We start from the raw sequence: 122,826 nt of genomic DNA, 5'->3' as shown, positions 1-122,826 counted from the left end.
GTGTCAGTTTGAACTGTCAGATTGCATACAAGTTTTTTTTAAGATTATGAAAATTAAGACTCGTCCGCTGGTGGGGTTTCTCCAATATAATATGAGTGAAGATCGTGTTTTCTTAAAAATTCATACCCTTTCCGCTATGGTGCGTTTGGTTTCTCCAATATAATATGAGTGAAGATCGTGTTAGTTTAAATCAATATACTTCTAAGTTGAACTAATTTTGAGGCGTTTGCAGAAAATTCCTATGATTTACTGTGCCTGTCGTTCGTATTTGGCACTGCCTTCTAATTAAGAGTTTTGTTATAAGCCAGTATTTGTTGCTTCATTTAATCTTCGTGTTCCTTGACCGGGTAAACATGACCCATTTAAAAATTTAATGTAAATTCTGTAAATCATTTACAAATTTTAATAAATTTAAAGTCATCAGAAAAACATAACCAAAACATAACTTAATAAAAAATATAGGCTCAAATTTTTGCACCTTTTCTGATGACAAGGTAACAACCAAATGGCCGCTGTACACATGTGGCCAACGGGTCCACCAACCCTTGGTGGAACCCCTTGGCCAAGCGTGTATAGGGCTACTTGGCCGTATGTTGGCAGTTGGCGCTTGCGCTGGCCGGCCAACCGATTGGTGTCGGTTTTTTGTCCACACATCAAAGGATCTTGGCGCCAATGGCCAACTGCGTTTACACGTTGGCGCTTCATTCAGTTTGTCGTCAGCCGTCAGAGAGGACAGTAGTGAAATATTTACGAAAATAATAAGTTTATCCATGCCAATAATAGTGTTGATTTTAGGAAATAAAATAATCTTGCAAATGTTTAATGTATTGTCAAAAAAAGACAAATGTGCTTATCAAAATATTAAAAAAATTGATAATATTTCAAATAATTTAATTTTACTACGGGGTTATTACTTTTTAATCCAATTTTGCAGACAACGTAAATGACCTAGAATTTCCTAGCCTTTTCCATTCCACGTCCATCTTTCATGAAGAGCCAATGCCAAGTGATTGGTTCACCAATGTGTAAACAGTGGCTCTTATCTTCGCCAAGGGGTACCACCAAGGGTTGGTGGAACCGTTGGCCACATGTGTACAGCGGCCATAGACTACGTTGACAACTTGTTTGACCATTGTTTGACCGGCCATGTGGTGTGACGGTGGTACGTGACGTCATCGTGACACCACTTTCCATTACGACAATATAATTATGACTGCTAACTGCTATAGACGGTCAAGCAAATTTTGTCACAACGAGGCGCAAAATTCAAATGTTCTATTGACGATGCACACGCTTTATGTAGATAATTGTCCCTACATTTTTCGATATTTTTGTGACACGATTTGCTTGTCCGTCTTATATACATCCCTGCAGACATAAAGATTATTTAGATCGTGCTAATACCGTCGGTCCATATTTTTTCTATAATATGGCTATGGGCCACATAATAAAATAAAGCCTACCTCATCATCATCAAATCATTTTCTACCACGCAGTCCGCCTCGCAGAACTGCAAAGCTGTAAAACAGAGTCACCAAAGAGTATTGAATCACTACGTCATCACTGCACCTAAAACCCCTAAAACCATGTCGCCCGCCACGTCTGTCTGTTTTTTTTTATACCACGTCGGTGGCAAACAAGCATACGGTCCGCCTGATGGAAAGCGGTCACCGTAACCTATGGACGCTGCAACTCAAGGAGAGTACAAGTTCCATGGAGGGTTCGGGTTGCCGACGACTTAAAGGATAATAGACGGAACAAGTTAGTTCCGTAGGTCCCTCCTGTTTGTTTTTGTGTTAGCGATGATAACTCACTACGGATCAAATACGGATTTTGAATAGAATGATTTTTGAGAAAGAATTAGGCACAATATATTAACATTTGTTAAGGTTTAGTTTTAAATTGATTAAAATATGACGATATTTGGTAATCAAGTTTTTGAGGTTTGGTTTTCGAATACGCTGCCCATACTTGAGATATGACAAAAAAATGTATGGTAGAATTTTAACCACTTTATTATATAGGTATATCACATGTCTATTTTTACGGATAACTTACGTCACCATTTTTATTATTGAATCCCCGTGCGTATTCGCTAGTAATAATAAATAAATAACATGGTGGACTCTAAGCCTCCCCACAGACGAGTCTTAATTTTCATAATCTTAAAAAAAAACTTGTATGCAATCTGACAGTTCAAACTGACACTGACAAGACACTGACAGATTTGAACTGTCAGATTGCATACAAGTTTTTTTTAAGATTATGAATTTTTAAGACTGTCTGTGGGTCAGATTGCATACAAGTTTTTTTTAAGATTATGAATTTTTAAGACTGTCTGTGGGGAGCCTAAGAGTATTGAATCACTACGTTTTGGTGGACTGCAATAATCAACATACATTCACGATACAAATCGTCAAAGATTGTCAAGCCAGTTTCATCACTAGAAAAAAATTTAGGAATCATTGTCCTACCATCCTATACTAAGCCTGAATGACTTCCGCGCTTTTTCTAGTGATAAACATGTTTGACCGGCTATATTTCGAAAATTTGCAAAATCTGTAAAGCCCATTATACAGTTAGCTGTCATGTGTCAACTGTCATGCACGTGAAACGTCAACGCCACCCTACGAAATTATGAATGCTTCAGTGGTGAAAGGAATCGGGAACGAGAGATCGACTGTGTTAACATGAAACAGTGTCCTCGATGTGATTATATAAATTTATACTTGCTATACTGATAACATTTTATGTGTGCAAAAGATTTAGTCCATTAATATTTTTATTTGGTCAATCAGGTCCTCCTAAAATTTTATAAGGTAAGTTTTCAACTTACCTTTTAACGCTTTGGATTCATCTTTAATGTGAATGATTGACAATTTGATTAGACGATAATAATGGTATACACAGCAATAATTAAGAGATCTATAGGTTTGGTGATTGTATTCGCATGTACTACTTGCAATTGTGTAATGCATGACAGACAACAGCTCTGTAGCAAGAAGTACTTAACTGGATAGTTAGATCATGTAAGTGAAAGGACTTGTGTAGTTCGCGTATTACCATTGCGCTCGCCGGTCGTCCCTTATATTACAGCAATGGTTATATGGTGACGGTTTAATTAATTAATATTTATTGTATTGTGTTGTTTATTTACTACAAATTGAAGTAGTTATAATTCATGTATGCTATATACATATAGGTAACAATGTTACGATATTACAAATGTATTTCTTGAAGTTTTTGCTAGGGTGTATAGTACACTATTTACTTTGAAGTGGTTATCAATGCTTAACCTGCTATTGTTGTGAGAACTGTCAATAAATAATTAATATAATTATAAATTTTTGAGTGATGTTACAGTAATTTTGTTGTAAAAAAGCAGGTACAATTGAGTTCAAGACATACAAACACAAATATTGCATCCAAATATCAGACGGACTACATTATATGTACAGATTTTACCGTTAAGTCCCTTTATGAATGCACTGGTAATTTATATAAAATCATTAATTAATATCATCATTTCAGCATGGCTTTGTTACATCCATAGTCATTAAAATTTTTCAACATTGCAGGCTGATTTATAAACTCTTCATTTGATTTAATAACAGTTTTGAATGAGCAAGGTTTCCAAACTTATATGTTTGTAATAACAAGTGTGCTGTTACGTACAACAGTTCAGTTTTGCTTTGCACACACTAAGGGCCAGTTGCATCAACCACATTTCACAGACACATCATCGTCACGCAGCAGATGTCTATGGAACTTCCCATACAATAAAATTTAACGAACGCTTTAACGGTGACAGACAGTTTGATGCAACCGGCCCTAAATAAGGCACCTGGTTTATACGAGACGGTATTTCAGAACGTTATCATGGATCACAGTCAGCATGAGGGACATCACATGGTCTACGAGCACATGGGGCATCATAACATGCGTGAAGGGGAAACTGTGAGTTATTACTTATATGGGATCCCTTTCTTTCCCATAAACTTATTGTTCATAATTTCGTTAGTCAGAAGTTGTTATTCATATATTTTGTGGTCATAAACATTACTAGTCATAATTTTTGTTACGAATAACGTTTAATGGTTCTAACAATAACAAACCACAATATTGAATATCATAATCTCAAAAGTCATAAAGTTGATGAGTATAAAATTGAAAAGTATAACAATAATTATTCAGAAATATTATTAGGCATATATTTTGAAGCCCTACTGATTGTTCTGCATATAGATTTAATGTCTAAAATTCCTAAAGTATATTATATTTCAGACATACATATAATTACACAGAAAATTTTTATACATAAAATATTATTTATGACTTCCAAACAAAAAGTAACCCTATTCCTCAGGTAGGTTGTTAGTTTCCTTTGAATCCTTACAACGGAAATAGGAGCCCCGAGTAGCGGGGCTCCGTCTACTCATTGGTGGAACTAAATTGTTTTAAAAATAACCCTTTTCCTCGTGTAGGTTCGTTAGTTTCCTTTTGTACCTTAGAGCGGAAATAGGAGGCCCGCGTAGCGGGGCTCCGTCGACTTATTGGCGGAACAAAATTGTTTTAAAAGGTAACCCTTTGCCTCGTGTAGTTAGTTTCGTTAGTTTCTTTTTGCGAGTTATCTTCTGTCCTTAAAAGCCAATATAGAAGTTGTCGACGTCAGCTCCTTGGCGAGACCAATTGGTTTAATAGGTGCCATGAAAATTTAATAAATACTGAGGAAGTTAGTAAGCCAAATTACAACTTACGAAAATGCAGACGATAAAAACATTGCAACATTTTTTATGGGAAACAATAGAGATCCCATTGAATGCCATTAGTGAAGAAACACATGGTTAGTAATCATTATGACTTGTGATAAACTCTTTAGAACAATTATTCCCAATAAGTTTATTTCCTTCAATATTATGGATTTGTACAACTATGGACTTTGATTGTTATGGCTAATAAATTTTATGACTAACGATAATTATGACTTTCAAAAATCGGAACTACAATTTCTTACGTTCAATTTTATGACTAGTGATAATATGACTAAGAAAAATCATGACGGAAAACGTTATGGATAGTAAAGATCGGACTTCAAAAATTATGGGAACCAATAGAGACCCTACTTATATTCATCCTTAACAATTATCACCTTATTCAAGAATATCTACAAGCCCTATTATATTAACCCTTTCTTAACACATTTGCTGCGGTACCAGGTTGAAATACCTTATACAAAGTATGGTTTATTATGAGTTTAATGCAGTGAATATTTTCTATGAAAATAATTTAATTTGTTCTTAGAATTTAAAAGTGGATAAAAACTAGACAATGGTCGAATGTTTTCTGAACTTATTATTTTAGCACAGTCTTTTTATACGACATACATAAAAGAAATATGAAAATATAATTATGGACAATGGCTTTAGTTTCCAGTAATCTGAATTTTCCTCTAATCCGGCACCTGCCAACAACAATGCCTGATTATCGAGATTGTACTGTATTTGTGTAATATAGATCGTCAATCTCGAATCCGCTCTCTGCATCCGCTTCCTAAACGCTTACCCCCTTATTCATAAACATACTCTAAAGTTATCAAACCGATAAAGTTCGTTCGTCCTTTTCTATATATACGTCGTCAATACGTCGGAAAGGGACAAACGAACTTTATCGGCTTGATAACTTTAGAATACGTTTATGAATAAGGGGGTTATAGTACAAGTCAGTAACATTTGAGAAGTGTAGTAGTTCTGTATGCATACATTATTTTCCTATGATTGATTGAATCTGTGTAATGGTCAATGGGTATAGACAACAAAACAAATACATTTCTCACTCATATTATAATAAAGTGATTACAAGGAGCGGGCCGCGTGCCGCGTCTTCGTGAATGAGACAACTATAAAAACTAATCAATTAATCACCATGATTGTTTGTAAAAATAATATTTACCATCAAACAGGAAAACAAAGTTTTTTTTTAAATTTGTTTATTTAAGTAGACGCATTACGGTCTACTGGTAACGATATTAGATGCGTAAGACCCGGGATCGATTCCCGACTCTGCCACCTGTGGACTAGATGGTTTTTTCTTTATTGTGTGATATCTATTCTAATAATTATTATTACCATGTTATTCCTTTACAGATAAAGATGAATGACGTTACAACCCCAAGCGGAGGCCATGCGGGCCACCAGGGCCACCAAAGCAGCCATAATACTTCACATTCAATGGCCATGACTGTAAGTATTAACAATTCTCTAAAATACAATGTTCAGACGGTGTCTGGCCTGTCTGCTAAAGCCACGGTACGATCTATCGCTTCGATCGATCGGACAGATATCGTAAGCGATCGGTCGCATCGAAAGTGCCAGCCACACACGAGGCGATCGATCGTTTACGATATCTTAAAACGATCCCCCCGCCTCGCCCCCGCCACCGTTATTCGCACTAGACGGAATAATAAAATCAGTAGGTAAGTATGAAATAATAGTACATTATTACGATACAAGTGCGTAAAAAAGGAAGTTCGAAACGAGTGGCGATAAATTAAAACACGACCGAAGGGAGTGTTTTAAATCAACACGAGTTACGAATTTCCTTTTCGCACGTGTATCGTACGACGTTTTTCAGTACAGATGAGCCTTCGAAGTTTCGACCTGGCATATAATGAACCACTTCTCGCACTAGTGCGTAAAAAAAGCACCATGTGTTCTGTACTGAAAAAATAGAATCGGTGGTCGCAAGAGGCCACACACTTCCGATCGCACGGGATTTTGTTGCGATTTGCGATATCGTATACGATCAAGTAAGTCGTTGACATACATTGATTGATCGTACAGATATATCGTACCGTGAATGGGGGGCTTAAGCCGATGCTCCTGAAGGCATGGATGTTTTTTATGTATGTGATGTATAAGTATTTGTTACAGTGAGGCTAATGGGGGGGGGTCAAATTGTGTAAAATTGTCCTATTTTCTTTACGTTACAGACTCACACCTAACTACACATTGCTGAGGTTAAGCTAGTTTAATTCAAAATATACTTTTATGCTTTCATAGTTTTCAAGTTCATAGTTGTGTAGTGATATGGGTTATGTCACCTTGTAGTTGTAAATCTCATGACCATTTGTCCGCTGAGAACCCATTCTTAACGCCACACAATGACCTGTTTATCGAATAGTTTCTAAACAATGTACTACCAAAGGTAAACACTCAACTCCGACCAAACTCGTAACTGGCGTTGCATGAGAAGTTGGCTACAAAATGCTGGATTCTGTGGCAACTGAGCAAAATTTTGTGTTTAACCGTCATCACTACATAAAATGAAACAGTCGCTTCGCTGCCGGCTGCCCGTCTGTATGCTTAGATTTTTAAATGTGCGCAACGTACGCAACCAATTTTGATGTGTTTAAAAAAAAATAGATAATAGAATGATTCCAGGGGAAGGTATACGTATATAATAATACCTGGGCGAAGCTAGGGTGGGTTGTATTTGGTGGGTTCTGTTGTATCGAAAAATATAAAAAAGAGAACTAATTTAAATGGTGGAGCAGAGCTCGTATTGAATTATTTTTCAAATATAATAATCTGTGATAGAGCTGGCAGACGTATCGATTTGATAAAATAGATCTCTTCATACATTTTATTAATTATTATCAGAATACCATTAAGCATTATTATATTATTTGATACACTAGCAGCTGATACATAACATTAAATATCGTCAACCTAATTTTTTTTTCATGTTGTTCAGTCTAGATTTTACGAATTACGAAAGTTACCTGGCCTTTATCTATTAGGCCAGGCATCCTGCTCACAGCTAATGCGTTACAATACTGTGGAAATGAAAATGATGACGTTCTTTTGTCACTTTAAAGACTCTTACTTTACCAATGCTACTTCTTTTCTAGTTCCATGGCGGCGTCGTTGAGACAATCCTCTTCTCCTGGTGGGACGTAAAAGAGATTGGACCATTCATTGGCTCATTTGTAGCAATCTATATCATGGCCTTGCTATACGAAGGGTAATTTTATTAATAAACTTCAATAATAATGTTGTTTTATCGTGCGTGGTAGTTGAATAATGATGTTTTGTTTCAGCCTCAAGTATTACAGAAAGCATCTGCTGTGGAAAGCGTATGCGGGTCTCCAGTACTGTGCGGTGTCGCCACCTGACAAGGGCGTCCAAAATATATGCAGCCCTGATGAACCTCAAGTTATACAGTTGAGTATCAAACGTTTTTTGAACGATGGCGCTCGTAGTTTATGAATCCCTCGAGGCCGAAATAAATGTTTTCTGACTTTCCGTACCTCGGCAATAATGTACTATTAAGCCACCATATTTTTTTCTCAGTAAAATTGGAGAAAGCTCTTCAATATCATCTTCAGTCAAAGTTAGGTTTAAAAATGTCAAGTTCTAATAAAAACGTTTCATGTTCCACTTTAAATGCTTATTGTTTTTGCGATAGGTATTAAACTTAGCAACACGGTAGATGTTATCAATCCATACTAATATTTTAAATGGGAAAGTGTGTGTGTCTGTTTGTCCGTCTTTCACGGCAAAACGGATCTACGAATTGACGTGATTTTTTAAGTCGAGATAGTTGAAGAGATGGAGAGTGACATAGGCTACTTTTTGTCTTTTTCTAACGCGAACGAAGCCGCGGGCAAAATCTAGTTATATATATTCGGTACAAAGTTTATTTCATAATAAATGCCACTCGCCTTTATGTTAGAAAGTGTCGACCACACCCGATAAAAGTGCAGCCATCATAAGCCTACTGAATTAATTTTTAATTATCGTTGGCACGCGGCATATCAATTTCCGTTTCGTTCAAATTGCCTTTTGAGTTTGTTTTACATAATTAAAAACCAGTTTATATCTTGGTGTTAATACCCAGTGTCAATCTATTTACATAGGTTAGGCTTTACCTAGTAACAATTACTAATGATAGGTACCTAGAATTATTTCTAGCTCATTAGATGGGATGTCTGTTCCTATCTGCAATTACTAATTACATAGTCTACAGGACTAAATTGTGTTAGTAATTTATTTTAAGACATGTTATCGTAATTATCGTATATAGAGAATAGTAATTTGAGTTTTGTCTTTTGCTGTAACGCATGACCACCTTTGCATTTTAGTATTTTGAGCACTTGGTAGAAATACCCGAGGAAGCCCGCTATTTCAGATTATACTAGTGCCCGGTGGATGGACATTTTATTACCCTTAAAGCACACATGAGCGTATTGAGAGCGTGGGCGGAGCGTTGGCGGAGCGCAATGATAGCGGTGCGCCGGACGAACGCTGGCGTTGCGCCCATGCGGACGCCAGCGGGAACTAACGACCGCGGATTGCGAGCGGAATGCGCGCGGAACGCCAGCGTTCGTCCGGCGCACCGCTATCATTGCGTTCCGCTAACGCTACGCTATCAAAACGCTTTATGTGTGGCGGAGGCTTTAGCTAGGGGAAGTTAGTAGCATAGTTTGCTAGCAGACATTTTATAGCAGACATAAATATACTACTTCTAATACATCCACGAATATTCTAAGCGCCTCAGTGTGCGTAGCCGAATGCACAAACGCTCACGATGATATCTCTTTCGTAGCTATCTATCTTTTTCGCTCTTGCGTATTAGCGCGACAGAGCCAGACTATATTTCTGCGGCGTGTCGCGTCGCGTCGGGGCCAGAAATTCGTCTGGTTATTTGGAATATGTGAAAACCGGGGTTGTAAGTTACTCAAGATATAAGCATATCAACTAGTGATAACGCAAGTTTTATGATAGGAATAATTTATCGTAATCAATTACATAAATTAATAAATAATAGCTGAACACATGCGATGTCACGGTCCAGCGCCACCATTGCGAATTATTTGCATGTGCTGTTTATTAGAGTTTAATTTAACGTACTTAACATCTGATACCTATTAATACGAGTATCTACATACGTCCAACCAATTGATATCTTATCTTGCTGATATCCAGTAAGCAGACGTTTATAAACAAGACTACTATGAGGAAAGTGGACGGCGTATTAGCTATGCTTGTTGACATAATTATGCACTGTGCCTGTATCTGAAGGAGTGCAGAACCCATTTTAATTTTTTTAGGATTTATGTGACATTGAGGTTGGCCAAAGTACTATCTTCTAACAATCAGGGGTTCATCCTCCTCCTTGTGTTATCCCGGCATTCGACACGGCTTATGAGAGCCTGGGTCCTCTTTGACAACTAATCTCAAGATTTGGAGGACGCACTAGTTTTTACGAAATCAACCTTCTAACCCGAGGGGCAACTAGGCCTTAATGGGATTAGTCCGGTTTCCTCTCGATGTTCCACGGACCTACTTGTAACTCATTACCTCTAGCACAATTTGCATACCTATCGTTCACAAGTAGCAGTTAAATTACAAGCGCTCGACACTGGACTGTTTGCTAGCAGAACAATTGTTAACCGATCCCTTTGTTGCCGGTTAATAAGGCGTCATCCATATATTACGTCACAGTGTAAGGGGGAGGGGGGGGTCATACTAAATGTGACAATCCCTGTTAAAGGGATACAAAAAAGCGTGACATAGGAGGGGGGGAGGGGTCCAAAAACCTGAAATTTGGTGTGACGTAATATGTGGATGATCCCTAATTGGTAATTCCAGAACATTGACGTGTTACCCTACGGTTGCAATGAAGTCATGAACTCTCTTAACATGATAATTTTAATTTTTGTTTCTCTAATATGGGTACTTGGGTAGATAGAGAGAGGCAAGAAACAAAATTTGTATAGGCTCCTGGATCACACAGAGCGTATGATAGAAGGGAAGTAAGGGAACACATAGGTACTTTTGATGGAGGCGATTTGGTCACTATCACTCTGTCAGGTGGGCAAGTGCAATGATCATTATGTGAAAATGTGAGATTTTATATTCATGTGTAACCTGTACCTCAGTAGAGTGCGATGCATAGATGCTAACACAAGACAATTAATTGATTAGACATTTAGCATCATTTCCCGGATTATTGCAGTGGTAACTAAACACTTATGGTTCTTGTATAGATTATCATGTTAGATAATGATATGAGTAAAATAAATAAATCATGTTATTAGATATTTTTGCAGCCTGTGTAAAGCTTGACCACAAATATTTGACTATTGTCAAGGGGACGCTGTTCTAATGATATTCCGCAACATGGCGCTTAGTCCTATATTTTTCTGGCCAGGCTTTATTATATGTAACCAGTGTATCGACTGCCCCTCGATATCGAATGGTCTTTGCAAACGTTCGTTTAACGTGACTGTTTACTATATAAAGTATGAAATAATCTCTTTTGTCCTGTATGGGAATGTAAACTTGATTCTTAACGACGTAATCCGTCTTTCGTAACCAACTTGGTAGTACATAATGCCTATGAGTAGTAAAATTTTATCAGATTTTATATAACACTTTTTTTTCTTTTAAGGCCAATGCCGCATGCTCTGGAAAGGAACGTGTAAGTAACCTTTTACTTATTAAGTCATTCTTGATTATGATTACGTACAGTTAGCAGCAGAGCTAGTTATGTGACCGAGGTATGCAGATTCGTGATGACGCGTGCCTTGGTTCGTGTTGTCATGCTTATAAAGGTTAAATTTGTCAAATTTGCGCATCGTCTATCGTAGAAAGACACTATCTATAGACTCTATAGTGTGTTTAAGAACGTCTGTAGGTACAGATTGCACTGTATATTGAACTTACAACGGCTCTGCTGCTGACTGTACATACATACTTTTTCAGTTAGCTAGTAGACGTGAAATTATGCGTAGCAAAACACGATAAAATATCGGAATTTAACCAATTAGGTTTTAATGAATATATTTTTGCCAAAATTGGCTACATCTACATAATACAATACAATGTCACGTTTTATTTGAATTGTATATCAACATTATTATAAATTATAAGATACCATCTACTTACTAACATTTAGGACACGAAATTTGAGTCAAGTAACAAGGTTTAATGTTCTGACCTTACGTAATGTATGTAGAAACAGTTACATATAAAGTTACATGTTAAAAGTGACCCTTGTTTTCCAATGTTTTCACCGTTGTAACATAATAGGTGTCGTTGTATGTATTATCCCGCAGACTGAGGTCAGTCTGTCCTACAAAAGTAACAGGCCAGCAGTGATCGATCGTACGCCCGCGGGCTATATAAATGAGATTTTATCTCTGCCTCCGATATTTTGTTAAGATTCATATTTCAACAAGCGAACAATGCATAAATTGATAGTTTCAATTTCGTTTCGGTAACTACAGCGTATGGATAGTATCGTGAGTGCCCAATGAAGAGTAGAGTAGGTAATGTAAGTCTAAATGTGTCGCCTAACTTCAAACTTTGGTAAATCCATTCTGCTATAAGGTTGATTATCTTTCAGCTCTGAATAATATTTTTTTATATAATCATTAATCAACCAAAATGCAACAATTCAAGCAGAATGGATTTACCCAAGTTTGAAGTTAAACTACTCAAATGAAGATTTACTTATTAGGTACTTAATAGTTATTTTCGCAACTAAGATACTATAGTTTAATCTAGTAAAATAATTAAGTCTATACTACTACGAGTAACTAAACAATTTTTGGTGGTATACAGTTATTTTTTTGTATGATTTTTTACAAAATTTGGTGATCAGTTAAACATGCGCGTACGCATTGACTCGCACCGTGGCACTCATTACCGTTCCGGATATACCGGATGACATGCGGTTCGTCATGCGGATGTCACAGTTTCGTTTTCTTTCAACCCCTTATTTGCCAAGAGTAGCTTTAGTAGTTGCATGTGTTCTGCCTACCCCTTTATGTAATGGGATACAGGCGTGATTGTATGTATGTATGTACATGCGGTTCTAATTAGTCTTGTGGGCGGTGACATACTTGCACTTTGGTTACCTCACGTTTTTGACTGATGGATGGACATAATTATGAGCACGTTCGTGGTATAGCATGTCCGTTTTCTTACATCAATTTCGCCATACATTTAACTATAGCGTATTTGATCTTAGAAAAGCGGGCACACCATTTTACTATCACGCGTCGCATTCGCTTCGTAATCGCGTAAAATTGCAACGCAATTGATAAGAGTTGTTTTCCCAACAGGCCAAGAATGCTGAGCTGTGCGCACGCGTACCAAACCTTGCTGCACGGTCTCCAGGTGTTCATAAGCTACATGCTGATGCTTGTGTTCATGACGTACAACACGTGGCTCTGCATGGCGGTGGTCCTCGGCTCGGCAACCGGCTACTTCTTCTTCGGCTGGCGCGAGTCCGTCGTCGTCGATTTCACCGAACACTGTCACTGACACAAACTCAAATAACGACCTCGGGCGGGGCAAAAGACGTACTGAATGACATCCGGTTTGGCTATGGACGAACAATAATTCATTGTTTATTTTTAAGCATAAACGTATGCTGTTACGCACATACCTAAACAATATAAAAAATTAGAGCTTTGCCTAAAGATGCTAAAACAGCGTACCTACTAGTACATATGAAGGTATGCATCATTGTTGAATGTCCTTGTTATTTACAGAATAGATATGGCTCACCTATTCTGTAAAGTTATTCCATGAATTACATTCCTTTTCCTTGACAAGTCCCTTGAAACTGTGTAATTGGAATACCAAGTAAATAAAATGATGGTGGTGATGTGGTTACTTGCACAAATAAACACAGAGTTGATAACAATAAACGCAATTTGTTTGCTAACTACCAGAGAAAATTCCTTCTCTTGGTCCTTTTGAGTACTTGGTATTTACACTAAACATAGGGAGCATCAGTGTAATGTTCTGCCACTAGATGAAAGCCCTATCACAGATGTTTCATTAGCAGCTTTTTTCAGATTATTTCTTATGAATAAATGAAGACATTGATGCATCTAGGCCCTCGTTATATACAGTCTGTGATAGTGGCGCTCGTTACGCAGCCTTCTGCGATATTTCCTGTTACGGTTTTTATTTTGTCAATGTGAATATTGGAGTTTTGTTTTATCGAAAATGTCTAAAAGTACCTATCCTCATTTTTTGAGCATATACTGAAGAGTTATTTTCATAAGGTATTTATGTTTAATCTTTCTATAGCGTCGCCGTTCGTCGTTCGTCAGTAGCCGAATTCGAAATGATCATTTTGCATACGCCTTTTGTGTCATTCTGTGTAAAGACACAGGAGTACAGAAACTGAACAGAGAACAGCTTCCGTACAGTGAAATCCATTACAATCGTGCGGCTTGTGTTTCTCTGCGAGCAGATTACTGCTACTCTACTCCTGGGGTTATGGTGCTTTGGCACCGGTAAGGAGACACGAGGCATAGCGTTAAATTTCATACTGAAGTTGTTTATTGTAAATTTGCCGCTACGCCTTTCTTCATTCACCGACGGTAACGCACCTTGAGTTAGGTATACCTACAGCACATCATGCCTGTGACTACTACAATACAAACTAGTATTAAAATATGTTAAATAATATCCTCGCTTTTTTGTTGCGTAGTTCAAATGAATATATAAATATCGTGTGTAATATTCACGTTTTAAGAGGACACATGTTGTTTAAGTACTTTTGGGCGACGATTTTGATGTTTATTTTAGTACCAGTTATACCTTTATAGACTATTGTATATTTAGAATAATGATATGAATATAAACGCTTTGATCTGTATAAACTAGTATTTTATTTTACTGTATTAAATAATTTCTATATATAAATCACACAGTAAGTACGATTATGATTAGATCCTACGGTGGGGAGCAGCATACACAATAGGCTATAATTCAAAAACTGCAGGATAACATTGGATATAAAAATATGTGTGTTGTCCAACATATAATTTTTTATCAATACTAGATATTTACACTCCGACTTTATTAGGTTCTTTTTTATACTTCCGAGTCTTATACAAATTACTAGAACTAGATTATTCCCTAAGAAATGTTCCGATGTCTGTGACGACAGTGCTTTTTGAGATTAGAACTACTGTTACATTTGTAGCTACAAAGCTGACAGCCATAGGGTCTTTCTGATGTGTGAATTCTTTTGTGGACTTTCAGTGAATTGGCAAAGTTTGACCTGAATGTGCACTGGTCACAAAGAAATGGTTTCTCCGATGTGTGTATCCTTTTGTGTTTGATGAGGTTACAGGACAATTTGCAGGTGTACTTGCAGTCGGGGAAGTTGCAGGTGTAGGGCTGATTTCGGTGAATGCTTAAATGCTTTCTATGTGCTTGTTGACTGCTACTTCTGAAGCAATAAATAAATAAAAATTAGGTGATATTTGTGCCAAACAAAATATAATATGTTAAGGGCATTGGGCATTAATTCACAATTGTCACAAACAAGCTAACAAATAAATAACATATTAAAGATAGTTATAGTCTACTACTAACCCTATTATTCATTAGAAAACGAAACTTACTGGTCGGAATTAGTTAAATAAAATTGTGTTATTCCTTTCTCACAAATACATTAGTTAGTACAACAACAAACAAATAAACTAGGAAAGACAAAGAATTATTAACTCTTATTCATAATATAAGCTTGTATAAAGTATTTATGAATAACACTGTAATTTTGTTTTTAAACAGGCCATGGTAACTAAGTATTCATTCAGTAACAAATTGTTTCATATACATACCTATGTGAGCATACATAACAGGTGATTTCAAGTGGCTTTGGTTCTTTACATTTGTTATCCCACAGTGTTGTTGTATTTTTCTGTAAGCAAAAATAAAAATAAAATTTTCCTATTTTAATTACTATTATAATATTTGATGACTAGAGAGAAGACTCTCTACACTGAGAATAATCCCAGCTGCTCAACAATGTTTGGGATATGTTTCATCACCACTTACAAAGCAAGGACATGCCTGGTTTTTCAACACAGATTGGTCGGGTCCTTTTTCTTCATATTATGCAATCAATTTGTTTAATGAACTGAACAAACGCACATTCAACACAGCCATTGATAAATAATGCATGAAATATATTACTAACCTGAACATAGTCTTGCTTCTCAGCATTTAAACAATTATTATAATCATCAAGATTATCGTCCACATCAACAGCGTAGGTCCCTTGAATACTCTGATAAGTCGTTGATAACTCCGGTTCTTCCAGAATTGAGTCTACTTTAGAATTAGCATCTTCCGCATTCAAGTCAATAAAAGTAATGTTGGGTATGACCGAATGACTTGTTTTGTTTCTATCAGAGTTCTGTTTCTTTGCTCGTCTCAGTAAACGCGATATTATAGATTTCGGTTGCGGAGTAAACTTTATAGCTTTTTCGGATTTCGGCCTACCCCTGACATTACTCTTTTTTGGTGGAGTAATTGGAGTTGGTTCCAAGGGATTCTTTTCTTCCATTTTGAGGCTTGTATTCTATTGATTCAGTAACATTTTTGAAGGAATAATAAAATGTTTAATGTGTATACAGTAGCAGCAGCGAGCGGCAGTCATGTCACGTCAAGTGATCAATAACAGACAGACGGACCGGATCGCGAAGAGGTCGGCCGAACAATATCGAAGTTCATAAATTACCAACAAATGATGAAGATTAGAATTTTACAACCCGGCATCGTTTTTCTCAATATTGTCGGAATATTCTTTTAAATTCTTGTCATTTAAAATCGGTCTTTCCTCTACTTCTTCAATTAAACGACAGATAATGTCGTCTTCAACAATCGGCATTTTAAATTATAATTTTTTCAGATAATAACATACGTTCGCCCAGCCGAGGCGGTTGAATGATAAGAGCCCGCGCCGACGGGCGACGCAACTTTTTTGTCTGCGGCGGCGGTCGGTCTATGGGCTAGTATGAAAGTGCGCACTCGTTGTGACGCAACTTTTTTGTCTGCATGTTCGGCGACAAGCCTGCGACGCAACTATCTCCTTCCCTATTGGTTTCAATGCAAGTGCGCACACGGCGACAAAATAGTCGCCGGTCGGTTGTCATTTTGACAGTTATCACTCAACCGCCTGGGCGACCGTATGTTATTATTCGAAAAAAATATAATTTTAAATGCCGATTGTCGAAGTCGACATTGATATCTGTCGTTGATACCGCTAAAATGACAGAAGTTTACCCTTGAGTGGCGGGGCAATCACGAATGCTACTTATGTTACAAAAATTATAATTACTCAAAAAATGTAGGGATGTTGTGTATAAACCATATATCACTGGATTCATTATGAAACGGCTAAAATCATTCCATAGAAAAAAAACATTCCATTTATGTGAATTTTGCTAGACTCGATCAAATATCAGATGGCTACATTTTCCACTTCCATTTATTAAAGTAACTTTATTTAGGCAAAAAAACAGTAAATTGGAGAAAAAAGTAATTCAGGGACTTAAATATACATTTATTTACACTTATATCTCTTTTTTAATATATTACAGTACAATTTTTGCGAAAAAGACGGTTTTTAAACACGTGTCTCAGGTAGTAGGCACTCAGAAATGTCAGTGTCACTGTCACGTTCATCCCATTCTTTGCTCATGCTCACGTTTTTGGACGAATTTGTTGGTTATTGAGATTCGCGCGTGGTATTATTTAGATGAAATTAAAATTAATTTAAGTCTTATGTGTGTTGAATGTAATAGTGAAAAGGGTATAATATAATTAAATTATTATATGTGTGTATTTAGGAATCACTTGTGGTTTCAAAGTTACATCAAATAACTATAACTTGAAAACTTACAGAACTGTAACGATGTCTATCCAAAAGAAGCCTATTAAGTCTAAGCAGTTAAAAGCGGAGTTGAATAAGGAATTTTTATTCCTACAAAACATCTTTTCTGTTTTATCAATACCGCAACAAACAAAAGGTAAGTAAATACAACACTCTCTGCGAGTTGCATTGCCCTATGAATTACTTAAGACTATGTATTCGTTTTGTAAAATTGAGTAGACATCCCCTAGCATTGCCACCCCTAGGGCCTTACTTATGCCCCTGTTTTAGAACATTTCATTTGATTACATTATTCACTACTAAATTTATACTTACTAAAGAAAGCAAAGCAATTGTTGTAGTTAATTATAATCCTCCAATGTCATAGATACATATTTACAGCCTGCATATAACAGTTTGCTCTGAAACTTTGTACTTAGAAGGTATAGCTAAGGCTTTAATTAGTGTATGCAGACATAGATAGCCATTAATAGTTTAAAAAATACAGCAAATTAAGTTTTTCATACTAAATTAATGTTTGCTTTATCTTATCAATTTTATTAGATAGGCTGGAGCTTTAAAAACCAATTTTAGTTCTAAATATAGCTCATGAAAGTTTCATTATTCTGTTTGTAACGGAAGGTTAAATTTTACTGAGAAAAAAAATTCTCTTCTATACACCGTGTTTCACTTAACACTAAAAACCTGAAAACTGTTTGTTCAGAATCGAGAGTAGAATCGATTGAGCTATATCTTGATGGGGGTAATATTTTTTGTTTTAATTTGAGTATTATTAGTTATTGTTTACGTGCCCATTCTACAAATTCGTAATACAACATTGTGCATATCATATTGTTAGAGGTTGTATACCTTTTTCAGTATTTAAGGGTATTAATACTGGCTGGTTACTTGGACGATTATTTTTTCCGCTACGAGATAGACGTTGTGCGTCAGTTTAATTTTAAAGTTTATCATAAGTCATAACAAATTGAACTCGTACCTAATTACAACCTTGTCATTTTGAATGTTAGGTTTAAATTTGCTTAGTGCGTCACCTGTCCAATTTGAAGTTTACTGTGACACAGGCTGGACACAGGTTAAAGTGCTTTACAGTGACATAGCTGTCTATTGGTAAACCTTATGTCGTTGCAGTAACATACACAATTAAACAGTTTGAAGATTTATGATGGTAGCTAGCAATTATTTTATTCAGTGTAGAGTTAAAAGCCGAGTAGAGCTGCACAGAAAATTAAAAATTCAATTTAAAAAAATAATAATCATCAGATTAAAAAATGAACATTGTAGATACGTTTAAAAAAATAAAAATCAGTTGGGGTGTCTGAGGTTTTGAGTGATACCGGAAACACGGTGTATAGGTGTGTTGGAGTTACCATATCAAAACTGAATTTATATAGATTTTTATTGATGATTGTTTTTATTTTAGAGATAGATAGATAGATAGAGATATTTATTTTGTTTTATTTTATTTTCTTTAGTTTAGACATTGCATTAGTAAAGCACCACATGTAAAATCATTATCTTTGCTGATGCGTTTTGTTATAATTTGTAGCAGCAGATTAATCGTTATTGTATATTTAATGTGGCTATAAAATTTCACTTGTAAATTTTAGTGTATAGATGCATTTTCGCAATTTAAATTATTGCCTTTTTCTTTTGATGATGTGGATTTTATATACTTTTTTATGTTACACTTTAATTCATTCCACACATTTATATGTTTCAGATGAATTTGACGATGTTGACATTGAAATGACCAACGGGGATGCCAACCAAGAAGAAAAGAAACTACCAAAACGGGTCACTACTATTGCAGAGTTAGAAGAGAGGCTTGAGAAAATCAAGTCACAAAACAACTTCCATTTGAAAACCAAACTGGCCAAGAAAAGTCTAGCAAGCAAACTAAATAAAAAAATCAAGAAGAGAGACAGAATAAATAAAACTAAAGTGAAGCCAACTGTAGACAAACCTCTGTTGCCGAAGAAAGAAGCAAAAGTTGAACCAGCTGCTCCACCTAAACCAATATTTAACAATGACGCCAAGTTGGTCTTCTCCAAGTTCGATTTTGCAAACACTGGACATAAAGGTTTGTTGTTGGCAAAAATACAAATTGCATTATTTAAAGTTTAGTAATAATCACAACCATGTGGTTTTGGATTAAGAATACCGCCACCCCCTTTCCTCGTGTGGCTGGGGTAGAAGTAGACTGTAGGATATAGTTCCCATAGTGGTGTGGGGGATGAGCTAGCAACCTGTCACTGCCTTATCACAATTTTCTTTTCTTTCCACCCATTTGGAGCATCAAAAGTTGAACGGCTTCATTCACACATTTTTTGATGTTGATTGTAGAGTCGAGTTCATAAATATGTGTACATTTCTTTTCCGTAACTCGTTCCAATGAGGTGAAAAAAATCGACTCTCGACTGTACCTACAATGATACTTTAGGTTATCTAAAAAAAATATTTTGTTTTCAGTTGAAAACCTATTAATATGGTATTTGATTTCTATCATATTTTCAGAGAGGGTGAATAAAGGTGAGAAAGATCCCAAAAAAATCTTAGAAAATATCAAGCAACAAGAACAAAAGTTCAAGGAGTTAGAAGAATCTGAAGACAAGTCTAAAGTGAAGGAAATGAAAGAAAAAATCGCATGGAAAACTATGTTGCAAAAAGCTGAAGGCCAAAAAATTAAGGATGACCCCACTTTGCTGAAGAAATCAATTCAAAAAAGAGTAAGTCACCTCTTCTTATATGATAAGCACTGTGATTTTTTAAAGTCCAACTTTTTCGCTCAAAGCAATAAGGACTGTTTCACAGGTTATTTGTATAAGATACAAACAAAAGTCGTCTTTATTGAAAACTAGCTTTTGCCCGCGGCTTCGCTCGCGTTAGAAAGAGACAAAAAGTAGCCTATGTCACTCTCCCTGAAACTATCTCCACTTAAAAAATCACGACAATTTGTCGTTCTGTTTTGCCGTGAAGAACGGACAAACAAACAGACACACACACTTTCCCATTTATAATATTAGTATGGATATAACTTTTTGTATGTATTTAACTATTTATCCTTCCGTAATAAATGCCTTTCATAGTGGGCAGAGTAAGAAGTGAAAAAATGAAAGTAACATTTGCTTAAAAAACCTGGTTGGTATAGCTTTTTTTTACATACATACATACATACTATCACGCCTGTATCCCATGAAGGGGTAAGCAGAGCACATGAAACTACTCAAGTTTCAGTGCCACTCTTGGCAAAAAAGGGTTTTTTTTTTACACTTTTGTTTACTGCTGCTTTGTATAAAGAAAAATTCAATCTATAAAATGTATATGTAATTACAGGAACAAAAGAAGAAGCACAGTAAAAAACAATGGGACAACAGGATTCAAAACGTTAAAGAAACTAAAGACGCCAGACAAGTTAAACGGACAGAGAACATTGCTAAGAAAAAGAAAGAAAAGAAGTCTAAAAAGATAAAACAGGCTGTTAAGAGAGGACGTGTTGTAATATAATGAAGTAAATACAAGGTTTGATAACATATTTTCCTTTTTATTTTAGTCCGATACAAGATGACGAGTGTTATTATTGGCTTACCCTTAACTTTTCCTACGCCAACTACCACGTATCTATTAAGGCCATGCATCGATAAATATTAGGATTTTAGATTCACTGGTGTGCTTAGCCCCGGAAACCTAGAGATCTGATTTTTGGATATGTATATCTTGACTATATGATTGAAATTTTTGTACAGCTCGAAACACGAATGCTTACAATTTTCTCGATAGAAATTTAATCCAAAGTAAGGCCTTAATTTTTCGTTTAACTAACATTGTGAAAAAAATATGCAACTTTAATCAGTCTAACCTACTTTAAAGTGAAGGTTTCCAAATTATCTAGTCTCTCGTAGAAGGAAATATTTTTTATTATCGTATATACAAAGATTTATCATCATTTACGATATCATGAATTCAACAGAAAACGGCCATTTTATGCGGTTTCGTTTCTCTTTCTTTCATACGTCAATCGTATACATGTGTCCTTATTGTCAAAAATGTCAGACGGCCGGCGGGCCTCGAGGAGGCAAGATCTATGTCAAATCGCGCAGCGTTTTTGACAATTTATAATTACGAAAATTTGGACGTAGTTTAGCGAAAAGGATTTATCTCCATAAAATTGCCATTGAAATGAATGACTATTGTTATTGTCAGAAAGTTTAAATTCTATTGGCAATGTTTGTGGGTTAGATCCTTTTCCATAAACTACGTTCATTTTGTATATTTATTATATATACGCATGTGTGCGTATTGCCAAAGCTACGTCAAACTCTATACTATTTGAGTTACAAGATGCTATGAAATTTCGACAGGAACGATAATGTGTCCGTGGCCCTGTGGTACCAGCCATCAGCTAAATATGCTAACTTCTAGGTGATTTTTTTCCATTTTATTTCGAAATTTCTACTTTTTGTTTTTTTTTTCTTTCTTATTATACCAAATAAATTATAAAATAAAGAAATTAATATTAATTCATCTTCAAAAGAAGAAAACCTTCTCTGAGGGAGCCTAACCTAAATGTATACAATGTTGTTTTGTGTGTTGTACATAATTTACACAATTATAAGTGAAATAAAATAAAACAAAAATAAAAAAATACATTCATTGAGAAATAAGAATAGATATTGCAATAAAAAAAATTACAATGTTTAAGTTGGTTGGCCACGCAACGGGATTTGAACCCACAACTCTGGAGTGAAATCCTTGTACATATTGGATTGGACTGGCCCTGCCGGCCTGCTAAAGCTGATGTCCCTTGTTCGAATCCCGCCAAGGGTATTTATTAGTGTGAGGAGTACTTACAGATATTTATTTGGCTCATTTTCTCATTTCATCATCTCCAAGGCCATTTACATAAACGACTCATGGTTTTATACGTACTGATAAGTTGGATGTGTTTCAGTATAATTTTAAAATGTTAAATCTGCCGTTTCGGCTTGGCTATTAAAACATAAGTAATTATGTCGTTCTCTGCTATAATTCTTTGATATTTTCTACTTAGTACGTACTTCGCTATCAAACAACCTGTATGGTCTGTGCAGTGATCTTTCTGTTCTGCGGTTGTCTGTGATTAAAACTCGTTGACGTTGGTATGTCAAAATATTTTCTGTAGCTTATGCTAAAAATACAAAAGATACAAAAACAATGGTATAAGAAAGGGAAAAGAAAGACTCCAGGTACATGGTTATTTTTTAAATACATCCAGCAGCGGGGCAGGCAGGGCCCAAGGTGACCGACCTACGCGCCGTGTACAGGAGTACCGCCTTCTGCATCTCACCCCTAGCGAGTGTCGCTCACTTTTGCCTATGAGATCGTTCGCCGAAACGACGATGATCGTCGAATCAACCAAGTATCTCGTCCATTTTCGAGAACTGGCGCAGGTAAGTAGTAAGTACCTACTTGTAGTACGGTACTTCGCGGTCCACAAGATTGTATGGAAAATAGGTACTAACTGCTGGTGAATTATCCTAGTTATGAGGTCATGTCTGTGCAATGTGCCCGAGTGACTCACCGGGATAGTGTCCGACAAATGTTATTATTATTGTTTATATATAGCTAAACTCAAGCTTAATCCAGAACTGTAAAATAAACCTAAGAATTGGCTTTCTCTTTTTTAGGGTTTCATACCAAACATAGGCACAAAAGGAACCTTTCTGGTGCGGTTCGGCCCGTCTATTTTCTGCGTGTTCGGCAAAATACTCGATGACTCTATGTCTCTTACATAGTTTCTCTTAGTAGTGCGCACAAACTACTAAGAAGATACTACGTATCAGACAAACATCTTCCATACTTGAACTTTAGTCGTTAAGTATCTGTGGTCGTGCTATGTCGATATTGACGTTTGTTTTTTTTTTTTATGAAAATGGCGGGAATAATCGTGAAATTTGAATTGTTTGCTCACCAGAAAGCGGGAAATTCAAAGTTCAATTCTGCTCAAATTTCAATATCAGGCTACTTTCAAAGGGGAAAGCTATTTAAGTTCACCCAGAATACTTCCAGATAAACTTAAACAACTTTTGAAATGAAAACACCACATTTAAACACAATCATTTATTTCTAAACCTTTTTTTATATTTCCTGAAAGCCTGTGCTTGCATTTGAGGCAAGTTTTTCATGGTCAGTCGTGACACATCAGTGCCTTTTAAAATTTTATTTATAGTATTGCACCAGTTGAAGATCGACAATGTCAGAGATACAGATAAAAACGTCTGCCCTGCCAAAACACGGTGCATTTCGCATTTGACAAAATCGAATGAATATTTGGAAAGTACAACTTGAGTAATTTGTTTTTTGATGTTTGCTTTATGGGCATTGTGTTCCAAATATTCATTCGATTCGTCTACAATGTTCCCAAAAAACCTCACAGCATGTTCCGAGGGATAGGTCAATTTATTCTTTTTGATGACATTGTATTCTCTTTTGGATATCCATTTATGGATATCCGTTTCTTCAGTTGTTAAGTCTTTCTCACAATCGTTACATTTCAATATTTTTAATACTTTTCTTGTGACCCATCCCGCGGTATATGCCCGTGAGTGTACATCCAGACGCTCCCGTGTGGCTTGCACGATTAGTTGTTCTGCGCCGTCTTCACGATCGGTGAAGGTTGATAATGATGAAGGCGCAGAATCAACCAATATGGTACTATCCTCGATCATTGCATTGTCTTCTTCAGTGTGAGCAAACAACGACTGAATTTTAATAACTTCCTCAGCACAGTCTTCCTCACAATTAAATGTATTTTGGTGAAATTTTATTAAATTAGTTACTAATAGTGACTTAAAAGTGCACTCAAAAGCGTGGCAGGTCGGGTCGTTATTTCTGGCGTTGTACGCTCGCACTCTTCCGAAAAAATTTTCTATTGCGTCGGAGTTAAAATACCGCGGGCGCATTATCTTGATATTTTTTCTTTCATAACCTGCCACAGCCTTTGATAGCTTTTTAAAGTTGTCAACCAATTTTTCAACGTCGGAACTGTTGTCAATTTTCCGTTGATATCACGGAATTCAATTTTTTCTATTATTTCTATCGCCTTCACCCAGAAATCGTGATGTTTTGAGTTTTCAGTTACGGCAGTCCGCAGTTGCTTTCCCTTTGTGTGCTTGTGGTGGGTGCTGGCGCCGTTGACGCTGTCGAACAGGTCATCGAGGAAGGCCACCAGTTCTGCCGTGTTGGACAGCGTAGCGCTCACAGGCGTGCCGTCCGCGTAGTGCGCTGGAAAAATATTACAAACGTCGTTATGTAACTGCACTAACAATATTACACAGATCCACCCACACAAACTAAGCACAGCTTATATCGAAGATAAAGTAAACTTTATTTTTCTTATATGGAATTATATTAGTAGTAGTAGTGACTCTTTATTGTACAAAAACAGATTAATAGTACATTACGATACAAGTGCGTAAAAAAGGAAGTTCGAAACGAGTGGCGAAAAATTAAAACACGACCGAAGGGAGGATTCTAGGCAGGATTCCTTCTGATTGTGTTACACATTGTGATGAAACTGCGCTAGTCCTAAGTCCCAAGAAATCTGCTTAGTAGAAATATAATTAAGTATTATGGTCATTGATAGACATTCCAAATAGATAGATACTCACAAAATGAAGCTGTGTAAGATAAAGCTGCTGCCATGGTTTGACTGAAAACACGCACACAGTTTTTCACCTGTAACAAGACAATAGCAAATATAAATAAATATTATATCGTCATGTCTAACGGGAATAAACGGGGGAAAAGATCAATAATATACATATGCCGCGATATAATTTAATTAATTTTACTCTGAAACCATAGATTAAATATAAGGAGATATACATTAAAATGTTGTGTTTACCTGTAATAAGTTATACATTAGCATATACTTAATTTTAGTATAAACTACACAAGATTCATTGTAATATAACTGTTGGTAAACCTTTAATTAGGTAAATAAATTAATATAAATAAATAAAATGCGACCGCCTAAGAACGTGCAATCTACTTTTTGCACGTTCTTAGGCGGTCGCATTTTATTGGCTTTTGTAAATCCATACTAATATTATAAATGGGAAAGTGTGTATGTCTGTTTGTTTGTCCGTCTTTCACGGCGAAACGAAGCGACGAATTGACGTGATATTTTAAATGGAGATAGTTGAAGGGATGAAGAGTGACATAGGCTACTTTTTATCTCTTTCTTACCCGCCACTTCCCTATACAGGGGGAGGGGGGGGTGGGTGGAAGTTTGTATGGAGTATTCCGCAATTTTCGAATTTGACGCGAGCGCAGCCGCGGGAAAAAGCTAGTAAATAATAAAATTAAGCTTTTTTTACTCTCGTACCGTACTATTAGGCGTACTCAGCAAGCTTCGTGGCCTAAACATGGTACGCGTCTGAAAAGCTCTGTATTATATCACGATTATATAAAATACTATTGAATGTAGATAAATATACTTAAGTAATCGAGTAGATTTATTAAATGGGGTGAGAGCTACAAATACTAATGGTTTGTTCTTTTTTATCGATCACTAAGTCCGATTTAGCGCTTTATTTCTTTAATCTGAAATAAGTTATAGCAAAAAAGAGAGATAAACAACAAGTTTGCTTTGTCCTTTATCATGTAAATAATTAGGTATACCTTCATTTTCTTGATTTTCTCCGGGAGTATGTGCTCGTCGTTGAGCTTGTGCAGCAGGCGAGCTTGCGCGTGGCGGCAGTCCGTGCGGTACACGTCCACCAAGTCTTGCCACTTCGACACTTTGCCGTCCATTATAATATGCTTCGTCAAGAAGTTATTCCTCACTCCTTTGATTAAATGTGGCGGGTCATACACTACACTAAGACTATGGCCATTTAAGTGTATAGTATCGTCTGGAAATATAAAAAAAAACTATTAATTTAAATCTTACTTTGATAGAACAGTAAGAGTCAGTTACCTAGCAATAAGAGCAAGGGACGTTCAATCGCGGCGGCTGCCGGTTCCAACCCCGGTTTGGAGATGGCTACCGTATGGCCGATATAACATTTGATGTGGACCAGTTGATTTCCGGTGAAGATAAACATCGTGAGGAAACTGGTCAAATTTCAATAAGGCCTAGGGTACCTAGCCTCAGTTCTGAGTTGGACTAGAAAACAACTTTTTGTAAACCGCCAATATCCAAGAATAAATTGACAAGCGGATCCCAGCTTTTTAGTACTTTGTGGGAGATCAGTCAAGCAGCCATGAACCGGGGCAAGAAGCCGGGATAATGCAAGGAAGATATTGATGATGAACACAACACAGCAAGTTCACAATATTTATAAAACGAATTTCACATTGAACCCGTCATCATCATCACACAGGTTATTGAAAATAATTAATTTTATATTACGTGCGAAATTAAAAGAATATAAAGGCTCGCGTATGATTTATATCCATATCTATCATTATAAATACATAGTTATTGTCTGACACTTTTTTATAAAAATACTATACAAGATAGCAAATCTTGTCACTAAATACTAGCCGCAAATTTGAAAAATGTAGAGGCGAAAGTTTAACGTCGAATAAAAAATTTGAATTTCCCATTTTTTTTAAGTAACAAGATTTGCTTGACCGTCTATACCTATAGTATAAGATAATACTTACCGGTATTCTGGCCTGCTAAGATTTGTGATCTTTTAGTTTCCTCTTGAAGGCTTTTAAAGGCGCTTTGAAATGAAGTCCCCTGGTCGCTTATCAAAGCGATAGGCTGAAGCCCCGTCTCGCACACGGCGGCCACTATGTCCTTGATGATGGCCTTCATCTGCGGACCCGACGCGGCACCTTCGGAGAAGTAATACGCCACCGGCTGTTGCCACTTATGAACCGCGCCTTTAATCATAAATGCTAGAGCGTGGTCGGCCAAGTGGTTGGTCTTTTCAGACAATTCTACGAATCCAGTGATATTGTCACGTTTCCTAGAGTAATGGATGCCAGCGTCCAACTTCATCTCATCAAATATTATGGAACACATTTTTTTGGCCTCATTCCATTCGCTGACCTGAAAAGAAAAAAATGTTAGAGGTTTCCAATATAAAGCACAATTCAACATAAAGAGTCGTCCCACTTGCAACTCATAGCACCTTAAGTTTCAATACTTTCAATCCTCAGTGTATCTCAGTGATAGGAGTACACCAGGGGAATTAATAGCTTGCTCTTAATTATCCCTTTCATACCCATACATACATACCTCTTCCATCCGGCCTTCGCCACTGGTGATGCTCGTCATTTTTCTTTAATATATGACATCTTATTTCGATTTTTAATTTATATATAGTAGTGTAACTACTTAAAAAACACAAAACAAAATATGTGTTAAAATAATTTGATTTGTTCCCATAGTTGCATACATACCTCTTGTTTAATGACATCAAACACTTGGGTATTGATGCCAGCTTCGATGTTCACATTCTGCAACAACGTATTTAATGTCGTTTTGGACGGCAGAATAAATATTCTCTGTAAGAATCGATAGCATTTCGGGCTTTGTTTCATTATTGAGAGGCCAATTACTTTTTCCTCTAGGCTAAACCTTCTGCCTTTTTTACTCTTAGTACAGAGTTTAACCTGCATCCACAGAAATTTTCTTGCTACCGAGTTCATTCCTGCCACTAATTTTTTAAAAGAATCCTCTTGTGATAGCTTAGACGCCATCTTAGCTCGTCTGAAGTAATCTGCTTGTTTTGTCGCTTTCTTATAATGTGCGTACAACACTTCGCACTCTGGCGACAGTTGCTCGGTGTTTGATACAACTCGTAGTCGTTTGCGACAAGACCATTTCGCTGTTCGTTGTTTTCGCCTGTTTTTTTCTTTAACACCCGATGCTCGTGCAGGCTCTGAAAAAAATATGATATTATTGCAATAGTTCACTTTAATTGGGATAAAGCCTCAAAGACGAACGGTATAACCCGTTAAATATAGTACCTAGCCACCTTAATTAATAAACTAATTTCTTGCTTCAACTTGCTTTAAGGTATTATAAAACCTTAAGTAAGTACATCTAGAAATCATAGCAGTCCGCCGGGGCATTTTACGCTCATATTCATTTCCTTTATATTTTTTAAACAAATGAGAATTGCATTGGCTTCGAAATGAAAAGCCTTTATTGAATATAGTATACCTTTAGGAATGTTATTGTAATTTGTCACCTGTTTTTTCCGCATTTGAATCAACAGATGGCCCCGGAGTTGTGATGCAAGCCTGAGCCGCATTAGTCTTTGATGAGTCCACCACTGAAAATTATAAACATATTTGGTTTAATTACATACTTAATTACGATAGACACGGTCCTGTGGGGTCATTAGATGTTATAGACTTTGTAAATAGTAGTCTTTAGAGTTAAGTATATGAGAAACATGAGATTATTTTGACTATTGACAGTTTGTACGGATACGGAACCCTCGCCTCGGTGGGCGAGTCCGACTCGCACTTAGTCGGTTTTTTATTCTTAATGATTGTCAATTTGTAAAAATTGTATGTAACCTGACTACCTAAAATACAGTTTATACAGTCTGAGCAAAAAGAGTAGAAATTAAAAAGTGGCAACGTCGTAGTGTCGTCCCGTTTTATCACACATTGATTTGAAAGGGATATTGATGTATGAAGTTGCCACTATTTAATTTCTACTCTTTTTGGTCAGACTGTAACTATTGCATTTAAGCCTGGCGTCCACTATGGCAGAATCGAGCCGCGTCGAATAGAGTCCTCATACATTTTAAATGCGATTCGACAAGGCTCGATTTCGCATTGATTCCAAAATGAAATTAGTCCTTTTCTGCAATAACTTGTCACTCTCGCTCACTCGGCATAAGTGGATTTCTTGTTGTTACTATTTAAACCGAGCGAGCCGTGTATGCCTCATTGATTTAGTATTAGATAATTTTTAAGAAAAAAAAACCGTCGCCTTTCGGGTTCTGGTGAAAGCTACTTGCGAATGTTGGATTATGTAGAAATGTGTAAGTATTTTTTAAACTGCTTTTAATGCTTTAATTACTAGATGGCAATACAAATGAATATACGTATAACGTTAAGATTTGAGGAGTTTCCTCAATTCCTCATGAATCCGATTATATTGTAAAAAATCGAAGCTTGACAAACTTTGACTTGAAAACTCAATATGCTTAACAAACATAACTAAATAAATGTCACTGTTCTGAACTTAAATGCATGCTTTTCTTACAAAAATACCAAAGTCACTATGAGTGTGCCGTTCAGATTTGAGGAGTTCGGTTCTGACCATCATCAGCAGTTCCACTGTACCAAATGTCACTGTTCTAGACGTAAGCGCATGCTGTTCTTATAAAAATGGCAAAGTCACTATAGTTTAGTTTAGTTTTATTTATTTCATAATGATAAATTACATTATAAATTATGCTATGTTAACCTATACGAATTTACATTATGATCGTCAATATAATTATTTCACATGCATTCATTCAATTGTATCGATGACCGTAGGCTCAAAGGGCGTAAGGGACAAAACACGATTTTTCAGGAGAGCCAAAAAACTATTTATTTTTGAGAAAAAAAATCATAACTCTTTTATTTCTTTATGAATTTTGGTGCTTGTTTTTGATATTTTCATGTATCTTTAAGTTCTTTTTTACTAAATAATAAGTATTACGCTAAGTGGATTAATAACAGAGATAGATGTACGTTACGCCAAAAAAAATTTGAGTTTTTTGAAAGATTTGTACGTTACGCCAAAACAGCTATATTCAGTTCATGAATATTTAGGCGTATCGGACACAAATACTTGTTTTATGAGAACGATTTGGCGTAAGTCGTACACTATTCTTAACAATAATTTTGTAAAATCTGCGACAAATTTCATGCAAATTGCAATTTTACTGTTTATTTTTTTATTATTATGTAATCAAGAGGGAATCATGAGTTTATTTTGGAATTAATCAAATTAAAACTTCGCAATTAAATTACATTGTGTGTTAAAATTGTCGTATAATATAGCACTGAGTACATCAATGTATAAAAATACTTTTTTCGAGGTTTTCGTAAACGATGGGTGCGATTTTGATGCCTCTTGTGGAGGCCGTTCTTAGAAAAGTAATGACAAACACATTAAAAAGGTGTTTTGGAACTTACTTATTTAGTACTATTATATTGGTCATAACTCATAATGGTCATGTATTTAATTGTTTACTCTCTTTATTAGTTTTTCACTATGTTCAGCGGTAGTTTAATTCCTGTTGCGTTACTATAAATATTGACGAGGGTACATAGCAAAACATACAAAGCAGAGTTATTATGTCGTTGATTTTTTTTTTCGATAGATTTGTGGAGGCACTTCCCATTATTTATTTTTTTAATATTTTTTTTGTCATTTGCACCCTATAGAGCACCAAATTCGCACCCATCGTTAAAAGATTTCTTAAATTTAGAAAAATGATCCGCCCTGTAACGTACATGAGATTAGGGAGTTACGCCAAAACGCACCAAAAATATTTTTTAGCTTGGTGGATACGACAAAATGCTCGTTCAAACTTGGTAGAAATGACGATTTTTTTAGGGCGTATCGGACATTTTTTCAAAGGTATCGAGACGTTGAATATACCATTCGATAGAGAAAAAAAATCTGAGTATAACTGCATTCATAACTCATTTTCGCCATTTTGTCCCTTACGCCCTTTGAGCCTACGGTCATCGGTATAATATCAATAATAATAATCAAAACAAAAAGAGTTAACATAAAAACGAATTCAAACTAAAAAAATTAATACATTATAAGCGTGCCGTTCAGATTTGAGGAGTTTGGTTCTGGCCATCATCAGCAGTTCCACTGCACCAAATGTCACTGTTCTGGACGAAAGTGCATGCTGTTCTTATAAAAATACCAAAGTCACTATAAGCGTGCCGTTCTGATTTGAGGAGTTCGGTTCTGACCATCATCAGCAATTCCACTGCACCAAATGTCACTGTTCTGGACGAAAGTGCATGCTGTTCTTATAAAAATACCAAAGTCACTATAAGCGTGCCGTTCAGATTTGAGAAGTTCCGTTCTGGCCATCATCAGCAGTTCCACTGCACCAAATGTCACTGTTCCGTACCTAAATGCATGCTGTTCCTTTAAAAACACAAAAATCACCATACGTATGCCTTTCAGATTCGAGGAGTTCCCTCGATTACTCCAGGATCCCATCATCAGAACTGGGTTCTGAGAAAAATGGGACTAATCTGTACGCATATACATTCAATCAAAAAAAAATTCAAAATCGGTCCAGTAACGACGGAGATATCGAGGAACAAACATAAAAAAAAAAAAATACAGACGACTTGATAACCGTCCTTCTTGAGAGATATGAGGCCGACGGTTAAAAAGTAGCCCTTTAATTCGATTATCCAATGTATATTATTGCTACCTGTTTGTGGTGAAGTTGGCTCAAACGACGACATCACAGCCGTGACGAGCGACGAGCAGGCTTGATCTGCGCTGGATTGGACGCACTCTGAAAATGATAAATATAAAATATCTTTATAATCTAAGTAAATGTATAATAACTTAAATTATTAATACTAACTTGCCATGTAGCATTAGTTTCGATATTGTGTTCGACTTGAATATCCGTATTTTCACTTTATATGAAATGTACAAGTTAAAATGTAAATATAGCACTCCACAAACCACACAATACACATGCAACATCAAACACTCATTGATTACTAAAACAATTGAACTCTCAGTTCCCCCAGCTAAGTTCTCGCACTACGGACAGGGTCAGATTCGTAGTAAATTTCACTTCAAACACAAACGACATAAAAATAATTAATACAGAGATACTATCGGATTTAGATGCAGATGAGTCACCCTGTCTTACCACTGAACGAGTTGAGTCATGTAAGTTACTGATTACCAACAAATTCAATTTAAAAGTCATTACTTTCAATATAAGAAGCCTACATAAGAACTTTGATCAATTTTTACTAACATTTCTTAGAATAAGCCTGCCAATAGACGTTATAGTTCTTACGGAATGCTGGTTGCACGATAGTACTATTATTCCTCAAATTGATGGTTATCAGCATTATAGGACACAGAAACAAACTAACAAAGCTGGAGGTGTAGTAATATATGTAAGCGCAGCCTGGTCACCTGAAGTCTCAGAACCAGCAATAATTGAAGCAGACAGTCTATTGATACGAGTAAAAAACCATTTTAGTGTGCTGGGCATATATCGCTCCCCTTCTTTCTCAGATACTTCAAATTTTTTGAATTCTTTTTCATCTACGATACAATCGATAGAAAACTCGCCATCTGTAGTTGTTGCTGGGGATATAAATATAAATACCATTTCGGAAATTAGTTCAGAAATGGGAGCTATTAATAATTATCTGTGCCTACTTGCGGAGCTTGGTCTTAAACCAACCGTAAATAAACCCACGCGGGGTACATCTTGCCTGGACCATATCCATGTTTCACACAAACTTCAAGCGTTATCAGTTATTTGTGGGACTGGTATTACTGACCACGATATGATCATTGTGGGAATAAATACATCCCGTACAAAAGCAAAGCTAAAAAATAGCTTCATTAACAAAATCGATTATAACGCATTATCTGAAGAATTAAAGGCAATCGATTGGAGCAGTGTTTCTAGCTTTAACACAGTGAATGAAGCTGCTAAAACATTTAGTGATTTATTCTCGGCTGCTCAGCAAAAACATACTTCCCTCTCCCAAGTCACTAGATCTAAGCTTACATTAAAACCTTGGATGACTCCCGGTCTCATTCGATGTTCCAAACATAAAGATAAACTCCATGCCCAAAGCCGGAAATATCCCAATGATGAAAACCTAAGATCGACCTATTCTCGCTACAGAAATTTTTATATTAATCTACTACGAAAACTAAAACAGGAATATGAATCAAAAGAGCTACAAAAGAATAAAAACGACCCGCGTAAATTATGGAAAACTATAAAAACTATAACATACAATAAGAAAAACCCACAAAACCCTGTAGAACTCACTAAAATTAAAAACTCCATCACTGACTCTTTGAACCATTGTAATGAGTATTTTTCAAAGGTCGGTCAAACTCTGGCAAATAATATTCTTACAACTGTGAATAAAACGCAAGACGAGCTGGCACGTACTACTACTGTATGTAAGTCTCCGTCTCTATCACTATTTTTATCCCCTACCGATGAGGCTGAGGTAGAATCTATAATAATTAATCTGAGATCGGATAGTGCACCGGGACTCGATGGTATCACAAATCGCCTTCTGAAGTCAGTAAAAGATTCAGTCTTGCCCCCACTCACTCATATATACAATCTGAGCTTGGCCACGGGAATCTTTCCAGAAGATTGGAAGGTCGCGACAGTTATTCCGATACACAAGACAGGAGACAAATCTTCCACGGGTAACTACCGACCAATCTCTTTGCTTGGAGTCTTTTCTAAGATTTTGGAGAAGATAGTCAGCAAACGTTTAACTCGGTTTATAGAAACAAATAATTTGATCTCTGACTGTCAATTTGGCTTCCGAGAAAAGAAATCCACTGGGGATGCAGTTGATTTAATAACTAACTTGGTCTCAAATTACTTAGATAATAATATGGCATGTGTTGGTGTGTTTCTGGACCTGGCCAAGGCCTTTGACACTGTGTCTATTCCAATTCTTCTCAGGAAACTAGAACTGGTGGGAGTCAGAGGAATTGCGTTGAATTGGTTTAGCAGTTACTTGTCAAACCGGACTCAGTGTGTGAAGGTCGGCCGTGATCTCAGTGACCGGGCAACTGTGGATTATGGTGTCCCCCAGGGAAGTATATTGGGGCCAACATTATTCATTATATACATTAATGACATCAAAAGTGCCACTACACTCAATGCTGATATCATATGCTATGCAGATGATACAGCCATTATATTCCACGACAACTCCTGGGTCAATGTCGCAAAATTAGCAGAAAATGGTTTAAGAGCGGTGACTAAATGGCTCAACTTAAATTTACTAACCCTGAATGTCACCAAAACAAACTTTATCTGCTTTCACAAAACGAAAGCGTCAGCGCCGTTCGGATTTTCAAATATTCCCCTGCACAGTTGCGATCTAAGTGAGCAATCGACATGTACTTGTATATGTCCGAAAATTTATAGAGCTAACTCCGTGAAATACCTGGGCGTAGTGTTAGACGAAAAACTAAATTTTATAGAACACTTACTAGTTACCGCCAATCGGGTTCGCAAACTAATATACGTATTTAAGTTATTACGTACTTCTGCGGACAAGCGCTTACTAAGAATGGTTTATATATCCATCTGCCAATCTGTTATATCCTATTGCATTTCTTCATGGGGCGGAGCAGCAAAGACATATGTCCTCCCGCTAGAGAGAGCGCAAAGGGCAGTATTAAAAGTCATTCTTAGGGAACGCTCCCGATACCCTACAGCTCTGGTTTACGAGAGCATGGATGTCCTAAGCGTACGTGGACTATTTGTTCTTCAGGCGGTATCGAAGCAGCACTCGATGATTTTAAAATCATCTGAATATGCAGGCTATCTAGAGAAACGTATATTTAAAATTCCAGTGCCTTCAACACAGTCGGTTTTTGCGCATAGGTTTAGCCCGTTTCTCCACCCCTTCATATAATTATAACAAAATATGCAAACTATCACCTCTGCAAGAATACTCTGGCAGAGGAGTACGAAACAAAATTGAAAAATGGCTCAAAACTCTTAATTATGAAAATATCGAGAACTTACTGAGAGTTATTAAATAACACACACACACACACACACGCACACACACACACACACACGCACGCACACACACACACACACACACACACACACACACACACACACACACACACACACACACACACACACACACACACACACACACACGCAAACACACACACACACACACGCAAACACACAGCAGCTCACATACTACTACTGATTTTTTATTCATTTTTAAGCATTCAGTTATATGTATACTTCATCAAAGCTTAATATCGTTGTAATGCATGCTTTATTTTTTAATGATCCTACATTTTTAAATTTCGAGCAGTGATTGTGGAAACATTCTTTATGATTTGGTTACCTGCGTGACAGGCAATGCCTAGTGTAGGAACCAAAGCTAACTGATTGTGATGTACACTTATGTTTAAATGTTTAAAATAAAATAAATAAATAAAATAAAAATAATATAAATATTTTTTTAGTAAAACGATATGAATTCGCAACACTGGTCTTTATATTCATGTATTTTTCATTTGTATTAGGGTATGCGGCCACGGAATTTTTTTTGTCGCTGAATTTTTTTTTACCTACTTTATCTCTCACATCCAGACTATGGGCTAGTAGCGGAGCAGCTCGCCCTACACACTCTACACTGCACGTTTTCCACGCGAAGAGATTTGAGGCGAATCGCTCTGAATGGACTTGGCTAATAGCTTATTCTATTGGATATTTTTTAATTCAGGGTTCGAAAATATCCGATATTTATAATAAATATCAAAATATCGGATATTTATGATATATATCGGATATATATCCTTTGATATATATCCATTTTGTATGGAATGCATATTATTATTTTGTTGCATTATTTATGAATACTACTTTAGATTAGGAAAAATCTACTAAAAAACATATCATATAGTAGAAAAAAAGTAACAAACACATAAAAACTATATTTTAAACAATGTTACATTTTTTTACCATTTTTGTATTGCAATAATTATACAAAAAATGATATTATATCGGATATTTATATTCATTGATATATATCGTCGAACCCAGCTGGATATATATCTGATATATATCCTCGAACCCTGTTTTTTATACAATATACATTTATATAATTGTATTAATTCCATGTAGTTTTAAAACAATATTGTTTATTGCACCAATAAATTGCTCTGATATTTAGAATAAGATGAATATTGTACATTGTTGACTATTTAAAAGTGCTTATTGTAAGCCTATTTGAATAAAGAATATTTTGACTTTCACTTTGATAGATCAAGAAATGAACATACTTAATATAAATTATGTTTGTATACACTAACAAATTATTTGTAATATTTACCTGAATTAAGACAGGATGACGGCTCAATAGACAGTTCTACGCTCGGTGTAATATGTTCCAGTGTAACTCCACCTGAAAACGTAAAATAGTACCTACATGAATAAATTATTTAAAGTTAATAGGTAATTAAATGGGATATGGACACTTTCTAAGTTTCTATGAAGTCTGGTAGATCACTAACAAATGTATGTTCAGCACACCAACTTGTAAAGGCAAAAACTGATGAGAAAATTGCAAGAATGCAAAATAATTTCATACAGATTTTAACTTGGTGCCCACAGCTAGCAGGTAAACTGAAGGTTGAATAGACATTTATATGATGATTATGAAACCTAAATGTATGATTAATGTATAGATTTGATCTAGTTTGTTGTTCTACAGTCAATATTTTCTCCTTGTTGGTTTGGGAGAAAATGTTGTTTTTCACTCGGTGGCAAAATTTGTTAAACCTTCGTGCCTTGAAATCCTCGCAACGCTCAAGATTCCACATTCTCAACCACTTGCTACACTCACAGTTAAATATTGGAATATTTAGCTTGCTCGGGTATCAATATTGACATGTGGTTAAACAACAACTTTGCCCCCTTGTATGTCATCGGGAAAAGATATAGCCTTCCACTGTTTCCAAGATGGAAATACAAAAACAGATTTGCAGTCACTTTTTGAAGCCTAAACACATGACATGAGACAGGACATTAAATTATTATGAAATTACCTGAATCAGCTCCAGTTGTGATGTGTGGCGGTAAACCAGCAGCATCATCTGAATTATTTGTTGGTGCGCTCATGGCATAAGTGTGGTCAATATGACATCTCCTTGCATACGAGTGGTCAGAGTTCCTCATTTCAAGTTCAATGAATCCTGGTAAAAAAGGCCCAATTTTATATTTTGATAATAAATAAATAAATAAATATTGGGGGACACCTTACACAAATCAACCTAGCCCCAAACTAAGCAAAGCTTCTACTATGGGTGCTAGGCGACGATATACATACTTATATAGATAAATACATACTTATATACATAGAAAACATCCATGACTCAGGAACAAATATCTGTGCTAATCACACAAGTAAATGCCTTTACCAGGATTCGAACCCGGGACCGCGGCTTAGCAGGCAGGGTCACTACCGACTATGCCAGACCAGTCGTCAATTACACAACAATTTGACTATAGAAATATATACACATTTATTCAAAATTATTTACACCAAAGCAAATTACCTAAATATTTGTCTGTCTGAATATTACAAATTATTTGGACATAATAAACTAAATGTTGATTTATATGTAATAAAGTATGTGTATAGTTATGATGAATTAAATACTAGGCTACACAATCAGCTAAGCTCAATTAAGGCCTTTGTGGTAGGTACTTAGACAATAATAACTTGACATTTAAAAAATTGTACTACTGAAATACATAAGAAACACCCATTACTCAGGAACCAATACCCATGGCTATGAGACCCATGTAAGTTTTCTCTAGAATTTGAACTTGGAACACTCCACTAGGCCAAAACACCACTCAATCAACATAATCTTATCCTATTGGAAACATTTATAAATACACTGAACATGAATTTGATTCAATTTTAAAAATGCGGCGTAAATACCACGTGCGATGTAAAGTTACATATAATTACTACCTACCTCGTTCAACCGAAGGGTGAGCCGGTGTTCCCGTAGTGATTTCTTCTTCAGTAAATAATGTTGGACACGCGTTTGGCCGTAAGCGCAACTTTGAAGAGATGTATCTGGCTTCGAAGTGTTTGTGGCAAACGTACAGTTTGCCGATTTCATCTGATGCCAAACCTTCGAACAAGTTGAATACTGCCGACATAGTTTTCTTCCACATTATCACTTTTTCACTCGCTGCTGGCATTTTGTGCAGCATAACGTCCTTTCGTTTACTACTGCTATCACAGCCGGGTATACAGCACTTGCGAAGCATTTTGAAGATCAAAATGCCAAGTAGCACTGAATATCACAATTATCACGGAGAAATAAAGGTACGGAAATTAATCAACGCAAACACTTCACTACTCGACGCAAAAATTGTAATGATGAAAATTATAACGGCGAGATATTTGACATCTTTGACAGTGCTGAGTGACAAGCGGTGGGGAGAACCAATAGGAGAAGACTTTGTAAACGTCAATATCGAAATTCTCTACCACCTCAAGGTCATCGCTATGGCCACATTTCGTTCTTCGTAGATGAACGCCCGTGGTAGTGCGTTTTCACATCATCCGTTCCGATATCGGATGTCGGACCCATCCCATGTCCCGTATATTTATGCCACCATCTTTGATTTTTTTATTTTGAAATCTTTCCTACATCCGATATCGGATCGGATAATGTAAAAACGCACTTACACACTACTTTACTTTTTAAGTAAGTAAATAAGTTAATCTTTTTTATTGCCCCACAAAGATAACAGGTTTACAAATTTAATAACAGAATTACATTGAAAATAAAGGCAGCAACAGGCTGTCTTATCGATGTATGCGATCACTACCAGAATTCCTTATTAGGGTAGCACGAAATAAAGCATAGTTTTGGTATTTCCGATGAACTACAGTATGGATTCTTCAAAAAAGGAGTGTACTTAGTTTCTAATGGGTCGGCAACGCGCATGTGACACCCCTTGAGTTGCAGGTGTCCAAAGTTTCCGGTGACCTCTTTTCCTCTTACCTGCCGCCGACGTGGTATAAAAAAATTGTAAAAGGTAATTTAAATAATATAAGGTACCTAGTTTTAATTATCAATTTTAAAAACTTGTGTTTTTAACCAACTTCCAAATTTCGAGGAGGTTATCATTTATCAATTCGTGTGTAATGTTTGATGTTTGTTACTAAGTAGACAGGTTTCGATTTTTTTTTAGTGTATGTACATATTATTGAAAGCCAGTTCTGATAATTGGATTCTGGAGAAATCGAGAAAACTCCTAAAGTCTGAAAGGCGCATAATATATAGTGATTTTTGTGTTTTATTAGAACATCATGCATTTCCATTCAAAACAGTCACATATGGTGAAGTGGAACAGTTTATGATGATCAGAGCGGAACTCTTCAACGACGAATTTAACGAGTTAAGTTTTTTAAGCACTTTGAGGTTTCAAGTCAGATTTCGATCATGCTGGAGTTTTGGTGATCTCCTTTGGATACCAATCCATGAAAGATCAAGGGAACTTCTCAAATTTGAACGGCACACTTGTAGTGACTTTTGTATTATCACCAAAGTCTCTCTAATGTTTTGGATTATGAATAAGGACAAGGACTTACATTTGACGAAGTGGAACTGATGATGATCAGAACGGAACTCCTCAAAAACGCATAGCTCGTGTTAAGAGATTGATGAAAGAACTGCTGATGATGATCCCATTAGGAGCCCTTCAGTGACACATAGCTCATGTTAGGGATTTGCTCATTTATGCGTTTGTGTGTATGTAAATAAATAAATAAATAATAAATATTGGGGGATACCTTACACAGATCAACCTGGCCCCAAACTAAGCAAAGCTTGTACTATGGGTGCTAGGCGACGACGATATACTTGATTATATAAATATATACATAGAAAACATCCATGACTCAGGAACAAATATCTGTGTTCATTACACAAATAAATGCCCTTATCGGGATTCGAACCCGGGACCGCGGCGTAGCAGGGTCACTACGCGCTAGGCCAGACCGGTCGTCATCATTTCATGTGTCTCTAAACATTAAAGTTTATTATTTCTTCAGTATCGATCGCAGTCGCATGTGCGTTTCGTGTATGAGGTGCCTGGCTCGCTTTTATGTAGTGTTATATAAATCCGGATTTGTGGCTAGGTCCGTGTTATCAAGGTCCGGGTACCCAAGTTTAATATGTCCGGATTCACGGATTCTAAGTACAGTCCAGTTTGCTTTCTACGTACAGTAGAATGGATGCGTTTTTAATTTTATAACAGTGAGGAATGTAAATCATTCTGTAAAGGACGGGTTCGGTACCTCGGCAACTTAGCACTGCCGGGACTACACGAATACACAAGCAGACATTTAGAACGGGTACCTTTTTCTTTTGACAGAGAACAGGTCTTGGTAATCATAACTATCTAGGAGGCAAACGTTAATTAGTTTTCTTACTTTCATTTGATAATCCGGTAAATTTTTTTTTGCAAGGTTCAGGTGTTCCGAAATAGAATATTCATTTATTTTCAAACAATACTATAAGGCCCAGAAACTTCAAGGTACTACGTCTTTTAATATACACATAGTTTTAAGTAGAGAAGTTGAGTAGTTTTATGTGCTCTGCCTACCCCTTCATGGGATACAGGCGTGATTGTATGTATGTTGTGTGTATGTATGTATAGTTTTAAGTTTATAGTTTTAAGCACAATGTTAAAAGCATGGAGTAGAAGAAGCTCATGTGTTAAAGAATGGTACTTATGTGGTAGCTTTTACATGTGATTAGAAGACTGTAATCAGGTCCGACTAAACAGGTTCGTCCTTGCCACTAAAAAGCGCCGTGATGTCATCGGATAGTGACGGATGAGAGAGTGTTTAGAAAAATGCAATAAAAAGTAGAGACTCGAATATCGACCTGTGGTATACTGACGTATGTGATATCTGCTGATTCCCGAACCGTTACCACTTTTTATTTATTTGTTAGGTAGATAAGCGACCAATTATATATACCTACTCCATTTTTTTCTATATAGAGGTATATAGAAATAGGAATCGAAGATGGTATGGAAAATATCCTTGTACTGCATTAACCGTCATCTTCATAACTAAAACATAAATCATGTCTGTAAAAGTAAGTAAGTAAGTACAAGGAATCTCTGGGCAACTTGCCCGGTGAAAAACCAAAAAGCTATTTATTCTATAGTGCGTTTTTAAATAGTTAAGAGACAAATATTTACATGTTAATAAATATTTTTAAGAAATTTCACAAACAACGAATGGGTTTGTTTCTACAGGACGACGTGTAACCATCATCATTTCTTAGCATAAGGAGTATACGATAAGGCATAACATCGCTTCTGGTATTTGATAGGTACTAGTACTACTTAGAAGGATTGATCATTACTAATATGTAGTAGACTGGACGGGTATGGTGAAGTTAGAGAGTTACTTCAGATAATATATAAAGAAGGTCCTCTTCGATAGTACTAGGAAACCCTAGGCTTGGTCCATTCCTTGGCCAAAGAATTTAGCGAGTAATATTGATGTAATAGGCATAGTTGACTAATTACTCGTACTTCCCGTGGGAATTCATTTTGGTGGATTATTTGGTTATTTTTATGTTAGTCTATATTTATTGTGTACCTAAGTTTTTATTTCAGATACCATCAGTTAAAGGATTTTATACAAATAATGCATAATATTTATTAGTTCATTATATCCAGTACACGACATGCTAAACGAGCATAAGGTACAAAGTAAGCGTAGGTATATACCTAAGTCTGTATTATGATAAACTTTTATTTCATATATTAATTTCCACTAATTTTTAGCCACTATTTATAAAACTGAACAGTGTAGTTCCTCTAGGTTATGATACACTTCTCACAATATAAAAAAAAAACTAAACAAAATTTGTACCTTGGTTATCAATTTAACTAAATAATTTAGGTTTTTTTTATTTATTTTTTTATACTATGTCGGTGGCAAACAAGCATACGATCCGCCTGATGGAAAGCGGTTACCGTAACCTATGGACGCCTGCAACTCAAAGAGTGTCACATGCGCGTTGCCACCCCATTACAAACTTGTACACTCCCCTAAATCATACTATACTAAAGATTAAAAAATAACTTTGCTAAAAAAACCTTAGTTAACGTTCTATATTTCAAAAACTTTAATTTTGTTTTATATTACATCAGTTTTATTCTAAATATGATGGTTTTGTTAGGTTGTTTTTACAGCTTCAGGTTTTTTACTGATCTATCACATAAAACTTGTCAGTAAATAAGTTCGAATTTTGTACTTTTTTAATGAATTGTGCAATAAAGTTTACATAAAATAATATTTACAAATATACATACAATCAGCCTGTATCCCATAAAGAGGTAGGCAGAGCGCATGAAACTACTCATGTTTCTATGCCAGACTTGGCAAATAAGGGGTTGAAAGGAAACGAAACTCTGACAAAATGTAAAATAAAATAATCATCAGTTGATTTACCTTGTACGTTAGTTTGAGCTAGCCAGTGCGTTTATGTTTAATTTACAGTTTTAAATTAGTCTTGACTAAACTGAGCTTGGCTTAAAATAATAAACAAAATTAATACCTTTCTGATGGATTGGACTTTGACTAAGGGGATTCTAATGTCAGCAGAGATAGGTACTCTATACGTACTAGATAGGTACTACCTAGCTGTGAAAATTGATGAAGATAATATGTTAATGACTAAGGATCTGTCTACAGCTTCAACTACGGACAGTTTTTGAGTAAAAGGGTTCCTAATACCTAGATTTTTTACTATGTTTATGGGACAACATACGTATTGTCTGAAACCAGTTCTGGTAACAATTAGCATTCATAAGTCATAACTACTTATTAATTTGGGCCTCAATCCTCTCTGTTCTTGAAATTATCGTCCAGTCGTATCGAATTCTTTAATAATTTCACACCCTATTTTTGTTGTTATAAAGCCTCTCTCTCTTTCAGTTCGATTAAAGAGATTTTTTTATGTTCAGCTGTTTACCTGATTTGACATCTTTGTTTTAAAAACGTGATTTTACTACCTACTAAATTTCTTTAAACTTTCAGTTAAATGTCAACAATCAGGACAAGGTTTCGCTTTCATCTTGGCTGCAGAAAGAGGAACCGCCGGACTACCCGAGACGTGTTGAAGATCCACCTTCTGAGTGAGAAAAACTGAGAGAGATACAGATTCTCTCAAGACATATGAATATTCTACACGGTGTTTTCTTAGTTACGTTAATTTTATGGATGCATTCCTATTATTCCTACTCTTATAATATCATTTACTTGGCACCCGAGCTTGCCTACGATTTTAATTGGATTCCAGACCATTGAGGTCAAATGGATTCTTGCAATTAAAAATCATCAAAAAAGAAATTTGCACATAGCATACCTGTATTCTTCATCTCCTTGAATACATATAAAATAAAACAACATAACTACCAAATTGTTTATTTCAATCACTTATTTTCAGAATTACATCCTTATTTGGTTATGCTTGGCATAGTTTGTATTATACATTATACACAGTAGTATATTTTATCTTGTACAGGTACTGTATGTATACCTCCAACGACTGAGACCATACCGCCATTTAATCGTTATTCTTTATTTAAAATGTGTTGTGTAAATTCACGGTGTCCTCATAAGTGTACACAATCAAGATACTTAGCCCCATTGAGTGAGTGTTTTTTGTTAAATCCAATGTTTGTAGTTCTTTAAATATATCAATGGTTTATTTGACTAAAGGTAACAATATTTGAGTAAAAAAATGTGTGACCTTCGGTTTTTGGAATGATTGCTGGTACCATATGAGACCGCTAGCCTCGCACAGAGGTAAAAGCACAGAATATATAATAGTACAAGTACAGAAGGCTCACTCCTTTGATGTCCACAAAATGCCGCCATTCTAATTTTTTACCTACATTAACAAACGGACCGCACGCGAGCAGGCGACATTGAATTTTATTGCGCGGCGCGAAAGTCGTCACCACTACTGAATGGGCCGCGAATTCGCGGCCGCCGACATGTACTTGTAGCGCGGCGATAAAAGCGCGGAGTGAGCCGCCCCTGGTAAAAGTAAGAAAATACTATAAAAATCTGTTATAAGTATTTATTAACATACAGACCTTTTCAACATAATAATATGTAATAGGTAGACATGTTAGACTACATTTAATAAAAACCGGCCAAGAGCGTGTCGGGCCACGCTCAGTGTAGGGTTCCGTAGTTTTTCATATTTTTCTCAAAAACTACTGAACCTATCAAGTTCAAAATAATTTTCCTAGAAAGTCTTTATAAAGTTGTACTTTTGTGATTTTTTTCATATTTTTTAAACATATGGTTCAAAAGTTAGAGGGGGGGACGCACTTTTTTTTCCTTTAGGAGCGATTATTTCCGAAAATATTAATATTATCAAAAAACGATCTTAGTAAACCCTAATTTATTTTTAAATACCTATCCAACAATATATCACACGTTTGGGTTAGAATGAAAAAAATATCAGCCCCCACTTTACATGTAGGGGGGGTACCCTAATAAAACATTTTTTTTCCATTTTTTATTTTTGCACTTTATTGGCGTGATTGATATACATATTGGTACCAAATTTCAGCTTTCTAGTGCTAACGGTTACTGAGATTATCCGCGGACGGACGGACGGACGGACGGACGGACGGACGGACGGACGGACGGACGGACGGACAGACAGACATGGCGAAACTATAAGGGTTCCTAGTTGACTACGGAACCCTAAAAAGTAGGTTAGGGAGACCGGGGATAGTTGACTAACTTTTGGCTTCAGCTCATATATCTTTGATGTTTGAATCAATTTAATGAAAATAATTGTTGTTACAGATAGAAGAACTATTCGGGTCTCTAAACCCTTTATTTTTGACGCAAGTATTTATTTGCAATTATAACACGTATCTATTCGATTTTCTAAACTCCAGACTCTTAGTTAACTTACCCCATCTTCGGAGTAAGTTGGCTAGGCGATAATTATTGTAAATAAAGAAATTATAAATTTAAATAAAATTTAAATATAGCCGGGGGCGCCACCCGGGGGCGGGCGAGTGGTCTAGTGGTAAGGACCTAAGGACGTTAGCCGCATAAGCTGACGACCCGGGTTCGATTCCCGGCTCAGCCACCAGTGGCCCCTGGTGGGCCCTGTCGTTTTTTCTTTCGTGTATGATATCTATTTAAATTTATAATTAATATAGTAGTGTGAACTAGTGTGACTACTTGAAAAAAAAAAAAAACAAATTGAAAAATATTCAATAATTTGATTTGTTCCCTAATTGTAATGTAAATACAGAAAATTAATAATTTACAATAAAACAAAGTGTACGTAATGTTAGTAGCTTTTATCGAATTACAAGACACACAAACTTCAATCAATTCAATCAAATGAATTTAAGTGATACCATACGGGACCGCTAGTCTAAAATGGGTATATCTGTTATAATCATAGTACCAGGTAAGGTACAGCGGGGCAAATCTTGACTGGGGGGAAATTGTAACTGATCCATTTTATATTATGATAAAAAAAATCTGTTTATTTCTAAGAAACGTTTATTTATTACATACATGATGATGAGTTCTACATAGATCCACTGCACACGCCTACCATATATAAGCGGGCCGGCTTTTGAGTCTCACGCGTTCGAATTCAGAAAATTCTTATTTTCAACCGGTATTTTAGTGACAAAATCCCGTATCGCCCCCAGTGGACACTCTAATTAATAATTCAAGCATTGTAAAACATGAAAAAAATGGACCAGTTACATTTGCCCCCAGTCGATTGCCCCGCTGTACCTTACATTAAAAAATCATAACAATAAGCGCATGATTGCATAATTAATTAATTATACAAGCTATTACTTCTTCTTCCTGCCAAGTTCCATCCCTGCCATATTTATTGTTAATAATAAGCAATTATCATCTTTTTTTTAATATTACAGCAATTTATTGTTGTGATTAGCAATATTCATTTCAAAATTAAATTCCATGAATTTGGACATACGACGTAACACGGGTACACGGACGTTCATTACATGGACCCTAATTCGGATCCGTGTAACAATGAAGGGACCGCAAACTCAACGTTCTTTCTAAGAATGAAAAGAGATTAAATCGCGTATAATTAATCCATACTATACTATACTATAATATTATAAATGCGAAAGTAACTCTGTCTGTCTGTCTGTCTGTCTGTCTGTCTGTCTGTCTGTTACGCTTTCCCGCTTAAACCACGCAACCGATTTTGATGAAATTTGGAACAGACAATCTTTAGACCCTGAGACAGAACATAGGCTACTTTTTATTTCGAAAAAAAGGGATGAAGGGGTTGAAAAAGAGGTTGAAAGTTTGTATGGGATTTCTTAATTTTAAATGATAAAACCATGAAACTTTATATTTTAGCACTTGATAAGAAATCATTAAACATAATATATTTAAAGTCACATACAGGTCGAACGCGATTAATTAACATTATTTTTACCTTTAAAATAAACATGGTGGGAAATAAACATTAACTAAAAGCGGGTAGATTATATTTATTTGTCTACCCCGAACATTTATATAAATTAATATCGGGTACCGTAGTTTTGTGTTGTTTACATCTCCGGTGACATTTTGCTGGGACGTCAGTCTTCCGCGACCACGGCCAGTGCAACCTGGCCGAAACGTTGGGAAAAAAGGTAAAAATAATGTTAATTAATCGCGTTCGACCTGTACGTGACTTTAAATATGTGTACAAAGCGCGAGAACTTAAAGTGTTATATCATTAAACATCTTGATAAGGGATAGGGATAGGGATAGGGATAGGGATAGGGATAGGGATAGGGATAGCGATAGGGATAGCGATAGGGATAGCGATAGGGATAGCGATAGGGATAGCGATAGCCATAGCGATAGCCATAGCGATAGCGATAGCGATAGCGATACGGATACGGATACGGATACGGATACGGATAATATGGGTATCGTTAGCGGGATACGGATAATCGGTCGGCGGTCTCTTACAATCAATGTGCTCTAAGACGATCGTTGTTTGCTTGCTTGAAGATTACGTTTGCGATAAGTATAAGCAAAATGTAAAAAATTGTAAGGGATAATAGAAAAAAGTACTTTTTACCCACCGATCATAGTGTCGAAATACGGGCTATGTTCATGTTTATAAAGGTTTCCCCAGCGTATATAGAATTACCTACGCTGTGGTCGATGTGTAATATTTCTACAATCATTGCAAGCAAAAGTATTATGTGCAATCGAAATAATCGCAGATAAATATACCTACAGAGAAACCTACGGTCCCTACGGATCCAAATGAAAATCTTAATGAATACTTTTATTACGCGGGCGAAGCCGCGGGTAAAAGCTAGTTTACTTATAAATATATCCTGATGTTTTCCGACGACGACATTAAAAGCTAGTTTTATTTCATGAGTAATAAATAAGGTCAGGTGGGGTAAGGGAAACATACTTCATTTTTTATATTTTATATCAAGCTCTAATCACTTTATTTAATGTCGTATATTCATCTTGACCGACACAAACTATGCTTCTTTAAGTCGGCTTTCTAGGGTTAAATGAATTTTTAAACTAGCTTTAATGCATGTAGCTGAAAATTGATAAAATGTTTAGGCTGGTCCTGCCGTTTCCCTTTCCCGAGTTTTGGGGTAAGGGAAACACTTCTCTAAAATCTCAAAGTATTGGCGCTAGTGCGGATTATACCGAAAATGTAAATTAAAAAAAACATCATCAATCAAATGGAGACTTTGGTTCTTTGACATATAGTTTAAAATAGAAAATATTTACGTAAATTGGAATTCGGGGTAAGGGGAACATACAGGCTTGAGACAGGGGTTGTTAACTAAAAAATATAATTATTTTTAACGATTTTTTTTTACAAGTTTTGTTCGAAAATTCAAATTTCAGAATTGCGAATTTCAAAACGGTTTTTAATTATTAGTAATTATTCGTATTTAAAATACTGAGGCTTGGATCAATACAAAATTTCTGTACTTATATAAATGTGTCTCTAAAAATGTTCATGACCCCTGAAATCGGGAAAAGGAAACATATGTTCCTCTTAACCCGGCTATGGTAGTTCCCGTTACCCCGGTATGTCATTTGTAGGTTGTGTTATTAATCACGTTGAATTTTCATATTTATAGTATAGTTTTCTCAAATTCAAATACATAACATGAACATTCAACATATAAAGTAATATTTACAGATATCAAAAGTCTTCGGACATAACTTTTTGCTACACAAATCACTACATAAATAATACTCGTCCAACTCGTGGTCTTGTAGCACGACAACTGATTTTTTGTTTTTGACAAGGACGCACACTCCTTAGACCTAGCGCTATTTTTGTTTTTGTTTTGTAACTAAATCCTAGGTAGTACCTTACCGACCAACAAATGACCCAGCTATAGTCTATGAATTCAGAGTTACCGATCAGTGTTTCCCTTCCCCCATAGTCCCCCTTACCCCACCTGACCTTACCTAAAGATGAATTTTCTTAAATTTCAATTGGCATGAAGTGGAATTTGCAGCTTGTTGAATTTGCAAAAAAAACTTAATTTTTCCCACTTCGTTACCATTTTTCAAACACTTTGTGCTGCGGTTACAAAGTGAAAAGTATGCGAAATAATAGAAAATTTCGGGACCATTTTTTTATTTCTTGTTTTTTGCCCCAGATCGAAAGGGCTCGTGATTCTGAGTAGGAAAACCATAAATTTTACCTACCTTAGAAAAAATATTTTTGGTGATTATTCTCGCGAAATTGTCAAATGTTAATAATGTACCTACTATTTCAGTTCTTACATGTATGGTGTTTTTCAGAACAAGTTCGCATACCAGGCTATTTCTGTCAGGTCGAAATTTCAAAGGGTCATATGTAGGGTAGGCACTGAAAAACATCGTACGATACACGTGCGAAGAGGAAATCCTAAACAAGCTGTCAAAAATTCGACACGAGTTTCTGCACTTGTATCGTAATGTAGGTCCTATATACCATTCAGAAATAAAACATAAGGGACAACTGTTCGAGAAACATGAACATTTTGAATTAAAATTTTATTAAGTCTGATAAAAATATGTAAAGTAAATAAATGAGTTGGCCGTGGCGTCAGTAGCTACTCAGTTGCTTTTGGCAACTCTAGTTACTAGCTGTCACCTTTAATTTGACAATAGAGTCCATTGATCATTTTAGAACAATTGAGTGAGACTCAATTTCATATTAATTCCGTATCAGCAAAAAGTTCAGAAAATTAATTTTGACAGTTATTAAAATGAAGTGTTTTTTTCTTGCAAAATCTGTAAATTACGCCAATTTTCATTAATTTCAAATCTAGAGGTTTCCTTAGACCGTTTCCGTATAGCATCACCTGTATTCGCATAGTGGCATAGCAAGATCTGGTAGCTGCTGCGCCACGGGTGTGAAAAATAGAACTAAAAAATGGTGAAGAGGCCGGCTGTGCAATTCCCATTAAGTTTGTACAGTTGGATCACGTCTCCGATTTGGATAAAAATTGGTAGGCTGATAGAGTCCATGATGCTGAGCAAGAACCTTCCTTTGTTGTTACCAGATTTCTATGCATTTTCGGTAACAAAAAAGGAAAGTTTCATACAGTCAATCTAGGACATTTTGGGAAACCTAGTGAATCTTGCTCAGCATCATGGACTATCAGCCTACCAATTTTTATCCAAATCAGAGACGTGATCCAAATGTACAAACTAAACGGGAATTGCGGGGCTAGTGACTCGCTGTAGGTACGTAGATCGCTGTAGAATCTGACATCGGATATATGTAGGAAAGAAGCACAAGGAAAAATTTAAAGATGACGGCGTAAATATATGGGATATCGGTCCTACATGTGATATCGGATAGGATAATGTGAAAACGCACTTACCTACATCACGGGGCTAGCAGTGTTGCAGAACGTATGGTATATTCCAAAGGGTAAGTAAAGTAAGTATTGCAAAACAATAAAAAAAATACAACGCGATTTAGATACCTAGGTAGCAAGGAAATGTTATTTGTAAGAGGGGTTAAATAAACTACTTAAACCTATACCCAAGAATAATTCGTTAATATAGATATTATAGCTGTCTCTATAAATCTCCTAAGGCGCATAATATGGAGTGTAGAAAAAACTCCATAAGCTATAGTAACGTATAGTAGCTTTGATATAAACATTAAGAACCATTCGTTTTGTTATTTGACATTGGGCGAATGAATTGAATACAATATTAGTTACAACGCCATCTGTGAAGCGTGAAATTGTCAATGTCATTTTGCCGAAATATTTTTCTTTGGCTGACTGCCGATAGTTGTAGTTTACATTTATGAAGCTAGATGGAGCTTTAGCTGGGCTATTGCTCCGCGGAACGCATTTCGGCGCTTCTATGTGTGCGTGCTTGCGGGGGCTGAGGTAATTGACAAGCGTGGCCTATGAGCTGTCAGTCGCTCCTTTAGTAGCCCCTTAACGTAAAAATTCTGTCACTGTCACCAGCGCCGGCTCTGACGAACATGATTGACGGTAGTTCCTCCATAAGGCACTGGTCCCACCGCGCGTTAGTAAGCTATGAGCTATAAAAACGAACAAAAGATAAGCATCCCTGTGCAAATAAAAGAGACACGGCGATATTGATAGCTCACCGCTGGGCGAGTAACTATAAACCACAGAACACCCCACTAGAAGCCTAATGCAAGCGATATTGTTCGAGACGCAAATCACCAATCCTTGCGGGGTGAGGCGAGAGCGCACGGTGCTGCCGTTGGTCGTTTCAAATAATGGCGCGCCTTTACGCTTAGTCGTAGGGATGGGAATGGGACATGTCTATTATAGACAATGGTACCGGGACCAGTACTGTGGTGAATTTGTTTTGCAACAAATTATAATATTATAGCAGGTTTTCTAACTTATTTATATTTCTTTAGTTATAAAGTATTATTTCTATAAGTAATGGTAAGAAATGCGCAAGTTAGGCGTTTTTGCAAGCTTTTATTTAACTTGCAATGTTAGTATATTCGGGTGAAATCATGCGACTTTTAAAGCAGATATTTTTAACCGATTGAGCTGAAAGCTGAAATTTTGCACACATAATTGTGTAAATCACGTGACGATGCAATATTATGGTATCATGGAGCTGATCTGCTGATGGACCAGAAACGTGGCCATAGATTACATTTCATATCTGATTATGATGTTGACCTCAATTCCAATAAGGCCTAGTTACCCTTCGGGTTGGAAGGTCAGATGGCAGTCGCTTTCATAAAGCTAGTGCCTACGTCAAATCTTGGGATTAGTTGCCAAAGCGGACCCCAGGCTCCCATGAGCCGCGGCGATAACGCAAGGAGGATGATGATTGTGATAGCACCTCAATAAAAATCATTCTACTAACTTTACTGTGCATTTTTACTTACGTTTACTAAGTTAAATTACCAACTAAATATTCTAAACTAATCAATCAACTAAATAACACTACAGACTCTACAGATTCTAGATAATTATTCACAATTACAAATCTGCTTTCTTTTATATTTCATAAAAATTAAAATGGTAGCACATGGTACGAACGGTAGTACGAAGTTCCCGCAACAGACATAAACTAACATGGCCCCATCCCTCGAGGGTTTCCTTGTGAAACCCGATAAATAGAGATAATTTGTCCTTGAAATAACAACATTGTGGAAATTGCACATAGTTCGAAATTCAAAAACCAGTTTGCTCAACTTATCGGGTTTCACCAGTAAACCCTCGCCCTAGTCGTTTACGTGAAAGGGATAGCATATCGCATTGTTAACTAGGCAAAAAGGGATGGACGCGCCTCGGCGCCGCTCAGTACAACCATATTGACCAGTATAAATGAACTCCGCGGATAATAAACAATATTCAACAAAATAATTAATTTGACTTAACTGTGGAAGTGTTAGAAGACTTGCGACACCACTTTATGCTGCAAGAGACCATTGTTTGCAACCAATTTTTCGTATGCTTGGTGACCGCGAGTCGCCCTGTAAGGGCCGTCTTGTTGGGTTGGTCTGTGCTATAAACATAGCCGTGCCTCTTTTATTTACAGGGAGTACTTATCTTTTGTTCGTTGTTATAGCCGATAGCTCATAGTTTACTAGCTCGCGGTGGGACCAGTGCCTTATGTGAGATCAGCGCCCTCTGCGCAAACTTACTATGCCTTGCATTCCCAATTGGCAAGGCAGGTTCATTGCTTCACTCTGTGAGGACCAGCGTATTCCGGATACCGCGCTGATTTTCAAATCAAATCTTTAAATATTATGCCATTACGAATAAGACTACCCATCTTCTTGAATGAAACTACATACTTATCTGTATATATTTGTTATTTTGCATTCTGTGGGACACCTATGACGATAGCACTTTTTATTATACTGTGCCTGTATTATGTGATTATTACTGATTATGATTAATTAGTATTTTAGATTCTGTCACACTGCAACAGTAACATATTTACGGTGAGGGCGTAAATTATATTGGATTCAATATCATTTAAGTATTATACTGTGCTGTGCTACTTGTCACATCACCTTTTACAGAAAAGTGTAATGTGAATATGACACTTTTGGTAGTCGGTTCGAAAAGTGAAGAGTCTGTTGAGTTTCCTTCTGTATACACTTTACCTTAAATACACGGTGTAACACGAGGAGACCGAAAGATTTTAACTACGGATTTCTGAAAGCAAAATAAAGATAAAATCTTTGGATAAAATGTTATACCTATGAAGTCAAGCAAATATAGCCAAAAAAATTTTTTTCACATATATTGTCACATAAATAGTAAATGTTATTGCTAAAACTGGCAATTATAATAATAATTTTCTTTTTTTTTCTAAAAAAATACATTTATGCAATGAGTCACTAGTTACTTTTTGATATCTATCAACGAGGATAGTTAGATTATGTCAGATAACGGCATCATCGCCATCAAAGATGGATTGTTCTGAGAAAAATAATTGTTATTTTTTTTAACGCAACTCTGAAAGTAAGCAAAATCCAGAAAAGTTTATATGACATTTTAGTCTTCTAAAATGATGAGGAATACGCTGTTAAAATTATTCGGTTTCCTCATGTTACACCGTGTATACTGTCATTCAGTTAAGGGTGGTAAGGTAGGGGTAGGACTGTCTGTTGGCAAAATAATACACAATGAAACAGTAAGGAAACTTCGTTTATTGGTGAAAGGTATACGTAATATATTCTCGTATGTTATTGTATTAGATCAATATATAATAGTGCGTAAGCTTAATACTATCTGACCGTTAAAAGAATGTGTTTAGAACATTATGTAAATGTTTAGATTATTGATAAAACCAATTACAAGATCCCGAAACAATCAAAACATGCTTTTGGAATAACTCTGATGTTGTTTAAAATAACCAATTGGTTATGCCGCGCAAAATCTTATTTATCGTAGCAGAATGTACCTATTGGAAGTCTGCACCATTCATACGAGGGGCGGATGATGGTCCCACGGCCAAGCAAAATTACATTAACACCCTAGAGCTGGGCATCAAGCTTACAGAATGTTAGTCGGTGGTGTATTGAAAGCTAAAAGTAGGTAGGTACATAATATGGCGAAGCATTCCAGTTGACACGAAATGCTATGAAATAATGCGCTATTCGCTACATATCTAAAAATAGTGCTGTAACTGTCTCGAATCCGACTGCACTTTTAGTGACGACGACGAGTAAAAAGTCTCGGTATAAATAAAAACTGTAAAGGCCACACGTCTACGCATACGCGTCCGATGTGGCTCGGCCTTAAGGAAACCTTTTTTTTTATACAGTATAAACTGTAATATCATTAATATTCGAATTTATAAAAATCGTCTACCGTCATTGTGAATCGTTAACAAATACTTCGTGAAATTACAACACTATGCTTTACTGGCCGTGAAATTATCTTCCATCTCTCGAAAAACCTGGTGCAAAATAAAATTACATTACTAAAAATATTCTATGATATACTAAAATCATATGAACACATTTCTTCTTAATTCTACATCTAAAATAAAAATCCACACCAATCTAAAACTACCAATACAACATATGATTGAGTTTTCTTAATGGTTGGTCGTAACGGTTGATTCAGCAGTAATACAAACGATTCAATAGTCATACAAAAGCAAATTCAGCAGTAATACAAAGATTTATATAAATATAATATAGTATATGTTTATTCAGGTTTAATTTTTAAATCATTTTGAACCCTAATATGAAGCGGTCAACGCTCAAAAAAGAGACCCCTATGATTGCGCACTGGGTGGGGTGAAATTTAAAATTCGTGGTACTTCTGGGCACCCTGTATAATACGTGGTTTTCAAAGCAATTAGTGCGGATTTGCAGCTTGAAATAAAAAAGGCAAGTATTTAGAATTCCGCACACAAAATGGAAGACCTGGGATGCTATAAAGGACTAGCAGAATATTAACAAACGACTGACTGGAGTTGGAAGTATCGACATAGTGTAGGTATTTCGTTTAGGAGTATACCTTCGGTTCAACCAGCTGACAAAATAGACTGAAACCTCAGTTAAAATAATACAAGGATTCTAGGGGTATAACAGGTTAACACACATTTACCTGTATGAAATAAATGCTTCTTGGATTAAAAGTTTGCTGATTTTAGAAAAAGGGAGCGTTAAATTAATAATAAATGTCAGTCGTTAACATCGTCGTTATTATATTATTTCACAATGGTTGATGACGTTCGCGGACGCAAATATATGAAAATTGATAATTACATTATGAATACCTTTAAATAATTGACTCCTAATATGTTTCCCCTAATACCGTTTTATTTTTGTTACTGCGTTGCTGACTTATATATATATTATATAAAAAATATATAAAGCAAAATCTTTCATCTATTACAAAATTAGAAACAAGCGAAACAAGCGATTTTCACTAAACTACTCAATTAGCTACACAATTAATAATTCTATATAGATTATTAGCATTTTTTTTTGTATTACAAACTGATCAAACCTATTTAGGTAGTACTGATGCTGGTGGGATCAATTTAACTCTAGATTGATAATCTATGTTATCAAATACAAGACCAAAACTATTGGCAGACCGAAAAACATGGTACTTAACTGTAATGTAAACTATAACTTAAATTACTACATAATTACCTCGGAAGCTAAATATGAATTTAAACAATTGTAAATAGTAGATAACAAACGAATATTTATAAAAAGCCTCAATATAGATTTTTTTAAAGTTCAACAAACAAAATTCGATTAATATTTATAAAAAGTTAGCAAGACTCTGGGATTCTTGATTGCCAAGCCTTACTAAGTATTGTTTAGCCTCGTAATACGTGTAAGCCGTTTAGAAAAGGCCAGCACCCGGACCAGAACGGAACGGGTCGCGGGACCGGAAGTCTCTTATCAACTGTGTTTGTTACGAGACGAGACTTGGTTCCACTATCTTTACAGGCTACAGACGTTTATAACGCCCGCCTGTGCCTACCTACGGTTATGATGACATCACGATAATATATAATAAGTAACTTTTATGGCTTATGCCAGCCATGAACAGATACATTAAATTAATACAATAACTTTACTAGTTTATTGTATTTTTAATAGAATTTTGGTTGTTTCACTCTTTCAGCGAAAAGAATAAGAACCTTGTAATATTTTTGGTCACAAATAAAACCAGATCATTATCTAAATGATCGCCATTTGTTTAAAAAAAAAAAACAGTAAACTACTTAAGAAAAATAAAATATTTATACAACTTATGTTTAGACCAGCGTTTACTATGTATTATAACCAGAAAACCACTACAAACATACAAAACTATTTTACTTGCTGAGTTACCCTGGAAAAAGAGATAAAATATAGAACGTAAAAGTTACTTTCTGCAATTTCTATGTATTTTTGTTGATAAATGTTTAGAAATTGGTGAAAACTATATCACTAAAATATATATTTTGAACTGTCTGTCCTCACAGTTGACTTGAGGCACAAGTTGAAATCAGACGCAGTGGCCGACTAGTTCGATAGCTTCGATATAAATGCCAGAATTGATGCCTAGATTTATCCTTTTTAGCAGAGATGTTAACTATTTGAAATAAAAGCATTTCAAATAGAAATACAAAATACCTATTTTGTATTTTAAATACTTTTATCTAAAACTATTTTGTATTTTATTTGAAATACTTTTTAGTACAAGTATTTTGCATTTTCTACCGCTTCTACATACAAAATGCTTTTTGTCACTTTTTGACGTAAGATAGATGGTACCGAGCGCGTATTCTATTTTTTCTTTGTCTGTCTAAGTTCCTATAATAACTAAGGTTCAATAAATACTAAGCGATTTGTTGCTAGATCCCAAAGCACCCTGACCGTGAACATCGAATAATCGGGGAAAATCCATATCGATTCGTATACCTAATAACTGTAGGCATTTCTATTTAGTGCAGCTGTAATGTATTATGATTAATTAACATTACTATTGTTTTAGGATTTTTTTTAATATTTCATACATATTGCAATATAACTCTTTCATTCGATTTTTCTTATATTAGGTAAAAGACATGGAGAGTTGGAGACAGTCCATTTTTGGCTTCACTTTTTAACGTGTTAATTTTATAGAGCCAGATTTCTGGGCTCTCTGGTGATTGTGTTTAAAACACATCTTTAAAATAAAAGTTTTACCTTATGTCAAAAAGGTATTTTATTTGAATAAAGGTATTTTGAAAATACCTATTTTGCATTTTGTATTTCAAATACCTTTTTGTAAAACTATTTTGTATTTTTATTTGAAAGAGGTAAAAAACCAAAGTATTTGCATTTTGTATTTAAATACATTGCACTACCTATTTTTTAACATCTCTGCTGGCAGTACTAAAATGAGTGATAAAAATTTAAGAACTTAGTATTCAGACGAGTAAACTGTTTTGTGGATTACATTTGATTACAAAAATGTGGCAGTTCACAATTTTGTTACATTAACTATCTTGACGTAACTGAACGCGACATTATAAAATACATTTACTGTTATGAATTATTCACTATTTTTCATGACTATTTCCATGTCGAAGAATTGCAGTCAGTTTATTTTATCTGAATACACGTTACTCGTGGTTTTAAATATCAGCTCAACTTAACACATAAATCATAATACATAGAATTTATGCAGACCATAAATATCAGTTCTATTTTAAAAGTATAAATTACAGACACTAAAAGGCCACTTGCACCAACGAAAAACTAGGGTTAACCCACCATTTTATATGGAATTTGACAGTTGACAGCCCACTAACCCTGAGTTAAGTGGTTGGTGCAAGTGGGGCTAAGAGTGTAAAACAAAAACAAGAGTTAAAGTTTAGATACTTCAACCATATAAAATATAACATATACTATATGTTGAGGCTTGCCGTATATTAAGTATAAGTTAATTCTTATTATTTAATATATAAAAATAAAGAGTAGCAAAACTTAATAACTCTATTAATGCATAATGCAAATTAGAGAAAAATGAGTTGGAAACAAGGAAAATTTGAATGACCATAAAAACAACCTAACAGTGTTTATGGTTGCACATTGTATGTATAGAGGCCAATGCAACTATTTACACAGATTGCATTCAACAGTAGCCAATGTCTGATTTAGAGAACATGCCAACTACTTAAATAGACAAATGTATACATAGCAACTAAGAATTAAAGAGTGTAACAATTAAGAATAAATTAATATTTTGGAATAAGAACATGAATATATACTTCTATAACCATTATATGCTCAAGGCTTAGCCAAAGGTTCATTGCACTAAATAGTTTCTTATCTAATTTTTTGTGAAACAAAAATAAGTCTACAAGTAAACATTGAAATAGAAAATATTCAAATACAGTAGTATTATAGTTGAAACTTACACGTTTCTATTTTTGTCTTTGGATTGGAGTATATATATGTAGGGCCATAACACATTTAAGAGGCAATCGTTTGTAACATTTGGTCAAGTGGAATACCTGAAATTCTTAGTACTTGAAATAATCGGTATATTGCGTATATCAAACATTAATTGCACACAAAAGCGTAAATCGTTAACGACTGCCACACCATAGCTAATGGCGCAAGTTTGCGTGCCTTCAAACTTGACTTATGGAGCCCTAACCAAGTTTTACAAAACATTTACAGGTTAACCTAAAACATCCACAGACCACCCTATTTCAAAAACTTAGTATCTAAATGTTATCAAATAATAAAGTTAATCTTTAAAATAGAAAAATAAAAAAATGATTAACTTAATACTGCACATTAATTTAAACTCTAAATCAGTCGAGGCATTGTTAAAGTCAAATAAAAAATATATTTGTTGTTTCACATAAGTATGTGAATATTGAATGTTTGATTCCCTATTAATAAAGCTTTCACGTGGAACAATTTTCTTATTGGTGTACTAATTTTAAGATATAAAATTATAGCCTGATAGCAATTTGAACACATTCCAATATAAGTGAACTGATAATGAGAACATGGTAGCAAGAGGAGCTGTCTTATTTCCTTCACATGAATATTATCAGTATTTCATATATAAGAACATGATCAACTAGCTATACTGCTTAATCTAACTGTACTAATCTACTAACTAAATTCTAAACTTTAAATGGTAATAATAAAGCAAGTCGTGAGGCGGGATATTTGCATCAGTCTTGTGTAATTCTCAATCATGAAAATTATTTTTTACTGTCATCATTTCAACTATTTGGTAATCATGTAAAAAATGAAATTAGTTATACCCTTTTATGTACAGGTGTGTAGGTTGCTTAATCAGTTCAATTCTGATTTTAATGATGAGAGTGTTGCATCAAGCACTCTACCAGCTGCATAACCGGGGATGTTGAGGTATGCGGGCTTGTCATGCTCGCACAGTCCTGGCTGTGTGCAGCAGCGATTGCCCGAAGAGCTGGCAGAGCTTGGCGCACCACTCAGTCCTCCGCCAATTCCTCCTTCCGATGATCCCTGACAAATCATTTTATGGTTTGTAAATTGTTCCAAAGAACGCAGCTGTTCTCCACAGTTGTCACATTTCAGTTCCCGGGCATGCACTTTCTTATGGCTGTTTAATGACCTGGAGTTGTCAAACACCTTTGGGCACATATCGCAATATTTCAGCACTTTCTCTCCAGTGCAAACCACTTTGTGGTTGTTAAGTCTGTCTAATGACATATAGCGTTTGTTATTGCAAAGATCACATTTGAACTGCTTTTGAGGCACTCTGCCAGTATGGACTTGCATATGTTTACGTAGGTTACTCTTATCTTTGATGTACTTTGAACATACAGAACACTTGTTTACATCTTTGCGAGTGTGATTAGCATCTAAATGTCTTCTTAGATGTGATTTCTTGTGAAAAGGTTCCAAGCAGATTTGGCATCTGAATGGCTTTTGCGCAGGATGTACACCAGTTAGATGCGTGTTAAATTCCAGAATAGTGGGGTAGCTTTTTCTGCAATGTGGACAATGGAATAGCTTCCGGCAGATTGCAGCACTGGAATCACAAAAGGGATCTGAACAATCATCACAGAAGGAATCTAAACCTACAGGTGGTGTCACAGTGCTTCTGTAGTGGTCTAGGTCACTCCCTAAAGGATCACGTTCAGGGGATGGTGCTCCTCTTGGTTCCTGCTTAACCTTAGCCTGGTCACTATTTTCTGAAAAATCATCATGTGATGGAGTGGTCCTAGAAGTACTTGCCAACATCCACCATGGATTATAGTGCCATGGGCCTAAAGCTGATTGTACTCCTTGGCCTTTTATGTCCCCAGGCTTTGTTTGAGTTTCCGCATTAGAGAACCCAGGAAAACTGGGCAACTCTTGGTGTTTAGTCCGCTCAAATATACTGTGCTGTGATATAAGATTTTCATAATCACTTGAGTCCAATTTCCTATCACTTTGTTCCCGTTTAGACATTTTCACTGAAATCAAGAAATAAGCACTTTATACATTACCACTATAGAAAAACAGTAACAAATTCATAAACAATAGAAATTTCAATAAAATTAAATAGAAACTTAAAACTCATTGTTATATTACAGTCATGCTGTTATTGGAATTACCTACATTATATAAAAAAAATATTGGTCATGTTGCATCTTTGCACTTTTACGTAGTGTTAATAAACTAACTATTGAGTACAAAATTATGAAATATATAAACGTTTAATTTAACTGTATGTTATATTGTCCTCGGTTACCGCGATAGTTAATCATGAAATAAAACTATGGAAACGGATTAAATCCGTTTCCAGAGTTTTATTTCATGATTAACTGTATGTTGCCATAAAAGTCTAGAACGGATTGAAACAAGAACATTATGAATGTATCATAATAATGTTATTCTAATTAGTTCTCCAATAAACAAATAAAATAAAAAGTAAGGGCAATGCTAAAAAAACAAATATGCAAATAATGATACTTTGTCAATAGAACAATTACATGTTTGTATTCAAAACATTCCTTATCTGTAGCATGAGACAACAAAACGAGAAAAAGAGAGCGTCTATTGCGCGCCATTTTGTTTTTAACAAAATAACTTATAAAACAAAGTTTAAAATTACAAACATGCTATTGTATCTAAATATTATTACTTAATAAAAATGAAAATTGACAAGTATTATATCGTTACAATATTAATATTGTATGCAAATAAACCTAGTATCAGTACAGATAGAAACATAAACAATGCACACGCCCAAGGAAATTTTATCACCCTTGCGTAATCGACTATGAATCTAAAAAGTGTACAATTACGCAGCTTATTGAGTTATAGAATCACAGTTATTCGAAGCTAAAATGTTGCATCACAAGCCATAGAAGTAGGGGACACATCTAAAATATCTGGGCTTCCGGGAATCGGAAGAATAGATTCAATAATATGTTGTCTTTATGTCTGTAAACAACGCAATTACGCGCCTAACTATTTTTACCGCGTCTTTTTATTTCGCGGTATATTGTATGTGTTTATTTGCTAAGTTACAAAAGACATTTCGTTAATAATTATACATAATCTATAGATTGTAACGAACAAGATTTGTGAATAAACAAACATGAAACTTTTAAGTTTATATTGTGGATAGCCATATTCTTATTAGAATCAGTTTCGCATGGGCAACTGTAATTTTATTTGGTGTATTACTAAGTAAATCGTTAATGAAAAATGTTTCAGTAATAACTTTGAAATACATACATTTACGGCGAATTCCTTTTAAAATTTCAACAAGTTTTTTCAATGAACATCGGCCATTTTGTTTGGTTGCAAGTGTTTTGAAGTTTATCTTGTCTGTGGACAAGCGGACAAGGTTTGGTTTGTTTGTGCTAACAGACGGACGTACTGGACTACGGTGTAAGCCCAGCCTGCTGATCTCTTTTTCATAGCGTCAATAAAGCTAGGAACAAGAATCTTATATATATCTCTGGATAGTGCGTGCCGACCAATGAGTTGAAGCCAGAAAATTTGACCTTGAATTACGTCACGCCGGTCTTGCATCTCTTTCTTTAGGGTGTCCATGATTAAGCATACATTAGGGATATCCCGCGGAATTTGACGTATTACATCTCTCGACACAGGCTTAAAACCTTTGAACCTCCGTTTTGACAATATTCTCAGCTTGATATGATATTGATATGTGTTAAAATGTCAAATATTAATATTAGCGCCATCTATCTGAGCGTACCCCAAAGGTGTATCGCCATCTAGCTCACCGTACCTTTTTCTGTATGGTTTTCAGGTAAGTTTTTTCTTAGACTTTATCTGTCTATACGGAGTTACATAAGTATTTGTCTTTTACTAACTGACACCTGTGTTTATTAAAGCATGCAATGGAATATTTTAGTGTTTTGGTCATCACAATAATATTTTGGTAGTAACTACTGGGAAAACTAATCCCAGTAGCTATCAACCCCCGGTGTGGTAATTAACAATGTGGGGGAAATCCCAGTAGTTAGGACAGGTAAAAACTTGGTGGTAACTAGTGGGAATAGCCACAAAAATATAAGGGAAGTATTTGTCAATGGGGAAATAATGAAATACTAGGACGTTTTAAAACAGTATCTTTATTCTTAAGCGCCGCCCCAAATCTCAAGGAAGGTGGTTCTCAATTCGTACGTATTTCAATTCTCTTCGCATGTATATATGTATCTCAATTTAATGTTTAGGTCACGATATATCCGTCGTTACTGGACTGATTTTTAAAATTTCTTTCTGTGTCATAATCTTCAGGCTTAAAGTGCAAATCTGCAAATTGTCGAACGCTCTGAAACATTTCCTTTTATCGGTACAATCGACAGCCAACAGCCAATGCTGCCTCCTTCCTTCATCTTTTGGAACACTGAAAAGTTTAATATTATTCATGTTAATTGTAAAGACATAAATTATATAAAGTTGGTATTATTATACTGTGATATGAACTATGAACATAGAAACCGTACCAAGTTGATAGATTTAGCTCCATTCAATAAGAGTAAATACCATGCAAGAAAAAAGATTGGTCACCCTAGTCGTAAAACCACACATAGCATTATTTTTCTTTAAAGGTCATATTTATCGTTCTAAACCTATTCGTGGGAATTTTGATATAATTTGAGACAATGAAACCAATATAATGATAAGAACTAACCAAGATTACAAGCAAAATAGAAGAAAATTTATTGCCAGTGAGGTTTATGAACATTTTTGTAAAATAAGTACTTACTTGTGAAATTTTACGTCGGATTTCGGTTTCCATTTACTTCCACAATGGTTCACTATGCAATACATAGCTCAGAACTTAAGTAAATCGTCGAAAAACGTTTATTTTGCAAAATAAATCTCTGAATCGGTGAATGAATTTTGACAATTCTGACATATCGGGCATATTTTTTTATTATTAGTGTTCCCATAGTACGCAGGAGGTAAATACCGGAGAAATAAGGTTTTTGATTGAGTTTTTTTTTGTATAATACAAAGAAAAGTAAGTCAATTTGATTGAAGAATGTTTTATACGTTTTTTTTATTAACTTATCTGGCAATACATCACAGTGTTGGAATGAGATAGAACATAGGAGTAAAGGTGAATGAACCTGGCTTCAACTCATTGGTCGGCACGCACTATCCAGAGATATATATAAAATTCTTGGCTAGGAACATACTACGCGGACGTCCGTCGTAAAACGACCGCGACCGCGACTGAACAGTGTGCACGGAACAAAACATCCGGCGAGCCAGATTTCGATCGGACGTCCATGCGCTCAAGGCCACGGCCACGTCCGTCGACCGATAGTTTGCACGGTTAAAGCTAGGAACATACTACGCGGACGTCCGTCGTAAAACGACCGCGACCGCGACCTATCAGTGTGCACGGAACAAAACATCCAGAGAGCCAGATTTCGATCGGACGTCCGTGCGCTCAAGGCCACGTCCGCGTCCGTCGACCGATAGTTTGCACGGTTATGTGTATTTCCATTGTCCAGATTCCCGTCCGCGGTCGATTTACGACGGACGTCCGCGTAGTGTGTTCCTAGCTTTATGCATGCTAGTATGTGTAAAAGTACCTTTAAAATCTGTTAAAAAAAATGACATAGACATCTATGGTTATGTGTCAATATGACATTTTGATTTGTGTCAATGTCAAAGGTGTCAAAAGTTACAGCCAAATTACCACCCGCACTTCTATCGGTGCCTTCTAATTTTTACTTGATTTCATGTGGATATTATATTTTGGATATTTTTTCCAAAATCTTCATACCACATAAGCTAGCGACGGTAGTTTAGTGACACCTAGATGGAGTGGATAGGCTCAACAATATTGAAAACATTCTGGAGACCTACAATAAACGTGATAAGGTTAGATTCACATCCGCAACATCTCTAGAATGTCGAACAGCGATTGTTTTTGGTTGTTACAAAAATAAATTGTGTTTTAGTATTTTGTAACGATAGAATATATGAAAAAACATTATCGATTAATGTAAATTTATCGCGTCAATCGTTACAATGTTTCAGAACAAGGTATCATGCTGACAAGACTCGTCTTGTGAGACGGTATGGGTACGAAGAGAAGCTTTGGTGTGGTGGTCTCTTGCCCAGATCTAATGGAAGACCCCTGCCCATTCCTGAATATAGGTAATCTTATGTACACATAATGAAATTCTGTTTAAACCAATCTATTAATTGCAGCTGCATTAGGTTAGGGCAAATAATGCTTAGTTTGTCTCCATTTCAAATACAGAGGCCCGATAAAATATAACAAAAAAGCTTAATATGTTTTACTTTGTTACCTAATTAGCAGCACCTTAACTTGGCATGTGTCAATGCAAACTGATAAAACTAAAACAAAAGTACATTTTACACAATACCATGCCAAAATGGGTTCTGGTTAATAATCCACATCAATTCGACCTACTGTAACATACATTAAAGTAAAAAATTCTTTGTCTTATTGCACAGGCCTAAAAACCCTTGGACCGAGCGCAGAGCATTATTTGGACAAAATGACTACATAGATATCCTGGGAAAAGGTGATCTTCATCCAGTGAAGACTTTGTATACACTCCCAGCATGGATAAGAGGCTTCCAAGCTCGTCAAGAATACCATGTAAGTTGTCTTTACCTTTTGGTACCTAACATACATGAAAGTATTAAACTTTCTGCCCATGCTGTGTGGTGTCAGCGTCAGAAAAGAATAGTACCACCCCATCTCATCTATTGTACAGTGAACCAATTGGAACCCTAGGCCACTCTACAACCATGTCAAAATAACAAGCAGTAAGAGATTTCTTACAGTCTGATTTATAATGTCACTGTGAGATAGTTCTACAGTGGCCTAGGGTTCCAATTGGTTAACTGTACAGTTTGACCAAGGGAAAACTGATGGCAGTAGCTCACCCATATCCTTTGTGGGGTACTTGCTATATATACTTGCCCAATAATTCATTAGATTAAAATGTCATAATCCTGCTTTGGGTTTAATAATAAACTAGGCCTTCTCATCACCATCCTAGCTCCAAATTTAATGTACTTATTAAAATTGTTTACAGGTCATTCTCAGAAAGAGGAAGATGTTTGCAAAGACCGCCAAACCGGCAATGCGACCAACAAAATGGAAAGATCTAGAAAAGCGTCTCTCATTCTTGTATAGGAGACTCAACAGGAAAACAAAGACCGGGAACTCCCCAGATTAGAGTAATGTATACTGTACACATAACTGTAGTATATATGTTTAATAATAAATGTAGTATGTAATAAATGTAATCTTGATTTTATTTTTAATGGTTTGGAACAGAGAGCATTCAGACAGGAGAGTTTTAATGTAAGGCCTGAGTGGATGCTGAGAGCGGAGCGATCGACGAGGCGTGCAGCGGTGCGGGCGGGCGTGCGTCGTCCGTAAGCAGCGTCGACTCAGGACACTTGTATGAGCTTCAATTGTTTGATATGCACGCCGCACGCCTCGCCCTGCTGCACGTCCAATATCAGCTACTACCTACTTTTTAGTAACGTTGTTAGGGTTCTACTGGGACTTATAAATAATAACGCGGACTGTATTAAAATAGGCTGGTTTATTCCGCCTTAAATGTTTTCAAGAAAAACGTCAACATTGATCGTTTTAGTCGGTGACGTACTACACTTTCCGTTATCTAATAGATATATTTAATACAAGTTTCAATTAGAACATCTTATTATCTTGATTTTTATCAGACGGGATTTTTGAAAACTAACTCACTAAATTAATTATGAATTATTCTCTGATGCACGCAGTGGCGGATTTGCAGTCCTAGCCGCTCTAGGCCCCAGGCCATGTGCCGCCCCTTTCTCAACACCCAGCGCCGGCCCGCGCACTCGATCAGGGTAGAGCGAGATATAGTTTTGGCGCCCCCTTGTTTAACCTTTTTTGGGGGGTTCGTTGCCAAAATGCTCAGAGATTCGCTGTTACTAAAATAGGTTACTAAAATATTTCTCATGCATGCTTACCGATAGAAATTTTTCCTATTATTTATGGGGGGGGGGGGGGCTTGATTCTATAAAAGCCCCTGGCTATCATAGGACAAATGTACGCGAGGTTAATGCTTTCCTGTGCGGCGTGTTCATTGAGTAGTGGACAAGAACAAATGGCTGTGATGAAACAAAAGAGGCCAAAAACCAAGCTCTAGCCCTAGAACAAGGAACCAATAACTGATAACAGTCGGATTTGAGCTTTAGTTCAGGGCCAAGGCAAGGCATGGGAGAGAAAAGCAAATTTCAGCAATGGCCAACTTGGACAGACATTGAGAAGTCGAGAAGTTCAACTCTAATTGCAAAACTGCAGAAGAGCAAAGCTTGGAATTAAATAGGTTAATAGGCGAGACGACTAATTAGTCTAAGTCTCAAAAACTAATTAGTCCGTCAGTTAGATTATCAAAGAATTTTAGGCAAGTATTTTTTCTTATTTCTCGTAAACGAAAAATGACAACGGTTCACTGCGGTGAAGTTACGCGTGAATTCACGCCTAGGTGCAATTTTTACTTATTGTATTTTTTCATTATTAGAAATAAAAAATTGCGCCTCTGTGAGACGTTTTGCGCCTTTGGCTTTAAGAGGAACTCCGCTTTGAATTGTGGATAAACACTGAGCGTTTGGATAGCGACGCAACATTGTCTTTGTCGTACGCTTCCCAACAATGTGGTTCGTCAAGAGCTAGAAACATCTTTCGCGGCGCCCTAGCAACTGTAGCAACAGCTCCCACCTTATGAATGTGGTACATGGTGGCATTGTGGTGCAACTTTTCAGATAATCTGAATCACAATTAAAAATCTAGATTTTCAATATCTGAATAAATTTCATTTCCGGCTCCTCTCGCCATTGGGCTATGTGTGCGCCCACGCAATGACGATTTTGGCGCCCCCTTACCATTCGGCGCCTAGAGCGGCCGCTCCACTCGCTCTACCCTTAATCCGGCCCTGTCAACACCCATAATTATAAACTAGATGCGTACGTACACGTTGCGTTTGCGATTTGCGAAATGTCGTTACCAAATTGGCAGTGATCGGGGATTTGGATGCCACACTGCGGGATGTCAAGTAGAAACAGTGATATGGATACGTCGTCTAGCCCGTGGTAATTTTTTTTGATGCCATAGTAGACAAATGATCAGTCAGATCGCCTGATAGTAAGCAACCACCGTCGCCCATGAACAATGAAGTTACAAGTAAACTGTGAATTTAAACTGTTCGAAAAATAAACGCTAACCCGTGTAGGTATTATATTTATAAAATAAACAATATTAAGAGGGCTTTCACGTGAAAAATAGTGAAATCGCAACCGAGCGCTTAATCATACCGTGTGTGGTATCAAATTATAGGGCTTTGCGAGTAGTTTACAAATATATAACATATATTATCATAGGACTTTTTCTAATTAGTCTGACAAAATATGAAAAAATGTCCAGAAGTGGTAATAATTGTGACGGTGAAGGCTCGTTTTCAAAAAAAAATAGCCAAGAATAGATAATAGAAATTTATAATCACTAAGGCGTAACAGCAATTTAAGTAAACGTTGCAGATTATTTTAGTATGAAAATAACTTCGATGTGATGTAGATGTTCAAAGAAATTGTCAGTTAATTTTAGGTAATTTGCCTCGTTTACTCTTTTTCAAAACCTTATAATAAAAATGTCGTCTGAGACGATTCTAGTCTAGATACGTATTATAAATTTACCAGTTTCAGTATTACGAATTGTCCAAATTTTACAAATAAGATCGACTAATTCAGCGCTATATATATATATATACGCGGGTTTTCCTAAACGTGCATCAGAGAAAAAATCATAATTAATTTAGTGAGCTAACTTTCAAAAATCCAGTCTGAAAAGAATCAAGATAATAAGATGCTCCAATTGAAACTTGAACTAAATATATCTATTAGATAACGGAAAGTGTAACATTTCACCGCCTAAAACTATAAATTTTACATTATTTTGACGTTTTTGAAAGCACTCTTAAATAAGCAAGTGTTGGTTATGAATGTTATGATATTGATAATTAAGTAATTTTTATATAAATTACATATTTTATTGTGAGGCCTTAGATACTAAACTAATTTAATATAAAAAATGAATTCAGAAGTAATAACTCAGCTTTATTCAGCAGTAAGTAATTGATGATTGGATGTCGCATTTAAAACATTAACCCGTAATAGCAATATACTGACAATTAACTTATAATATAAAGGTGATACTGATATTATAATAAAAACCTGTCCTTTATCTAACCACATCAAGCCTGGAATCCCGCGGCAGATTCATACTAGCATAATGATTGCTGTCATTCACCCCTTATGACATTCAAATCCCCAATCACTGCAAATAAGTAATTAAAACACTTAATCCGCTCACTGCAATTGCTTTACGCACACTGCTGACAAAACAATCGCAAATCGCAGACACACGCGTAATAGATAACAATAGGTAGGTACCATCCTATATATTTAACTAAAACTACTTAACTTTATATGTCGGAGCCGGTAGCTCGACATCAAGGGGCAGGCACCAGCTCCATGACGGGCGGAAACGGTGGGCATATCACGCACACAAGTCCAACAAATGTTTATGCAACTGGTAACGAATATTACTAATATCAAAACAAACACAATCACTTAAGTTCCAAAACACAAAAAAATCACACCAACTCAAAGCTTTAGCATCACTAAGTTATCAGAACCGGAAACGAATCCGTGGGTCAAGTGGTACACTACTAGGTACTTAAAGCGCACACGTAATCTCACGGCACGGTTATGGGATAGCGCGCGGTCGCGTGTCTCTATTCATCCATGTCCCAAATCTTAATGCCCTCTCGGCACCTTAAGGAATGCTTACAACAAATATTTTAATTAATTTCATTACGTACCACATCGGACCCACGGCTACGTTCGGCGGTGTTTACAATATATCCGCGCCGTCTCAAAGTACAAAGACATCACTGTGACAATTCCGCTAATGCTGTTAACGTAAACATTGGACCAGGAATGTGGGCCGCCTCCATGGGCCTCAGACACTATAAGGTTACAGGTGCCTTGCGCCGACATATTATATGTAATGTGATGTACGAATTAAATATTTATTCTTTGAGACGCAAAAATGGATACGATACTTACGCGAGCCTATATAATATTAAAATACTTTGCATTCGAGTTCTTTGTTGTTAATCTTGTTATCCTCAGTGATTTTTTTGCCACGATTTGCCGCCCTTAAAATCTGGCCGCCCTAGGCCCGGGCCTACTGGGCCTTACGGCAAATCCGCCACTGGATGCACGTTTAGGAAAACCCGCGTATAGCGCTGGATTAGTCGATCTTATTTGTAAAATTTGGCCAATTCGGAATACTGAAACTGGTAAATTTATAATACGCGTACTACAATCTTCTCAGACTACATTTTTATTATAAGGTTTTGAAAAAGAGTAAACGGGGCTAAGACGAATTTAACTTTTTTCAGAAATTACCTAAAATTAAGTGACAATTTCTTTGAAAATCCACTTCACATCGGAGTTATTTTCGTACAAAATTAATCTGCAACGTTTGCTAAAATTGCTCGTATGCCTTAGTGATTATACATTTCTATCATATGTTTTTGGCAATTTTTTGAAAACGAGCCTTCACCATCACAATTATTACCACTTCTGGATATTTTCTCATATTTTATTAGACAATATGTTATATATTTGTAAACTACTCGCAAAGAGAAAAAATTAAAGTGAATTTGATACCACACACGGTATGATTAAGCGCTCGGTTGCGATTTCACTATTTTTCACATGAAAGCCCACTTAATTACAACTTGAAAAACAGTTAGGGGCCACACTGTGGGGGGACCACATCTAGCGTTTCGCGAGCGTCGCGTCGGGCCAACTGTATGGGCAAAGCGGCGTCTTTTTCCATACAGTTGGCCCGACGCGACGCTCGCGAGACGCTAGATGTGGGGGGGACCCTTATATGATTCGGTCAAACTGTTTTTCGAAAAAAAAAATTAAATCCAAATAAAAAGAAATGCGGTTTGATACCTTAGGGTAAGGTGCTTTGCGCACACTATCGTCCCCTCCCCCACCTGACGCAACCCCCCCTTTTACCCTAAAATATGTCCCAAATTTCATTTTTTTTTAATAATTTTGGTGAAAGTATACATTTTAGAATAAAGTTGTCAATGAAAGAAATAATGCTCATGAAATTCCCAATAAGAAAGGTCACAATATTGTTTGATATCATGCACTATTATCATGTTATCTATATATATTAAACAGCAAAGTCCTAAGTGACTGACTGACTTAAATCAAGGTAAAGCCTAAACCGCTGGTGCTAGATAATCCAAATTTGGCACATAGGTTACTTATAAGAACCCGCTAAGGAAGGAATTTACAAAATTCATCCCCTAAGGGGATGAAATGGGTATCCAAGATTCGTATGAGAATCTACCTTTATTTTGAGAATATGAGCTTGAAACTTCGTATAAAGACTATAAAGGTAAAATTAAAATGGAAAGAAACTAATTTCAGCGTCTTTGGATTTTTATCCTTTAAGGGAGTTAAAATGAGGCTGGCTGAAGTTTGTATGGGGAATAAGTTTTGTTTCAAGCTACAGGTTTGAAACTTGATAAAGAGGTACTCCAGAAGGGCAAAAACTAGTAGCTTGATAAACTTTGACAAAATTCTGAAATAAAACCACTAATAAACATATTACTATTTCATTAAGTACTGAGTTATATCGAACTTCGACAAGCTAATGCACGAATATGGTAAGTGCTACAAAAAAAATGCATATAACCTTTTTTGTTTAAAATTTAATAAGAATTAATTCTTTCATAGACACTTTTTTACTAACTGATATTTTTCTCAAAAATGAAGAAAAACCGTAAACCGGAACCTATTTCGTGCTAAAAGGGGGTGTTGCGTCCGGTACCTAGGGGACGCTAATAGTGTGCGCAAAGCACCTTACGCTAAGGTACCATACTACATTAAAATTTTGCTGGATTTAATTTTTTTTAATTTCCCATACATTCGAACACAATTTGACCGAATCATATAGAATTAAATTCGATATTCGTCCGTTGCCGGTGAGGTAGGTAAAAGTGAGTGTGTGTGCCACGTGCTGCTCGCAGGCTTGCCGTGATGACGTCGCGATCGCCCGCCGTCTCATCCCGTGCGTATGTCGAGTACTCAACAAACGTAAAAGTGATTGTCTGTAGAACCCCAAAAGATGTAGGTATTTAGGTCAGCATTAATTGAAACAACTAAAGAAACATATGTACATGTATTCAAGAACCTAACTAGTGACTAATATTTGGCGTTAATACACGGGTGAGTACGCCCAATCCTCCTTGATCATGTCCGCTGCCTTCTCCGCGATCATGACGACGGGCGCATGCGTGTGCGCGGCGGGGATGCGCGGCATTATGGAGGCGTCGGCGACACGCAGGCCTGACACTCCGCGCACGCGCAGACGGGGTGATACCACGCCGGTCGGGTCACCACTAGGGGCCATCTTGCAGGTCCCGACCTAGAAAGTTTAGGGATTAGTTTGTGTTGTCATATTAATATCATCATATCTAATTACCCGTCGTGGACTTGTTAGTATTACCTACTAACAAAGGCATACTACTCCGTATAGACGGATAAAATCTAAGAAAAAAACGTACCTCAAATCCATAGAGAAAAAGGTACCTACGGTGGCGTAGATGGCGTTACACCATATAGCCGAGCGTCCCCCAAAGGTGTATCGCCATCTAGGTCACCGTACCTTTTTCTGTATGGTTTCGAGGTACGTTTTATTCTTAGACTATCTGTCTATACGGAGTTACATATGTCTTTGCACATGTCAAACTATCAATATGGGCCAAATGGTCAAAACTGAGGTTCAAAAGTTTTAGGCCTATGTCGAGAGATGGCAGTCTATGCACTGTGATTACACATTTTACTTTGTCAGTAACTCTCTATAATACTCCATCTTCTTTGCCTACTAAGTAAGGATAGGGATACGGCCACCAAAAGGGGGCACAGCGGTGTTACATAGTATCACTGCTTCTCAGGATTTGGAACCAAATTGATTCCTTATAATATAAGTCAAAAGTAAAACAAATTGATATACAGGTATTTTATTGATTTCTCATTTTGAATGAATATAATTTACTTCTACTTACCTGGTGGTCCAGCGTAATGGAGGTCTGCATGATAGCGCATTCCCAATAGTCGTCGGAGTCGAAAATATAGTTCTCACAGCCCGGGAACGGCGTGTCGTGTAATCTCGTGCCGTATCGTTGAAAAGCTTTTGTGTTTATTATGTCCTGTATCTGTAAAAATACAATTTTGTTACCAACCACACTTGGATAGGAAACTACTCAGGCCTTAGGGACCACCGAAGGAGTCAGGAGACTCGTTGATGGTCGCGTTTTAGGGGCTCCCTAAGTGGCTATTCTGCCATAGTGAACCTTTTTTTTATGAGGGACACGGAGACGATTGTGCCCTTAGCTGGCCGCAAGATGAATTTTCTTTAAAGTGTTAATGCCAATGTCCTGATATCGGAGTCTCGGTTCGTAAGCGCTTTTCGCCACATCATATCCATTTCCGAGTTATCGGCTAAGCTTAAGGGAGGATATATACTGTTTATGATATTGAAGTGCGAGCAAAAAAGGTAAATAACGATTTTTTTTGTTACAGTAACATATTAAATCTGTTTCTCTATCTCTCCATAAATATACGTTGTAGGTTTGTAACCTCTTTGGTTGCTAGCTAAAAAAGAACGAATAATAGGAACTGTACGAGTGTTACCTTTATTCTATTTAGCGTCATACGAAGTTGTCAATGAATGAGCAGTCTCCTTTTTTCATTTTAACTGAAGCGTCAATCTCGTTTTTAATTTCTTGATTATGGGTATTTATAAATATTGTTTGGGAAGTGTGTACGACTATACGTGTAGTGGAATGTAAAAGTGTCCGAGGAAGTTATTATGTTACGTGTCAGTGAAATGTAATATAAAGGTGCCTGTACCTAGAACTTGAACTTACGATGATGTCAGGTAAGTCGCTACATAAATAATTTGATATGCTCGAATTCTTTTCTGAGCTTGAATAAGTAAGCCTAATAGAAAAGTACCTAAACCTAAGTTAGGTACAGTTTGTCCTTTAAATAGGTATATGAAATAACATAATTGAGTAAAAATCACGTCAGATTCATATCGTCCGATTGGTGAAAATAGGATACTGTGTCGCTGTCGATGTCGGTGTTTCAGTTCAGCCTAGATCGGGATCGATAAACTAGTAAAAACGAATCTTTACACAGATTGGGATGGATGCGCGGTGGGGCCGGTGGGTCGGCGAAGCATGCCCCAAAGTCAGTATCGCGCACAGGAGGCCTGGGGCCCGTTTCTCGAATGGTACAAGCCTTGTATTACAATTGCGCAAACTGTCAAATCGTATGGGTTGTCATGGAAACACACTTGTAATACAAGACTTGTACCTTTCGAGAAACGGGCCCCTGGTGCCCATTTCTTGAAGCTACAAGTTACAATTTACAAGTGGCTGTCAATGTCTAATATGCCAAGTTGGAAAGAGACTTCCGCTTGTAACTTGTAACTTTCAGTTTTGAGAAATGGGCCCCTGATCAGTTTGCTCTTACATAAGCGAGTAAAAAGCTCACCAATCGCACGCCTTCGCGTAGCGCATTCATGTCATCCGGATGGTTGAAATAGTTGGGATGGATCCGCGGTGGGTCAGCAAAGCGGGCGCTGCGCAGGGTCAGGCGGCCCACGCTACGCGGCCGGATCAGGACAGGGTTCATGGCGAATGAACTCAACCGTGCTTGTACGGGCAAGCTGCCGTACGTCTTCCAGAACCACTCGTCCGTAACTCCTGAAAGAAAGAAACCGTTGCTATAGGTGCGTTAAAAGTCTACAACGGTACAGTCGACTACAAAGAGATGTAGGTAAGGTATCCACTTTTTCCACCTTATTACAAAGCAAAAAGCTGAAAATGTGGATGTTACATCTCTTTGTAGTCGACTGTACAATAGTTTACGGAATATAAAGCTTTCGATATCTTTCAATCACACTTTTAGTGCAATAGAGAGAGAGAGAGAGAGAGAGAGATAGCATCGCGTGTTGTAAGACGCTCTGTTATATGGCCCAACGGCAAAGGAATAAGTGTATTTCTATTAAATTACGTTCATATAACACCTGTCATTATGCTGTCAAAATAGCAGTTAGCTTAGCTTTGGCTGACTCTATCTTAATCTACCTACATTACTATAGTCCTACCAACTTAATATAGTCTCTGACCTAACAGTGACGGTCATCGTCACCTCGATGTAAGCGGCAAGTGGCGGCAACCCACACTCAGGCGACGCACGTCGTAAGACGCGGAACGGACGTCAGCGCCGCGCCGTTTGGGAGGAGACGTTTTTTTTAAGGTTCCGTAGTCAACTAGGAACCCTTATAGTTTCGCCATGTCTGTCTGTCCGTCCGTCCGTCCGTCCGCGGATAATCTCAGTAACCGTTAGCACTAGAAAGCTGAAATTTGGTACCAATATGTATATCAATCACGCCAACAAAGTGAAAAAATAAAAAATGGAAAAAAATGTTTTATTAGGGTACCCCCCCTACATCTAAAGTGGGGGCTGATATTTTTTTCCATTCCAACCCCAACGTGTGATATATTGTTGGATAGGTATTTAGAAATGAATAAGGGTTTACTAAGATCGTTTTTTGATAATATTAATAGTTTCGGAAATAATCGCTGATAAAGGAAAAAAAAGTGCGTCCCCCCTTAACCTTTTTAACCATAATTTTAAAAAATATTTAAAAAAATCACAAAAGTAGAACTTTATAAAGACTTTCTAGGAAAATTGTTTTGAACTTGATAGGTTCAGTAGTTTTTGAGAAAAATACGGAAAACTACGGAACCCTACACTGAGCGTGGCCCGACACGCTCTTGGCCGGTTTTTTTAAATTACACTCGGGCGGCGCGGCGCTGGCGTCCGTTCCGCGTCTTACTACGTGCGTCGCCTGTGTTTGGATAGTCCCTAAATGCGTCGAAGTCATAAATACATAGTAGCAATGTGTGGTGTGGTTAACTACAAAGTTAGCTATTCATATATGGAGTTGAAGAGAGTAGGTATAATACTCGTATACCTAATTAGTAACCACAATATTGATTTTCCAAATGGATGTCGGTGTTGTCTTTGTATTAACTGGTACTTGCGTTTTGATAGTACAATGTTCGACAAACTGGCTTTGGCTTTCTAGCTTCACTTGATGCTTAGAAATCTTAGAATGGTAGTATATAATGTAGGTTATATAAAAAAGTTATGTAATATCTTTGAAGTCTGCTAGTTAAAGGGTCCATCAAAGTTTAGTGCACTAAACCTGTTCTGCAAAGATACCTACGTGCAAATAGGAATGCCAGCAATGCACATATATAGGTACATTCGACTACTAAGAGATCCACTTTTTAGACCTTATTGCATTGTCATAAGGTGAAAAAGTGGATACATCTCTTTGTAGACGACTGTACCTATTTAGGTATTCTAGGTATTTATAAATAATGTATAGCTTTGCAATCTTACATTACTGAATTATTGGAGAAACAACTGACCAGTTGGATTAACTAGTTGATTGCATGGCACAGTTAATATTTTGCAAATGATAAGGTATTAGGTAACAAAATTTTACTGGCGCGTTAGTTAAATTATACTCCTACTCATTATTATACCTATAATAATATAGTCTAGCTCAAAGTAGGTACAGTCTTCGAGGTATTAAATATAGATGCGTGCCAAAAATATGTATCCACAAGCGCGATAAAATGATAATACATCAGTGTGCGTAGCCGAAAGCACAAACGCTCACGATAATATCTCTTTCGTAGCTATATCTATCTCTATCGCTGTTGCGTATTGGCGCGATAGAGCCAGACTACATTTCTGCGGGGTTTCGGGTGGTTTCGGTGGCGTTTCGCTTCTCAGAAATGTCATTCGGCTACGCCACTAGGCCGTCCCTATCGCACTATTTGTAAATTATGGCATTGTATTTCTGAGAAGCGAAACGCCACCGAAACGCCGCGAAAGCTAGTCTGGCTCTGTCGCGCCAGTACGCACAAGCGATAGAGATAGATATCTACTAGCGTTTCGTTTCGTGAGCGTTTGTGCCATTCGGCTACGCACCCTGATGTTTTATCATTTATCGCGGGAGCGCGACCATGCTTGCCTGCCTGGGGCCCATTTCTCGAAGCTACAAGTTACAATTTACAAGCGGCAGTCAATGTCTAAAATGACAAGTTGGAAAGAGACTTCCGCTTGTAACTTGTAGTAGTAGTTGGTAAACATTTTATTGCACAGAACAAATTACAAGTACAGTGAATAATTATAATGGTTATGTACAAAGGCGAGCTTGTAACTCTCAGTTTTGAGAAAACGCAATAAAGTCGTGTAATTATAGATATTTTTGCCACTCTGTCCGTATATATATTTGATACCTTGACTATAGGTAAAAGGTTATTTCTCCTTTCCTCTTGTTGAAATCGGCTGTTTGTTTGCACACGAACGATATTGCGTCCTCTGCTTTGTACAGCTCCGCTGTGATGCCTGTGATGCTAAAGGCACCTCTACAAGCTTTTAAGCTTACTTTGTGAGCTAGCGCTCGATAGATGGCGTTACAATACAAAACCGTAGCGTATTGTAAAGACCGATTGTGTGAAAGTTCTCAAATCAATTAACAAAGTCATGATTATTGTTAGTCCCTAGTCTCGATTTCGTGTGGTTCATTAAGTACTATCTCCATTACTAGGCATTCAAATTCTACTCAACAACAGTAACGCGTTCCAGCAGGCGGACCGTATACCTGTTTGCCACCGATGTGGTATAAAAAAAAACTTTAAGACTTGTAGATAGTTTGCTACACCCTTGTCAGCAAGGTCCTTGTATGTATAATACGGGATGTAAATAAATTATCTAATATAATATCTACTAAAGTGTGTAGTAATCCGAAAAAATGTCAATTGTTTTACTCTAACTATATAGGCCTCGAAGTTATACACTAACAAGCCTCAAAATGTACGTTACACGAATCATCATTATTTCTTGAACACGTAGTTATTGTCTTTTTTTTAATTGGTCCTTTCAAATTTCCTCTGTATAATCAAAGGTGCTACAGTAATGTAGTATAAATCTATTCTATTCCATGCAGCTCGCAGCCATCAAAAGAGCTTTCGCTTTATAACGTCACTTTTGATTCAGCGTAGATCCCATAGATCAAGCATATCTACTTAGTAATAGGTACGTTTTCACACTATCCGATCCGATATCGGACATCCCATACATATAAGCTGCCATCTTTGATTTTTGCCTTTGAAATCCTTCCGACATCCGATATCGGATCGTATAGTGTGAAAATGCACTTAGTGTGTCAAATGAACTCAGTAAAATCCACTGAGTTGTCCGTCTTTAATCGCAGTCTGCAGCTTTTGGGCGTCAATTTTTGTAAGTTGAAGTCAACAAAAACATTAAAAATGCCTCGTTGCGTGATATTTAATTGCAATAACACAAAAATTATGAACACTCAAGGGCCTGAGACATATTTAAAATCACAGGCAGTAACACCTTCAGTACAAAATCTGACACGCTCGACCCCATATACAAATAGATGAACTTGTTTCTTCTATCTATCCCACCATTCCCACCCATTTTTTTCAAAGTTGTCCACCCCATTTTTTTTTTTTGGATTTGAAATTTTGTATGTGCTTTCCATTCAGAATCGCGATCTCTTTCCATCCTAATTGGAAAATAAGTGTCCCAAGGTTTCTTTCCCATTCCGTTACCATATCTTCATACATTTTGCATGGCGGTAACGGAATGGAAGGTTTGAAAAATGTATGGAAATCTTGGGACATTTTTTTCCTCCTATATCAGGATCGGAAGACCTCGCGATTCTGAGTATACATAATTTGCGTAAAAAATACCCATGTTACAAAAAAGTGGGGTGGACAGCCTTGAAAAAAAAAATGGCCCATTTGTCGCTCACCTCTTTCGCCACTTGCCGATAGCTTTCCCGCTGATCGTTCATCATTCAGTAATAGTATTTTATACAATCGTGATGTAATACAAAGCTTTTCAGTCGAGTACCATGTTTAGGCCACGAAGCTTTGCTGAGTGGCCTAATAGTACGGTACGAGAGTGAAAAGCTTAATTATATCACTATTGTATACAATACTTTTTCTACGAGTCATCATCTTCATCATCAATGGACGGAAATATCATCATTCATGCAAGTTAAAATTAATGTTAATAGCGTCGTTCACCGTTGTATCAACATCGAATTACCTAGCAACCAATTGTTTGTAATAACCGTCTCTGATTGGCCGATAACGCGACAGATAAAAAAAAATGTGTTTCAGATGCCGACAAATTTCCCAGGTATCGCAAATTAGTATAGAAATTGTATGAAGTTCTATTTTTGAAATTATTACAGTTAACTAAAAGTCAACTATAATGAGATTATTATAGTTGAGTCGGAACTGCCATAGAGTATCCAACACCGAAAAGTTAGCACTTATAGTTTAGTCTGTGGTGTCCTAATTGACAGATTACAGTCGACGAGTAGAAAAAACTTGTTATGTCCATCTACGGGGCATTTCTTAACGGTGAAGGATTAATCACGGTGTTACTAGTAGTGGCTCTGTAGAATGTAGACCAAGCGATATGCTTAGATAACGTAAAGTGGAAATACCCTAGTTCGTCGTGGTCGTGTCATTATCATAATTCAATCATGATGGTCTTAAGCGTCATAGACGTCATAGGTACTTAAAATAGTACATTCCGATATAAGTGCGTAAAAAAGGAAGTTCGAGACGAGTGGCGATAAATTAAAACACGACCGAAGGGAGTGTTTTAAATCGACACGAGTTACGAATTTCCTTTTCGCACGTGTATCGTACGATGTTTTTCGGTAGGTACAGATGAGCCTCCGAAGTTTCGACCTGGCATATAATGAACCACTTCTCGCACAAGTGCGTAAAAAAAACCATAATGCCATTATATGCCAGGTCGAAACTTCGGAGGCTCATCTGTACTGAAGAACGTCGTACGATACACGTGCGAAAAAGAAATTCGTAACTCGTGTCGATTTAAAACACTCCCTTCGGTCGTGTTTTAATTTATCGCCACTCGTTTCGAACTTCCTTTTTTACGCACTTGTATCGTAAATCGTAATGTACTATTATGCCAATTTCTGCATTTTATAATGTATAAATCTAGATTGTGAATAATATAAGTAATATAATATAAAAAGTCAGTGCAACCTGGCCGAAACGTTGTAAAAAAAGTAAAATAATGACATTTAACCGCGTTCGAATTATTACTTACCGAATCAAACAGTTTACAAAATTTCAAGACAATCGGTAAAGAATTGCGTCGTGTAGAGGAGAATATCCTTTTGTACAATAAATAGCATATTGCCCGAGTCAAACTACTTGTAGCTTCGGTCAATATCGCTAAAATAACATAAAGTGCTTGATGGTTGGCAGTAAATAAAGTCGTAAAGAATAAAATAAAATACCTAGCAATCCTCGTAAGACGCCCAACATGTCGCCAGCCAGCGAGCCCGCTCCCATGACCACTTCGATGTCGGGCCGAGTCGCGGCGTGGTCCTCCGAGAATCTGGTGCGGGTGAACGCCAGGCCGGCCGCTCCGCCGGGGAGGGTTAACGGCCCCGTACCCGCTAGGTACGCCATTGCTGACAATGGCGATGCTGCTGTGAGCTACGCCATAAAATAGTAGATTAGAAAAGAATATTTATTACTATAAAACGCTTTCGAGACTAGGTAAATTACAGATTATAACAGAAACACAGAAGACATGAAGTGCCACGAAATGGCCCACAGCATATTGCTGATGACATTCAGCGCTGATCTTAAGATGCGACTAGTGAGGAAAAATAATTTCCGAGGGATTGGAAGTCTTGAAATAACCACATGTGAATTTTATGGTCTTCATGACTCTCTAGACTGACATGTATTTAAATAACAGCAACGAACTATATTGTCCAATTAATAAAGAAAATGAAAAATAACGGATAAATGAAATACCGTTTTTTTTTCGAGTAAATATCGGTATCCGATCCCTGTGTTAAACGCCTCTTATACGAGTATTTGAAAATACGAGTAGATACACATTGATATTGCATTACAGTAAGTAATTTAATCACGTCGGGCAAGTAGGCACTACGGCCATGGCGTAATGAAAGGATCGGTACGCTCCGCCCGCCCGTTATTCACGGAAAGTAATCCAATCCGGTATTTTTTCGGTAGGCAAGACCGTTACTACCATTACCATTAGATAAATTAATTTATAGAATTGGAGTTTATACTCTACAAGTTTAGCTGCATACTTTATGTACTCGTGAATAATAGAAAATTATATCATAAAAGTTAATAAAGTTTTATGTAGAATAATTTTATGAGGTGCTGTTAAAATCCATTTTAATGGCACCAGAATTCTGGAGTTTAGTTAAGAGAATCCTGACTGGTATTTATTTTATAAGTATCTTGGATTTCAGTGTGACTGCGAACTATTACGTACTTCTTATCTTCGCCATTTTCTTTCAGATTATTATAGATGATTTTTTTTTATATATAGACGGTCAAGCAAATCTTGTCACTATAAAAAGGCGCGTACTTAATTAAAATATAATCCTTCGCCCGTACATTTTTCAAATTTGCTTTTTCAGTGACAAAATTGGCTTGACCGTCTATAAATGACTTACATCGTTAACACAAAGTCGAGAATCATTCACAATGAATGCATTTCCCGAGAATGTGACGTGGTCCTGGAGATTGTAACCGACTGGAAGGTCTACAATGGGCGCGATGCCAGTTTCTAGAAGATGCTGCCGTGGACCGATGCCAGACACCATGAGGAGTTGCGCGGAGCCAATGGTGCCCGCCGCCAATATTACTTCGCGCCGAGCTTTCACTCGGTACCTAAAAAGTAAATTAATGAAATGTTAAGGTCGAATGCCTTATTTTACGATAAACCCGAAAGCAATAAAAGTAAGCGGTTACGAGAATTTGCATTTATATCTTGAGTATTATATTAAGATGCTCTTTGGGTTATCGTATTATTGGAGTAGCAGGAATATGACCTTGAGCAAGATGTGCCGATACAGTTTACGTATGTATGAATTTGTGGATATTACGAGTATGTCTATATCGATAGTGTGGTGGACTAGATGGGGTACCTACTAGGAATTGACATTTACTTAGAATTAAATTATTGAGTGATTTATATAGACCACTTAAGTAGACCGATTTCATTCATCTTATGACTTTTTTTTAAGTCTAATTTCGGCAATAAAAGTGCATTACATACCTGATATTACGTTTTAAGAACTCTACACCATAAACGACCTTAGTTCTAGGATCGATCAGCAGTTTGGCTGCTGTAGAATATTTGGACACCTTCAAGTTCGGTCGAAAGCGGACAGGCTCCAGAAAGGCTTTAGAAGTGCTGCATCTTCGGCCCTTCCTCATCGTGGCTTGGGGTTTAGAGAACCCTATAACATTATCTCCATTTGGATCGTTCCATTGATAACCTAGCTCTTCACCTGCTCTTTTAAAAATACTCTCTAGGGGAGACCGGTACGGCGCATAGTCAATATCCATATATCCTCCCATACCATGATACGTAGAATTCATTAATTCAGGAATTCTAATATTTTCCGACTTTTTAAAATAAGGCAGCAGTTCGTAATAGCTCCAGCCAGTGTTGCCCATTCGCGCCCAGTCATTGTAGTCATCCGGATGTCCTCGTTGATAGATTAGAAAGTTTAATACGCTGCTGCCACCGAGCACTTTTCCTCGGGGTAAGAAACAAACTTTTCCTCGGAGATCTTTGCAAGCTTTTCCTTGGGGCTCAGATGTGTAGCCCCAATTCATTGGCGTCAGAGATAGGAACGATGCGAATATGGGGATATCTGAGAAAAAATTTTCGTTGCCTCCGGCTTCTAGTAATAAGACTTTCCATTGTTTTAGTTCGGTCAATCTGTTTGCTAGGACGCACCCCGCCGAGCCGGCTCCGACAATTATGAAATCGAACTCTTCTTGGTCATGAGGGGTATAATCTGGCGGGAACCCTTCTCTCGGATTACGGGGCAATGGCCGGAACATATCGGTCCAGAAATCAAACACTTTAGATACGTCCATTGCGTTTATTACGACAATGGAGTAGAAAAATAGTATTCGTCGCATTTTGGGTGTGAGCTTTTTTAAATTTCATTTCTTTGTTTAATCCTGAAACGAAAAATTTGCAACACATTGAAAATTTACCCTCAAAATTTAACTTGCAAATACTTATAGCATCTTTAGCATAATTTTGATAATTAATAAACATTTCGGCCAATCTGTCAATCAACATATTTGTAATCAACATATTTAGGTATATTATACGGCCTCAAAATGTACCTATTAGGGCCACTTGCGGCAAATAAAATGGAGGGTTAACCCGAGGATTAACCTACCATTTTATATGGAATTTGACAGATGACAGCCCACTAACCCTGAGTTAATTAAGTAGTTGGTGCAAGTGGGCCTTACGTGCACGTTTTTTCTAAATAATGTCCTTTTGTATTCGCTTAAACATTGTATGTCTAGCTATGGATAAAGTGCTTTATAATTATCTACATATGACATCAAAATAAGTCGAGTAAATAACTGGAAGGTAACACGAAAAATGAAAATCATCTAAAAAAATTAAGATAACAGCTCTCGTTTTGATTATTTCTTAGATACCGTGCCCTATTATTATTTTTCTTCAGGATCAAAGATAGGCGAGGGTAAGCGGCCAACCAAATAGTGCGCCTATGGTAAAAGGAAGGCGTGTTGCAATATATTTTATTCAGGATCAAATATAGATAAATAGGCGAGGGTACGCCAACCAAAGAGTGTGTCTATGGTAAAAGAAAGACGTTTTGTAATATAAATTTCCGCCGGTGCTGTGACTGCATTTCCGGTGCAAGTGTTATTTTTAAAGAAAACTAATAACTTCGATGAAATGGGCTGGTTTCCTATAGTTAAAATAAAATATTTTATGCAGTGCACGCAATAAAGCACCACATAATTAGAAGAAAAATATGGACAGTAGTTATGTTTCAATATAATTTCTATTTATTAAGTCAAAGGGAAAGATATAAAGTAAATGAATTGACCGTGACGTCACTCTTCAGTATTTCATAGTAATTCCATATTAGCAAATCGTTTTGACAGTTCTTAAAAATAAGCTGATTTGACTAGTAGGAAACTAGCCTATCATAATGTTTACTTAACTCTTGCGGAGGCTAGGCTATCAATCGTTGCCATATTTATTTATCTTGGCCTGCTCTAACAGGCTAGTTTCCTACTAGTCAAATCAGCTTCTTTTTATGAACTGTCAAAACGATTTTTAATATGGAATGACTATGAAATACTGATAGGCTTGCCAGATCGAATTACCCGATTATCGGGGAAAAAAAATTTTTTTTCGGGATTTTAGGTCTCAAGTCGGGAAAAGAAAAAAAAAACATTCAATTAAAGTAGGAACGTAATTATATTTAAAGAATATACTTTATAAGTTTGTATTATGTTATGACATTTGTGGCACACCTCCTGCTCATAGAAGTTTTTTTACTTGTACTATAATTATATATATTCTTTGAAATCTAGAATAACAATAAAAATCTTATCATAAGGACTGTTTCGTAACGAATTTGACAAATTCAGAGTGCTTTTTCTTGGATAATTTCTAGTTTACTTTGTATTATACATCCACCCTTCAAATTGTCAGAATCACAAAATTATTATATTTAAAATCATTTTTAAAAGCAAATCTCAACAACTAGAGTGAACGCTGGAAATAATTCGGCGACAAACTGCTGTCAAAATCTTGGTTTCTGTTGACGAAACTTGCATTTAAATATTTTTCAACACTACCTGGCAACCAAAATTATACCATATCTGAAAGGCAATTTCTTTACGATTCTTGTGAAACAATGAAAATGTAGACGTGTCTCCAAATATCTACTTTACCAGGAATTAAGTTGATGCGGTATTAGTTACGTGACATAGGTTACTTTTCGATAGAGAAATAAATCTACAGCAAAAGTTGCTGAAAGAATCTGTTAGCAGATTTTATTTAATAATACGATCTTTCGACTTTATTCTGACAATAGCTGGATATCATCCACGATATTTAGGAGCCAGCAGCTTGCTAAAGCCAGTGCTCTCGAAATCGGGACGAAAGACTCGATTTAACGAAGTCCACAGTATTGACCCATTAACCGGTATAGGATGTAGTGTCCAAGAAATTCGTTCATTGAAATTACACCCACGATGAGCAACCAAAATATTTTAAAAAACGTACCGCACCCTGCACTGCGCACTGCAACAACGAACTTCGCACACTAGGCGCGGGTTACGGGTGCCCTCTATTTCGCCTATCATTAATTCGCATAATTTGAATTCGCATAACAGATTTGGCATAACAAAATTGTTCATAACATTGAATAAGCATAATATTAAAAATGCATAATTCTTATTTCGCATAACAATGAATCTGCATAATTGAAATTTGCATACTATTATTTCGTATAACTTTAATTATCCTAAAATGAATTGCCATACTTACTAACTGTATGGAGCAAGCGATTGGATCAATCAGGGGCTGATTTTCCAATTTCGAGCGCTCGATTTTGAGTGTTTAATTTTATACTGTCCCACTTATTAAGCATGAAAAAAATAGGGGTAAGTAAAAAAATAGTATCTCGAGTGGGGGGCAAATGTAACTGGTCAATTTCTTCCACGTTTTACAATGTTTGCATTATTAAAAAATAAACTGTTTATTTTTAAGAAACATACATGCAAAATTTTTAACTTCTGATTAGCAGAAACGTCTGCAATACATGCATTTATGAACTTAACTGCTAATCTTAAATTAAAAAGATTAATATTGTCTTCGGTTACCGCGATAGTTACTCATGAAATAAAACTATGGAAACGGATTAAATCGCGTATAATGAATTTAAAATTCATCCCGACGTTTCGAACTCTTTAATTAAAAAATAATTAACCAATTAATCTACAGAAAATTGACAAAAGAACAAACTGCAAATGTACAACACCACACAACACAAATGCCTCACAGCCTTCGTCGTGCTTTTTTCCTCAGTCACCCGTTGACCACGAACGCTGTAAAGAGTTCGAAACGTCGGGATGAATTTTAAATTCATTATACGCGATTTAATCCGTTTCCATAGTTTTATTTCATTAAAAAGATTATTTGAGTTAAGGAGTCTTTATTTTATTTATACATTACTTATTAAGTTTTTTCGTTTTTCATAAGTGTTTTTCAGAAAATAGAGTGTCTACCAGTTATGTAGTAGGCGTGTTTAGTGGATACATGTAATAATGGAATAATGGAAATAGTGTAATAATGGATAAAATGGATTAGTTACAATTGCCTTTTAGTCTAGATTTGCCCCGCTGTACCTTACTAAAGAAATTGAAAATGGATAGTATTTAAATAATATTATTTCATCGTTCAGATTTTCGCAGATCGCACGTGCTAATACTGATTACTGATACCCGAGCAAGCGGAAGATTCCAATATTGAACCTCGAGCGTATCGATCGATATAACTTTTAATCTTCGTACGGCACGTTAAACATTGCCACCGAGTTTGAAACAATATTTTTCACCACCCCAACACGAACAAAATACTGACTATAAAACATCAAACTAAATCACATCCATCGATTTCTTAAATATTTATGATTCAAAATCATCATTTTCTATCAGCTAGCTTAAGACATCAAGTTAAAATTTGTATGGAATTACTTTGCACTCTTGTGGATAACATGCAATTTTGCTATCTGTTTTCGAACAGAAAAGTAAGCCGTTACCCGTTAGTATGGTGAAAATATAATTTTCTTGTATGCCATTTAAACATTCTACGAAACAAAGTTATGCTTATTACACTTATACCAATTCATCGTTATAACAATTTACATTATGCGCATTAGCGTTATACGAAATCTGTTATGCGAAATAATGATATGCGTATTAAACGCTATGCGTAATAAACGGTATGCCAATTCATATTAGGAGTATTCAGTTATGCGAATTAATATAGACCCGCGGGTTACGGTACTTACTTTACGGTCGTTCCAGAAAAATAATTTAGCTTGATTCTAGTTTGGAATTTGAAATTTTAGAGTATTTCGATAAATCGGGACATTTTCTGATTTGTCGGGATTCGGGAACACATGTTAAAAATCGGGAGAATCCCGCCAAATCCCGACCGTCTGGCAACCCTAAATACTGACGAGTGACGTCACGGTCAATTTACGTACTTTATATCTTTCTCTTTGACTTATTAAATAGAAATTATGTTTAAAAATAACTAATGTGAAATACCCTATAATGGACGGTGATGTCATTATGGAGAAAAAAACACAAATCCTTAAAAATAAGTATCTAAAATTAGTTTCTATAAACTGACGGCACTGACCATAAACAAGAGTCACAGAGCTGCTTAATTTTGAAGTTTCATTTAATTTGGTTATTTCTGAAGGATTTGGTGGCAAGTTAAAAGTCATTAGTTTACTAAAAAAAAATATCAGGACGAATTCTTAGTAATGTTGCTAGTTCATGTATAAAATAATAAAAAAATAATACTCGGTGTAAACTTGAATGAGTTTTACTTACTGCATTAACCATGAGCTAAGGTATAAAACATACTAGTTTGTTACTCCAAACTCCAAAGATATAAAGAAATAGTGGCATTTTGCGAGTGTCCATAACTGGAACCGGAAAACTGCGTACCTCCTATGGATAAGGAACAATTTACGAAACTAATATTTACAAGAAACAATTCTATGTTAAAATAACCCAAACTAATTTTATTTTGCGGTATATAAAAATGACTCATTGAGTATTAATTGGCTTTAAAAGTAAAATTTTAAACGTATTTCACTGTCCATAATGGGGGATCCATTACTGGAGAAATGCCGTCCATTATTGGAGAAAAAACACCTCGTTTTAATTTGTTAACTGTGAAGGAACCAATAGGAGTATCTATTCTGCAATACGCTCTACTAAATATCAAAAATAGGCAAAATTGTATCTTAAACTGTCCGTATTTTTCTTCTAATTATGTGGTGTTTTACTTCGTGCACGGCATACAATATTTTATTTTAACTATAGGAAACTAGTATAGTCTCTACACAAGCGTCGCTGCGGGCGAAGCACCTTAATATAACAAAGACCCTTTGGTACATTGTCTAAAAGACATGATCGAGATAATAGATTTGATGACTACATTTATAGGCAGACACAAAAGGCATTGTAATCTCGGTATTTCAAGGTCGCCGTTTCTCGTTTCTGCCGGTTTGCCCCTATGTACTCAGAATATAAATAACGTATAACGCGTTTGCTCGATACTAATCAGGGAACCATATCTCGTTGTTAGCTACGATAAATCCACCTTGTTACTGTGCTTGTTAAGTCTGCGTTCGATAAAGGGAATTATTAAAACGTGAATTTATATTTCCACCATCTAATAAGTCAACATATTGGAACCCTAGGCCACTGTAGAACTATGTCATAGTGACGTTATAAATCAGATTGTAAGACATCTCTGACTGCTTGTCATTTCGACATGGTTGTAGAGTGGCCTAGGGTTCCAATTGGTTGACTGTACATTGTGCAACATGGGGCGGTAGTTAAATATTGCTAACGAGAGTAAGTTAAATCGTGACGGCTTTCTGGAGCGATTTAAAGACTCGAGTTTGCAATATTCTTATGCCCCGAGTTTACACACAATGCTTTTGAAAATTAAATATATTAAATACGATACTAGAAATTTCATCTCGTCTGTAAGGAGAACGATTATTCTATAACTCCCGCTCTGCCTGCATGCTATTGGCTATTGCACATACCTAGAGCGTGACAAAATAGTACATTACGATACAAGTGCGTAAAAAAGGAAGCTGGAAACGAGTGGCGATAAATTAAAACACGACCGAAGGGAGTGTTTTAAATCGACACGAGTTACGAATTTCTTTTTCACACGTGTATCGTACGACGTTTTTTTAGTACAGATGCCCCTCCGAAGTTTCGATCTGACAAGAAATGAACCACTTCTCGCCCTAGTGCGTAAAAAAAAACACCATCTGTACTGAAAAAGTATTTGCTTTGTAATGTGGTAAGGCAACAGAGCGGTAAGCTTATAAAATATAAAAATTGTAAATACTAGTTGCTACTTCGGTTGATTAAAGGTACTTAATACTTAAGTTTGTTAAGCGTTTTTTAACGTCGGTAGATGCAGTCAACGCTGATGCTTAAAAATTGCAATTTCTTCGACCGTCACTTTAATGTGATAAATTGTGTTAAGCGCTTTAATAACTGGTTTAAATTAAACTAATGGAAAAAGATTATACCTACAATTTTAAAAAGTATGATGAAAAAAAGCGACATTTCTGACTTCATCATACTTGAATTTGTTTAAAACTTCAATTGCGACATTTTGTCAAAAATGAGATTAAATTGATATCAACCAAGGTCTGGGTGCTGGGACAAAGCGCGCTATTGTAGAGTCGGAGTCGCTAAGTTACGAAATAGTTCTCACTGCTATATCTTACGTTTGAGGCGTCAGCCTCTACTGTAAGTCTTTTACATTTTAGAATACTAACTATATTTCAATTTCAATGATTTATTTGCAGAAAAAGGGTATACAAAAAAAGTATAAAGTATAAGGGTATAAAAAGGGGTAAAAGGGTTAAAAGGGTATAGAGGAAAATTAAACGAAAAGTGGCACTTTCTGTATGGAGAAAGTAAACACCCCGCCTCGTCTAGACGAAGTGGGCCATTTTTTTTCAATGTTGTCCACTCCACTTTTTTTTGTATTTGGAAATTTTTATGAAGTTTTCACTCAGAATCGCGAGCTCTTTCAATCCTAATAGGAGAAAAAACCGGCCAAGAGCGTGTCGGGCCACGCTTAGTATAGGGTTCCGTAGTTTTCCGTATTTTTCTCAAAAACTACTGAACCTATCAAGTTCAAAACAATTTTCCTAGAAAGTCTTTATAAAGTTCTACTTTTGTGATTTTTTTCACATTTTTAACCGTCGCCTCATATCTCAAGAAGGACGGTTATCAAGTCGTCTGTATGTTTTTTTTTTTATTTTTTATGTTTGTTCCTCGATATCTCCGTCGTTCCTGGACCGATTTTGAAAAATTTTTTTTTGATTGAATGTATATACATACAGATTGGTCCCATTTTTCTCAGAACCCAGTTCTGATGATGGGATCCTGGAGAAATCGAGGGAACTCCTCAAATCTGAAAGGCATACATATGGTGATTTTTGTGTTAATAAAGGAACAGCATGCATTTAGGTACGGAACAGTGACATTTGGTGCAGTGGAACTGCTGATGATGGCCAGAACGGAACTCTTCAAATCTGAACGGCACGCTTATAGTGACTTGGGTATTTTTATACGAACAGCATGCACTTTCGTACAGAACAGTGACATTTGGTGCAGTGGAATTTCTGATGATGGTCAGAACCGAACTCCTCAAATCTGAACGGCACGCTTATAGTGACTTTGGTATTTTTATAAGAACAGCATGCACTTTCGTCCAGAACAGTGACATTTGGTGCAGTGGAACTGCTGATGATGGCCAGAACCAAACTTCTCAAATCTGAACGGCACGCTTATAGTGACTTTGCCATTTTTATAAGAACAGCATGCACTTTCGTCCAGAACAGTGACATTTGGTGCAGTGGAATTTCTGATGATGGTCAGAACCGAACTCCTCAAATCTGAACGGCACGCTTATAGTGACTTTGGTATTTTTATAAGAACATCATGCACTTTCGTTCAGAACAGTGACATTTGGTGCAGTGGAACTGCTGATGATGGCCAGAACCAAACTCCTCAAATCTGAACGGCACGCTTATAGTGACTTTGCCATTTTTATAAGAACAGCATGCACTTTCATCCAGAACAGTGACATTTGGTGCAGTGGAATTTCTGATGATGGTCAGAACCGAACTCCTCAAATCTGAACGGCATACTTATAGTGACTTTGGTATTTTTATAAGAACAGCATGCACTTTCGTCCAGAACAGTGACATTTGGTGCAGTGGAACTGCTGATGATGGCCAGAACCAAACTCCTCAAACCTGAACGGCACACTCATAGTGACTTTGGTATTTTTGTAAGAAAAGCATGCATTTAAGTTCAGAACAGTGACATTTATTTAGTTATGTTTGTTAAGCATATGTTTTGAAGTCAAAGTTTGTCAAGCTTCGATTTCTTATAATATAATCGGATTCATGAGGAATTGAGGAAACTCCTCAAACCTTAACGTTATACGTATATTCATTTGTGTTTCCATCTAATAATTAAAGCATTAAAAGCAGTTTTAAAAAATACTTACACATTTCTACATAATCCAACATTCGTAAGTAGCTTTCACCAGAACCCGAAAGGCGACGGTTTTTTTTTCTTAAAAATTATTAAACATATGGTTCAAAAGTTAGAGGGGGGGGGGGGACGCACTTTTTTTTCCTTTAGGAGCGATTATTTCCGAAAATATAAATATTATCAAAAAACGATCTTAGTAAACCCTCATTCATTTTTAAATACCTATCCAATAATATAACACTCGTTGGGGTTGGAATGAAAAAAAATATCAGCCCCCACTTTACATGTAGGGGGGGTACCCTAATAAAACATTTTTTCCATTTTTTATTTTTGCACTTTGTTGGCGTGATTGATATACATATTGGTACCAAATTTCAGCTTTCTAGTGCTAACGGTTACTGAGATTATCCGCGGACGGACGGACGGACGGACGGACGGACAGACAGACATGGCGAAACTATAAGGGTTCCTAGTTGACTACGGAACCCTAAAAAGTGTCTTTTTTCCATTCCGTTACCATTTTTACATACATTTTGTATGGCGGTAACGGAATGGAAGGTTTGAAAAATGTATGGTAATCTCGGGACATTTTTTTTCTATATAGCTACGATACGATTGTGACAAGTTTTCTACAAATGGTTACTAACTACAACCCAAAAAGGCATACATTATCTGTGACATTTACGATATCGAGTTACGTATTCATAAATGACAAATACGACTACTCATGGTAGACGGCGTTGTTTGGATTGCCTGTTTATTTTGGAATCCATTACTACCCCAAATCCGTTCGAAAGTTGGGGTGGTTAAACGTTAAAAGGATTTATATGTTCGTAAACCACTACATCTAATGGTACGTGTTTAAAAGTGTATTTATGTTGATGCCTTACAAAACGCCGTGGTATTTTTAAATTACCTACCGTGAGATGTGCCTTAGCTACTTTTTCCCAAATGTGGTAAAAATAGTACCTACATTATAAGTGTGGAAAAAGTAAGTTCGAAACCAGTGACGACGACCGGAGTGTTTTAATTAAATCGACACTAGTTACGAATGTCCTTTTCGCACGTGTATCGTACTATTAATATGCAGGAGCAGTGGCATGTGCTCTGCCTACTCCTTTTGAGGAATACATGCATGAGTTTATGTATGTTATTTTAGTACACATAATTTGCAAATGTTGATTTCCAAAAAAAAATATCATTTTTGGGAAAAATCATACCCCATGCACTGTGTAAGTGTGTTTACACGTTATCCGATCGGATGTAGGAAGGATTTCAAAGGCAAAAATCAAAGATGGCGGCTTAAATATATGGGATATCGGTCCTACATCCGATATCGGATCGGATAATGTGAAATCGCACTAACACTAGCGAGCATGTCGTGAGAATCTTGAGTTTGTTCACCGCTAGGTAACTATTAGCGTACGGTTTGCAGTTGCTTAGGTTTCAGTAGAAACCTGTCGGTGTCTGCCTAGAGGGCGTGGATGGCTGCAGGCCGTAGTGCAAGGCCCGTGCAGCCAAGGGTACCATCGATTACGCTCCGTGGTGAACGATACGTATAACCTTTGTTGTACCAATAGGAAATGGCGATGTGTACCTAACTGTAATATTCTTGGTTACGGTCCTGGAGTCCTGGGTGAGTAGGGGTAAGTGCGTTTTCACATTATCCGATACGATATCGGATGTAGGACCAATGTCCCATACGTTACAGGCGCCATCTTGGATTTTTTCTATTGAAACCCTTCCGACATCCGATATCGGATAATGTAAAAACGCACTAAGTCCGACGCCATGAGGTTTTATTCCAAAAAATATTATGCTGAACGTATAGGCAATTTTTGTAAACTAAATAATAAAAAAAAAATTGTAAACTTACACATGTAAACTTACCTTCCAATGTTTACGAGTAAATTAGGCTATGTAGTCAACATAAATTAGTAGAACATTTTGCATGTCGTTTCTGTTACGACCTAATATTAGAGAGCCCTCAGGGTTTCATTCCCTCCCTTGTATAGAACGTCCTATATTGATTTACTCTTACGTCAAGAACTTCGGCGTAGGTATTACTTATTTGAGTAGATACCTAATTATTCTGGGGAGTGGTACAGTCACCGGCAATAATATCGCACAAAAAGAAGGCAAAAATATCTGACACCATCGTATTTCTAAGAGCAAGAGCGTGTCAGATTTATTTATGCAGCCTTATTTTTGTGCAATATTATTGCCGGTGACTATAGCTATATATATAGACAGGCCACGTGTTCTATCGTACCGTAGGTACTGATGTGCCGACGGAAAGTTTCCAAAATTCTGAAATTTTCACATAGGAAAACTTCGAAAACTTTCCATACTTTTTATGAACAATTGTATGGATGGAAACTTTCCATTTCATAAATTTAAATTAGGTATTTATTTATTTTTCGTGAAAGTCTCGTAAATTTTTCAAGAAGTCCAAGATTTTTTTGGAAAGTTTCCGCAACTTGCACATCACTATTCTATCGTAACATGTAAGAAATATTGTATAAATTTTAAATGGTACACTTACCTGACATATACGTAGGAATTAATCAATCAACCGCTGTACAGCCGAGTTCATAAATATGTGTACATTTTTTCACCTTAAAGAAATGTACAGATATTTATGAACTCGACTGTAGATATGTATTTAGTAGGTATACAATATCTGGGTTTGGACGAACTTATATGGTAAAAAAATATTGTGAAACACCAATTACTCAAGCGTTACTTTTTGGAATTCGACCTACCTATTAATTTGCATGTTACATGCATGCAATTCAATATATCTAAATATAGAAATGTGCCACCAATTGTTACTAAATTTTTGTGTTTTTGCTTTTTCATGCACGTAATGTCCTCGAACGGCAAGACAAGAATAAGAGCGGTTTCTGACTAGGTAGTATTTTAACTATTTTATACGAACGTGCACGCGCTTATAAAACAAATATAGGAAAAATATCGCGTCAAATATAGGAAAAGGTCGACGAAACGTAGATATTTAAATGTAATTGGGTGTAAGCACTAAGTAGGCACAGTACGGTTGCTAATTGCTATAAATTAAAACGTGAAGTCTTTATCGAGTGACTATCAATTGTAATCGTAAGTTTTCGACCTTCAATCGAATATATATTTTTTTTTTAATAAAATACTAATCCAAAACATGTTACCCGGATCCCGGGCACGTACATTCATCTTGCCCACGGTTAGTGCGTTTTCATACATTTAAGCCGCCATCTTTGATTTTTTGTCTTTGAAATCCTTCCGACATCCCATATCGGATCGGATAATGTGAAAACGCACATAAGTGCAAGATAAGTGAACAACATGAACCTCATCATCATCCTCCTTGCGTTATCCCGGCATTTGCCACGGCTCATGGGAGCCTGGGGTCTGCTTTGTCTAGTGCCTACACAAAATCCCAAGATTTGGCGTAGGCACTAGTTTTACGGAAGCGACTGCCATTTGACCTTCCAACCAGAAGAGTAACTACTAACTAGACCTTATTAGAACTAGTGCGGTTTCCTCACGATGTTTTCCTTCACCGAAAAGCGACTGGCAATTTATCAAATGACATTTCGCACATAAGTTCCGAAAAACTCATTCGTTCGAGCCGGGGTTCAAACCCGCGACCTCCGGAACGAAGTCGCACTTAATTACCAGCGCTTTTTTTAATTTTATAAAATAAATAAATATAAATATTGGGGGACACCTTACACAGATAAACCTAGCCCCAAACTAAGCAAAGCTTGTACTTATGGGTGCTAAGCGACGATATACAAACTTATATATAAAATTGTTAAATACATACTTATATACATAGAAAACATCCATGACTCAGGAACAAATATCTGTGCTCATCACACAAATAAATGCCCTTACCGGGATTCGAACCCAGGACCGCGGTGTAGTGACCCTGACTACACGCTAGGCCAGACCGGTCGTCGAAATTGAACAACATGAACCTACGGGCTCTTAATACATGTTGTTGTTGTTGTTGTATGTCCTAAGGCACCCCATAGGTGCATAGGGCCTCCACAAGATCCTTCCACGCCTTTCTATCTTGAGCCACCACCTTGGCCTCGTTCCAGCTCAGTCCATATTCCCTCAGCTCGTTCTCAACGCTCCGTCTCCAGGTGTGTACGGGGCGTTTGCGGACCCTCTTTCCTCCTTGATACATAGTAACCTAACACTTTAAGTTCTCGCGCTTTGTACACATAGTCTTCCGCGCTTTGTACATATAGTCTTCCGCGACCACGGCCAGTGCAACCTGGCCGAAACGTTGGGAAAAAAGGTAAAAATAATGTTAATTAATCGCGTTCGACCTGTGTGTGACTTTAAACATAGTAACCTTTTAATTTTAACCCCTTAGTTTTTACAGAGCCGTGCGCGCGTCGCCGACAGTAGTACGAAATTATACGAAGATTTGCCTTATTTGAGCATTTCTTTTTTTTTTGCCAATAAAAAAAATTTCATTATTTTAGGGAATTTTAGGTCAATTGCACTCAGAATCACGACTACTTTCAATCTCACTGGGAGACAAAAAGTGTCCCAGAATTTCCATACATTTTTGTTACTCTCCTCTTTTGTTACCCCATACAACATGTACGGAAAATGGTAACAAAATAAGAAAAAATCGTATGGGACAATTTTTTTAACTACTAGGATTGAAAAAGCTAGTAATTTTGAGTAGAAATAGCATTTTTTTTTTCAAAAATATCACACTTCATAAAAGTGGCAAAAAAAAAAGAAATGCTCATTTATCAGACTTTGGCGAAATCGGCTGGATATTGTTTGTCTTAATATCCGACTACGCCTACGGCGGTCAAAGGGGTTAATCGGGGTCAGCTATACGGAATGGTAAGGCTTGGCCAATTGGCCATGCAGAGTCTTTCTCCCTCTTTAAAGACGTTGTTGCTAACACTTTTATGACAGACACTAATTATAAGTTCACATAATTATTTTTAAATCGGGACTTAATCGCGTATTACTACGTATAAACTGACCTCCAACGTTTCAGCAAAGACTGTATGATGTAACTCCGTATAGACGGATAAAGTCTAAGAAAAAAACGTACCTCAAAGCCATAGAGAAAAAGGTACGGTGGCCTAGATGGCGTTACACCTTTGGGGAACGCTCGGCTAGATGGCGCTAATATTAATATTTGACATTTAATACATATAAAGCTAAGAATATGGGCGAAATTGTCAAAACTGAGGTTCAAAAATTCTAAGCTTGTGTCGAGAGATAGCAGTCTATGCACTGTGATTACGCATTTTACTCTGACAGTAACTCTCTATAATACTCGATCGTCTTTGGTTTTAGGGACGGCGTTGTCCCCGTGGTGCCGTGGTCTAGTGGTCGGTTGAGTCTCCGAGACCACGGGGACAACGCCGTCCCTGAAACGTTGCAGGTCAGTTTAAACTTGCATCCAACATTCACGAAGAAGCGTTTGGCTAGTAGGTGTAGACATTTTTTTTATACCACGTCGGTGGCAAACAGGTATACGGTCCGCCTGATGGAAAGCGGTCACCGTAACTTATGGACGCCTGCAACTCAAGGGGTGTCACATGCGCGTTGCCTACCCACTAGAAACCTGTACACTCCTTGACATGCTATTAAAGATTAGATTTGAAAAATCTGAGTGTCATCGTGATACAATCTCGGAAAGAAAAGAGTCGTGAAACGTATGAAATTTCGTACATTATATGTGTTCTCTTTCTGCGCTTAATATTAACTACGTGTTTGCCGACAATGCCGACACATTGTTTATCCTGCATGCGTCACCTCGTAAATGGTGTGGCATGTATACGAACAATTAACACTTTGCTGTGACCCAGCTACCGAGGCGAGGCGTCTTATTCCCATATTCGACAGAGCTATATTTTCTAAGGAACCAGTATACATTCACACCTACTACATTTATAACAGTGGTAGGACACAGTACCGAATTCCCGATCGTTAGGCTCCCATTGCTACGCAGCAATTGTTAGGGTTGGAACAATTTGACGACCCTTTGCGAAAACACAGATAAGATAATGACTTGATTTTTGACAACCCTAATTAGTCCAAAGAGCCATGCATTATAAAGGGACAGCAAGATTGTACCCTGAACTTCTATCAAAATTTAGTTTTGAGGGTTGGTAGGGTTATTTGTCAAGATGTCTGGCTTAGAATGGTAAGAATGATTTAAAGAGGCGAGACCTATTTGAGAGGTGGGAATAACATTTTAGTGCATTAGCAGAAATTACGACTACAACTATTCAATTTAGCTAAAGATAAAAGAACAAGCTGAGTGTAAATATGTAGTAAAATAATATTCGCATATTAGGGTCCATAATGAACCTATTAAAATTTCGCCATATCCCTCGGTGTGCCAAGACTGGCAAGTCGTAATTACTTATATACTAGGAACTACTTCGATAAAGTGTGGTGCACGTTTACTCGTTTAGAGTAGGTATCCGCTACTTAGGGCCAGTTGCATCAACCACATTTGACAGACATCACATCATCGTCACGCACGTCAGACGTCTATGGAACATCCCATACAATAAAATTTAGCGAACGCTTCAACGGTTGATGCAGGCCCTTAATGAGAATAATTATTTTTTAAAAAGTTGAAAACGCTTAATCGGCCATTTTGTCGAATTAAATATCGCTAAAATGTAAATTCGTCGTCATTAGTATTTTATAGCTACCTACTATTACAAATTTGGACGGAGATATTTATTTTAGATAATTAATAATATTTTAATTAATTTTTTTTATATCTTGCTTTCCAAACTCAACAAAGAAGATGAATTAAATACTAAATATGAATCAGAATTAAAATTGGAGAGTCCGTTTTTCATTAGCAGTCTCATTTCACCAAATGGCACTTATTACAAATGCTTGCCGAAATTGCTACGTCTATTGCCTTTTTTTGATTAATTTGAGCTCAGCTCATTCGCTTATGGACCACCAGAAATCATATACATAATTATACCTAAATAAAATAAAATAAACATGAAATCCTGCTTTTGGCTATAAACCTACTTTTGAACAAAAGAACCCAGGCGGGTTACAAAATGACAAAGTTCTGATCAACGTACAACAAACAATCAAAACTGTAAAAAACACCACAAGACTTTTTTTTATAAATACAAAATAAAAACTATAGTGGCAGTCAGTTAAAATCACTTAGAATTTGGATTCACAACTGTGTGCGTACCCGATTGCACAAACGAAACGCTCGTAGATATCTATCTCTATCGCTCTTGCGTATTGGCGCAACAAAGCCAGACTACCTTTCGTTTTCGTTTCGCGTCGTAGAAGTGCCATTCGGCTACGGCCGCTACGGGGCCTGAACTTAACCTGTGTTCTGTAGGTATATTCTAAAACAGATAATCTACCAAAATAGTCAATGTTGAAGTTCATGAGATCTATTTATTTATTACTTTGAACTTGTTCAAATCAAATTAATGTCGTCAACTCATCATACACTTCATAGCTACTAGTCGTACTTGCTGTCAATTATCACATCACTGTAACAAAGTGCAAATCCGCTAAAAACAAATGCTTACTTTATCGTAACAAAATAGCAGAATGCTGAATTGGGTCTAAGTCAATTGAAAAGTTTCGTGTTTTCAGGTTGCCGGTGTACTTTTACAATATAACAGAGCCCTCGAATTACCATATAAAATTCATCTTAGTTACAAAAGGTATGGAACATGAAATTGCATTGAAACACGAGTAGGGACGGCAATGCCTTCAAACACCCCTTACATACATATAGAGTAAATCAGGTAGCGACGTGCCATCATTATCATATATCACGTGCTTTCGGCGTCGCAAGTCCCGCGGACGGGGCTGATATTGCGTCGGCCTATGTCACCTCGGCCCTTTGTCTTGTGCTTGATAGTCTACGTGAGCTGGACCAGAGATAACCTGTATTATTCAACCTTAGGTACATTACATATCATTATACTTAATAGCAATCCTAGAATTTACATTCCACCCGCCGCCGCGTTTGTATGCTAATTGCTATGTATAGATAGATAGATAAATAATTTTTTCTACTCCCGTACTGTTATTCGTGAGTTACAAGGTCGTGCATAGAACTTAAAAACCCTACATAAAAGATGTCAGGACAAGTCTATCTAGTCTATACCCTGAAAACATTTAGTAGAAGTAGCACGATATAGCTGTTACAGTTCAGTAAATACATTGCTACCAACTTAACAAACCAATTCGCAGAGTCGAGACTCCTTCGTTTTCTGCTGCGTTCATTGGCGACGCGTCGAATCGCATTCAAATGTATGAGAACTCGATTCAACTCGGCTCGATTCGTCTTAGTGGCCAGGCTTCGAAGAACCATACCATAGACAGTTTTATTTTCATGTTTGCACTCAAACTGCATATTCAAAATGGTAGGCGGTCCACTAGATAACTAAGATGACTGAAAGTAGGTATTTGTTGATTTATAATTTTCTTTCAAAATAAGTGCTTGGTCGTAGAAAAAGTATTGTATGCAACGGTGTTTAACTGAGTCAAAAAATGCTCGTGGTGTCTTTATTAACAATTTTCGGCTTCGCCTCAAATTGTTACCCACGCCGCTCACCTTTTTTGACCTCTTTTAACCACCAGTTGCATAAAATACTATATTTGGCAAACTGCACAATATACAGATAAAAGAAAACACACAAATTAATCGCAACATAATAAAAAAAGAGACGTCAATAAAATTAATAAGAGACAGTAAAAAAACAAACAATAATAAAAAATAAAAAAGTACAGAATACAAACTGTGTGCATTACAGCAGGACCAAAGGGTCTCGGCTCAGTGATACGCTTCGCTCTTTCGACCAGTAGGCCTAGCACATGATGGCCGCGGGAGTATGTCGCCGCGAGATAGATGCCACGTCTTCTTCTAACTGTATTAATGACATAACATAAGGACGGGTCATGTGCTAGGCCTACAGAGCACTGATTTTCTGCCGGAACCTAGGTCACATCAGAGTATATAATTAAGGTTTATTTTGAGTGTTATGTGCCCATCGTGTGTTGTTTTCTGAATGGTGTAAATGTAAAATGTGAATGGTGTAAAATAGCAAGTAACTTGACACGAGTGGACTGCTTGTAAGCCTCCTAAGACTACTGTTGTTCCCACCAAATCATATCCGGAAATCTGCAACCACTACCCGAATGGTATAGTGAGATTATTTAGTAATGAGATTCAGATTTTAAAAATTCCTGCATTAGAAATTGGTTCGCAGGTGGTACACTCAACTTTGCATTCTACGATATCCTACAGGTACCTAAATACTATAGTGGATTATTTAGGATATCGCAATACTGTAACCTACACGTATAAGTTATCTCAATCATAAAAACGAATCGGCTGCATCTGTTACCGACTCTGAAATCCGTAGTAAGTAGACAGTTTTTAAAACTCGCATACTTGTTTCTTTGCTCCATTAAGGTAAAGTTAGAAAGCTTTGCTATCAGAGCTGCAGCGATGCAAAATCAATACGCGTATTATGATGCACTGTGTACGAATACGAATGTTCACTGTTGCGAGTTTGGTTTATTAGGTTGGTACATACATAAAATAGGCATAAATGAGCGTTAATCGATATGAATGGTGAATTTGTAAATTTCATAGGTATGGACTAAAGTTGTGCGGTGTGACTGAGCCCTCGGTACCTTCTCATGTATATTTATTAACCATACACTCTCGAATACGTAAATAAGGCAGGCAATCAGCGGCTGAATTTGCCCTCATGACGTAACAGACGTTTCCGTTCTAATTTGGGCGGGTATTGAGTACATTAATGAAATATGGAATTTATAATGTCGGTTACATTACAGACTCGCGGTCGGTGACTCGAAGGCGAGTAGTTAATTCAGGGGCAATAAGTTTCAGCGCGTATTCGTACCTATTCCTCCTACACGTGTGTGCATTTAAAAGTTTGCCGCATTGTTTCTGGCTGCACCGATCGGGTATAGCGTATGCGGAACTTGTATTATTTTGGAATAATTATTTAAAAAAAAACATTAAGGAATTTAAGGCCTCTTAAGGATAAAAACTAGATATATATAACCTACAAATTAATAAAAAATAATGAGGATTAGGTTGTAGTGAAACAGAATTTTTATTTTAAATTACGTAACAAACTCGAAATAGTATTTTATACAATCGTGATATAATACAAAGCTTTTCAGTCGAGTACCATGTTTAGGCCACGAAGCTTGCTGAGTGGCCTATTAGTTCGGTACGAGAGTGAAAAGCTTAATTATATCACTATTGTATACAATACTTTTTCTATGAGTCATCATTTTCATCATCAATGGACGAAAAATATCATCATTCAAGTTCAAATTAATGTTAATAGCGTCGTTCACCGTTGTATCAACATCGAATTACCTAGCAACCAATTGTTTATAATACCCGTCTCTGATTGGTCGATACGCGATAGATTAAAAAAAAATGTGTTTCAGATGCAGAAAAATTGTCAGGTATCGCAAATTAGTATAGAACTTGTATGAAGTTCTATTTTTGAATTTATTTCAGTTAACTAAAGTGAAGTGTAATGAAATATTATAGTTGACTAAGGCCTGATTTAGACGACGTGCGAACTCGCATGCGATTTTAGTTACATTGCGAGCTGTTGAGGTTACATACAAGTTTGCACACCCATCAAATACCGCAATGTAATAAAACTCGTATGCGAGTTTTCATATCGTCTAAATAGGCCCTTAGTGTCAAAGACTATCAAACACTGAAAAATCAGCACTTATAGTTTAGTCTGTGGTGTCCTAATTGACAGATTAAAGTCGACGAGTAGAAAAAATATTTTTTCACACCTCATGCTCGACAAAGTCGGATTATATGTCATTAGAACTACACGGAAAGCATGACATTATATCCCTTGTCAACAACCGTGATATAATGTTGTATGAAAATTCATTATTACACACGGCGCAATAATGTAATTGCCAAATAATTGCACCTTATTGCTATGACGATAAAGTCTAATTTCGTTAAGCCGTAATGCCCGCGGCGGGCATGGCCAACTCGATTTTCAAAAACCGAAGCCGCGACCGACTCGATTTTCATTTGACGCACGATCTTCATTTGTTGAAATGCTGTCAGAAACGAGTTGTGACAAGTTGCGGCGGTATCATTTTATAGCTCCATTTCAAGAATAATAGCGAAAATGTCTAGTGATTGTAATTTGTAATTGTAATTTGCTGTTTTTTCTTGTCTCGCATAAGGTGAGAAAAGTAGAGTATATACCTCGGGAATAAAACTGTTTTTGTCTTGGGCGCTTGAATCCCTCACTGCACTCAGGACTCAGTTTCAATTCAATAACTAACAATTCTATAACTCCCTCGCTACGCTCGGGAGTTAAACTGGGAGTCCTTCGTTACGTTCAGGATTCAATGTCGCGCCCGTGACATAAAACAGTGTTTTATTCCCTTGGTGTATAATCTACTATTGTACCATATTTTACTTAGATATTACCTAAGTGCGTTTTCACATTATCCGATCCGATATCGGATGTCGGACCGATATCCCATACATTACAGGCGCCATCTTGGATTTTTTCTATTGAAATCCTTCCGACATCCGATATCGGATCGGATAATGTGAAAACGGTCTATCCCATATAACCATAATCGGTCGCCGTTCCTACGCAAATCCTCCTATTTTGTGTACACACAGGTCTTCGGGTCTCAATGCTTAGTCGCAGTACGGTCGACGTTTAGTTGCGGCGACCCAAATGGGGACGATTGGTAACAGGCACAAATGGTCACAGAAGTGACAGAAGTGTGCACTACGCGTGCACACATTGTTACCGTTTGGCGACTACTTTCCCAAAATCATTCGTTCATTTCATTCTTTTCAAATGGCGACTGTCAGAGACGTCAAAGTAAAAAAGAAATAAAATCATTTGACATTAAAATGTAATGGCGTAAGAATTTGTTAAAGATAAAATATTGTTTGCATTTGTAATATAATGTGGGCTAATTACCATGGCCAATTAAATTGCTCGAGTGATTTCATAAAATAAGTCTAAATTTATCAACGCGCCATCAATTTACCTCAGTTTAACCAGTAATAATATTATTGACTACTTGGTGTTTGCGTGTTATGTATATTGATTGGTGAAGTTTTAGTGCTCCGGTGCATATACTATACTGAAATAATAAAAATAATGCCTAGAAAACCAATAAAGTTGTTAAAATATGGATTAAGACGGTAATATTCCATGTAAAAAACAGTTGCCAAACGGTCGACAAATGGTCGCAAAATGGTCGCAGCGTACACGCGTGACCGAAAGCAGTGAATATTTATTATATTTTCAAAATGGCTTCATGTATTAATTTTTTCCAGGTATCCTCAAACTTTATAAACAATAGGCTACTTGACCCTTTTTCAAAGTATGTCTTATATTATTAATTACTGTCTAATTAAACGAAAAAAATAGTACCATATTTTATTACGACTTAAAAACCCGCAAAAATAGTATTTTCCCCTCACTAGCTCGGAAACACGTGTTTTGTCCTTTAATACCAGCGGGTAAAAACGCATTTTATCCACTAGTGGGTAAAGTAATTTGACCTTGAATAAAGTCAAATTTACTGCTTTAAAATTTATAAAAGTAGGTGAATCTAGTAATAAAGATGATTTACCACCTGTGGAACTACTGGAAGCAGTGATAAACGCATTTTTTGCGTTGTAGTTTCCTCGCTATAGTGAGGGGAAAAGTTTTGTGTTACACTCGGGTGCAAATGTATTTTACTTCTCGTGTGGTAAAAAACTCGCAAGTTCAGGATTCTATTCTCGAACCACTCGCTTCGCTCGTGGTTCAACTATAGAATCCTTTCACTTGCTCGTTTTTCAACTCCACACTCGGCGTTAAAATACAACTTTGCCCCCTTGTATAACAAATAACTATTTATGCAACAGGCGTTTAAAGGAGGTCAAAAAAGACGAGTGGCGTGAGTAACAATTTGAGGCGAAGCCGAAAATTGTTATTGAGACGCCACGAGTATTTTTTGACTCAGTTAAACACCGTTGCATACAATACTTTTTCTACGACCATGCACTTAGTTTTTAATAGTTTTCTTGAATAAATTTCGTGAAATTCACACTGTTTCCTGTATTTTGACTCAAAGGTTCGCACTGTCAGCTCGGCTGCGCAAAGCCTTCCCGCGCACGCCCGCAGTGTCGTTATAAGGCGTTGCACTGGTTACAGAGCCAAACAATGCGTTTTCAGTTTTTTCGATACTGCGCGCATGCGCGGAAAGCCGGCGGACGCTGGCTTTGGGGAATAGACCTTTATGTAGGGTTTTAAAGATCTGTGCACGACCCTGTAAATGACGAATAACAGTTCGGGAGTAGAAAAAATTATTTAAAGTTTACTTTTACGGGATCAGGCAAAAACAACATCAGCCATATTAATCTATAGAATATCTATGACATGACGTCAGTATATTTAGAAAAAATATTTCACATTGTCACACCCGTCAACGACTATGAATTTTAATGCAATAGAGGTTGCTTCTATGGAGATCAGATTACTACCTCTAATTTCCATAGTTGATCTGAATTATGTGACGTCAATCCATTGGCCAACACCGTTTTCGGAGTCCATAATTTAAAAAAACATACACACACCTTTAATTAAAAATACGCAGTCATCACGCACTTTTAATGCCCGCAAGCTATAAATATTGATTTCTTAAGTCAAATACTACAGAAAACAATAACTTGATGTACTAAATTCGATACGAGTCTAGTAGCCTATTAAATATGCCGTCGTACTCAGTTGCCCTCACTAAAGAAGATTAAAAAAAAAATTGTAACGTGCGTACCGAGCTGCTGGGTTGTAAAGGATCGGGGATCATATTATTATGGTCTTCTATAGAGCAACTAGTATTTTGCGGCATTTCACAATTGATACTTGTTGAAGTAGTCGTCATTAATATTACTATCAACATTAATTTCAGCGATTTGTACTTCTTAAGTCAAGATTTTTGTATAGATAAGTGTCTACAAATTTGTAATGTTAAAGAGACATAAATAAAACGTAGTAGAGTAAATAATGTGTTTTTTTTGTAACCCAAACAAAATACTTGCGGAAAAGAGGAAAATCGATACGAGTAGCGATAAATTAATACACGAATGAAGGGAGTGTTTTACTTCGACACGAGTTGTGAATGTCCTTTTCGCACGTGTATCGTACGACGATTTTCAGTACCTAAATCTAAGCTAAGAGTTTCGACCAGACAAGAAATGAATCATTGCTTGATTTGCTCGCACTACTGCGTTAGAAAAAGCAGCATCTGTACTGAAAAAAAAAACTATCATTGCGCAACAGAAATTCTATTAATATCACAGTAAATACTCTATTTCATTTGATTCCTACTTTTATTGTGTAAAGCAACACTACACTTCATTTTTATCAATAAGAATTAAAAATATATATGTAATACATTAAGTAACTATAAAGTGCTTATCTATTTGTATTATCATTCTGCACTTTTCTTAACTTTTTCTACTCCCGTACTGTTATTCGTGAGTTACAAGGTCGTGTATAGAACTTTAAAACCCTACATAAAAGATGTCAGGACAAGTCTATCTAGTCTATACCCTGAAAACATTTAGTAGCAGTAGCACGATATAGCTGTTACAGTTCAGTAAATACATTGCTACCAACTTAACAAACCAATTCGCAGAGTCGAGACTCCTTCGTTTTCTGCTGCGTTCATTGGCGACGCGTCGAATCGCATTCAAATGTATGAGAACTCGATTCAACTCGGCTCGATTCGTCTTAGTGGCCAGGCTTCAAAGAACCATACCATAGACAGTTTTATTTTCATGTTTGCACTCAAACTGCATATTCAAAATGGTAGGTGGTCCACTAGATAACTAAGATGACTGAAAGTAGGTATTTGTTGATTTATAATTTTCTTTCAAAATAAGTGCTTGGTCGTAGAAAAAGTATTGTATGCAACGGTGTTTAACTGAGTCAAAAAATGCTCGTGGCGTCTTTATTAACAATTTTCGGCTTCGTCTCAAATTGTTACCCACGCCACTCACCTTTTTTGACCTCTTTTAACCACCAGTTGCATAAAATACCATTCCCACATTTCTATAAAATGTCGAAGAGTGCTTAAATGGTCGTCGTCGTTTATTATTATTTAATTCGCTCATATTTAAATGATTCAAAGCAACCAGTCCACAACTTCACAAGACAGTTTGAGAAACCTTCGTATTTCAGATTGTCATTTGCGGATACAGTGGTTTAGGAGCAGTTCGGTAATCAGACCTACACATGTGTGTACAAATTCTGTCAATGTCACTGTCAGAAACCGTTCTGACAGTGACAATGACAGCCACAAATTCGTCCACATGTTGTTACCGTTATGTGTGCAAACGTCGACTAATAAAGTGTCGTTAAAAGTCATTCTGACAGTGACATTGACAGCCACAAATTCGTACACATTTTGTTACCGTAACGAATGCACACGGCGACTACATTTTGTTATTGTATCAATACGGTCGCATTGTTTGCACGACGTTACCACGCGTTATGTCACATTTGACAGTTAGTTACTGATTTGAAGATTTTGCGACTGAAATGGTTGTATGGGATGTGTCTTGACTTTGCAAATCTGATGGTCAACTACCGTTCTTGAGCTATTAATAGGTAAATAAGTTTATGAACAGGTCTACCAAATCATACATACACACATATATGTATTCAATCACGCCTGTATTCCACAAAGGAGTAGGCAGAACACATGAAACTACTCAAGCTTCAGTGCCACTCTTGGCAATTAAGCAATTCTTGCAATTCTTGGCCTACCAAATCATCTTTAAAAATGTTTTATTAATATTACTGAGTCATGTAGATCTTAATATAATAAGAATTTTAATTAAAATGTGACTAAAAGCCTGGAAAATCTAAAGCAATAAGTCCAAAGGAAGCTGAGCAAAAAGGAGAGATGAATGTTATGATTAATTTTACTCTCTCGGAAGTTAGTTTCACTATTCTAATTTCTCAGTAAGTACATTGACTACATTAAATTAAAAGTAGTATTTGAATGTTATTACTCGAGTTGTGTAATACATCATCATCCTCCTTGCGTTATCCCGGTATATTGCAACGGCTCATGGGAGCCTGGGGTCCGCTTTGACAACTAATCCCAAGATTTGGCGTAGTCGCTAGTTTTACGAAAGCGACTTGGGATTAGCCCGGTTTCCTTACGATGTTTTTCTTCGCCGAAAAGCGACTGGCAAATATTAAATTATATTTCGCACATGAGTTCCGAAAAAATCATTGGTACGAGCCGGGGTTCGAACCTGCGACCTCTGGATTGAAAGTCGCACGCTCTTACCGCTAGGCTACGCGCTTTTCGAGTTTGTCTAGTACATTGGTGTTTAATAGACAGTACGTACAGTTTAGTTTTTATACAACTACTTATAGTTTTAATTACGGAAATGAGTTCTAATCGTTCTACACGTTCTAAATCGGGGGCAGAAGTTAGTAATTATGAATCGTAAATAAAAGATTAAAATAATATTTTTAGAACCAGAATTTTTTGGATTAAGTAAATGAATTATGATGATGAAAATATTACGGCTACTGATAATTTATTATATTTTAGGATTAGCGTGTTTCAATCGATAGAATCGAGGATAGTTTAAATCGGGAACAGGTGTCTGTGGTAATTAATATGAAATAACTCCATTTAATTTCTTATACCAGAAAAAAATACAATTATAGTTTCCAGCTATTAAGTAACTAAAAAAAACAGTGATGTAATATCGACATTGTAATTTAATCAATATACTATTGTTTAATAAAAAACCGGCCAAGTGCGAGTTCTACTAGTAAGGGTTCCGTATACTACGTATCTAAATCGGTTCATCCGTTCGGGACGAGCTACGATGCCACAAACAGACACACACACAGACAGACAGACAGACAAACAGACAGACGGACACGTCAAAGTTATAACATCCCGTCGTTTTTTCGTCGGGGGTTAAAAAAAAGTAAACGATTGTACCATCGAGCTCCGCGATTTAAGCATGAGCAATTTGAGGTTCTAGCTGTTGTTGTATTTGCAGCATTGTGATTTGTGATCTAAATGGCTCAACAATCGCGGAGCGGGACTGTACGTACGTGGGACGTTGGCAGTATCAGAATATTCAGAATGTTATAGCCTCACTAAGGGCCAGTTCCATCAACCACATTTGACAGACACATCATCGTCACGCAGCAGAATTCCCACACAGCAGGAACTTCGCATACAATAAAATTTAACGAACGCTTTAACGGTGACAGACGGTTTGATGGAACCGGCCCTGAGTCAAGCAAAACCGCCAAAGAGTGGAATGTCCTGCCTGAGTCTGTGATTCCGCATGAGTACAATCCAGGTCTCTAGAGTAAATAGGTATCTCATAGGTAACGCCGTGGCTTGCGTGGGCGACGGTCGCGCGACGGCGATGCGACGCATACGAAATCAAACCTTATCGATATGGAAGTAGACGATGCGATGGCGACGGTCGCGCGACCGTCGTCCACGCAAGACACGGCGTAAGCGTGCTCCACCTTAGACCGCATCATCACTTACCATCAGGTGTGATCGTGGTCAAACGTCTACATATTCAAAGTAAAAAAAGAAGCAAAGTCCCCTTCAAGTTTCCCCACGTTAGCGTTTGTAGTTGAGCGCTTTTGTGTATGAGCGTTTTACACTTCGGAAGTCAGTACGTACACATACAAAAACATAACATATATAAAAGTTGGTACATGCTCGCGCCTCGATATTTGACGAAAAAAATACAAAGTAAAAACACCAGTATACAGAATAAAAACCCAAGTTTTTGTTGGTGCCAAAACTGCCGAAGTAGAGTTCCAATCATTTGCAATACGATGAATAAAAACTACAACAAAATAGAACAGGTTAATTTCTTTTAGTTGTATTTTATCAGTAAGTAGGCAGTTCGGTGTCGGCACAGACCACCTCAACTACGTTACTATACGGAGCATTCAAGCCAACACAAGGTCACACATGATTTCCTGTATTAATGTAGTATGGGAACGCTTAAACCAGTTGTTTCACCGTTCAACTCTTCAATTATCTCCACTTAAAAAATCACGTCAATTCGTCGCTCCGTTTTGCCGTGAAAGAAGGACAAACAAACAGACACACATAGTTTCCCATTTATAATATTATTATGGATATGGAATTATGGATAACTGTGTAAGATGGTCCTTAATTACGCTGCTTAAATAATGTCTTTTTACCAGGAAGATTTGTCATATGTATATGTGTGACCACGCGCTCGCGCGCTCTTAGCATACGCTTCATATTGCGCTGTCTGGGTGGTCTGTGGGTAGTGTGGGTGTCGGTAATAGGGCTCCCACAATTTGCAATTTTGTCGTGTAACTCGGTCACCTCCACGAGGCGACAATAGCGTAATCGCCACAATCGGTGACATAATGACACGACTCTAAATGGACGCGCATTGACCTTCTATTTACACCATGAATAAGTTTAACCTTCAATGATTATCATTACGTGATGACCTTCATTGTTTGATCATTATTTAACCTTTGTGTTGATCATTTTATTCATTTTGCACACAAATAGGGTGTCAGAAAAGTTAATTACAAATTGCATTCGGTAGAGTTAATGACGTGATATTTGTTATATTTGGTTTCATTTGACTAGGCTTTTAGGGTTCCGTAGTATACTAGTTTTGATATTTCTACCGGCAAACGATTTTTTTTCAGTCTATTGCTACATCATTAAATAGAGAAGAACTAGAGCCGTTCCATCCAAGCTAACTAGGCAGCGTTTTTTATAGCCCCGCTGTGCAAGGGTCGTACAAAGCAAAATAGTCTAGGCCACAAAACAAAATAGTTTAAAATTCCTAATTCTATTGAGTAATAAGTACTTACCTACTTATAACATAAAGTGTATCAAATACAAGATACTACTAATGTCAGTGCAACGGCAGTTGAAATTGCAATGAATTGTGTAACATGATATAAGTCTGTCAAGGTACATATTTATTTCCGTCACTAGAAAAAAGACCAAAAATGTAGCCGTGAATATATCATATTCTTTTTTTTTAGTAACAAACTTGTTTGACCGGCTTTACTAGGCCGTAATGTAGAAACATGTAATTGATTTATGTAATAAGTGTAATAATAAGGAGGAATTATAACCAGCTGAAAACCAGACGGATGAACGCTGAAACCGGTCCAATGGCAACGCAAGGAGTCAGGTCGGTGGCTTTGAAACTGGACTGCAGGCCTAGCCGAAGAGACGATCGTTGACGCCACAGCCTGACAAAAAAGAGTAGAAAATGATAGATAGGGACGCCACAGTCTATGTAAAACGTTTCGCATGTGGCAACTATTGAGTCATTTTTGTATGAGAAAATTAAGTGTTGCTGTGATAAAAAAAAACTACTTCTACCACAGAATATATAATAGTACAAGTACAGTACAGATGTTCACGAAAATGCCGCCATTGTAAATTCATACCTACATTAACAAACGGACCGCACGCGAGCAGCCGACATTGAATTCTATTGCGCCGCGAGAAGGTCGTCACCAGTGAACGGGCCGCGAACTCGCGGCCACCGGCATGTACTTGTAGCGCGGCGATAGAATCGCGGAGTGAGACGCCCATGTAGGCTTAGCACATGATTGCCACGAGAGTATGTCGCCGCGAGATAGATGACTTCTTCTAAACGTATTAACACTTTCGCTACCAAGAACCCGACTGTCGGGCACACCGCTCGTAGAAGCGTAGCCGATTACATGGGGAAACCCGTATGTAGCGAAAATGTCGTAGCGCCGCGTAGAGCCCGGTTTCGAAAGTGTTAATGACATAAGGACGGGTAGTCTATCTCGCGGCGACATACTCTCGCGGCAATCATGTGCTAACCCTGCTGCTTCTACTCTGTTTTGCCAAGCTGCAGTCTGGCTCCGTCGCGCCACTACAGAGGATAGAGAGGGCTAGCTACGATACGTTTACGAAGCGTAAGCGATTGGGATGTTGGCTAGGTACCCTGTACTCGTAGTCACGTCGCCACAGTTATTGACCAACTACTTGCAGAGTTGTGTTAGAATCGGAAATTATACGGATTCCGTGGGTTTTTCGCAATTAAAGATTTGTACGAGTGACTAGAGAAATATCCGCCCTACTACATGTTGTGTTAATTGTGTATTTCCTTGACAGGACCTGACATGGGATAAAGTAAGGTAAGTGCTCAGTCGGTAATGACCCTGCCTGCTGAGCCGCGGTCCTGAGTTCGAATCCCGGTAAGAGCATACATTGGGGTACAAGGGTAACATTTATTTGTGTGATGACTGATGAGCACAGATATTTGTTCCTAAGACATGGACGTTTTCTATGTATATAAGTATTTGTATATTTTGTATATCGTTGTCTGAATACCTACTATACAAGCCTTCTTGAGCTTACTGTGGGGCTCAGTCAATCTGTTTAAGATTGTCCTATAATATTTATTTATTTGGTTGCATTTCCAATAAATTATTTTACACCAGTCATGAAATGTCACTACCGTGACGTCATTGTATTACACATATTTTATATAAATCCTAACAAATCGTTTTGATACCTTCTTCTTTTTCTACCTAATCCGAAAAAAACAGCTGGTTTGATTGGTAGTTGTTAGTCATAGTTAAGTTACCTTCCCTATTAAAATTACCTGTAGTAGGTGCCTAGGCACTTCTTAGATTTCATATCTGACTGATAAGCTGAATTCTTGGACTGCTTGGACTTTGCCTTTTGTATTCTAACAGTACAGTTGTATGCTCCTTCACTCACCCTTCAGTTCGCTGCTTTCCATGACAATCGATTTCGCTCGAATCTAATCTGATTATCAGTGCGATGTGTTCTCGCATGTTTAGGTTAATGCTACATGGTAATTGTTTCACATCTTACACTCAATGGGCTATGTCGTTACTCTATGAGACCGTTGTATCTTTTTTTTCTCTGATAACTGATATGTATCTATGCATTGTTTTGGATCAAAAAATTACTTTTAGAAGAAGGTATAAAAACTCTCACCTGGGAGTACCGTGGTATACTTACAAACATAATTGTCAGATATTACGAGTTGAAATATACCAGGATTGCATTACAAATTTCCTAAATCGCCTAGGCTCACTGAAGCAGCACACAAATAGTTGCTTCAATATTTTAAAGGCTGTAAATTCCATTGCGAAGCAAACTTTGTTGTGACTTTAAATGAGCCTTGACGTTTTTTGCCCAATATTACAACGTTACGGTCCCCCGAGGCTAAACTCCGTTGGAATGAGCCTAGCGTACCGTAGGCACATTAAGCTGATTAAACCTGCGAATCAGTTGGCGCCACCCCGTTATGGATATTAAATTAATGGAAGTATAACCCATACAGTAAATTCTACCGGTTTTAATTAAGGTTTTGTTGTTGAAGTAAATAGGAAGAGGGGCACTTAGCAAGTTGAACAGACGTTAGTACTTCCTATTTCAGAATTTTCAGATGCGGCGTAGCTTACTACTTAGTAATTTTTCATTACGAATCAAAAGTAGCAGTAAATATAGAAAGAATGCAAAATAATTATTTTCAACGATAACTTTTTAACACTCCAACAACAGTGAAAACCATTTTATTGGCTATTCGCGATATCACGAGCTCTGCACAGCAATTTCTGACACGAATTCATTTCTTTTCTGAATTTCGGGCATGGCACAAAAACAGGCTTGTGCGCTTGACAAGGCCGCGTCGGTGCAATTCTCGGCGAGTCGATCATTAATCGCGGCCCGCGGGTTTATGCCTTATGGGCTATGGCAGACTATTTCGTAGTCGACATTGAACTCATGTTACCTGCTCGTATCGATTCGTAGGCACGTAATAAATATCAAGCGACCACTACCCAACTCAGATATTAACATTTAACATAAGGGCAGTTCTCAGGAGGCGCGTTTTTACGTGTCCGGGGCAAAAAACGGCAGAACGGACTGTTCTAAAAATCTGAATTAATTCAGGCATAATCTTTAGCCTCTGTTCTGTTTGGTACACTATCAAATTATTTATTTATTATTTGTATAATATAAGTAATAAAATATTAAATGCGAAAAATGACCTCGGTGGACGTGTCCCGCACCCAGAATTTGCAAAACAAAAAATCATAACTCAAGATGGAGTTGTTGATCGCAGTTGTTATAGATATTCACGCATAAAGTATTAGTTTACCTATCATATTTTCTATATAAAAATAATATGTTAGCTAAACTCATCGAGTAAAGACAAATTTACGATGTGTCTCGGGCTAGTGACTGATTTCGGTGTCATTTGCTAAACAAGACAGTACTCTTACAAATTAGTAGATCAGGGACATAGTGGCACAAATATAGTAAGTTTTAACTATGTTTTAACCATTCAGTGTAGAGGAGTTGCAGTACCGTTTTATAAAGGGGACTTTTTAAAGGTTTCTCAGTCATTCGGTGGGTTTGGTCTCATGTTTTTTAAGATTCGGTGGTTCAATTTACTCCCACAGTTTTAGTGCATTTGTCGTTATGTAAGGTACTAATAAATCCTTGAACGTATGTTATTACGTCATTATGACATCTCCTCTGTATCATGCATGCTATTGCAGTTATCTCCAAAAAAGCGATAAAATTTGATATCAGTGGAGTTGATTTCCGTGGTTTCGGTGGATTTTTTGACCACCGATATCCAAAAAAGTGACCACCGACTTCTATTGCCACGTTGTAAACTAGTTTATTGTGCATTATTTTCTAACATTTAATACTTAAATAGTAGGATATACTTTGTAAAAACATAAAACTATGTTTGTAAGCAAATTAAGCCATACTATGGGTACAAAATTCACTACTCGATAATGACTAGTCTATTAACATGTCAAAATTAGTAAAATTGCGCGATTATGAGCCTTTGTACATCACCTGTCATCGAATTAAAATGAAAAATATCAATAAATTGAATAATAAGTTATACATAACGATGAAAATGTGGAATAATGTGTAAAAAATTGAATTCGGTGGTGCCGATTGATTACAGTGCCCATACATAATTTCGGTGATTTTAAAATGTCAGATTTCTTACAAACTATAAGGTTCTAATGGAGGCCTCCACCACCAATATTTTTTATATTTAGGCTAGATTTTAGTAAATAGACTGACTTATCAAAAAAGTAGAAAATAAAAATCAGCACCGAACGTCATCTCTGAGAATCGCCCATAAACAAGTTGTGTAACCAGATGTTGTGGAAATTGCATACGAAGACTAAACACGAATAGTGCCATTAGTCTAGTCCAGTGTTTTTCAAACTTTTTACACAGCATGCAGTTTGCGTATGCGTATGCAGTTTGATTATTTCCCTTGCATGGCTAAAATCATTCAATAAATATCATCAGATATGGTGGAGCGCTTGCAAAGTTTAAAAAACCAACTCCAAAGTTATTTCTCAACTGAAACATTGATTGGTGATGGAAAGTTGGATTTTGAATATTTTTTTTTAATATTAAGTCCGTTGAGCTGGCCGATCTCAACGCCTCGGTGAAAGAAGCACCATTTCAATTGATGCGTTCTGGGTTAAAAGAATGGCTGAATTATTTTTAGTAAAAGAAGCCCTTAAAGTTTTGATCCCATTTGCTACTTCATATTTATGCGAGCTGACGTTTTCAACAAATAATCACAATTTATTTATTTATCATAAAATGAGTTGTTTTAATTTTCAAGAATTAGATTTTTTTAAGTTAAAAAAAAATACCAGCCTGTCATTAGTTTATCTTAAAGCTGAACTTCGCGACCCCCTGGATAAATGCCGCGACGAAAAACACTGGTCTAGTCCATTTAAGATTTAATAAGAGTTATCTTTTCTTTTGCTCTCGAGTCTCGGGTGTATACGTAGTAAAGGTCAATGTTAGGACATTTCTATCTATAAGGTAAAACGGCTACAAGCTCTTTTAGGTAACCTGATCGTGACGTCAACGTTATATAATCAATTCAATAGTATTTTATACAATCGTGATATAATTTGCTGATTATGATTATAAGCTTGCTGAGTGGCCTAATAGTACGGTGCGAGAGTGAAAAGCTTAATTATATCACTATTGTATACAATACTTTTTCTATGACCGGTTTGGCTCAGTCGGTAGTGACCCTGCCTGCTAAGCCGCGGTCCTGGGTTCGAATCCCGGTAAGGGCATTTCTTTGTGTGATGAACACAGATATTTGTTCCCGAGTCATGGATGTTTTCTATGTATATAAGTATGTATTTATCTATTTAAGTATGTATATCGTCGCTTAGCACCCATAGTACAAGCTTAGTTTGGGGCTAAGTTGATCTGTGTAAGGTGTCCCCAATATTTATTATTTATATTTATTATGAGTCATCATGAAAAATATCATCATTCAAGTTAAAATTAATGTTAATGGTGTCGTTCACCGTTGTATCAACATCGAATTACTTGGCAACCAATTGTTTGTAATAACCGTTTGTGATTGGTCGATAACGCGATAGATAAAAAAAATGTCTTTCAGAAAAATTTGCCAGGTATCCAAATTGGTATAGAACTTGTATGAAGTTCTATTTTTGAATTTTTTAACCCCCGACGCAAAAACGACGGGGTGGTTTAAGTTTGACGTGTCTGTCTGTGTGTGTGTCTGTCTGTCTGTCTGTTTGTCTGTCTGTCTGTCTGTGTATGTGTCTGTCTGTGGCATCGTAGCTCCCGAACGGATGAACCGATTTCAATTTAGTTTTTTTTTGTCTGAAAGCTGAGTTAGCCATGTTTCATGAAAATCGGTCTACTATGTCGTGGTCGGGGGTTTTTTCAAAATTTTAATTTTGTGGTTAGATTATAATTTCAGTTAACTATTTAAGTGAAGTGTAATGAAATATTATAGTTGACTAAGTGTCAAAGACTATCCAACACTGAAAAGTCAGCACTTATAGTTTAGTCTGTGGTGTCCTAATTGACAGATTAAAGTCAACGAGTAGAAAAATATTTTTATTGGTCCTCCTTACGAATTGGACAATTAGTTTAACCTTTAAAAACCAATTATGACCTTTGTGTCAGATCACGCGAAATATGATGAATGACTCGGATCGGGTTGAGTATTGTCACGGTCATCCAATTATGGCATTTATTCAAAAGTCTGAGTATCGCTAAATATAAATTCTAATTCTCTTAAGGTACAGCGGGGAAAATCTCGACTGGGGGGCAAATGTAACTGGTCAATTTTTTCCATGTTTTACAATGTTTGCATTATTAAATAGTGTCCAGTGTCCACCGGTTATATATGGTAGGCGTGCTCAGTGGATACATGTAGAACGCAACATCATAGTGTAATAATGGAAAAAATGGATCAGTTACAATTGCCCCCCCAGTCGAAATTTGCCCCGCTGTACCTTACCTACCTACTATAAATGCAGTATTATGCCACGCATAATTACCTAACTGATCAGGGTAAGATACATTGTAGTCTCTGTCATCCTATAGAGCAGCGTTTATCATCATCATCAAACTTTTTCATGAAGCGGTACCCTTAGTAGTTTAGTCACACCTCGGACACTGGCGATCAAATACATAAGTATATGAAAGAGGCGCGTTCCTAGCACACAGTCTAAGCTCGTGGTGAACGCGTACTATGCTTGTATGAGTGAAATATGACAGGTCGAATGTTCGCGTTTTTGACAGGCGGTAACTGTGAGGTAACCGAGAGGGGGTGGGCGGCACTTTCTGCGGGGAGCGGGTGGCCATACTGTACGATAGTACTCTTTATTATACTGTGGTTTAGTACCACTAGTACCTTAGTATTAGTACGTAAGTATTTTGTTTACCGCGCGACCACATTACTATGTGTTGCCACGGCCGGTAAAAGCACGGTTGGAAAACACTAAATAGCCTTTAGCAAATACATAGCCGAAAAAAACCGATTTCAACGAACTAGAGAGGAATACCAAGATTAACAAGAGGAGTAACAAGATTTTTTTCAGCGAGTAAATAAAAAACAGTCCAATAAATCTACAAAAAAAATTCGCAGTAGTAGCCGTTAGTCTGTATTCAGCTAGCGAAGAGGATTTTAACTCTTTTTATTGTATTTTTGTTTTTATGCTACAATGAAAACAAACTTACATGTACGAGTAAATATGTTAACATTTTAAATTGTGTAATGATGAGTCAGGAGCCGTAGAATATCCATACTAATATTATAAATGGGAAAGTGTGTGTGTCTGTTTGTTTGTCCCTCTTTCAGGGCAAAACGGAGCAACGAATTGACGTGATTTTTTATGTGGTGATAGTTGAAGGGATGTAGTGACATAGGCTACTCTAACGCGAGCGAAGCCGCGGGCAAAAGCTAGTTATTTTATACTATACCACCCAATTTTGCCTATAGGTACGATTTTCGTTTAGAAATCTTAGGCTAATATAAGGTAGTACAGTAATGAGTAAAAACATATCTTGTGTACGTTTCCCAAAAATATGCCCCCGTCATATTTTTTAGCCACTCGTGTATACCGATATTTTTACATTGAACTAAGGTACAGCGGGATAATTTCGACTGGGGGGCAAATGTAACTGATCTATTTTTTCCATGTTTTACAATGTTTGCATTATTAATTAGAGTGTCCACTGGTTATATAAGCCACGCGTGTTCAGTGGATACATGTCGAACTCAATTAAAAAGTGTAATAAGGGCAAAAATAGATTAGTTACAATTGGCCCCCGGTGAGATTTGCCCCGCTGTACCTTATAGTTCTCTCTCATTAAATAAATATTCCACGATATTCATTTAATTTATAGTTTTGCTTTCATTTATTGGATGAAAAGTAACAAAACATTGAATGAAACAGCGCCAAAATACTATTCACCGTCGTACTTACTTAAAAAATCATGTAAATAATTATTCAAAATAGTATTTATTATTAAATTAATATTTATTGTTAAATTTATTTATTACATAATACATATTTTGTAGTTATTTGAAATACATGTCAAAGTAAGTAAGTGTGTAAAGCCTTAACTAAAAATAATTACAAACAGTAATTAGTCAATACCGCTCCGCACCGCCTCCGGTGCAAAAGTGCCCATAATGCTTGCGGCATTACCCCGTTGGATCGCTTGTTAAATTATAAGTTTGTACGTCGTCGTTATACCATAATATAGTATCAGTTATGCAGGAGTTTCGCTGAATATATTTTGGAAGCGGTCCCCTCTGACTAGTAGACTCACTAATAGGTAGCAAAGAGCTAAGTAGCTTAGCATACATTACTAAAGAGCAAAGTCGCACTCGCCACATCTTGCTTGCTGATCACTAGGTTCATAAGTAGGTAAGTAAGTATGAATTTATCTATATTATGCGGTGCATATAGGATTAACGTATCGCACTGGCTTTTCATCACATGAGCAAGAACAAAATGCATGGGGGTTATTTGTGACATACCTACAATGAGATTTTTTATGCTACGTCGTTCTTTCGTTCTTAATGAAATATAAGGGGTATACCGAACGTCAGCTGTCATGGCCCCGTGTCATGGGACGCACTTTGAGGCTACACCCACCAAGGTGTAAGGACTATTTGAGAGTTGCAGATGGAATCTAAAATGAATCAGGCTACTTATTAGGTGAAAGTGGCGAACTGAATTCAGGGCTGCCGGTAAAAAATCAGGGACGCCCGCCTAATAAAACGGATACAAATTTTATTGCCGGCAGACGGTTCCCACAAAAAGCTATATCTAAGATGGTTCTCTATGGATTGACCATCTAAGGATTCTAAGGTGGCCGGTGTGAGCAGGTCGATTTGTTATAAATTATATTTCTACTCAATTCATCAAAAATATAAATAAATATGTAAATAAAATTTTGGATAAAGACATTTCAATTCAAAAATTACTAATCGCACACACGTACTTATCGATTAATTCATAATTTAATTTAGGATTCGCACAGCATTAATATTTATTTGGAAAGCATTGCAATAAACTCGATTCCCATTCAATTTGTTTACCCAATCAATGTTTGTTAAACCCAATCAAGTAATAACTTTCGTTTAATAAGAAATGACATAAATGAGTGTGTTTAAAAAAAACATGATTTTATACTGAGACAAGGAACTGTAAAAATAAACTATTGAGGCTCTAGTCTGGAAACATGTCACCAAAAGCTTGCCAAAGAAGAGTTTACAAAAACTTTTAATTATTTCTTTAAATTAAAATCTCTTTTGAATTTTTAAACAGGAAAGTCAAAGGTAAATCCAAACGTCAATTGCATGTATGTAAGACCCTTGACTAAAATCAAATTTAAAAAAAAAAGTGTTTTTTTAGACCATAAAGCATAGTTAACATAGTATTGGCACGCGTTTAGCGACGAATAAAAAAAATATATTTAAAAATTAAAAAAAACTGATAATCACATCTTAATTTTAATATGTTGATAACTCTATATTAGAAATTTGGTTGATCTAACTTTTTGCGTTTGTAAGTTATTGATGATGGACGTTGACCGGCGAAAATGCACTGTGAACAAATACGTGAAAAATCCCCTTGGTCTGGGTCAATGATTGCTAAATTGTTGAATTTCCAGAAAACTACTAGGCAATAATTATTGCCCAAATCATTATTTCATTAAAGGACAATTAAATAATAGTGGCAAAATAATTCAAAATATCCACTCCTTGCGGTCCACACGGAATCAACAGACAAAAAAGATGGATGAAAATCTTGTTCAGAGGATGATGAATACTATTTTCAGAAAAGTCCGTAATTTTGTGCATAAACATACTGAATGATTGAAATATATGTGACACGCTATAAATTAATAAACGATCTTTTATATTCTGCAATAAAAAATATTGTTTACTTTTTTCTTTTCATTTAAAAATTAAATTCCTCCCATCGCGTACCAATTCTAAATTAACTATGCTTTATTTAAAAAAAACAAAAAATAAGTAAGTAGCTATTCATTTTTTTTTCAAATTATGACTGTTACGTATGTAGATAAAAGATTGAAGAACCGATGGCCGTTTGTCTTATAATTGTGTCTGTAGTGAACATTTAGGATTTCAACCAAAAACTTGTTAAAAATCGATGAAACAAAGTTTCCTTTTTGCACATGTATCGTACGACGATTTTCAGTACAGATGGCCCTCTGAAGTTTCGACCTGTCAAGAAATGAACCGATGATGATGAATGAATGAATGAATGAGTGTGGGCAAAAAGCGCCATCTGCTCTGAAACAGGTATTATTTACTGAAATACATGAAATCAAGTGGTTGAAATTCAAAGGTCGCCCCAGGTAGTGTGTTTTGTAAATTGGAAAGCTACTGCAAGTTATGGATATCTAAGTTAGCAGTGCGCTCGTTTGCTTTGACCTGAAGATCATCCCACAGCGGCACATCTACATAAAGCTCAAAACAAAAGAACAATGGGCCCACGAGAAATAAAAGGTCAAATAAAAATGAGGTAATTAAAATAGGTCTGGCATGGACAAGTAATTAATTATTATGAAATTATTCGTTTAAACAAGAGTAGGACGCGTGTTTATTACGCCGTGGCTTGCGTGGGCGACGGTCGCGCGATGGTCGCGCGACGGCGATGCGACGCATACGAAATCAAGCCTTATTGATATGGAAAGTAGACGATGCGATGAGACGCGACGGCGACGGTCGTGCGACCGTCGCCCACGCAAGACACAGCGTTAGTAATTGACATCTACCGGTTATCTCACGTATTATTAAGGCTTCATTGTATCGTATGCGATTTTAAGTAGGCACAGTGCAGACCAATTAAGGTTACATACACTTCAGGCGTCCGTTCAAATGCAGCATTATCTTTCAGTCCCGTACCGACTCTAAATCAGCCCTCATGATGGGGATAAGGAATAAACAAACACTTTGTCGTGTAATTGTATTAACGCACTTGCCCCAAAGAGGCTAATTAAGTCATGTTACAATTTTAGCGCAAAGTTGGTACAAATTGCATGCAATGGAAAAAATACAAATTAAATATTATTTGTTTAAGTGCGGGCGTATTGCAATTAAAGCTTAATGAATAATTAAAGCCATGATATCAATTGATCAAAATGAAATTATTATTTTGTAGGAGTGTGTAGCCCAGGGTAATGGTTGGTTTGTTTGTCACTTTCTCAATATCCTGGTAAATATTTATTTTAAAATTAAATTGGAGCTTATTATACCTATTAATTTATTTTTAAATAGCTTACCTCAGTAATAATAGGTATTGCAACCTCTGAAAAATTAAACGTTAAAACATAATTGTTTTCCACTGTCGACCAACACATGAACCTGAAGGAAGGTCAGACGACCAGGTTACGGAAGATCCACTTTGATATGTCACTCGGTCGCTACACTGCGTATCGCTATGCATCGAAACTGGCCGCGTGCGTACCGCACAACACGTTACTTTATACTGCGATGACCTTTTGCGGATTGAAACTTATAATGGTTCGGTTAATTTTGAGCAGAATAAGTTTAAGCGAATATGGGAGATGTGCCAAGGCTCACGAGTGGGTGCGCCGCGGCCGCGCTGCATCCGATGCACCGTGTTCAGAGCTGCCGAACCGACTAAGTGCAATGCACTGTCTCCGGCCGATAGGTATTAACCTAGGTACATGTTTTATTACCTGTACTTTATGAATGACGCAGCCTTTACGAGTTTTATTGAGAACTTACCTTGGATTCCTTGGGTCACTAGTAATACCGGTCGTCTTTTTGACAGTTGTGTAAAAAACACTGAATATTAATATTTCGTTATTACGTACGTAAGCTATGAAAGTAATTGAAATTATGACCTTTCTTGGTCAAGGTTAAAATCTTAAAATAAACTGAGTACAAAAAGTTAATTAAACATTAATTCATCTCTTTATCTTGTTCCTGGAAAATTTCGAGCACAGCACCCTGTAATAGGAAAGCCGTTTAAAAAGGCTTTTTGATGTTGTTACTTATTAGATTTGTTTCTGAATTTACAAGTATGGTAACTGTACCATACATGTAAATGTATGTATATTATTGATGTTATTACAGGAGACTGCTCCTGTAATAACATCAATAATATACCTATTACCTACACCAAAAAGGTCGTTTGCATATTCGACCCTATGTTAATTACAATCATATTTGTAGGGCCATTTTTATGGCCTTCAAAGAGAATCATTTTATTATTGCAGGTGATCGTAATATTAATATTATACCTGTAAGGTACAGCGGGGCAAATCTCGACTGGGGGACAATTATACCTAATCCATTTTCTCCATTAGGTATTTACACTATGATGTTGAGTTCTACATGTATCCACTGAACACGCCTACCTTATACAGCCAGTGGACGCTCTATTTAATAATGCAAACATTGTAAAACGTGGAAAAAATGGACCAGTTACATTTGATCCCCAGTCGAGATTTGGCCCGCTGTACTATCAGCTGCAAAAGTGCATGGAGAAACTATTAATGAATTCATTGATAAATTCGCCATCCACTTTTGCAGCTGATAGTACTTTACGTAGACTATTATCTTCGTCTAGTCCACACAACAATTTATTTATTGTCAAGCTAGGTAGATCGGTGTTTGTGAGATAATATTTATTTACTTATAAGTAAACTAATATCTCATTGAGCTGTGCAAAACCATGCAATATGCTTATGCGTATGGAAAAAACTTCTCTGTTTTTATGACAGTGTGCTCGCAATACATAGACGCTGTTGACATTGAAGTCCTTCATACCCTTTCAGCTTTTG

The 122,826-nt window shown here is 36.7% G+C and overlaps 8 protein-coding genes across 12 annotated transcripts; 3 read left to right on the top strand and 5 right to left on the bottom strand.

Annotated features, from left to right (window-relative positions):
- The first annotated feature begins 2,645 nt into the window (after positions 1-2,645).
- LOC125241261 (high affinity copper uptake protein 1) lies at positions 2,646-14,687 on the top strand. Of its 4 annotated transcripts, none has more exons than XM_048149647.1 (7): positions 2,646-2,819; positions 3,871-3,957; positions 6,144-6,239; positions 7,910-8,022; positions 8,099-8,221; positions 11,455-11,484; positions 13,133-14,687. In XM_048149647.1, the coding sequence occupies exons 2-7, from the start codon at positions 3,880-3,882 to the stop codon at positions 13,332-13,334; spliced, it is 642 nt and encodes a 213-aa protein (XP_048005604.1). In that variant the 5' UTR covers positions 2,646-2,819; positions 3,871-3,879; the 3' UTR covers positions 13,335-14,687. The 4 variants fall into 4 exon arrangements, with proteins under 4 accessions (XP_048005604.1, XP_048005606.1, XP_048005605.1 ...); XM_048149648.1 differs by lacking the exon at positions 2,646-2,819 and adding an exon at positions 3,090-3,202; XM_048149646.1 differs by lacking the exon at positions 2,646-2,819 and adding an exon at positions 3,465-3,491.
- LOC125241260 (zinc finger protein 271-like) lies at positions 14,680-16,570 on the bottom strand. The gene is made up of 3 exons (XM_048149645.1): positions 16,018-16,570; positions 15,659-15,738; positions 14,680-15,264 (listed from the first exon to the last, which is right to left on the bottom strand). Exons 1-3 carry the CDS (start codon positions 16,384-16,386, stop codon positions 14,949-14,951), a joined length of 765 nt encoding a protein of 254 aa, XP_048005602.1. The 5' UTR covers positions 16,387-16,570; the 3' UTR covers positions 14,680-14,948.
- A 924-nt stretch (positions 16,571-17,494) lies between these two features.
- Positions 17,495-21,250, top strand: LOC125241348 (surfeit locus protein 6 homolog). Of its 2 annotated transcripts, XM_048149770.1 has the most exons (5): positions 17,495-17,634; positions 17,727-17,851; positions 19,439-19,798; positions 20,233-20,444; positions 21,052-21,250. In XM_048149770.1, exons 2-5 carry the CDS (start codon positions 17,737-17,739, stop codon positions 21,220-21,222), a joined length of 858 nt encoding a protein of 285 aa, XP_048005727.1. In that variant the 5' UTR covers positions 17,495-17,634; positions 17,727-17,736; the 3' UTR covers positions 21,223-21,250. The 2 variants fall into 2 exon arrangements, with proteins under 2 accessions (XP_048005727.1, XP_048005728.1); XM_048149771.1 differs by lacking the exon at positions 17,495-17,634 and having other exon boundaries at positions 17,648-17,851.
- A 2,555-nt stretch (positions 21,251-23,805) lies between these two features.
- Positions 23,806-26,599, bottom strand: LOC125241412. Its single transcript, XM_048149888.1, has 3 exons — positions 26,380-26,599; positions 25,365-25,431; positions 23,806-24,978 (listed from the first exon to the last, which is right to left on the bottom strand). Exons 1-3 carry the CDS (start codon positions 26,509-26,511, stop codon positions 24,656-24,658), a joined length of 522 nt encoding a protein of 173 aa, XP_048005845.1. The 5' UTR covers positions 26,512-26,599; the 3' UTR covers positions 23,806-24,655.
- Positions 26,600-27,327: 728 nt separating this feature from the next.
- Positions 27,328-38,771, bottom strand: LOC125241641. Its single transcript, XM_048150209.1, has 7 exons — positions 38,471-38,771; positions 37,532-37,678; positions 36,817-36,888; positions 32,139-32,225; positions 28,911-28,994; positions 28,117-28,598; positions 27,328-27,763 (listed from the first exon to the last, which is right to left on the bottom strand). The coding sequence occupies exons 1-7, from the start codon at positions 38,769-38,771 to the stop codon at positions 27,347-27,349; spliced, it is 1,590 nt and encodes a 529-aa protein (XP_048006166.1). The 3' UTR covers positions 27,328-27,346.
- A 16,708-nt stretch (positions 38,772-55,479) lies between these two features.
- Positions 55,480-61,847, bottom strand: LOC125241189 (zinc finger protein 664-like). The gene is made up of 2 exons (XM_048149547.1): positions 61,766-61,847; positions 55,480-60,495 (listed from the first exon to the last, which is right to left on the bottom strand). Exon 2 carries the CDS (start codon positions 60,488-60,490, stop codon positions 59,348-59,350), a length of 1,143 nt encoding a protein of 380 aa, XP_048005504.1. The 5' UTR covers positions 60,491-60,495; positions 61,766-61,847; the 3' UTR covers positions 55,480-59,347.
- Positions 61,848-64,197: 2,350 nt separating this feature from the next.
- LOC125241578 (39S ribosomal protein L51, mitochondrial) lies at positions 64,198-65,806 on the top strand. Its single transcript, XM_048150126.1, has 4 exons — positions 64,198-64,399; positions 64,559-64,678; positions 65,003-65,150; positions 65,593-65,806. Exons 1-4 carry the CDS (start codon positions 64,338-64,340, stop codon positions 65,734-65,736), a joined length of 474 nt encoding a protein of 157 aa, XP_048006083.1. The 5' UTR covers positions 64,198-64,337; the 3' UTR covers positions 65,737-65,806.
- A 6,004-nt stretch (positions 65,807-71,810) lies between these two features.
- On the bottom strand, positions 71,811-121,614 carry LOC125241695 (glucose dehydrogenase [FAD, quinone]-like). Its single transcript, XM_048150291.1, has 7 exons — positions 121,297-121,614; positions 81,926-82,845; positions 81,321-81,537; positions 80,115-80,316; positions 74,207-74,418; positions 72,712-72,861; positions 71,811-72,071 (listed from the first exon to the last, which is right to left on the bottom strand). Exons 2-7 carry the CDS (start codon positions 82,801-82,803, stop codon positions 71,862-71,864), a joined length of 1,869 nt encoding a protein of 622 aa, XP_048006248.1. The 5' UTR covers positions 82,804-82,845; positions 121,297-121,614; the 3' UTR covers positions 71,811-71,861.
- Positions 121,615-122,826: the final 1,212 nt, after the last annotated feature.

This window comes from Leguminivora glycinivorella, chromosome Z, assembly GCF_023078275.1.
Source record: "Leguminivora glycinivorella isolate SPB_JAAS2020 chromosome Z, LegGlyc_1.1, whole genome shotgun sequence".
Lineage (NCBI taxonomy): Eukaryota > Metazoa > Arthropoda > Insecta > Lepidoptera > Tortricidae > Leguminivora > Leguminivora glycinivorella.
The sequence above is the reverse complement of the archived record's forward strand: the minus strand, read 5'-3'. Positions and strand labels throughout refer to the sequence as shown.

Bases quoted from the DNA above. Each gene is read 5' to 3' on its own strand.
- LOC125241260 (XM_048149645.1), bottom strand. From the start codon at position 16,386: ATGGAAGAAAAGAATCCCTTGGAACCAACTCCAATTACTCCACCAAAA. The intron at 15,739-16,017 runs GTTAGTAATATA...TTTTGCTTACAG, and splicing joins AGAAGCAAGACTATGTTCAG to AAAAATACAACAACACTGTG. The intron at 15,265-15,658 runs GTATGTATATGA...TTATTGCTTCAG, and splicing joins TGTTATGTATGCTCACATAG to AAGTAGCAGTCAACAAGCAC.
- LOC125241412 (XM_048149888.1), bottom strand. From the start codon at position 26,511: ATGGACGGCAAAGTGTCGAAGTGGCAAGACTTGGTGGACGTGTACCGC. The intron at 25,432-26,379 runs GTATACCTAATT...GTCTTGTTACAG, and splicing joins AGAAAATCAAGAAAATGAAG to GTGAAAAACTGTGTGCGTGT. The intron at 24,979-25,364 runs GTGAGTATCTAT...ATATTTTTCCAG, and splicing joins ATCTTACACAGCTTCATTTT to CGCACTACGCGGACGGCACG.
- LOC125241261 (XM_048149646.1), top strand. The intron at 8,222-11,454 runs GTTGAGTATCAA...TTTTCTTTTAAG, and splicing joins GATGAACCTCAAGTTATACA to GCCAATGCCGCATGCTCTGG. The intron at 11,485-13,132 runs GTAAGTAACCTT...TTTTCCCAACAG, and splicing joins CATGCTCTGGAAAGGAACGT to GCCAAGAATGCTGAGCTGTG.
- LOC125241189 (XM_048149547.1), bottom strand. From the start codon at position 60,490: ATGTCTAAACGGGAACAAAGTGATAGGAAATTGGACTCAAGTGATTAT.
- LOC125241695 (XM_048150291.1), bottom strand. From the start codon at position 82,803: ATGCGACGAATACTATTTTTCTACTCCATTGTCGTAATAAACGCAATG. The intron at 74,419-80,114 runs GTATTTTATTTT...TCTTTCTTTCAG, and splicing joins CGTCTTACGAGGATTGCTAG to GAGTTACGGACGAGTGGTTC. The intron at 72,862-74,206 runs GTGAGCTTTTTA...GTATTTTTACAG, and splicing joins TACGCGAAGGCGTGCGATTG to ATACAGGACATAATAAACAC.
- LOC125241348 (XM_048149770.1), top strand. From the start codon at position 17,737: ATGTCTATCCAAAAGAAGCCTATTAAGTCTAAGCAGTTAAAAGCGGAG. The intron at 17,852-19,438 runs GTAAGTAAATAC...TATATGTTTCAG, and splicing joins AATACCGCAACAAACAAAAG to ATGAATTTGACGATGTTGAC. The intron at 20,445-21,051 runs GTAAGTCACCTC...ATGTAATTACAG, and splicing joins AGAAATCAATTCAAAAAAGA to GAACAAAAGAAGAAGCACAG.
- LOC125241641 (XM_048150209.1), bottom strand. From the start codon at position 38,771: ATGCTTCGCAAGTGCTGTATACCCGGCTGTGATAGCAGTAGTAAACGA. The intron at 36,889-37,531 runs GTAATTTCATAA...TTACGTTTTCAG, and splicing joins CACAACTGGAGCTGATTCAG to GTGGAGTTACACTGGAACAT. The intron at 28,995-32,138 runs GTAGCAATAATA...TATAATTTTCAG, and splicing joins GCCAACTTCACCACAAACAG to TGGTGGACTCATCAAAGACT.
- LOC125241578 (XM_048150126.1), top strand. From the start codon at position 64,338: ATGGAGTGGATAGGCTCAACAATATTGAAAACATTCTGGAGACCTACA. The intron at 64,400-64,558 runs GTTAGATTCACA...ACAATGTTTCAG, and splicing joins CCTACAATAAACGTGATAAG to AACAAGGTATCATGCTGACA. The intron at 65,151-65,592 runs GTAAGTTGTCTT...AATTGTTTACAG, and splicing joins AAGCTCGTCAAGAATACCAT to GTCATTCTCAGAAAGAGGAA.